Source organism: Triturus cristatus, chromosome 9, assembly GCF_964204655.1.
Source record: "Triturus cristatus chromosome 9, aTriCri1.1, whole genome shotgun sequence".
Classification (NCBI taxonomy): domain Eukaryota; kingdom Metazoa; phylum Chordata; class Amphibia; order Caudata; family Salamandridae; genus Triturus; species Triturus cristatus.
Window position 1 is genome coordinate 1,244,484,001 of NC_140592.1, and position 144,179 is coordinate 1,244,628,179.

A 144,179-nucleotide genomic window follows, 5' to 3' on the forward strand; every position below is an offset into this window, starting at 1 on the left:
ACTAGATATTAATTAATCACTGATTTATGGAAATTGGTTAATACTTGTATGCTGTAGCTATCTTTTAGGGGTGGGTCACTGGGATTGTAGGGATATAGGGTGGCAAGTTAATAATAACTCATTTATTGTCAATTACTCAAATTGTAGTATACTTATTTATTTTGATTTATTTTAGTTTTGTGCTGCTAAGTTTGTAGGGGTATAAGATGGGAAATTAATTAAGTAATGATTAAATAGCATTGTTTTTATTGATAATTCATTATTTAATTGATTACTAATTAAGAACATTGTTTAATTGTTTTTTAAGTTTTAAATCAAATTTATAATGTTTATATTAAGAGTTTAATATTTTTGCAAAATTGTTCAAATATGTAATGTGTTTGAAGTGAAGTACTTTCCCTACTGTTGATTAAACTGGAGAGGGAATAGTAAATCTAACCCCTCCGAAGTTCAATGCTTTCTCTACTGTTGTGCTGTTTGGAGTGAGAATGGTAAATTTAACCCCTTCGAGGTCCAACCCTTTCCCTACCTTTGCAGGTATTGGAGTAGAAATAATAAATGTAGCTCTCCAAAGTTTAGGATCTTCCCTACTGTTGCTTAGACTGGAGTGGGAATAATAAATGTAACTCTTCAGAAGTCCAACACTTTCTCTACTGTTTGATTAGACCAAAGTTGGAATAGTAAATCTAACCCCTCCAAATTCCTACGCTTTCCGTACATTTGCACCGATTGGAGTGGGAATAGTAAATTTAACCCCTCTTAAGTCCACACTTTGCCTACTGTTGTGCTGTTTGGAGTGGGAGTAGTAAATTTAACTCCTTCGAAGTCCTACACTTACCCTACTGTTGAATAAACTGGAGTTGGAATACTATTTCTAATGTTCCCAGACTGCAGTACTTTTCCTAATATTGGGTACATATAGGGGCCGATTCCGATCCTTTTTTTTCCCGTCCGACACGCATCGGTAAATTTTTCCATACAAATCGCACAAGTCACGTCCGACCTATGAAGTACGATTCGTATGGGAAAAATACAACTTTTCCCGATCCGATTTGTACGGATCGGCCCGATCCGTACAAATTGGATCGGGAAAAGTTGTACCAGACGGACCCGGACACTTTTCCGTACAAATTGTAAAAATGCAGTCCAACCGTACTAGTACGATCCGGACCAGCTTTCCGATTTACGATTTGTATGGAAAACGTCCCGTACACGGGGAATGCCATTACCCGCTACGAAGCGAACTTTGTACGACTCGTATCTGGGAAAAGTTGAACCTGGGGTGCGAGTCATACAGGGGTATGAGTCGTACAGGCATACACCCCCGTGCGTTGTGTATGTACGGTGCGTACCCCAATATAGCGTATGTACTGTGCGTACCCCCAACATCGCGTACCCCAACATCGCGTACCCCACGGTGCATACATACGCGATGTTGGGGTACGCGATGATGGGGTACGCGATGTTGGGGTATGCGATGTTGGGGTACGCGATGTTGGGGTACGCACAGTACATACGCGATGTTGGGGTATGCGATGTTGGGGTACGCAATGTTGGGGTACGCGATGTTGGGGTACGCACAGTACATATGCGATGTTGGGGTACGCACCGTACATACACAACGCACGGGGGTGTATCCTGTATGACTCGTACCCCTAGGAACTCTGCTTTTAAAGCTGTTTTTGGCTCCCGTAAGAAAAGAGCCGTACGGAGTGCCGTAGGGACGAATCGTACTTGCTGGGCTGGAAACCGCTGCTTAAATACATACAGACGTCGCGTGCAAGCTGTTCCGGATCAGAATCGTTGGTTTATTTTAGCTGTATGGTCTTTTGTACGATTTGTATGGAAAGAGGCTTTCTGTACGAATGGTACTTCCTAGGTTGTAAGAAAAGTTTACCGGGTACGAGTTGTATGGGAAAAACGCTCCATACAACGATTTGGACAGCCTTTTTCCAGAATTGGAATCGGCCCCATAGTTTTAATTATTATTTATTATTAATTATTATTTTGTAAAAGTATATTTTTAATGTTATCTGAAAAAAAATGGTTTTGAAATTGTTTATATTTTAATAATTTGGTAATTTATTTAATATTTTGTAATTTGATTGATAATATTTTTTAAGTATATATATATATCCACTCACTCTAACTCCTGGTCTGCCGAACTCTTGGCAACACACCCAGGAGCGGACCTCAGCGATCTTCAAAAAAACACAGGTACTCCGTAGTTCGGTGAAGATGCAGTTTCAAATTTATTGCCAAAATTTAGTCCCATCTTGTTCGATCATAGTGCTCGTCATGACGCGTTTTGCTCGCCAACTGCATGCTTGATCACATGATTTATTTAAATAAAGATAGATAGATAGGTATGCATATATGTGTATATATATAAATACATATATATATATATGTTTGTGCTATTCATAGTAGTAAATTACAAAATACATTTAATACAATGAAAATATATTTTTTATAATTGTTCCACTATATATGTGTGTGTGTGTATATATATATAACCCTGGAGTGCGAGTTATTCCTTTGCGTAAATACTGTGGAGTTTCTGCTATATATATATATACACAGCACAAAGGTTGCCCATATGGAATCACCGCACACGAAGGGGTTACCGCTCAAGATTCCACAGGTAGCAAGGTGTCTTTGGAACGGAGGGGGCCTGAGCCACGGGCATATATTGGGAAGTGGTCAGCGTTGCCATAACAGACCTTTCGCCCAATCGGGATTTATATTTTAATTTGGATGAATGCAGCAGCGCACTTGCTTTAAGGAACGGACAAGTCTTCCGGCATACCAGGGAACTACTACATCCAGAATGCCGGTTTGAATGACGCCCACTGGGGCGGGACTTAAATTTGAATAAAATAATTGTTCCGAACTCACCTGCTTCTTTCATCTTTAATGCCAGTGAACAAGAGCATATCCATTGCTCGAAATGCGTATGGCTTGCATGTAAAGGCTGGGGGCATGCAGTCACCTTGCTACTGTGGAATCTTGAGCGGTAACCCCTTCGTGTGCGGTGATTCCATATGGGCAACCTTTGTGATGTATATATATATATATATATATATATATATATAGATCCATCAACAAAGTTGCCTGCAGTAGAAAAAAGCCCAACACCAGGTAAGTTTCAGCCACATTTTAATTGAAGGAAGCAATGCGGGGAGACAGCCAGGCCCGCTGACAGTCAACCATTCTGCCCGACGCGTTTCGTGATCTCTCACTTCTTCTGGGGCTCACGGCATGAACAACAGAATGAGCGGCAATGTTCTCTGCACCACCATCGGTCTATTATCCTCCGCCTCTGTGGGCGTGGCCACCCCAGTGGCTTGTGGTATATGTGGTGTTTCGATCTCCTCTAGTTAGCTGCCGTTCAATCAAGTTCGTGTTTTAAAATTCAAATCCAAGTGGATTGCGGTGCGAGGCTGCAACGTACCGCACCTGCTGCTTATTCCTTCAAAATCGGCACCCGATGCTTTGAATGGCGAGGCCAATTTGACATCTCCAAAAACTGCTATGGAAGCAGCAGGGCACTTTTCCGCGGCTCAGGCATGCCGCTTACAATCCATCAACAAAGTTTCCTGCAGTAGAAAAAAGCCCAACACCAGGTAAGTTTCAGCCACATTTTAATTGAAGGAAGCGATGCGGGGAGACAGCCAGGCCCGCTGACAGTCAACCATTCTGCCCGACGCGTTTCGTGATCTCTCACTTCTTCTGGGGCTCACGGCATGAACAACAGAATGAGCGGCAATGTTCTCTGCACCACCATCGGTCTATTATCCTCCGCCTCTGTGGGCGTGGCCACCCCAGTGGCTTGTGGTATATGTGGTGTTTCGATCTCCTCAAGTGAGCTGCCGTTCAATCAAGTTTGTGTTTTAAAATTCAAATCCAAGTGGATTGCGGTGCGAGGCTGCAACGTACCGCACCTGCTGCTTATTCCTTCAAAATCGGCACCCGATGCTTTGAATGGCGAGGCCAATTTGACATCTCCAAAAACTGCTATGGAAGCAGCAGGGCACTTTTCCGCGGCTCAGGCATGCCGCTTAGAATCCATCAACAAAGTTGCCTGCAGTAGAAAAAAGCCCAACACCAGGTAAGTTTCAGCCACATTTTAATTGAAGGAAGCGATGCGGGGAGACAGCCAGGCCCGCTGCCAGTCAACCATTCTGCCCGACGCGTTTCGTGATCTCTCACTTCTTCTGGGGCTCACGGCATGAACAACAGAATGAGCGGCAATGTTCTCTGCACCACCATCGGTCTATTATCCTCCGCCTCTGTGGGCGTGGCCACCCCAGTGGCTTGTGGTATATGTGGTGTTTCGATCTCCTCAAGTGAGCTGCCGTTCAATCAAGTTTGTGTTTTAAAATTCAAATCCAAGTGGATTGCGGTGCGAGGCTGCAACGTACCGCACCTGCTGCTTATTCCTTCAAAATCGGCACCCGATGCTTTGAATGGCGAGGCCAATTTGACATCTCCAAAAACTGCTATGGAAGCAGCAGGGCACTTTTCCGCAGCTCAGGCATGCCGCTTACAATCCATCAACAAAGTTGCCTGCAGTAGAAAAAAGCCCAACACCAGGTAAGTTTCAGCCACATTTTAATTGAAGGAAGCGATGCGGGGAGATAGCCAGGCCCGCTGACAGTCAACTATTCTGCCCGACGCGTTTCGTGATCTCTCACTTCTTCTGGGGCTCACGGCATGAACAACAGAATGAGCGGCAATGTTCTCTGCACCACCATCGGTCTATTATCCTCCGCCTCTGTGGGCGTGGCCACCCCAGTGGCTTGTGGTATATGTGGTGTTTCGATCTCCTCAAGTGAGCTGCCGTTCAATCAAGTTTGTGTTTTAAAATTCAAATCCAAGTGGATTGTGGTGCGAGGCTGCAACGTACCGCACCTGCTGCTTATTCCTTCAAAATCGGCACCCGATGCTTTGAATGGCGAGGCCAATTTGACATCTCCAAAAACTGCTCTGGAAGCAGCAGGGCACTTTTCCGCGGCTCAGGCATGCCGCTTACAATCCATCAACAAAGTTGCCTGCAGTAGAAAAAAGCCCAACACCAGGTAAGTTTCAGCCACATTTCAATTGAAGGAAGCGATGCGGGGAGACAGCCAGGTCCGCTGACAGTCAACCATTCTGCCCGACGCGTTTCGTGATCTCTCACTTCTTCTGGGGCTCACGGCATGAACAACAGAATGAGCGGCAATGTTCTCTGCACCACCATCGGACTATTATCCTCCGCCTCTGTGGGCGTGGCCACCCCAGTGGCTTGTGGTATATGTGGTGTTTCGATCTCCTCAAGTGAGCTGCCGTTCAATCAAGTTCGTGTTTTAAAATTCAAATCCAAGTGGATTGCGGTGCGAGGCTGCAACGTACCGCACCTGCTGCTTATTCCTTCAAAATCGGCACCCGATACTTTGAATGGCGAGGCCAATTTGACATCTCCAAAAACTGCTATGGAAGCAGCAGGGCACTTTTCCGCGGCTCAGGCATGCCGCTTACAATCCATCAACAAAGTTGCCTGCAGTAGAAAAAAGCCCAACACCAGGTAAGTTTCAGCCACATTTTAATTGAAGGAAGCGATGCGGGGAGACAGCCAGGCCCGCTGACAGTCAACCATTCTGCCCGACGCGTTTCGTGATCTCTCACTTCTTCTGGGGCTCACGGCATGAACAACAGAATGAGCGGCAATGTTCTCTGCACCACCATCGGTCTATTATCCTCCGCCTCTGTGGGCGTGGCCACCCCAGTGGCTTGTGGTATATGTGGTGTTTCGATCTCCTCAAGTGAGCTGCCGTTCAATCAAGTTTGTGTTTTAAAATTCAAATCCAAGTGGATTGCGGTGCGAGGCTGCAACGTACCGCACCTGCTGCTTATTCCTTCAAAATCGGCACCCGATGCTTTGAATGGCGAGGCCAATTTGACATCTCCAAAAACTGCTTTGGAAGCAGCAGGGCACTTTTCCGCGGCTCAGGCATGCCGCTTACAATCCATCAACAAAGTTGCCTGCAGTAGAAAAAAGCCCAACACCAGGTAAGTTTCAGCCACATTTTAATTGAAGGAAGCGATGCGGGGAGACAGCCAGGCCCGCTGACAGTCAACCATTCTGCCCGAGGCATTTCGTGATCTCTTACTTCTTCTGGGGCTCACGGCATGAACAACAGAATGAGCGGCAATGTTCTCTGCACCACCATCGGTCTATTATCCTCCGCCTCTGTGGGCGTGGCCACCCCAGTGGCTTGTGGTATATGTGGTGTTTCGATCTCCTCAAGTGAGCTGCCGTTCAATCAAGTTCGTGTTTTAAAATTCAAATCCAAGTGGATTGTGGTGCGAGGCTGCAACGTACCGCACCTGCTGCTTATTCCTTCAAAATCGGCACCCGATGCTTTGAATGGCGAGGCCAATTTGACATCTCCAAAAACTGCTATGGAAGCAGCAGGGCACTTTTCCGTGGCTCAGGCATGCCGCTTACAATCCATCAAGAAAGTTGCCTGCAGTAGAAAAAAGCCCAACACCAGGTAAGTTTCAGCCACATTTTAATTGAAGGAAGCGATGCGGGGAGACAGCCAGGCCCGCTGACAGTCAACCATTCTGCCCGACGCGTTTCGTGATCTCTCACTTCTTCTGGGGCTCACGGCATGAACAACAGAATGAGCGGCAATGTTCTCTGCACCACCATCGGTCTATTATCCTCCGCCTCTGTGGGCGTGGCCACCCCAGTGGCTTGTGGTATATGTGGTGTTTCGATCTCCTCAAGTGAGCTGCCGTTCAATCAAGTTTGTGTTTTAAAATTCAAATCCAAGTGGATTGCAGTGCGAGGCTGCAACGTACCGCACCTGCTGCTTATTCCTTCAAAATCGGCACCCGATGCTTTGAATGGCGAGGCCAATTTGACATCTCCAAAACTGCTATGGAAGCAGCAGGGCACTTTTCCGCGGCTCAGGCATGCCGCTTAGAATCCATCAACAAAGTTGCCTGCAGTAGAAAAAAGCCCAACACCAGGTAAGTTTCAGCCACATTTTAATTGAAGGAAGCGATGCGGGGAGACAGCCAGGCCCGCTTTTTTTTTCTACTGCAGGCAACTTTGTTGATGGATTGTAAGCGGCATGCCTGAGCCGCGGAAAAGTGCCCTGCTGCTTCCATAGCAGTTTTTGGAGATGTCAAATTGGCCTCGCCATTCAAAGCATCGGGTGCCGATTTTGAAGGAATAAGCAGCAGGTGCGGTACGTTGCAGCCTCGCACCGCAATCCACTTGGATTTGAATTTTAAAACACGAACTTGATTGAACGGCAGCTCACTTGAGGAGATCGAAACACCACATATACCACAAGCCACTGGGGTGGCCACGCCCACAGAGGCGGAGGATAATAGACCGATGGTGGTGCAGAGAACATTGCCGCTCATTCTGTTGTTCATGCCGTGAGCCCCAGAAGAAGTGAGAGATCACGAAACGCGTCGGGCAGAATGGTTGACTGTCAGCGGGCCTGGCTGTCTCCCCGCATCGCTTCCTTCAATTAAAATGTGGCTGAAACTTACCTGGTGTTGGGCTTTTTTCTACTGCAGGCAACTTTGTTGATGGATATATATATAGATATATATATATATCTATATATATCTATATATATTATCTACTGGCGGTCGCCAGTAGATAGTTATAGTTAGGACCGTGTTTCCATAGGAAATCTCAAAATTCTATTATGAATAACTTTGGCGCCGGTTGACGAATCTTCGCGAAATTTTCAAAACTAATGGGGCGCTCCGCTCAGCTCCTACCCTGAAAGTCTCGAGGGCATTCGTCAAGCGGGGGCCGAGAAAAAAGGGGGGTCCCAAAACGCGTTTTCCCCATGCATTTTCCCATAGGACCTTTAGTCAAAGGTGCAGCCCGAACGGCTGAACAGAATTACTTGAAATTTGGCAGAGAGGTAGTCCTCAGGTCAGGGAAGTGCCTTTTGCATATATGGAGTCAATCTGTTCAGTTGTTCCAGAGAAAATTGCAGTAAAAAGCACATACATATCTATAGCCGCTCAATGATTAGAGCGGCAGACCCTGATGCAGAGGTCTAGCCCGGGACCAGGGTTCAATTCCCCGCCTTGGCGGGTCTTGGGCTCAAAAATTCCACGGACCTGATAATCCTCGCCTCGGTGCCATTCCAATCATGGAGTCCCACTCTGCAACTCTGGGCAATAGCTTACTTAATCTCCACAACAGCCCCCACAACGCTAAGGATGCCTGGCCTCCACCTTGGGGGTGCCCAGGAGTGGACGCCTCACAGGGAAAGCCAGGATGGGTTCCACAGCGGTATTCGTACAAGCGCCTTGAGACCCTTGCGGGTGAGTAGTGCGCTATACAAGTATCAATTTACATTTTACCGTTCGCGCACCGTGCGCGCACCCTAACGTGCGCGAGCGTAATTCTGATTGGTTGTTACATGTCAGTCAACGTTCTAATCGGTCGAAATCAGGAAGTGTCGGCTGCCATTTTGTTTGTTTTCAGTGCGAGAGTGGAAAAGGAAGGTGGCGAACGTGAAAAGGGGGCAGGGTAGAGAGTTCCTGACCCCTAGCCTTGGTCAGGGGGTCCCTGAAGGACCCCGAAGGTAGAAAAAAACATTTAATTTTTTTTTTTTTTAAATCTTGGGGGTGCGCGCACGGTAAAAAACCATTAAAAAAAAAAAATTTTAAAAAAAAGTTTATTGAAAAATAATTATATATAAAAAAATATAATACCTACATAACTTAGCATTTTAAAAAACGTACAAATTCACTGAAGAAACCATAGGTTTCACACACGTAATAGTTAGGAATTAGCATTTAAAAAACCTTGCAAATTCACTTAAAAAACCATAGGTTTCACACATGTTATACTTAGGTGGATATTTCACTCGTAAAAAACTAAAATGAAATTCCCCCGTTATAGTTAGTTGAGATAACTATAACTCGCTTGACCGCCACTCTATCACAAGGATGATGTCATCAGTGATGTCAAGAGTGATGCCACTGACCATGTCATGAGTGATGTAATATGTGACGTCATGAGCAGAGGATTGCGGGGACGCGAGTTATAGTTATCTCAACTAACTATAACGGGGGAATTTCATTGTTTTTTTACAAGTGAAATATCCACCTAACTATAACATGTGTGAAACCTATGGTTTTTTAAGTGAATATATATATATATGTATACACACACATATATAATTATCTACTGGCGGTCGCCAGTAGATAGTTATAGTTAGGACCGTGTTTCCATAGGAAATCTCAAAATTCTATTTTGAATAACTTTGGCGCCGGTTGACGAATCCTCGCGAAATTTTCAAAACTAATGGGGCGCTCCGTTCAGCTCCTACCCTGAAAGTCTCGGGGTGATCCGTCAAGCGGTGGCCGAGAAAAAAGGGGGGTCCCAAAACGCGTTTTCCCCATGCATTTTTCCATAGGACCTTTAGACACAGCTACAGCCCGAACGGCTGTACAGAATTACTTGAAATTTGGCAGAGAGGTAGCCATAAGGTCAAGGAAGTGCCTTTTGCAAGTCTGGTGTAAATCTGTTCAGTATTTCCTGAGAAAATAGCATTTAAAAGCATATCAATATCTATACGTGCGCAGGGTGCGCGCACCGTGCGAGCACCCTAACGTGCGCGAGCGTAATTCTGATTGGTGGTTACATGTTAGTCAATGTTCGAATCGGTCGAAATCAGGAAGTGTTGGCCGCCATTTTGTTTGTTTTCAGTGCGAGAGTGAAAAAGGAAGGTGGCGAACGTGAAAAGGGGGCAGGGTAGAGAGTTCCTGACCCCCTAGCCTTTGTCAGGGGGTCCCTGAAGGACCCCGAAGGCAGAATTTTGTTTTGTTTTTTTTTTAAATCGCGGGGGTGCGCACACCCTGCGCGCACTGTAAAAAAAAAAAAAAAAACATTTTAATACGTAGTTTATTGTAAAAAGAATATATAAAAAAATAATAATACATAAATAAATTAGCATTTAAAAAACCGTACAAATTCACTGAAAAAACCATAGGTTTCACACACGTTATAGTTAGGAATTAGCATTTAAAAAACCTTGCAAATTCACTTAAAAAACCATAGGTTTCACACATGTTATAGTTAGGTGGATATTTCACTCGTAAAAAAACAATAAAATTCCCCCGTTATAGTTAGTTCAGATAACTATAACTCGCACGACCGCCACTCTATCACAAGGATGATGTCATCAGTGATGTCATGAGTGATGCCACTGACCATGTTATGAGTGATGTAATATGTGACGTCATGAGCAGTGGATTGCGGGCACGCGAGTTATAGTTAGCTGAACTAACTATAACGGGGGAATTTCATTGGTTTTTTACGAGTGAAATATCCACCTAACTATAACATGTGTGAAACCTATGGTTTTTTAAGTGAATATATATATATATATTACCTACTGGCGGTCGCCAGTAGGTAGTTATAGTTAGGACCCCTTTTCCATAGGAAATCCGCAACATTCTATTTTGAATAACTTTGGCGCCGGTCGACGGCGAAGCGCACCGTGCGCGCACGGAACGAACTGCGTTAAGTGGGCGTGCACGCCACGAATGGCATAAAGTAACTTAGCATTTAAAAAAAACGTACAAATTCACTGAAAAAACCATAGGTTTCACACACGTTATAGTTAGGAATTAGCATTTAAAAAACCTTGCAAATTCACTGAAAAAACCATAGGTTTCAGACATGTTATAGTTAGCGGAAATTTTACTGATAAAAAACCAATGAAATTCCCCCGTTATAGTTAGTGCAGGCAACTATAACTCACGCGACCGCAATCTTCTGCTGATGACATATGTGTCTTTATGAAAAAAAAATATTTCTAATATATGTATAGCTAAAAATTTATGGAAGAAGACATGGGCAAATAAGTGTCTAAATACAGTATTAGCATCAGCAGAGGATTGCGGTCGCGTGAGTTATAGTTGCCTGCACTAACTATAACGGGGGAATTTCATTGGTTTTTTATCAGTAAAATTTCCGCTAACTATAACATGTCTGAAACCTATGGTTTTTTCAGTGAATATATATATATATATATATATTTATTTATATATATATATATACAACCTACTGGCGGTCGCCAGTAGGTAGTTATAGTTAAGACCAAGTTTCCATAGAAAGAGCAAACTAATTCTTTGTTCACCTCAGCTCCTATGTGGGAAGTTTGGGGGTGATTCATCAAGGGGGGGGGCGAGAAAAAAGGTGGGTCCCAAAACGTGTTTTCTCCATGTTAATTTCCATAGGAAACTTTAGACAAGGCTACAGGTCGAACAGGTGAACGGAAGGGTCTTGGTCTAGAAAGCACGCTTTTGTTTATTTGGTGTAAATCCGTTCAGTAGTTTTGGAGAAATATCGAAATTTACAGATATCGATATTTGGGAATTCTGCCATCTGATTGGCTGAGGCGTTACAAGCACGAGCTTGCTGCTTATTGGTTGTGAGCGCTGCGAGCGGTTGCAACTAGGCAGTGTTGGCCGCCATTTTGTGATTACATTGAAGCGAGTAAGGGGGAAAAAGGGCGAAAAGAGTAGGAAACAGGAGGATAGGAGCCCTGTAACCTCTGTGGGGGAGTGCGAAGTGAAGTAGTCACACCTACCGGTCTGAAAGTACGGTGTTGCTCAGAGTGACATGGTGCTGAAATGAGATGGTGCTACAGTCGGGTATGAAACCTAGAGCCTAAACCGGGAGGTCATTGCTGTAAAGTGATGTGCTCTGGTGTTTGTAGGGATGTATGTCATTACATCGCATAGTAATACCACGCATGCAATTACAACGCGGGTATTACTACGCGATGTCAATTACATCGCATGCCATTACATCGCAAACTATTACCACGAATATGCCTTTACCACGCATGCCATTACAACGCAAAGGCATGCGTGGTAAAGCTATATTTGTGACTAGTTTGCAAGGTAAGTGACTACCCTACCCCTACACAACCCTCCCCCGCCCCCCTGTCCTCTCCCTACAATTACATTACACTACCCTACACGACCCCCCGACACTACCCTAAAACACAACACACACACACTACAGCACTACCCTAATCCCTAATGCACTTCACTACTCAAACTCTACTACACTACCCTAAACCACTACACTACACAAACTCTACAACATTACCCTAAAACACTACTACACTACCCTAAACCTTAAAACCCTACACTATGCAAACACTACTACACTACCCTAAACCCTAAAACACTATACTACCCTAAACCCTAGAACACTACACTACACAAACACTACCCTAAACCGTAAAACACTACACAAACACTACTACTCTACCCTAAACCCTATAAAACTACACTATACTTTACCCCCAAAATGCTACACTACACAAACACTGCTACACTACCCTAAACCCTAAAACACTACACTACCCTAAACCATAAAACACTACACTACACAAACACTACACTGCCCTAAACCCTAAAACAGTACACTACGCAAACACTACTACTCTTACTCTAAACCCTAAAAAGCGACACTAGCCTAAATCCTAAAACACTACACTACACAAACACTACTACACTACCCTAAACCCTAAATCACTACAACACTACCTTAAACCCTAATACACTACATTAAACTATAAAAAAACACACTAAAACATTTTAAAAAACCACACAGAACACTACTTTTACACTACCCTAAACCCAAAAAATTAACCCCCACCCCAAGTGCAAACCCCCTTACCTCTCTCCTCTTCAGCGTCGCTGTCGGATCCTGCTTCCTCCTTCCTGCTTGCTTCATGTCCTTGTGAGGAAACAGCCTGAGTTTCCTCACATCGACTTGGAAAGCCGCCGCATCACATCGCATGCGTTGTAAAAGCGCATGTGATGTAATGGTATGCGTGGTTTTACCACACGTTGTAACATCGCATGCGTTGTAACACATATGAACACATATGATGTAATAGCAACGTGTGGTAAAACCCACGTTGTAATGGCTGTTCCCCGTTTGTAGGATACCTGTGGAAGTAGTGTTTGTAGACGTTTACGCCATACAGGGAGTGGGAAGCGAACTACTGAGCTCTATCATGCGTTTATACTATACCGGAAGTGGGAAGCGAAGTACTATGCCTACCGGTGTGAAGACTCGGGGATCAAACCAAGCTGATTGTTGTAAAGTGATGGGCTGTGGGCGCTGTAGCATACTGGCCGCTGTAGTATAACTGTAAATAGTGTTAGTATGCGTTTATACTACACAGGGAGTGGGAAGCAAACTACTCACCCCTATTGGTCTGAAGACTTGAGGATTAAACCGTGAGCTCATTGCTGTAAAGTGATGTGCTCTGTGTACTATTTCAATGTAAGTCATAGTACAATGTTAGTATGGAATGATACTATAATGTAAGTATGTAATGTTAGAATGTAGGGCTGTCATGAGGGGAATCTTGGGGAGTTTGTACACGGTGCTGGAGAAGACGGATGCCTTGGTGTCTGGTCCTGTTGGTGGCTGTTTAAGCTGTCTTCTTATCCTGCAATAAATCTACTTATCGGATCAACTGCTGTCTTCCTGTTCACTACATACATTTGGCGATGAGCGGAAGAAGGTGAAAAGAAGGCAGCACTCACCAAGATTTTGTGCTTGCTTGCGTTGTGCTGAAGATCCGTTTTTTTGGTGAATCTCTTTCTACTCATCCCAGGGTCGTCGGCTGATCGAACTATGTGATCCTACCTATGGTAGGATTTATATTTTTTGATTTTGGGCTTCCTCTGCCTCTTCACTACACTCTGGTTGCTGTACAACACGTGTGCAAGTAGTGTTAGTATGTGTTTATACTAATTCTGTAGTTATGCATTAAACAAAGCATCATGGTCCCATGGAGCGCCACCTCCCAGGCGCAGGTCATACAATGTCCCGGGGTGTGCAAGCGCGGGACATTTATGTTTGCTATTACAGGGCGGGAGCATTGCTTGCACCCTGTGATAGTAAATTCTTGTTTCCCTCGCTGAAGCGAGAGGAGGAAAACCTCGTATCGTTTCAATAAAGTGGAACCAGATGGTAAAAATGGAGAAAAAAAATGAAGCGGGGTCTCACCCATTCATTTAAATGAGCCCACTGGTGGGTAATGTTCCGGGGCCAATCCTTTTATTATATTGCGGGGTCTCTGCAGCACTGGGGATCTTAATCTCACATGTAAATTAGTCACGGGAGGGCACATAGATGTTTCGCAGACTAGGGGATCGACACCACCCCGGGTATTGTTTACGAATTGTTCGGGGGGCTTCAAAACCAACTCAAGACCGGGGATCTGCAACCTCCGGGGCTTTAGTTAAATATGCAGGGTGGGCCTCGCCAGTCCTTGAAGCCTCGGTGGCCCTAGGCAGTGCCTTATTGGTTCTGAAATCACACGGGCAGTACTCATGGTGTTATAAAGTGATATACTCATAGAACTCTTGTCGTTGTACAATTACCCAGGCTTCATTTATGTCATAGTTTGTTGGCTTATATTTGGTAGGTGCACCGGAAAATTAAACAAAATTTCCCTTATAACCTCCTATCAACCGCCGATTTTCACAATAAAACACAGACAAGTGTTGTCAGAAAAAGAAGATCCATACACTCAGTTATTTATTGGTAAAAAAAAAATAACTTTTATTAACACAACACAAATAAATGGAAACTATATTAGAACAACAGTAAAACATGAAAGAAGTGGGTGGGACTCCTCCGGAAGCAGCGCACAAAACCTGCAAGACAAAAAAGAAACATAAGTATGTGTGCCATGTCTAAGAGAAAAAGAAAGGTAGTGAGAATTAACGGAGGAAAGTGAGAATGGGACAGAGAGCGAGTGGGTTGAAGGCAGAAAGGGAGGGATAGTGAAAAGAACAGAGGGAGGAGGAGACAGAGCTCCGGCCTACTGCATCCAGCCCTCACTGTTCACCTCCCGTCACCCGTGTGTCTGGGACGCTGGGGTCCGTGAGAAAGAGTGCGGTCCAGCAAGTCCTTAAAATGAAACAGAGATATGAATGAGGCCAGAGATTACATTATTATCTATGGCAACATCACTTGCCTGCACCTGTGCACCCAGGCTGCTGCACCCTAGCCCCTTTCTCCGCTCTGTGCTCAATTGCAGCTTCTGCGCGCCGAGGCTTGACTGCTCACTTGCCACCGGTGTGTCCAAGGACGTGCCGGTGCGAGCTCCAACTCTGAGGTGCCGCTATCAGGGTGGCCCAGCAGGTCTCCGGTCGGGGACGGTGTCTTGATACCACGATGGAAGGTGTTAGAATGCCCAGGGCATCATCACGGGGTGAGCACCCGCTCTGCCCAGTTTGGCTCCACTAACCCAGTGTCTGAAAAAGGATAAAAAATATAATGTTGGAAATGCCTTGAGATAAAGGAAGGTTTCTTTCAACGTTAATAGAGAACACCAGTTGAGTGCATCCTTCCTTCTTGAAGTACGATCTTCGAACTGTTAGTGGTAATCGTGGTTCAAAGAGGAGTTGGAGGTCACGAGAATACACAAGTGTTAGAAATGGCGATTTCTGGTTGGCTAAGGCTTGCGCCAAAGTCAGGCAGAAACCACCACTCTAGTCAGGGCTGGGGAGTTACACGCCAAAGATAACCCCTGCTCACCCCCTTGGTAGCTTGGCACGAGCAGACAGGCTTATCCCTGAGGCGATGTGTAAAGCGTTTGCGCGCGCACCCAGCAACAATACCCAAGGCCCACCACAAAGGAAACTCCACACAAGGTATTCTATAAAAATAGCCTTTGTATTATACACAACACATTAGATAAAAACACACACTCTACAATGTGCCAACAGGCACGGGCAGAATTTACAAGGGATTATATATACAGGGGACAGGGCCACATGGACCACTGTCAGGAATTAGCACTCTTAGAACATAACACAAATTACCAAGTGTACATGTAGAACATAACCAGTCTCTACTGGCGCAATAATGACCTCAGCGTCATCACACTAGCATCAGGTATAAAACCTATCCTGCATCTATCACAGGGGCATAAATCACATTTATGCAATTCTCATTGGTCTAACGCCTTAGACCTAACCACCTAAGTATAACTATACTAGGGGCGCACATCGCACAGGGAAGTACATTCTCCCTACCATCAACCTAAGCAGGTAAAACAACCTTCTAGGCAGAAATAACCACATTTAGAGGTATAAGACACAGGGTGCGCAAAACATGCTATATACAGTACATTTCCTAGCACCAAAAGCATGAACACAGGGTGCGCAAAACATACTACACCGTACATTTCCTAGCACCCAAATCACATCAGAGTCCAGGTTGCGCCAGAACCTAAACGTAGCAGCTGCCCACTACTTGCTGGGCAGCTGGGGACAAGCACAGGGCCTAAACGCTGCAGCTGGCACTAAGTGCTGCGCAGCTGGGGGAGGCAAATAGGCGCAGGGGGGGGGCTCTCATTAGCCCTTCAGAACAAACTGAACAAACTGCGCCCATCCTTGGAGCCCTCTAGGCTCTAGAACAGTGTGCCAAACGTGGGAGCCATCTGGCTCTGGAAATCATGCCCCCTGGAGCACACTGGCTCCTGAAATAATGGTGCGCCAATATGCTGGAGCCCCCTAGGGCTCTATAAACAACTATGCCCCCTTTGGAGCCACGCAGGCTCCAGAAATCATTAGGCTCACGTTGGAGCCACGGGGCTCTTAAGAAGACGCATACCCCCGATGGAGCGGCCCTCTGCCATGTGGGGCCGCTCAAGCAGTACTGATCTCACCTCCCCTCTTGGGACGCATGGGAGCTTGGGCCTCGATCCGGCAACCAGGGGGCCCCTCTACTCACCGGGATTCTTCTTGAGACGGACTTCTCGGGACACCGCCGGCGGGAGCAGCCGCACTCTTCTCGTGGTGCGGGCGGGGCTCCCTCTCAAACACGGGAGCCCTGGCATCGGCGGCTTTTCCACTTCTGTAGCGGTCATGGCGGGGCTCTCTCACTTCATGAGAGCCCCGTCCTCTTGACGCGCCGGCCTTCTCCCGGGACAGGGATTTCTCCTCCAGGAAGTGGCAGTGCTAGCACTTCCGCTTCCGTCCCGCGGCCCCGCCCACAAGCAGGCGGGCCGCGGACTCGGCGGAGACTTCCACAATAGAACGCGGGGTGAGCACCCGTATTCAACTCAAAGCCGTCGGCGGCATTTTCAGCGGGGTGGGCGCCCGCAGAGACATCGAACAGGCGCTATGAGGGGTAGGCTCCCTCGGAATTGGAATATAAAGCAGGGTGGGCACCTGCTCTTAAAACCTCAACAATAGGCGGCCATAAGCGGGGTGGGCACCCGCAATTGGAGGCAAAGATAAGCGGCACCAACGCGGGGTGGGCACCCGCCAATTCGGCATCCAGAGGGGAATCCCTACGTCGGGGATTCCCTCTTCTTCATGCAGCGCAGCGCTGCTAAGGCCCACAGGTTCCTCCTTCCTGGGGGGAAAGATAGCGCTTCCCAGGCGCTAGGGACAACAGAAAGTCCTGGAGGCATCAAGGGGGCAATGTAGGGCCCAGGAGCCAGCACACAGGGCCCTCCAGCAGGGAGGCAGCCCCCATGGCGGTCCCTCCTGGGCCCCACCAGCAGCAAGCCCCCTCCTGTCAGGATCCAAAGCAGAACAAGCAATAAAGCGCTCACCAGGCGCTAGAAGTACAGTCCTCCAATAACCAGGGCATCCAGGGGCTGGGCAGGGCCCAGGGAGGCAAGCCTTCCCCTGGGCCCCAGCAGCAGCACGCCCCTGGTAGATTCAAGTGCAGAACAAGAACATTTTGTAAGGGGACACAGCCCCTTTTTATACACCAAATCCCTTTGTTCTGGGTTCAGGGTGAGGGGGAAAACCAGTCGCAGCTGGTTGGGGAGCACCCTTGATGTGCTCAGCCCCTCACTCTATTCACTGGCAGGGCTAGGGTCGTCAGTCGCACCACAGGGGGCGGAGCCAGCAGTGTGTGGGGAAAACCCTGCCCTATTCAGGTCCAAGGTGCACTCCTCCCCAGCCATCAGTATGCTAATCTCACACTCACCACTGGGGCAGACCCAACCAGACTCCTGGAGCCAGGCTCACCAGCCAGCTCCAGCCAATCACACACCAGACGCACTGCACACAGAAGTGCCCACTTCTAGAAGTGGCACTTCCACACTAGGTACATGCACGCCGCACACATCATCGCGCAGCATTCACTCCCACGAGTCCGCACCTACCAAACTCGGGCCTGCACACCCCACGCATCAGGAACTACTAGGGACACATACATTCCCCATGCATTCCTATGGGAGGGCAGGCCTATCTCACCACATGCACTCAGAGCACGCACGCACTTTATCCTGGGACACAGGGAAAGTGCGCAGAAACCAAGAAAATCACCACACCAAGTCACCAATAAAAGGCAAAAAGTTCAGGGGTGAACCTGCCAGAAGGGCCAAGTCCAACAACAAGGTTAAATAATAATATGTTATGCCAACGTTCACATACAAAGGAACAGAGCGCATGCTAGAATTATAATGTGTGTGTGTAATGCAGTGGTGCAAGCCTGTGTGCATGTACACTTAGTAATCAGCTCACTACAGTGCCCCAAAAGCCAATGCCACGTGGCTGTAGGGCAGCACTGCCCGCTGGCTCAGGCCTACAGTACGGTCCAGCAGGCCCTTGAATTGAGACAGAGATGTAACTGAATGAGGTCAGAGATCACATCGGTACGCATGGTAACATCGGTTGTTCGCACCTTTGCACACAGGCTGATGCACCCCACCCCTCCTGCAGCACTGCGCTCAACACGTGTCTGTAGGGCAGCGCTGCCCGCTGGCTCAGGCCTACAGTACGGTCCAGCAGGTCCTTAAAATGAGACAGACATGTGACTGAATGAGCTCAGAGAACACATTATTAAGCAGGGCCATATCGTTGTTTGTACCTGTGCACCCAGGCTGATGCACCCCACCCCTCCCGCAGTATCGTGCTCAATTGCAGCCCCTGTGCACCCAGGCTCCACTGCTCACCTGCTGTCATTGTTGTGTGTCCAAACAGGACGGGCAGCAGTGTTTACAATTCAGGTGCAGTGATGATTGCGACGATGGTGTACGCCTCATGGATCCCTTTTTTTCATTGCGCATTGTGATATGCGAGGTGGATGCGGCCATATCACCTGAGGCAGTGTAGAGGAACTGAGACATGTGGCATCGTTGTTATCCTATTTATATGTACGCAAAGTGGGCTGGGCTTGCGTACGCCAGGCGAGCGTAGGGGTGTGAATAATAGTTCCGGGGACCTGGGAGTTGTTCAGTTCCTGCCTGGCCAGGAAGTGTACTAATGTGTGTTTCTGTTGCAGTTTTGACGTAGCAGAATGCGCAATTTACATTAACTATCGCTAATGAGATGCTGTTCGAAAACATTGAATGGCCAACATCACATGTCATTGTCAAGGTTGTGGATATGCGCAGACACTCATGTTATTGGTGTGCAGTATTATTGAAAGTGTTGCTATCGCGAAGCGCACACATATGAATGTGCTCGGATGGGGGGAAATCAGCAGTGAGGCTACGTCATAAATAGTGATAACGTTTACTATAGTTAAGCAATGCATGCCAAACGTGAATCTGATAGTCTCACATATGACACACTACTATACTGGTAAAGCCTGACAACAGAGAATACAGCAATACAAATGTACACATTACTGTTTACTGTTTGTCACATGTGATCTAGGATGTGCACTCTGCCCGTGGCTGATGATACCCCTTCGGGCCAGCAATACCCAGGCCGAAAGGCAGCACAAGAATGTGCACACACACACACCAGGGGCATCGTGTAACACACATTTGATTTTAGATGTAACGTTTGAGATGCATGGCGATCACACGTGGATGGCTAATGTACAGACCATGAATATTGATCAAGATGATCATTGCATGTTGTGTGTAGTAGAAGATATGTGTACACAGCAAAAAAACTTTTCAAAAAAGCTCTCTAAGCTGAAGGGGTGTGTCTCATCAAACGCTGTAGAGAGAATGAGTAAAATGGGTGGGGTCCTCCAACTGTTACAATGGGAAATGTTATGAACTAATCAAATGCTTTTTTTTAAGGTCATATGGCAACCGCGCATCGAGGGCACAAGGAGGCCGCACCCAACAAGATTTTGAGAAAATATATTTATCATAATATAAGTTTATTACAGTTAGAAATATATAAATGTTTAAAATATTTTAGATTATCGCTTGCTCTCATCTACAGTTTAAAGTTATTTAGATAAAGTTATGAGACATAAAAAAAAACGAGGGAATGGCGTGACACCATATGTCTATGATATAACACAGGGCCTGGCAGCGTGCACTCGTCACATACGCAACGTGCAACCGGCGCGACCCCATACGTACATGAAGTAACGTGTGGCTTGGTACTGCGTACCCGTCGGATACCTATGTAGCAGCTGGCGCGAACTCATACATATATGATGTTACGCGGGACGCGGTGCCACATATCCATTTACTCATGTATACAGTTATACACACCAAGTTCGTTCTTTATAGACACACCATATCGCTTATTTATAGAGATACTAACACATATGTACTGTCTTATACAATTACTGATACAAGCAGACACTCATTTATACATGAACACTTCAAATAACTCACTCTCATGTATAGTCATTTATATACTCCAACACTCACATATAGTGCCTTAAAACATATGTAGTTAGTCACACATATACCACTGAGACATTCATTCACTCACCAACACACCCATACACACAGTAACTCATCCATAGAGCCCTTCCCAGATGCGCTTTTGAATCCATACAACCAGTGAATCACCCACTCAGACATCTATGCACAGAGTCATACACACCCCCCACCCACCCATACAGACACTCAGGGACACATACAGATACTCAGACAACAAATCAATAACCCTTATAGATATTCATGTTGCTATTCAGCAACCCATGCAGTTGCTTACACACTGACTGAGAGACTAATACAGATTTTCACACAGTGCAGTCACTAACCCATGCATTCAGTAAGACATGTTCAATCACTCACTTATACAGTCAGTCAACACCTACTAAATAATCCCTTCAGGCACTTGTAAATGCATTCATTCTTCAATACACCTTGGCATAGATATATATGAAAAATATTTAAACTTTACAGAAACATACATTCACTGGATGATGTCATCAGTGATGTCATTTGAAATGTCATCAGTGATGTCATCAGTGATGTCACTGACCATGTCATGAGTGATGTAATATGTGACGTCATCAGCAGTGCATTGTGGGTTCGCAAGTTATAGTTAGCTCAACTAACTATAACGGGCGAATTTCTCTGGTGTTATATGAGTTAAATGTCCAAATAACTATAACATCCCTGAAACCTATGTTTTTTTTCGTGAATTTCAAAGGTTTTTTAAATGCTAATTCCTAGCTATAACGTCTGTAAAACCTATGGTTTTTTCAGTGAATATATATATATATGTATACACACACATATATAATTATCTACTGGCGGTCGCCAGTAGATAGTTATAGTTAGGACCGTGTTTCCATAGGAAATCTCAAAATTCTATTTTGAATAACTTTGGCGCCGGTTGACGAATCCTCGCGAAATTTTCAAAACTAATGGGGCGCTCCGTTCAGCTCTTACCCTGAAAGTCTCGGGGTGATTCGTCAAGCGGTGGCCGAGAAAAAAGGGGGGTCCCAAAACGCGTTTTCCCCATGCATTTTTTCATAGGACCTTTAGACACAGCTACAGCCCGAACGGCTGAACAGAATTACTTGAAATTTGGCAGAGAGGTAGCCATAAGGTCAAGGAAGTGCCTTTTGCAAGTCTGGTGTAAATCTGTTCAGTATTTCCTGAGAAAATAGCATTTAAAAGCATATCAATATCTATACGCACGCAGGCTGCGCGCACCGTGCGAGCACCGTGCAAGCACCCTAACGTGCGCGAGCGTAATTCTGATTGGTGGTTACATGTTAGTCAACGTTCGAATCGGTCGAAATCAGGAAGTGTCGGCCGCCATTTTGTTTGTTTTCAGTGCGAGAGTGAAAAAGGAAGGTGGCGAACGTGAAAAGGGGGCAGGGTAGAGAGTTCCTGACCCCCTAGCCTGCGCGCACGGTAAAAAAAAAAAAAAAAACATTTTAATACGTAGTTTATTGTAAAAAAAATATATATAAAAAATAATAATACATAAATAAATTAGCATTTAAAAAAACGTACAAATTCACTGAAAAAACCATAGGTTTCACACATGTTATAGTTAGGTGGATATTTCACTTGTAAAAAACCAATGAAATTCCCCCGTTATAGTTAGTTCAGATAACTATAACTCGCGCGACCGCCACTCTATCACAAGGATGATGTCATCAGTGATGTCATGAGTGATGCCACTGACCATGTCATGAGTGATGTAATATGTGACGTCATGAGCAGTGGATTGCGGGCGCGCTAGTTATAGTTAGCTGAACTAACTATAACGGGGGAATTTCATTGGTTTTTTACGAGTGAAATATCCACCTAACTATAACATGTGTGAAACCTATGGTTTTTTAAGTGAATATATATATGTATACACACACACATTTGTGTGTTTATATAAAGATATATTTATATATAGTATTAGGTTTTAGTGGAATTTATGCAAATTACTTACATTAATGTTATGTACTAAAATATTTAAGATTTACAACTTTAAACTGTATACCTTAAAAAACAATATTTGTGTTTGTTTTTGGACGTTATCAGTGTTAAACGATATTTTATTTTCGATATATTTGTACTTACCATTATAAGTACAGGGAGGCGATATTGTACCTCAATATTGTGTCAGTCATCTGGCCAGGCATCAAGCCAGCATTGAATGTGAGCTGAGAGTACAGTCGACACGTCATCTCCCCGGGGCTTCTGGGTGGGAAGATTAATCAACCTTGTCATGATAGGTTGGGAACAGGGTCTCCTCCACCCAAGCACGTGAGACAAATCTACGGCATTTCATGACGTTTATTTGTAGCTGATTCTAATAGGATCAGGTCCCTCGTCGAGGCCATGTACCTTCAGCGCAGCTTCACCGTTGAGTGACAAGTAATGAATTCTCTGCTTCAGGTCATTTCAGCGGCTCATTGACTCAAACTGAGATACTGGGGGCTGGGGGAGCCTTCCAAGGCACAGCTCTTTGACATTTGGCCATCAGAAGGGCCAGACCAGCAAACCTGCCGCTAATCTTCCATCTTTGGGTCAGAGAAGCTCTTAAGTGATCTTGGCTTCGAGGTCCCTCTGAGGGATTCCACAAACGCGGATCTGGAGGTATCTGTCAGCGCTGTAGGAACAAGAAAAAAATGTTTTCGTTGAGCAGCTCTGAAACTTTTTCAATTCACAGATTATTGAACTATAGCAATTATTTTTATATACATGCACTAATCTGTGACTGCAAAAATATCTGTCAGGACCACAATTTATCCGCTTAAAAAGCAAAACAGATTTCGAGGGCGGGGATAACATTGTTGAATGGGAAGTTCCTTCATATCACTTCCAAAAAAACCACAAAATAATAAACATAATATAAAAAGTTTTGGAATCAAAGTTGACACATTTTTAATTTACTTTTGTTCGCATATCCCTGCAATAAAAAAGTGACCAGTGTACCGATGTGGCAAGGCCAGAGCGTTTGGCTTTGCCAACGTTTGTTTGTAGTCCATCAAAAGCCGATGTAATCCCCTTAATACAACATGTTAATTAGCATATTATTTAATAATGAATTGGCAAACCGATTGAGATCACTTTACTCTCCCCGTTCAGTTTGAAAGAGCCTGTCGGTGGCTTGGTGGCGTGTGTGGTGTAGTAGAATGAAGAGGTCTATCTGCCCTTTCAGCTGGCTCCCAGTTATTTCTCCTGTTTGCCTTTTATGATATTCTAAAGTCACCCGGGATGATGAAATCACCTTATCTTGGACTGTCTCAGAACCAAACTCCTTTGACCCATAGGATCTATTTATGAGTCACCCGGGGAGGAAGGGACAAGCAAAATGTGACACCGGTGTTGGTAATTTATGGTAATGTTCGCCTAAGCAGGATTTGCATGAAAATGGGGCATAACGTGTGGATTTTGGTCGTTTTCATACTTTAAATTCCAGCAGGTGTGGCCTGTCCAGATGTAGCATTGCACCGTGTATAATTGTTCTCTCCGTGCAAACAGATGTTTGCACAGGGGTCACAGTTTACCAGGCCAAATAAAGGTACCACATTATAAGCATCTCTTGTCATTGCTTTCAAAGCAGATAGCTTATCACATGCATTTGTACGTGACATCATTTACTGTAAACCCATTCATTAATGCCTTATTTTTATGTTTCAGCCCCAGGCGAGGGACACAAGGTGGGAACAGTAACTTGTACTTCTGGCCGGCCCCATGGTCAGCAATGGTATGGGCTGATGGCCAACCAGCGCGCTGCACCCTCCACCATGAGCTACTCACACTTAACACGAGAGCGTCATCAGAGGTGGGTGTTGCACATAATCAATAATCAATATTCACATATGTCTCTTCCCACTTCTCCCAGCGCCTCCCTTACTGTCTGCTCCTGCCTCTAGGGGACTGGTGCAAGGGGTCTTGTGTCTTTCTTTAAGACATGCCTGGAGTGACCCTTTCCTCAGTTGAGGTGCTCCTCAGCTTCTAAAGGCTCAACTAGTTGCCTCCTCAGAGTGTATTATAGTCAACCTCCGGGTGCAAGCTGAGTGTCCGTCTCCTGTGGGTGAGGGGACCTCCGGGTGCAAGCTGAGTGTCTGTCTCCTGTGAGTGAGGGGACCTCCGGGTGCAAGCTGAGTGTCCGTCTCCTGTGAGTGAGAGGACCTCCGGGTGCAAGCTGAGTGTCCGTCTCCTGTGAGTGAGGGGACCTCCGGGTGCAAGCTGAGTGTCCGTCTCCTGTGAGTGAGGGGACCTCCGGGTGCAAGCTGAGTGTCCGTCTCCTGTGGGTGAGGGGACCTCCGGGTGCAAGCTGAGTGTCTGTCTCCTGTGAGTGAGGGGACCTCCGGGTGCAAGCTGAGTGTCCGTCTCCTGTGAGTGAGGGGACCTCCGGGGGCAAGCTGAGTGTCCGTCTCCTGTGAGTGAGGGGACCTCCGGGTGCAAGCTGAGTGTCCGTCTCCTGTGAGTGAGGGGACCTCCGGGTGCAAGCTGAGTGTCTGTCTCCTGTGAGTGAGGGGTTGTCCTGTTTATGGAGGCAGAAGTGGCTGCTTCCTCAGTGGAGTGGTGCTTTCCTGACTTTGACAACTGAAGTTGTGCAGTCAGGTGCAGGCTGGACTGACTGCACACCTTAATGTGAAAACTTTCTCAAAACAGATTAATCTCTACCCTAACCTTATACTCTGTTCAGTCCACTGATAACTTTGCTGAAAGCTATGCTTATTTTAATGGTAACCTCTCGAGCAGACCATACATAACTCAGACACTATACTCTAACCCTAACTTTGTGCTAGTACTAACTCCAATAATATTCTCTAACACTAATTCAGTACCAATCATGATAGCCAGTAATCTGGTACACTAGCCAGAACTCAAAATATTAATTTCCAACACTCCAACCTAAATATTAATCCCAACAACAGCCTTAAATGCCATTGCTAGCTGTGAAACTGTCCTACAACCCTAGTGATAAAATGTAACGCTAGTCCCAGCACCAACATTTAATGTAATCGTTACTATATCACTCTGCTCTAACTTTAGCGCTAGCACTATCTCTCGACCCTAACTCTCCAACTCTCCCTTAACTCTAACCCCATCACCCAATGAACACCCTCCCTTGATGGCATCAGCTAAACCTAAAACTTTCCAGGTCCTTCAGACCATGATGGATAGCCCATAGGCCCGCCCAGTCGGTGGGGGCTTTTGCCTTCACGCCCCTGGTTGAGGACCAGCCATCATACCTGGCGGAGATCTCTTTGTGGTAAGCGCACCTACCGCTGCATTGGATACACTTCTTGGCGATGATGTTTGCTAAGAAGAAGCATCATGTGTTTTCCGGCTAGCTCAGCATTCTTTTTCTTTTTCAGAGACAAATCCCCTTTGTGTGTTGGCGATTTAGAAGACTGGGCGACAAACAGGCGACATGGCAGATATCGTCTTTACTGAGTACCTTAAGTACATTCTGAGACAGTCCTTCATATCCCTCATATCCCTCTTTTATTCAGTCGCTAGTGTCCTTGTTATGGATCCTCTAGCTATGGGTAAGCATAGTCTCTTACTTTCCAACCTTTTTCCCTCTTTCTCTCCAAGTCTTTGTAGGGAGACTCCTTCCTAATGGAAAGAGAAGGTAGGTCTCACATCCACCTTACAGTGAGTGAACCCTCCTCCCTCCTGCTCCTCTCCCTGCAACCTTCTTCAGTTCCCCACACCTCTCACCTGCTTGGGGTAAATATACAACAGAAGTACCATCCTCCATTGTTGGACATGGCCTTTTTAGGGGAATTTATGCCAAAACGATTTGCCCTAGTCTTTGCTGACTCTCTTCGCCTGACATTAGGAATCGGGGTCTTTACCCCTGTGCTGCAAAGGGAAGGTGCACACACCCGCCTCTGCCGCACTAGGACGTCGGATGCTTACGCAATGGGGTTAGGTGCAGTACTGCTGTGCGCCCCATAAACAGGTACAGCATATACCTGGGGCATGTATGGCTCTGGTAAGTAGTGGGATGTAGCACTAATTATGCCACCCACAGGATAGCCTGTCAACCATGTTTCGGGCCTGCCAGTACAGGCCTGTGGAGAACCATTGTGCCCCTGCCGAGATTGGCATCACTTACGCCTCTGCCAATTCTGAGTGCGTCACCCCTTATCATGAGGGCACCCCGAGGGAGACCCTGTGGGGCGTAGGGGGGGGGGGTGGGAGGCTGAAGGCTGGGTGATGAAATATGAATGTTCCCTGCCCAGGCAGTGAGGGACCCCCCACAGGGGCCTCCCCCTGCTTCGGAGTTAGGTTCTTTACATGGGAAACTCTTAGAGGGTTGCTTATGCTCTTGCATGGCCATAGCACTCCGAGCACGTTCTCACTGTCAAGGCAGGGTGGAGGTGCGTGCGCCTTCCTACACAGATTAGGAAGAGGTGCTGACACAGGGTTCAGGAACATTTGCCGGTCTGCCCATGCAGGCCTGGGAGTGTGCGCTTGCACCAGTGGGGTGTTAACAGTATGCACTGGCCCTTATGCTGTTTTTGAATATGTGTTCAGCCTGCCGTCTAGGCTTGAGGATGCACTCTGGCATCTAAGGCATTCTGGATAGGTGCTTGGCCTGCCATGGTGAGCCGGTGAGTGTATACTTGCAGCCCCCGTGGTCTAACACCCATGTAGGCAGGCCTGAGTCCTCGCACTTGCACCAATGGTACTGTTGGCAAGGTGTCAGGCCGCTCTTGCAGGCTGGGTGGGCGCAATCACCCCCATAAGGTGTCAACCTATCTCCAGCTGGGCAGGGTGGAGTATGTGCACTTGCACCTAAGATGCTGGGGCCTTGGTAAGCCCATGTGCGTCACCTGTCATTTCAGGCCGGTGTGCGCGCCCTGTCTCCTAAAGGTGCTAGGGCCCGGGTAAGCCCCTGTGCCCATCTGTCATCACAGACCAGTGTTTGTGCACTGGCATTTAGAATTATTAGAATCATGAGCAGCTTGCCAGTGAAGGCCGCTGTGTGTGCACACCTGCACCTATGGTGCCTGCGATTACATGTGCAATCTGCCATCACAAGACGTGCAAGAGCACTGATCCCCTCTTAGTTAAACCCACGCCCAGTCCATTGCTGCAGACCAGTGTGGGTGCACTTGCACCCCTGGTGCTGGGGACTATGTGTCCGACCTGCCATCACAGGTAGGTGTGCGCACTAGCGCACGTGCGCCCAGGTACTGAGGAATACCTGTGTGTGTTTTCACTTCCTAGGTTTGCTCTTCCCATAGGTTTACATGGGGAAGTGGTTGACATTACTTCAGGCTGCACTGGTGGATTGCAGTGGAAAAGCCTCATCATGTTTCATATTGATGGCTTCACTGTTCCAAACCCTTTCCAGTGGTAAAGACGGTTTTGGCATAACTTGCTTAGAAATGCTACCTGCAGAATATGGGCATTTCTATGCTCTCAGAGTCTCGTGTGCCAGGGTGCAAGACACATACATTTAGATTTACATTCCAATGGATACCAGGGGAAAGGGGAGCACATCTGTGCATTCCCCAGCAACAGCCATAAACCTTGGGCATACAGTGAGAACGACAGCCTCTGCCATTTGAGGGTCTGATGGAATAGATAGGAGAGCGAGGTTTGGACACTTGGCCTCCCAGGGCCGGATCATGGCCCCACTAAAGATTAAGATCTGCATTCCACAGCCCCATGGCATACAGGCCTACAATTTAGGGGAGACATCTATAGTTCAAAAGGAAACCCCTACACCTACCCTAACTTCAAAGACACACAACAGTATAACTCTGGGTGCCATCCTTCAGCAAAGGATGAGATACACTTCTGGGGACGCGGGACCAGAGAACCGGACTGCTTGGTGCACACAGCCAGAGGACTCTGTTGTGCACATGGAGGATTGCTGCCATTGAAGAGGACAATGTGCCCTTTCTGATTAGTGGCTGTGTCACGGATCAACTTGTTTCCGCAGGAACGTCATGGAATGAAGAAAGTACCTCAACTTCCTGCAGTCACCTATTGCACCCAACTGAGTCAAAGTGACAATGGTAACCCAGGGAAGAAGGGAAACAAAACAAGGAAAGGCAAGGGTTCTTTGTTGACTCTCAGCCACAAAACACAAGGCAAAGGCTGTAATAGAACACAAAGAAAGACAACGGTAAGTATTGCGGAAGCGTAAACTAAGCTTGGCTTAACTTGTAAATGTGTTGATCCCTACCTTAATCTCCCTTCTTCTAAGGTGTGCCCTTGTCTGAATACAAAAGATAGAAATCCAGCCTGAAGAAAGAAACTAGAAATTGTGTAAAGAAAAAGACTACCGTTCACCCAGAGAAACCATAAACGTACCCCATGATCCTGCACCCACCTATATGCAAGGCATCAACACTTGTGTGAACTCCCAATAACTGATCTTCTGTAAACTAAAAATATCACCTTAATTCAGGCATACATTAACTTGTTCCTCTCATCTTTGCCACAGGTAACAGAAAGTAATACAAAACTGAAGGAGCAGAGTCCACTGAACACGGCAGCACCAGATCAGATAAGTATATCAAAATAATAGATTAAGCAATAAGTGGCAGCGCACAGCGCTGTTACCGGTTGTACAGAGTAATGGCTTTTCTTTTCTCTTTCTTCTTTTACAGGTTCTTCTTTGTTGACAAGCAAAATCCACGGGAGAGGAAAACGTATGGGAAATCCAGATTGCGACGAAGAGGATTCAGGCAGCGCTCAGAGACGTTAATCAGGGCGGATACGTAAGAGGATAACCCGACGACTGCAGAGCTGAACTGAGGATTGGCAGCGGAGAACCGAGAGGCGTGTAAACGCAGTCAGGACAGGAACGCGGGAAGAAAATCCGACGATCCAGGGAGCTTCAGGGAGAACCGGAAGGTGAGTGTCCACAACTCACCAGCGTTAACGCGAAGCGTTAGGGCTCGGGAGTGGCTCCGCTTAGCCTGTCTATTGGCTTTGCGCATGGGCGCCTCCCCCCTTTGCGGACATGATTGTAGTTTTTTACCTCTCCCGCACGCAGCGGGAGCAGCAAGCACGATAGGCTAGCCCGGGCTGCAGATCTGCTGAAGTGTGGTGCCCTGAACTGTGCTCTCCAAGATTCCGCCGGTGAGCCTCCTATTCTTTTTGGGATCTCAGGGACATTAAAGATCTTTCGGGAGGGACCTACACCATCTACCAGACATCTGGACAGCAGTGTCCTCGTAAGTGCCCACATCGGCTGCTAAATCCCGACAGGTAGCGCTGTGTGAGTGTGGAACCAAGACTTGTGCATGCAGACTGGATAGCCTAGTGCAAAGCAACAGATATCTTGCTCGCATGTAAGATGTGTGGTTTCGGCAGTGCAGGAACCCTGTCACTCACAAGAGCCTTGTTGTTGGTGAGCGGATTCACCGGTTGATTGATCGAATGTGACACACTTCATAGATTGGACCGCATCTCAATTATGCGACACGCCGACTGCATGCTCGTTGCATGCAGTGTCTGGTTCACAGGGTGCAACCCTCGAAGGTGGGGTGTACCCATAGTAGTGACACATTCTATCTCGCGTGGCTCTGCTGAAATTGCACCTCTGTGTGTGTAACCAGACTGGTCCGGTGCAACCTGATCATCATGCGCCGGACGTGGTGCCTCCTTCCAGGGAGGTACGGAATTAGCAACTATTCATTGTGTGTGACCAGAATTGCCTGGTGCAACCCAAATCAATGTGCATCGGTCATAGTACCTCATTTCCAGGGAGGTACGGAATTTGCAACTCATCGTGTTTGAGATCTGAAGTGTCTAGTGTGACTTATATCACCACGCACCAGACACTGTACCACGGATTGCCTGGGCACAACCCTGATCATCGTGTGCCTGTTGAGGTGCCTCATCCTTTAGAGAGGTTCACTTGTGTTACTTCCCATTCATCGGTTGTTTCCTTTCTGACCCTCTTTGCAGTAGAGCAACAGTCCTCTCCACACCTGGCCCCTCCCGAAGATATCTTAATGCCAGGTAGTAATGAGAGAGATTGACTGGGTCAAAGCAACGCTTCTGAAACAGTTCAGAAGCGGGTCAAGAGACTGCATTACTCCATTGTGTTTTGAATCCTGTGGGTGAACTTACTGAGTGGCTGCTAATCCCCCCTTGTTTAAGTCTACCTCTGAATTAAAACATGCAACATATTACCACCCGCTTTCAGAGGACCTAGACTAAGTGACTATGGCAGAGTTTGGCCTAGTATCCAGGAGGTGGGGGTTGGTAATATTTCATCTGGGGGTATAGGATAATTGGGGTGAACTAGAGGGTGGAGGTAGGCTGGGGCCATGGAGTCTGCAGAGGGTCATCTATTGACCTGCTGGGTACCAGTGGCACCACATTAGGGTGCTGCATGCGTATGTGTGCAATAGTTTTCTGTACAGGCTGTTCTGGATACCTGTCACACCGTGTAGCGGTGCAGAGCAAGTGTGTGCGAGTGGGAGTGACAGTGTGTGGACCACCTGTGATTCACAACACTGCAAAGGGTGCTGCTTTATATGTTGATTTTGTGCCAAAAGCACAACACACCTAACATTGGGTTTACCCACGTGGCTGTGGCCTCCAGTGCTGGTAAAAAGTGTTCTAGTCTTGTGTATGTACATATTTTGATGTAGTTGTGACCCGGGGTGTACCATATAACTGTGTGTGACTGTATTATCAGGATTGCTCGGGTGGGCATAGGGTGGACAGTGTGTCGCACCTCATAAGGGTGCTTTCTCTGTGGGGAGGGGGCTTAGATTAGGAATTGGCTCAAATGTGCATTCAACTGATATTGTAACAATACAAGTGGGCCTAGTATTGCTGGTAATATTGCCAAATGTGTTTTATGTCCAAAAGTACCTAATGTTCATGTTATAAAGATTATGTGTTTGGAATATGAATGTTTTTACATACATCCTGTGTGAAGTCTCTTTTGTGACGCTCAGTGTATTTATCGCGACTGACTGATGTGCCTTTGCTTTACACAATGCCTCTGAATGAAGCCTGACTGCTCAGTGCAAGCTACCCAAGGGAGAGTACAGGTTGTACAGCACATGTAGTCACCCACCCTTGATGGGAGCGGTAAGTTCTGCCTGGCTGGGAGCATCGCTTTCGCCAACCAGAAAGTACCGTCTCAACATCCATGCATAATTGAACTCTCATCTCTCCCTCTCCCTTTTCCCTGGCTGACAAAGGTCTGGAGAGACTAGGCCCCTCTGGGATATCCTGTCCCTTGTTCATTGATTGGCTCTTCTAGTATTTCCGCATAGTGCTAGAGACCGTGAACTCATCTTGTTGGCTAAGTTTAAGGGTATGCCAATATGGAAATGTCCCCTATACATCGGTAGCTCAGCCTTTCCTTTCCAGCTTCTATTGAACATTGTCAAAATCTTAAGAGGACCAGACTAGTGGGTCTGGGCAGTCCCTAATTACTTTAGTTCTTTGGCCAGAGTTGGGTTTTCTCTCATTTAGGAGGAAACGTTAGTTCCCCATACTGCCCACCCGTGCAAGCAGACCTCAATACTGGCATCGTTGGATAGCTGAATTCTGCTCCAAAGGTGGCCTGTCACAGGTCCTACTCTGGATTCTCTGTACCAGATTCCCTGTTTGGTTCTGTCTTGGTTTGTCCTCCAGCACACTGCTGCACCGACGCTTGATGGTCTTGGCTAAAAGCCCCATCAGGTTGCAAGTAGGCTTTGTGCAAGGCCACCCTGCTTGTGGGAGAGGGCAAAGGACACCAGACAATGACCCTGAAGCACAGTTTCCTCTCTGCTTGTGGTAGCCATTATTTGTTTGTTTTGCTTTGGCTTGCAGACCCAGGCAGGGCAAGTATGCATTAGGAGGACTGCTATAGACAGAAGGGCCCTCAAAATGCATGAAAGGTAGCAGCCCTACGGCAGACGCCCTGTCGCCTTTGTATGATGGTGCCAATGGTCACCTATAAATGAGGCAAGAGAGCCACATGTGCGGTGAGAAGGGGGACTCACTGGAGAAACCCAGTCGGTGCTGTGGGCCTGATTCACGAAGGTAACTTATACTTTTGAGTGAATTACACGAGTAAATGTACTACTGTTTGGCTATTCACAAAATCAGAGTGTACAATTACTCCAACAGTGAAACATACAAGCGTCCACCAAATTGAAAGGACTTGAGGCACAAACTAGGGCTATGCACAAACATAGCTCACACCTTTAAGTTATTTACACATGTAATTTACTATAATACATATGAGTAACTTTACACTCTGATTTTGTTCATACATGTAAATTAATCAAAGTGCAAGTTGCTTTTGTACTTTGATATAATCCAGATTTCTTTTATTAATCTAACCAAATGTGTCTACAAGACCCACCCGGTATTTGGTGTGAACAAAATCAATCTTTTAGTTAGGAGCGTGGATAGCAATCCTCTCTAAAACATGTTATTACTTCTAAGAGAAAGGAAAACAAGCCTTTAACACTCAAGCTGCCCAGGTCCTAAATGCTGTGCTGGTAGTACTGAGTTATAACTTCACCAGGGTGATGGCCATTCACAGTGTAGATTATGGACTATGTAAAACCAATAAAGAAAGGAATTTCAGATGTTAGTTAACTCGGCAGAATGATAAGGTGCAAACCTTTTACTACTTTTGTGTGTGTGCTGTACAGTGCAGCACACACGCAATGTCAGAAAAGCAAGGAGAAATGAAAACATCTATACTTTTAATGCCTTCTTTTCAGCGGTGTTAATTTTTGGCGAAAATCGGTGTCTACTAATGTTAGTAGATAGGATTTTGCGTCAAAAAACATGGGAACGCCCCTGTACAGTACCACTCATGTAACGCCCCCTTGACGCTAATTAATGCAAAGCAGCATTTTGCGCTGGTTTGTCTTTCTTTTGCATATAAACCAAGGAAAATACCAATTTGCGTTGGTTTGTTAATCTCCAAGAAGTTTTAGCACCGGTTTCTATTAAAAAAGTAATGCTAACCTGACGCTAAACCATTGTGAATCTGGACACAGTATTAAAACTGATTGTACACTTCACACTAACTCCTCATGGTAACCCTGCCTCTCATCTTATTCCTGTCACAACTTCAATCCTAATGACTAACTCTAATGCTTACCCTAAACGTGCCTCTTAATGCTACCGATAACACAAGCCTCACTACTAACACTAACATCTATTGTTCGGGTAACCCTTGCTCTAATGGTAACCTCTATTTTTGGATTACTTAAGCTGCCCCGTGGTCCTAATTTGAATTAAAATATTATTTCTCATCATATTGTATATTGTAGGTATGCACTTCCGTGCTGTATTTTTGTGGTTACATTTGCGATTTTCTGCAACAAAAATCATTGTTTGTATTTTTAACAGAGACTAACTATAATTATTTAAAGGTATTCAATGACCCTACCACATGCAACCCAAACAGTGACAGTAAATACTACACAAAAGTACACTAGTTTCACCACAATCCCATCAATAATTACTAGCACTAACTCTAAAGGTAATCCATTATGCTGATACTGACTGTAGATTGAGCTTTTACTCTAACCCTAATGTTACCCTGCAACACTAAGGTTAACTACTAGCATTAACCACTGGCACTAGCTACAGATACTTACTGAACATAAACTCCACCATCTAATCCTAAAACTTACTCTATTATCTAGCACCATCCTTAATTTTAATCCCAAACATTTAACCGCAATGTCACCCCAAACACCAAACTCCAACGCTGTCCCTAATACTAACCTGTGAAATTCATCTAATGCTACTCGTAGATACCTTTTATACTAATGGTAATATTAATGCAAATCTCAAACTGTAATACTGGTAATCCCTGACTCTGATGCTAACACCTGCTGACAGAGCTCTAATCTTATCCTGTAACACTAACCTTTATGTTAACAGGAACGACTCATGTTAAATCTGATGCTAACGGGTAATGATACTCCTAAGAGTATCTACTATGACAGTAACGCTACTCCCAACACTAGCACCTAATCCTAATCCTCACGCTGGCCTAAACCCTAAACTTTAACCCTAACGCCTAACACTAACCTTAGCAGTAACACTTAAACCTAAATCCTAATGCTAACCGTAATCTTAAATCACGTGATGCATTGAAGAAAACAAAGTCTACACCAGATGGTTATTTCCACCTAGGACAACCCAATTCACCTTGAAATGACAGCAATCCAAAGCTTAGGGTACATCCTGTAAGGGGAGAAAGACCCCAAAGAACAGGCAGATACGTAGCTCTCAAGGAACAAGGCCCTGATTTAATTTAAATATTTGTAATTGTTTAGATTTTTTATTTATTTTGTAATATGAACTTTGAATTTTTTTCAATTAATTTAGTGTTATATATCTGTAATGAATATATTTTTAATTGTAACTATGTGTACACTGTTTTCTATTTAAACATTTTCTATTTGGTGGAATGACTATAGGGGAGGAATCTGTGTAGCACCTGTGCATTTCTCGGAGGAGGAATTACTATCCCCCTGATGCAACTCAAAAGATATTTTGTCATCATTTGAATCATGTAGACTATTTTACTGCTGTCACCATTGTGTTGTCTCATTATGACTGTGCGATTGCCGACTGTTTCTGCATATTTTTCTGTATAAAACAATGAAAAGATGTTTTAAAAAAAACATTTTCTATTTAAATGTAGGAGTTGGAATTATAAATATTATCACTCTAATGTCCATATGTTTCCCTACTTTTTCTTACATTGAAGTGAAAATATTAAATTTGACCTCTCAAAAGTCCAGCACTTTCCCTACTGATGCCAAAAATGGGGCATGAATATAATTCAACCCCTCAAAAGTCCAACATTTTCTCTGCTTTTGTTTATGTTGAAGTAGGAGTATTAAGTTCAACCCTTCCCTACTGATGCTAATATTGGAGAGGGAATAGTCAACCTAAATTCTCCAAAGTGCAATCTTTCCACTGCTTTTGCTTATGCTGGGCTCAGTATTGTAAATCAAACCACTTCAAATTTAACACTTTCCCTACCATTGTTCAGATTGGAGAGGAAAGAGTAAATCTAACTGCTCCAAAATCCAGTGGCGGACGGTAAGGTACGGGGGTGGCGGGGTGGAGGAGGTTGGATAAGAAAAAATCTCTTACCTGATCACGCTGCGTCTCTCCATCACCGCATTTCTCCAATGCTGAGTAAGTCTCTTTTGGGGACCAGGAAGCACCCAGGCTCCACACAGCCAATCACAATGTTGCAATACAGCGTTGTGATTGGTAAGCACCCAGGCTCCCCGAGCCAATCTCAATGCTGCACCATGGTTTGGCGCTCAGACAGGGAATAGGGGCCTGGACATGTTCTCCATGCAGGCTGTAATGCAGCCTGCATGGAGAACGTGCAAAGTGCGCATGAACGTTTGGTCGTCCCGAGAGGGCCTGTCAAACATTCATGTGCACTTTACAGAGTGCACAACCACTCCACCTCCCCGACGTAAGGGGAGCCAAGCCCCGCCCCGCCCTCGCCTGACTTAAGTTATTATCATTTTATTTTTTCGTTTACCCTGCTCTGTGAGTAGTGGGGCGATGCTCCTCCACCTTAGCGGAGGAGCCGCCATTGCAAAAATCGAATACTTTCCCTGCTTTTTCTTATGTTGGAGTGGTAATCCACATTCAACACGTTCCCTACTGTTGCTGGTGTTGTAGTTAGATTATAATTTTGACTCCTTCAAATTCCAACATTTTCTCTACAATTGTTTAGTTTTGATTGTTAATATTCATTCAGGGCCCCATTACGATGTTGGGAGGAAAGCCTGGTTGGAGGCTTTCCACCCAACATGGTAGGTTAAAAGTCCAACCGCTGCATTAGGACGACGGCGGTCGGAATTTAAACCGGCGGCAGAATCCAACGCGGTTCCAACGGACTCATGGAGCCCATTGGTCAATGAGAAAGGCACCATAATCCCTTAAGAACGCCATTTCAGCCGTCGGGATTATGATGTTGGCTTCCAACAAGCAAACACAAGGAGATGATGGACGGAGCATTGAAGCTTTTCATACACTCATCCCCAGTCACTATCTGATCTGGGTTGAATCCATCATCGTCCTTTAGCTAACTTCTCCACCCCAGTTCAGACTCAGCCATATGCAAATCAGTCTTGACCCTGTTCCTCATGGGAACAGTCCAGCCAAAACTACCAAGCCAGGTCTTCCCTGGACCGGAAACAAGCATCCTGGGACCGGTTTCAGGGTAATACCCCTTATCAGCCAGGCAAGCTTGAATACAGTGGCAAAGTGAGCAGGGGACCAATATGGTTTGGCTGTTGGTTTCCGACAGCCAACCCACGTCTGGCCTTTCCAACATAGATTGGCTGTTGGAAACTGACTTTGGGGGCCCCAGCAGGGCTCCCTTCGCTCCTGGCCCTCCGCATTTGGGCCTGGGACGCACCTATGACGCCCCCCTGAACATCCCTGCACCATGTCGGTGCCTGCCACACGGTGCAGGGATGTTAACAAACTTCCAATTTTTGCAATGGGAGCTTGTGCTATGGGCATTTTCAGCCCGCCACATAGGCTCCCTTTGAAAAATTGAAGTTTCCAACCGCACTATGGGCCTCGTTTCGATGCGGCCAGAAAAGCTCCGAACGGCATTCAGATTTTCCTAACCCGTGTCAGAACCCATGTTTTCAACCGACTTGGAAACATTTCTGACTGACTAATTACAATGGAAGATAACTGTTCGGTCATTCCGAATCAGTTCCGACCGGCATTCGGAGAATCTGAGTCGGTCGGAGCTGAATCGTACAGCTCTATGGACCGTGTTTCCGACCGACGTATTACGATGTCAGATTTGGACAGCCTTTCTGAATTGGCCTGTCCGACATGGAAGGGCTGGCAGAAACTGACTTTGGGGGTCCGTAGCAGGCCCTCCTTCACCCAGAGGCCTCCGGTTGGGGTCCGTGGGGGTACCTATGAGTCCCCTCTTTACAACCATGCGCCATGGGGTGCCTCCAACAGGGTGCAAGGTTTTCCCCAGCCACCCCTTTTTTCAGAGGGAGCCTATGTTGTGGGTTGGAACACAGGCTCCCATTTAAGTCAATAGGAGTCCGACCGAACGGTATTCGGAAACATCGTAATGGGTTGGTCGGACTCTCCGAACAAGAATCGGTCGGAACTGATTCCGACAAGGAGTCGGTCCAATTGCTTTCCGACCGACAGCTAATGAGGCCCTATGTGCGGTCGCATCCTAATTGGGAATGTGGAATTGCTGCCACCTGGTCGGCCAGTTCCTTTCACACAACAGTGTCGGACGGACAGACCGAAGTCCGCCCGATATCATAATAAGGGCCTAAATGTTTATTTTTTGGTTTCACACATTAATACTTTGTATTTTTATTTTTTTTATTTGTGCTGGCTTTGTATTCATTTTATTTTTTCAGATTTTATATATATTTTTGATATATATGTTTGTTAGTTTTAATATTTTAAGTAGCATTATTAATTCCAGTCTGTGTTTTCCATTCTTTACGTGTTGTTTTTATTTTAAAGGTATCTATCTATCTATCTATCTATCTATCTATCTATCTATCTATCTATCTATCTATCTATCTATCTATCTATCTATCTATCTATCTATCTATCTATCTATCTATCTATCTATCTATCTATCTATCTATCTATCTATCTCTCCATCCATCTATCTATCTATTATATATATAAAGTTAAACTTATTATTGCCAAATAATATTTGTACGTATTTTAATGCGTTAATAATTTTTTAAAAATCTGTTATTTGTAATTTTATTATTAGTTTGAACCTGAATTATTTAAATTCAATTGAGGCAATTTATATTTCAGAGCAGCGGTAGCCACTCTCACTTTATAGTTATAGCTATGATGACCAGAGATAGGGATTTTTGTCCCTTAATAACTTTGCACCTGTTTAATATGTCAGCAAAACCTTGCAGACCTGGTGCCCCATTTTATTCTTGTATACCTGGAAGTTTTGTGGTGTTTCATCAAGGGGGTGAAAAGGGGGGGTCCCAAAACAGGCATAAAATCCAATGCATTTTAACATAGACTTTTGTATTTCACGTAGCGTGAAAACCATCAGTCGAATGTTTGTTGAAATTTGGAAGGATTATGTATTATGGTGCACAGATGAGTTTGTGGGGTACTGCAGGTAAGTAGGGTAAGTTTTTCATATGTTTTAAGTCTTTGTAATTTATCTATATCTGTGCCACGGTAGAACAGCAGTTCTCCCGAGGTATATAGCGATGACAAGTCATTAGCTGATTGGCGAATAAATGACTGACTTTACAAAAGCTAAAGGCAGCCATCTTGGTTCCACCTCGAGTTTCCCTGTGTTCTGCAGTATGCCATTCAATGTAGAAAGGTATTAGGTTTGATAGTTTTCCCATGCCTATTACCACTTTAGCAAAGTGGTAATAAATAGGGAAAAATATTTATAAGTATATATATATATCTTTTTTTAAATTATGAGTAGTGCAGGAGCATCATGGTACCAAAAACATTAAAGAAAAATTGGAAATACACTGTAAGACAGTGTACTGTAATAACATATTTTACTAACAGTGAATCTTCAATTGTTTACATATTTCAATATGCGCAAAATGTGTACAGAGTAGTGGGTTTATTTGTAATAATTACCACTCTACATAAAAAAAGTGCTGTTCACTGTACACTGGTATAAAAATATAACAACATGTATAAACAAAAATGTTAACCATAGACAATTTTTGGGTTACTGCAGTATTCCCGCACTATTCTGTAGTTTTAAAAAAAATATCTAGAAACTTATAAATATTTTGCTCTATCTATTACTACTTTAATAAAGTGGCAATAGAAAAAAATACCAAACCTAATACATACCCATATCGGAAAGCTCAATGCATAACACAGGGAAAGTGTACCTAAAACCAACATGCCTGCCTTTAAGTTTGGAAAGCCAATGATTACCTAATCAGCTAATGGCTTGTGATACAGTGGTACCACCGCAAATAAATAACCCCACATTTCAGAAAAATGCCACAACAACAAATATTACTAACTTTAAATACATTAAAACTAATAAAAGCCTTACATTACTTACCTGCAATTCACAAAATAAACATGTGCACACAATAATATTTAATCCTGTCAAATTTAGTTAAACAAACATGATTCCTTGTTTTTGTGCATTTTTTCTTTACACCCCTTTCAGCCAACCCTTCAAAAACCTTTACTCTTTCCTGAATTAAAGCAGTGGAAGATATCTGCCTAAATGTGCAGACATTCCTCAAGTGGATGCAAAGTTATTATGGTATATAAAAAATTTCAATCCATAGGTCGATAATATATACAATGTTCTAAACAAAAACGTTAATGAATGACTACTTCATGAAAGGGGTTATTGGCTGTTAATAATAAAATGTAATAATTAACTATATGTAACCCTAACACCAAAGTTAGCCAAACGCTGACCGAACAGTAGTGCAAATTTGTCATCAAAACAACATGGCATATTTCTAACTTTGGTAACCACAGCCATCAACCAATCACATCATGAGTTCTAAGCCCCATGTACTCTGTTATACTGTACATTTTGCATGGTATACCAAAGCACAATATATAACGGTTCATACAACATTTATGTTTACAATTACTTACACCATTTATATATACACAGGAAGAAAATCAACATTTAGATAATAAAATTCATATTTATCAGATATAACATTCACATGTTTTGACATAATTTTGCGGTACCTTTCATTTTAATTACACACTTCACTCTATGCCACTCCAGTGTATAAGAGTTGACTTAAATCATTAAGGCACATAGATGGATTGTGTTATGAGGCAGTTTAACTAATAGGGCCAAATCTTTAAGCCTACTCTCCTGTTTACTTTAACAACTAACATGCAAGGCCCTGTGTGTAGCCACAAAATGAACACTGGGTGTAAAATAACCTTTTTTAGCTGGAGGATTTTGAATGTTTTTGTCTTTGCTATGCCTTTCATGATTATTATTATTCTTTTTCTAAGAGTTTGTATTGATTACATCATTTTAATTCTGTTGTGCTCCAAAGACTATATTACCATTCATGAGCTCACATGGAGAGTGTAGTATTTTCCATCTCATATGGTGCTAGGAGTGTGATTTTTAAAGTAATCGATATATATGGATGTTTTATATAATTTATTGTCAATTTAGTTTTTTTGTTGTGTTTTATGATATCGTAATATTTTACACTGTCTATGGGCGAGAGTTTTTAATGTATGTATTTGGTTTGCTGTGCCTTTATGGATTTCTTGCTAAAATCCGAATAAAGTTTGATTTGATTTGAGTTGACTCTATGCCACTGCACTCTCCACTATTTACAGTATACCACTCCACTTTATGACACTCCAGTATACGCCATTAAATTCTTAGCTAATCCACTGTAGGTTACTCTACTCCACCCAACTCCATTGTACAGCACTCCAGTCTACACCACTCTACTTTATGCTGTTATACTGTATACCACTGTATTCTATTACACTTTTGTACATGCCACTTTACTGGTCGACCCTACACAGTACTGCTTGCAACTGTATCCTATTCCACTATACGCACTCCACTTTACACTATGCTATTCCACTATGTCCCACTTTGTGGTACACTACTGGAGTGTGCGCTATTCTAGTGTAAGCTGCTCGTTTCTACGGCACTCGGTTCTACTAAAATGCAATATACACCACTGCAGTGTACCACAATTTACTGTATACCATTTCACTTTACAAAACTACATTCTGCGCCACTCCACTAAATGACACTTCAGTGTACGTCAGTGGACTTTACGCTTTTATAAATATCCCTATTGAATTGTACAACACTCTACTGTGTGCTACTGCACTATATGCCACTCCAATGTACGTCTCAAGACTTAACATCAGTAAACTCTACGTTACTACAGTAAACACTACTTAATTGTATGCTACTTCACTGTATGGCAATTCACTTTAGGCTACTCCAGTATACACCATTGCACTGTCCCCTATTACACTGTACACCAGTGTAGTGTACCCTATTACGCTCTGCTCCACTGCACTGTATGGCACTCCAATATACGCCACTCCACTTTATGCAATTTTACTTTACAACACTAGACTGTAAGACCCTCAATGTTACGTAAGCCCGCTATCCACTACTCAACTGTACACCACTCCACTGTGTGGCACTCCACTGTACCCCACTCCAGGAAACACTATTCCAGTTTATGCCACTCCACTGTACTACACTCCATTGTCCACCACTCCACTGTACATTACTTTACTATATGATATTCCACCACTCCAGTATACCTAATTCAACTTTATTCCACACCAGTACACCCATACACCACCCGTACACCAGCTCCAGTCTTTTGGGAGCAGACTTTGTGTTTGCTCTCGCTTGGTAGGAGATTCTGCCTTCTACTTGTTCATAGAGTATTGTGCTGAATGTCAATTTAAAGAGAAAACACTCGCTTTCACCACCACCAATTAAAAACAGATATCACTTTTAAAGGGGACACAACCACTAATTAGGTTAATAAATTCATCGTATTACAATACCAAGCAGATTTCAACAAAAGTATATTAAGCAGCATGTAAAAATAAATGAAATTCATTTTGACCTTGTAAAGTACACACAGTCAGGGACCTGTTGGTGGTTGATCTGATTTGGATTAAAGGCTTTTTTAGGCTTTTGTCTGAAAAATGGAGTATGCTAAGGTCAGGACAAATTGTATGTGGATAGATATATATATATGTACATGTAATATCATTTATACTGCTGGAACAGAGGTGCGCCGTCATTTACTTTTTAGAGTAAAGATCTATGGGGATAAAGTATCCTCCTCCATAACAAAAAGGTTAATATACGAGTATGTGAATCCTTTCACAAATAAAGCATTCATCTCGGCCTCCGGATTATACGTGGGTGATTTGCAACCAGTGGTATTATCAATCCACATGTTAATACTTTTTCCTGGATATATTAGATATACATTAAGCACAACATAATTACTTCTTTATATATATGCAATAACAGTAGATTTGCAATGCTTAATAAACCATAATGGTGTACTCCTACATTGAACACCTATTCCAATGCACAGAATCACAGGTTGGTTCGAGCTCATGATAAAATATGTATGGTTGGTTTCCACCACATATTTAACATGAATCAAAGTGCACCCTGCATGTTTTAATCTCAAGATGCAGAAATGACTGCTAGTTCTTTAATCCTCCTCAAATGGGGCCAAAGTTATTAGCAACACAAAAAATGCATTTCCTATGGAAAACGAGGCCAACAATAACTACCCATTAGCGACCGTAAGTCGGTGATACATTATTATTATTTATCTATGTATATATATTACCCATATATGTAAATCAAGGCCTTTGGAAGGCTGAAACGTGTTATGGCGGTGGCGGTGCGGGCAGCGAATAAACTCACCTTTTGAACTAGAAACCTTGGGTCCGTGTTCCTCCTTTCTGGGACAAAAAGGAGAAGGAGGTCAGAGAGACGAAGCCAGCAAAATATATATATATATCTGACATTCTAGTTCACACTATTTCTTTCCAATCTCTTTATAGTTTACATACAAAGCCCAGATTTACAAAACTGTCCCACAACGCAGACCAGCTCCCAAAGTTGCTTTGCTGCATTGTGTGAGAGTGAGAGAGCAGGGTAACCCCATATCTACTAAGACATGGCACTCTTCTCCTCTCTCCCTATTGCTGGTACACAATCAGGTTGCCGAGCCCCATGTCACAGCTCTGTATCTTAGTGCATAAGCGTAACTGGAAGTCCAGCATAAGTTTTGTACAGTGCAGCACAAATGCAACATGAGTACAGTTAGGAGAAATAAAAACAATTCTCCTTGTTAACATCTGCTTTAAAGTAGCATTTTTTTGGGTGCAAAAACCTGTTCACTATTTTTAGTACACAGGGTTTTGCTTCAAAAACCAGGGATGGTTGCATGGAACACAGTGGCGGAGGGGTGGGTGGAATAAAATAAACGTACCTGTGAATGCATCCGCTGCAACTCCTCTCCTCGTCTCTGTCCTCTTCTCTGCACTGGCAGCAGGACAGGAAGCACCCATGCTCCCAGACTCTCCCAGCCAACCATGATGCTGCTTTACAGCAGCGCTGTGATTGGTCTGAGTGATGTGGTTCAATGCTCAGAAGGGGCCTGGGGACCTGGCCATGTTCTCCACCCAGGCTGTGCATTACAGCCTGGTGGAGAACATGCAAAGTGTGCATGACTGTTTGGCCAGCCTAAAAGGGCACTGCGCCCTTAGGGAGTGCAAACCACTCCTCCCTCTGTTCTGGCCAGTGCAGCTCCGCCACGCCCTAACCTGGCTCAGAGTCCGCAGTGAAAAATAAAGTGATAATAACGTCATGTTATTATCATTTTACTTCACTTTTTTGCACTGCTCAAAGAGCAGTGAAGCGACGCTCCTTCGCCTCAGTGGAGGACCCGCCACTGATGGAGCTCCTCCTTGAGGCAGAGTAACTCAAATCATCGCTATGCACTGCTTTACAATTTCAGGCAACTCCCCAGGTCAGAACTAGTTCTGTCCTGGAAGGTAAATCCAAACAAAACATTGTGCGCAGGTGTGTGTCATTTTCTGTTGCAAACTCAGTGCAAAGTGTGTAAACTCAATATTTTTTGTTGACAATAATTTTGACGCGATATTACGGTGTCACAGTATTTTTATAGGCAAAATGTTGTTATACAACTGATCCACCGATCATGTTTTATTTTCCCCCAAACAGTGCAGCACATCCTCCCCCCAATATTGTCTCGTGCTGGCTCTTGCATGTCCCTGTCCCATTCCTTTATGGTATTTCCAAATCAGATAATACTTAATAAGTAATTTAAAAGGAGAACCTGAAAGCCAATTTAACCGAAGGCGAGATCTGTCATCTCTGCAGCATGACTTCATGATCTTCTCTCATTATTAAAAATTATTCCAAGGGGGACGTGGCCAAGCAAGATGGCCAAAAGGACGTGATCCATATTGGCTCCAAGGTCTGCGCCAGTGTCTCGGGGCAATATTGATCGTTCCCCGCACTGGCAGTCTATGCTGCGATCACCGATCACGTCTTCAACACCTGGACTGTCTTAGGGGGCCCGCCACAAAGATTCGGCTCTAGTGGAACGATTACTCTGAGCCGCCTCTGGAGCACTCTGGGAATACCCGCGCCGGCGGCTGCCATTTTGGGACCCTCTGCAGCGCCCATTGAATTTCAGCGCCCTTCAAGTGGCAGTACCGGCACGGAGGACAGTACAGGAACCAAGTGCCACGGCTGAACGCCATCGCGCAATGCGTACACCGGAAAGAGCAGGCATCTATAGCCCACAGCCCTGGTTCATTCTACTCACTCCGGCCGCCCTTTAGAGGTACGCGAGTTGCACGTACGAATGCGGAACCGGAGTTAATGTGGCCAGCATCTTCGGACCGATTGCAAGGGTGGGGAGAGGTGGAAGCACTTGTGAGACCCAGGGGCGCGGGGTGTTCTGAATGGGCCTGAGAGACTGAGAACACCGATGCCTGACTTCAAGATGGCGGACAAGTAACACTTCGGGCCTCTCTCCCGATGTGTGCTGAGCACCACATGGTTTCTCCCCCGGTTTCCACCGCCACACCGATACCTTGCTGAGCACCCTCCGCTCCCCACTGGTAATTGAAGAGTTGCCTAGCCGGTGCGAAGTGAGGACTATCAGACCCGGCGGAGGGCTGGACTATTCTCCCGGGAGCTTCTCCTGTACAGCTGTGCCACGCACGGGGAACTCAACGGAGAAGGAGGTGCTGGCAATGTGAGGTGACCTGGATATGAGACGCGTTTGGTGACTGAATGCTGTGTTAACAGAGGAAGTGGCAGTTCAGAGGGGTGCTTTGTGTTCCACAAAGAAGGCGCTCGACACTTTGGGAGGAGGTCTAGGCCTCCCCCAGCCCACCCACGTAAAGTGAGTCATTTGGGTGCGATATTGGATACCCAGTAGTACTACTGAAGGAATATGCACAATGTGAGAGACTGAGATCGCTCTTGGGTGGACTGCAGGGGTCCACGGGTCGGCATCGACAGAGGGCTGGGACGTCGAAGGAGTGGAGACCGGGGGGGCTCGCCTCTATGCCGCCCAAGAAATCTGTCTCCAAAGTAACGACTGGGGTCACCCGTTTCTTTGCCCCCACAGATAAGCCACCCTCCGGGAAGCGTGAAGACAGTGCAGACACCATGGCTTTCACCAAAGAAGACCTTTGATTTCAAGGTGGAGCTTCGAAGGAATTGAGCCAGGACATTACGGGCTCTATCGATCAGTTGAAAAGTGACCTGAAAGATCGGATGGCCTCCCTCCAGTGTGATGTGGACTCTGTGGGAGTGCGAATCATCGAGCTAGAGGAACACGCGCTCCTCCACAATGCAGGATACGATTTGCGCTCTCCAAGACCAGTTGCACACAACCAACTGAAAATGGAGGACCTTGAAAATAGGGCACGCAGAGACAACCTATGGATTCGACACCTGGAAGAAGGGGCAGAAGGGCCCGATCTAGAAGCCTTTCTAGTAGGCCTCTTTGCAGAAATTGTCAGCTCACAGGTCCTACAAATCAAGCTTGAAAGGGTGCATAGGGTTGGGGGTTCGCCAACTGGTGACCGGAAGCGCACAAGAGACATTCTTGCAAAATTTCACTCCTACAAGGTGAAAGAGGCCATCCTTGCAGCTGCCAGGAAAAATAATTCAATTTCCTTCCAGGGGCACGAGTGCAGCATATATCAAGACGTGGCACCGGCAACGTTACTGAGGAGACAACAGTTCCGGCCCATCACATCCAAGCTGCGGGACAACAATATTAGATACCGATGGACCTATCTCTTTGGCCTGAGTTTCGAATGGCACAACAAGCAATGTCACATCACCGATCTAAAGGAGGGCCTGGCTTTGTTGGGTCTTCCTGCCACCGATCCTGAACCCGCAGCTGATACTGCACGAGGCCCTGGTCGTGAAGCCTCCTCCTCGGCAGGGTGGGCCCTGCCCTTACATGGGAAACACAAATTAAGACGATATCAGATCTATCGCCCACTAGCATCAGCACAGACCATGTACCATAGCCGTCAATCTGGAGGAACCCTTTGATCACTCTGTGGGGACTGTTCCGGCTTCTAAGCCTCAGAAAAATGCATGATAGAGTCACCCGACCGGCACCCAAGATCTAAGTTTGATACTACAGACAACCTGGACTACAGGACAGCACCCCGAGATATGTGCGGATGGGATTACTGATCTCGCCATCCGCCACCCACACTGTGTGGGTGTTCTCACCAACGGTTGGAATACCATCTTCCAAACGACATGAGTTCTAGTTGGTATTGTTGGGATCTGGTTATTTTTCTTTTTTTCTGTTATTTTGTTGGGGGGGGGGGGGAGGGATTCTAGCACTACACACTCATTGTCCGCAAGGAGGCTGGGGCAGTTGTTTGTCGAATAAGACTTCTTTCAGGGCTCTCTTGCTCTTTAAACACTTACGGAGGGAGCACGGATTGGCGGATATTGAGGGGGGAGGTGGGTGTACATTGACAAGATGGTAATCATGATAGCCTTGTGGAACGTCAGGGGCCTTAACTCACCGCAGAAAAGACAAAAAGTATGGAAGTACCTCACAGGTCACCATTTTGACATAGTGGCGCTCCAAGAGACTCACCTTCAGAGGGCCGATGAATTGAGGCTTAAACATAAACAATATCCCCTTATTTATAGATCATCAACAACTACTAAACACCGGGGAGTGGCGCTCCTCTTTCACTCGTCAATGAAATTCCAACCTCTCGACGTCCACTCGGATAAGGAGGGGAGGATGATCTTGGTTAAGGGTACCTTATGGGGCACAGTATGCACCTTTATCGCTACATATGCACCTAACACGGGCCAAACAGAGATTACTTGACTTAGGTCTCCGAGATGCATGGCGGACCCAGAACCCACAATCCAGGGACTATATATTCTACTCTCACGTTCACCACACTTACTCCAGGTTAGATTACATCTGTATTAACCAAAGGATACTTGGCACACTGCGGGAGGCTAAGATCTTTCCCCTCTTCATCTCGGATCACTGCCCATTAGCGATTTGCCTACAATGAGGCTCGACCTCCACTACAACCCCCAAATGGTACTTCCCAGTCTCCCTAACATGTGACAAGGTACTTCGTACAGAGCAACGGGAAGCGATCACAAAGTGTTTTTAAAACCAACCGGCCTGAGGACACCTTCCCGAGCAATAACTGTGATACATTTAAAGCGGTCCTAAGGGGAAAATTTATCGAGCTTAACTCTACCTTAAATAAACAAAGGGCACGGGAATGGGAAACATTGGAGAAGGAGCTAGAACAGGCCGAATTAGCTCGCGAACACAAACCCTCTAGGGGTACTTTACGCCCCCTCACGGCTCTGCATGGTAAGGCAATCTACAACAATAGGGCTGAATATACCCTTCTAAAACTTCGCCATGCCTCCTTTACGCAGGGGAACAAACTAGGCAAACACCTAGCGCGTCAATTATGGGAGAAACACGAGAGGGAATATATTGGGGGTCTTCGTGGTGGGAATGATGAAATTATCCACGTGGATAAGAATAAATCTGACCTTTTTCGCACCTTCTATAAGTCACTCTACACTGCAGACTTGCTTTTGCAAGATAACTATCTTCGAGCTCTGTGGTTCCCCCGTGTCTCACAAGCTATGAATGATCAACTCACGGCCCTGATAACCATAGAGGAGGTAGGCAAGACGATTGCAGCCCTTAAACTACACAAAGCCCCAGGACCGGACGGCCTCACAGCCCACTTTTATAAAACATTTGCCCCCGCTCTCATGCCCCATCTCACGTGCCTATTCAACCAGATGGCAGAGCAGGGTGAGGTGACCCCCTCGATGGCTGAAGTGGTAATCAAGGTTATCCCTAAGCCTGGGAAGAATGCACAAATGTGTACCTCTTATCGCCCTATAGCGCTCCTAAACTTAGATGCAAAGATCTACTCTACTATCCTTACGAATCGAATACAGGACCTAATGCCTGACTTAGTCCATCCCGATCAATCAGGTTTTATACAAGGCCGACAAACACACGATAACATCAGATGCAAAATACATCTCATCGAAAAAGCCACCAGGCGGCAGATACCAGCAGTCCTAGTGGGGCTTGATGCCGAGAAGGCCTTTGATTGGGTGGACTGGGTGTTTCTCTTTCACGTCCTCAAAGCTTTTGGCTTTGCCGATCAATTCCTTCGCATGATACAGGCCAACTACTCACAGCCCTGCTCTCGGGTACAGGTTAATGGAGTGATGTCGGCTCCCTTCTCTCTTACAAGGGGCACGCGCCAGGGTTGCCCTTTGTCTCCCCTGTTATTCGCACTTAGCATTGAGCCCTTTGCTATGTCCATTAGGAACAATTTGGCGATCCAGGGGATTCCTTTTGGGGTAGAGGACCACAAGTTTTCGCTCTTTGCGGATGATGTCCTCTTCACACTCGCTGACCTGTCTCGATCCCTTCCGGCATTGGAACTCGAGTTAGCCAAATTCAAGGTGGTAGCCGGCTTTAAGGTCAATCTTGACAAATCTTATGTTCTTAACCTCACCCTGCCAGACAATGAAGCACAGACCCTCCAGTCTCGGTCCCCCTTACAGTGGACTGGCCGCTCTCTTCAGTACTTGGGAATCCAGCTAACCCCACGTGTAGAGGGGCTGTATAAAGCCAACTTCCCGGCGGCCATCCGTCAAATTGAAAAAGACCTACAACGATGGAAGACCCTTTTTATTTCTTGGCTTGGACATATTCACGCTATCAAGATGACGTTGCTGCCCAAATTATTATTTCTGTTTCAAGCCCTACCTATCGATCTTGATGCCACCTTTCTCCCTAAAATCAAATTATTTACACAGTTCATTTGGCAACGGGGCGGGCCCGTTTATCTTTTAACATACTGCGGCGTTCTAGAGCCAAAGGGGGAGTGGGATTGCCAGATGTGGGGCTCTATTACAAATCTGCCCAACTGCGAATAGTAACAGAATGGTTTGAAAAAGAATCAGGGAAGCATTGGCTCCATATGGATAGGGGAGTTGCAGGGAGGACAATATGGGATTTAATCTGGAAAGCCAAGAAAGACCGTCCCGCTAATGCATACATTAGCACCCCCACACGCACCGTTCTGAAAGTCTGGGACTCTGTATCAGGAGACGAGGGATGGACTACGTTCCCCTCTCCATACACCCTGATCCATTTCAATCCAGCCTTTCCGCCAGCTCTCTTTGAGGGCCCCTTCGACGCTTGGAGAGAGGGCGGCTGCCTTATGCTTGTCCATCTGTTCCACAACCACGACATCCTTACTTTTGATAATTGCAAAAGGGACTTTCACTTACAACCAGAGGAACACTTCCATTACCTTCAACTTAGACACTGGGCACTTACCCCTCACATACACGAACAAGCCACAAGGGAGAAGATGGCATTTGAGAAATATGTTCAAACAGTGGGCTCCATGAAAGGAGTGATCTTTTTTCTCTATAACTATCTGCTCTCCAACACACACTCAGCCCAACCACTATATATATCTATGTGGGAGGGGATATTACACCGCTGTTGGAAGGCGGACCCCGAGGAGTCGGCGAGACCACCAAGGGGGGCCCTCACACTGCACGAAGTAGCCGAGCGCTGCTGAGAAGCCTCCTGAGAGATCCTTCTCCTATCACGTACTAGCACAGTAACACCACCACACAGGACTCAAGGAGGTTGTCTCAAGATGAGCAATTCTTTATCAGTATTTAAAGGTTTACGAGATCAATATTTACACGAAAGGGATCGAGGGATCCACCAAAAGTCTCAGTGTCTCTTTGGAAGGGTAGGGGTAGCGGGACAGTCTTTGGCAGGAGCTCGGTACGAGGGTACCTGGGGCCCAGTTCTTATCCTCAAGCTGGAGGACCTCCGGATCTCGGAGGGGTCGAGCCGCGACGGCGTCAGCAGGGCTCTGGCGTTCAGTTCTTGGGGAGCCGCGATCAGGTCAGCAGGGCTCTCAAGGTGGTTTCTGCTCAGCTCGAGCCGCGACGTCGTCAGCAGGCCTCCGAGGGAGGTTTCAGCGAGGGTGGGCCGCGACAGCGTCAGCAGGGCCCCGATGTTCCGGGGGGGGGCTTCAAAGTGTTCACAAGAAGGAGCCGCGACGCAGTCTGCAGGGCTCGTGATAGTTCCAACAAGAGTTCTTCTCCGTAGGGTCAGCCGCAATTCAATCAGCAGGGCTCTCGAGATACAACTACCGATCTGTGGCGGGGTCGCCCCAGATATAGGTCTGGAGCCCTTTGATGTCCGGACCCTGGCGCCCGGGGGGGGGCGGAGAGGCCGGGTGGAGGTGGCCAGACGCCCAGCAGGAGAGGCGCCAGGCCAAAGAGAGTTGCCGGGCGATCACACCTAGGGATGGGAGGACAGTTGGGGGTCTCATCGATACTGTCCTCCGCCGGGGGTGGTGAATGGTTCCTGCGGCACCCCCTGGCCAGTTCTTGGTGCCTCGATGTCGGGGCTTCGCTGGGGCCGAGGCCGGGTTGAGCGGGGTCGCGCCGGCTGGTGCACAGAGTCACGTGGATGCCAACAAGATGGCGGAGCCACGAGGGGTATGCGACCTCGTGCGGCTCGGGATGAGGGGTCTCGGTGCAGTTCGGAAGGGTGGCCCGTGAAGGCCGGGGCGGGGAATGGGCACAATCCACGGGGGTAAGGACCACGCCACGAGGCCGGGTCCAACAGGCGTCCCCCCCAGCCTAAGGCATGGAGAGTCACCCATCTCCTTGGGGATTCTCCTCGTCAAGGCGGAAGAAGCGGGACAGGCCGTCGGCGTTGGCGTGGTCATTGCCGGGCCGGTGTTCAACATCAAAGTCCATCCCTTGCAGCGAGATGGACCACCGCAGCAGCTTGGGGTTCTCGCCCTGCATTTGCATTAACCACCGCAGGGGCCGGTGGTCGGTCTGGACCCGGAAGTGGGTACCGAAGAGATAGGGCCGGAGTTTCTTAAGGGCCCACACTACAGCGAAGGCTTCACGCTCGATGGTGCTCCATCGCTGCTCCCGGGGCAGTAGCCGTCGGCTGATGAAGGCCACTGGTCGGTCAAGCCCCTTTTCATCGGCCTGGGACAGGACGGCCCCGATCCCATACTCTGAGGCGTCCGTCTGCACCACGAACTCCTTATTGTAGTCAGGGGCCTGCAGCACAGGGGCAGTACACATCGCTGTCTTGAGGGTTTCGAAGGCTGCTTGGCAGCGGGGTGTCCAGGGCACCTTCTTGGGCTGCTTCTTGGACGTGAGCTCTGTGAGTGGGCCAACAATGCTCCCGTAGTCCCAGATGAACCGCCGGTAGTATCCGGTGAGACCCAGGAAGGCCCGGACAGCTATCTGGGTAGTGGGGGGTTCCCAGGCCTGGATGGCATCGATTTTTGACTGGAGAGGGGCCACCTGCCCGCTTCCCACTTGATGGCCCAGGTAGGTCACGGATCCGTGGCCGATCTGGCATTTGCTGGCCTTGATCGTGAGCCCGGCCCGCTGGAGGGCGGCCAGGACGGCTTTGAGGTGAAGGAGGTGCTCCGCCCAGTGGTTGCTGTACACGGCAATGTCATCTAGGTAGGCCGCGCTGAAGGCCTCGAGCCCGGCCAAGACCTTGTTTACAAGTCTTTGGAAAGTGGCCGGGGCGTTCTTCATTCCGAAGGGCATCACCCGAAAGTGGTAATGCCCATCCGGGGTAGAAAAGGCGGATCTTTCTTGGGCGCCGGGGGTGAGCTGGATCTGCCAGTACCCGGCGGTGAGGTCCAGCGTGCTCAGGTAGCGGGCGGCCCCTAAGCGGTCGATGAGTTCGTCGGCCCGGGGTATAGGATGGGCGTCCGTCTTGGTCACCGCATTCAGGGCTCGGTAGTCTACGCAGAATCGTAACTCCGGGGGGTGGCCGGGGGCTGCGGCCTTTGGTACCAGGACGACAGGACTGGCCCACGGGCTGTCGGAGGGTTCGATGACCCCCAGGGCCAGCATCTTTGCTACTTCGGCCTGGATGCATGCCCGCACTCGGTCGGGTACCCTGTAGGCTCTGTGTCGCACGGGGGGGCTCTCCCCGGTGTCGACGTCGTGGACGCACCAGTGGGTCACCCCCGGGGTGAGGGAGAAGAGGGCTGCGTAGTCCTGCAGCAGTTGTTGACAGTCGTCACGCTGTTCCGGGGTCAGGGAAGAGGCGAGTTGGACACCTTTGATGGATCCGTCATGGACATTGGACTGCAAGAGGTCGGGCAGGGGCTCGGAGTCGTCCTCGCCCCCCTCGTCGGTCGCCAGTAGCAGGCTCAGTTCGGTCCGGGCAAAGTGGGGTTTGAGCCTGTTAGCATGTAGAACCCGGAGGGGGTTCCGGGGGGACTCCAGGTCGACTAGGTAGGTGACGGGGCTTTTCTTCTCCACTACCTTGAAGGGCCCGGTCCACTTGTCCTGGAGGGCACCGGGTTCAACCGGGGCCATGACCCAGACTCTCTGGCCTGGCTCGAATTCGATGGTAGAGGAGTTCCGATCGTACCACCGCTTCATGTCCTCCTGGCTGGCCTCGAGGTTGGCTTCGGCCATGGCGCGGAACTTGCGGGTCTGGTTTCGGAGGGTCAAGAGGTATCGGTAGACGTCAGGAGGGGCGCCTTGGAGCTTCGTCTCCCAGCCCTCCTTGACCAGGCTGAGCGGTCCGCGGACCGGATGTCCGTACAATAGTTCAAACGGGCTGAACCCCAGGGACTTCTGCGGGACCTCCCGATAGGCAAACAGGAGGCACGGCAGCAGGACATCCCATCTCCGCCTGAGGGGCTCTTCCAGGCCCTGGATCATTCCCTTTAAGGTTCTGTTGAACCGCTCAACCAGTCCGTTCCCCTGAGGGTGATAGGGGGTTGTGAATTTGTACGTGACCCCGCACTGCTGCCACAGGGACCGCATGTATTTGGAAATAAAGTTCGTGCCCCTGTCGCTCACCACTTCGCGGGGAAATCCCACTCAGGAGAAGATCCCCATCAAGGCCCGGCCTACCACGGGGGCCGTTATAGTTCTTAGCGGGACCGCCTCCGGGTACCTGGTGGCATGGTCCACGAGGACCAGGATGAAGCGGTGGCCCAGGGCGGTCTGGGGGTCCAGGGGCCCCACGATATCGATTCTGACCCGTTCGAACGGGGTGCTGACGGCTGGAAAGAGCTGGAGGGGGGCCTTGACCCGACCCCCCGTCTTCCCGCTGGCTTGGCAGGTCTGGCAGGACCGGCAGTGGTTGTCCACGTCTCTCCGCATCCGGGGCCAGTAGAAGTGGGTCACCAGACGGCTGTAAGTTTTGTCTTGCCCCAAGTGTCCGGCGAGGGGCACGTCATGTGCCAGGTTGAGCAGGAACTCCCGGAAGCGGAGGGGGACCACCAACACTCGGCTGGCCCCGAGTTCTGCCACTTTTTGCTCACTGTATAACAGGCCCTCGGCCCAGTAGACCCAGTGGGTGCCGGTCTGGTCCCCGTTGGTTTGTGCGGACGCTTGTTGTCGGACCCCTTCGAGAGTGGGACAGGACTGCTGCTCTTGCTGGAACTGCTCCCGGGTGGGGCCCCCTTCGTGTCGCCATTGTGCCAGTTCTGGTAGGGCGCACGGGGAAGCAATCTCCTCGGGGGAGGATTCACTAGGTCCAGGGTCGGTGTCCGCCTCCCCCTCGCCGCCGGCGGGGGGTGGTGCGAGCCCCTCGGGCTGGGCGGCACCGGGGGCCGAGGACGAGCAGGGGGCCCGGGCGGTCATGGACCGGGTGATGGCGCAGGCCCAGTCGGATAGTCCCAGCATGCGGAGGTGCTCTCGTCGCTCTACTTGAGCCCAGGGGGAACTCTCCAAGTCGTTCCCCAGGAGGCAGTCTACGGGGGCATCATCGCGGACCACCACCTTTAGCAGGCCGGTCACCCCTCCCCACTCGAAGGGGACCAGGGCCATCTGGCACAGGCTTTCGCTGTTGTCGGCCGTCCGGACGGGGCACAGCACATTGGGTAGGATCTGTTCGGGGGTCACCAGGTGGCAGCGGACAGCGGTGATACTGGCGCCGGTGTCACGAAGTGCTTCGGCCCGTTGTCCATTGACGGTGACCTGCTGCCTGTACTTCTGGGTGTTGCTTGGGATGGGGGTGCAGGGCACCATCTCTCGGCTACCCAGGCAGACCAGGGACATGGCTGCCGGCTCCCATTCGGTGGTCCCTCGGTCGAGGGTTTCTTCTTCCTCTTCTCCCTCTCCCAGGGCGGCGGCCGCCAGCTGTCGGGGCGGGGGCCCGCCGGCCCCGCTTCTTCGGTTCAGGGGGCAGACCGGGTCGCTGGCATAGTGTCCGGTTTGTTGGCAGCCGTAGCATGTTACTGGTGGCCGTGGTCCGGGTCTGGCCGGGGTCGCCCCCCTTCGGGCTAGGCTCGGGGAGAGTCGTTGCTGCGGTGGCCCTCGAGGGGGGCTCCTGGGGGCCCCGGCGGGGGGGTCCCGGTTCCTGTTCGGCCCTCCCCCTCCACCGCGTTGGCGGGGGGGTCCGGTGGGGTTCCTCTGGTACTCCCCCATTGAGTTCCGGGGGACCCGGGAGTTGACCCATCGATCCGCCTCGACGGCGAGTTTTCGTGGGTCGGTCATCTTGCTGTCGAGGAGGTGTTGCCTCAGCTCCACGAAGCAATTGTTGGAGAGATGTTCCCACACGATGAGGTCGACCAGCTGCCCGTAGGTGGTGACTTTGCTACCCTTGATCCACCCTTCTAGGGCCCGGCTGAAAAAGTCCACATATTCCACCCAGGTGGTACCCGGGATTTTTTTGCAGTCTCTGAACCGCTGGTGGTACATTTCCGCGGTTAGCCCGTAGCGGGTGAGTAGGGCCTCCTTCATGTGATCGTAGGAGGTCATCACCTCCTCCGGCAGCTGGAGCAGTGTGTCTCGACCCTCACTCAGGAACCGCCCCCACAGGCCGGCGCCCCAGTCCTTTCGGGGCACCCGATGAGAGGTCATGGCCACCTCGTAGGCCTTGAACCATTGTTGGATGTCGTCATTCTTACAGTACTCCTTGACGACCTCTTTCGGGATATGTACCTTGGCCTCGGCAGGCGGTAGGGTGTCTCTAGTACTGGGGGTGTTGGTCCCCCCGTTCTTGGCCTTGATTTCAAGCTCTTTGAGACTGCGCTCGTGCTCAAGGGTCAGTTTCTTTTCCTCCAACTCTCGGTGCCGTCTCTTCTCTTCTATCTCCTCTTGAAGCCGTAGCTGCTCTAGGGCCAGTTTCCTTTCCGCCAGCTGGAGTTCGCCGTCCAGCCGCAGTCGTGCGAGCTCTAGTTCGTGGTTCCGGACCTTCTCCCGCTCTCGTATTTCTTCTTCGGAGAGGCCGGTTTCTAGGCTCTTTCTTCCTCCGGTTGCCGGAGTCAGTGCGGTTGATGTGGCCTCAGTCAGGGGCAAGGGACCTTCTTCTTGGGAGTGGCCTGCCTCGGCCTCCAGCCAGGTCCTCAGAGCTTTCTGCATCTCCTCTTTGGTACCTAGGCCGGTGGTTGCAATGCCTTTGTCCTTGCAGAACTGTTTTAATTCTTTGTGCGTATATTCCTCCAACCGTTCGGGCTGGAACTCCATGGCCGCGTTGTTTTCCTGGCTGCTCATGATTACTGTTCGCTTGGATGGGTAGCTAGTGGGTACTGGCTGGTACGTACTGCGTTCGGCTCGGATCCCGTCGCTGGCCACCAAATGTTGGAAGGCGGACCCTGAGGAGTCGGCGAGACCACCAAGGGGGGCCCTCACACTGCACGAAGTAGCCGAGCGCTGCCGAGAAGTCTCCTGAGAGATCCTTCTCCTATCACGTACTAGCACAGTAACACCACCACACAGGACTCAAGGAGGTTGTCTCAAGATGAGCAATTCTTTATCAGTATTTAAAGGTTTACGAGATCAATATTTACACGAAAGGGATCGAGGGATCCACCAAAAGTCTCAGTGTCTCTTTGGAAGGGTAGGGGTAGCGGGACAGTCTTTGGCAGGAGCTCGGTACGAGGGTACCTGGGGCCCAGTTCTTATCCTCAAGCTGGAGGACCTCCGGATCTCGGATGGGTCGAGCCGCGACGGCGTCAGCAGGGCTCTGGCGTTCAGTTCGCGGGGAGCCGCGATCAGGTCAGCAGGGCTCTCAAGGTGGTTTCTGCTCAGCTCGAGCCGCGACGTCGTCAGCAGGGCTCCGAGGGAGGTTTCAGCGAGGGTGGGCCGCGTCAGCGTCAGCAGGGCCCCGATGTTCCGGGGGGGGCTTCAAAGTGTTCACAAGAAGGAGCCGCGACGCAGTCTGCAGGGCTCGTGATAGTTCCAACAAGAGTTCTTCTCCGTAGGGTCAGCCGCGATTCAATCAGCAGGGCTCTCGACTCCGGGATACAACTACCGATCTGTGGCGGGGTCGCCCCAGATATAGGTCTGGAGCCCTTTGATGTCCGGACCCTGGCGCCCGGGGGGGGCGGAGAGGCCGGGTGGAGGTGGCCAGACGCCCAGCAGGAGAGGCGCCAGGCCAAAGAGAGTTGCCGGGCGATCACACCTAGGGATGGGAGGACAGTTGGGGGTCTCATCGATACTGTCCTCCGCCGGGGGCGGTGAATGGTTCCTGCGGCACCCCCTGGCCAGTTCTTGGTGCCTCGATGTCGGGGCTTCGCTGGGGCCGAGGCCGGGTTGAGCGGGGTCGCGCCGGCTGGTGCACAGAGTCACGTGGATGCCAACAAGATGGCGGAGCCACGAGGGGTATGCGACCTCGTGCGGCTCGGGATGAGGGGTCTCGGTGCAATTCGGAAGGGTGGCCTGTGAAGGCCGGGTCGGGGAACGGGCACAATCCACGGGGGTAAGGACCACGCCACGAGGCCGGGTCCAACAACCGCGATATTCAGGACAGAGACTGGGCGACACTTTGGTCCGATATATCAAACTTCAACCACTCCCTAGAACTTAGGGAGGCACACTTAAAGACCCTAATGGACTGATACCTAGTTACCTCCAAACTCAACCGCATCTTCCCGAACACGACTGACAGAAGTTGGAGGGGTTGTGCGTTACTGGGAGATGTTCAACATATTTGGTGGGACTGTCCCACCATACGCCCCTTTTGGGAAGAAAATCTGGCACAACTCAAAACTATACTGGGGTAACCCATACCAAACACCTTGGAGGGAATCCTTCTGGGTCTTCGAGATCCTTCCCTAGAACATCAAACCAGGGCCGATAAAGCTATTATGTGGACTTGTATAGGCGCGGCGAAGATAACAATCGCGGCAGCCTGGAAGAACCGGGCAGCTCCTTCCCTCTCTGTATGGCACTCACGATTATGGAAACTCCTCTGCCTGAAAAGGATGTCGGATATATTCCGTGACGATTATAAAAGTTTCGAATATAAATGGGGTCCCTTGGTCGCCTTCCTTACGAAGGGCCTACCTTTGGCGGTGTGCACCCCGTCAATCAAAGGCATGCATCTATTTCAATTCTAACATGGTACACCTCTGCCCAGCCGACCATATAACATCTTGACGCACTGCTGCCACCGCCCACCTAGTTACCATGGGGAGGGGGGAGGGCTAGGGAACGGGGGATTCTTTTGGTTTCGTTATTTGGATTATATATTTTTCTAGATGTGCCTTCCCAGTTGGAAGGTTCGAATGTAAGCCAGTCATGACACGATAGACTTCGCCCACCCCACTGGGGGTCTATGGTACGCTGTACCTGAGACTTTTATGAAACTGTACGACTCACTAGGAACTCCCCCATCAGCAGACAGGTACGGCAATGTTTACATCAGTGCCCTCCACTCGCTATCTGGTGACAAAGTGTGTTGCATTCTATGACACTGATGTTTTGGTTGTTATGCACCTAATGATGTCTACTTTACAAAATGTTAATAAACATATGTTTGAAAGAAAAATGATTCCAAGAAAGTCTAAAACAGTTAAGAACGTTGGAAGAGTCTATTTTCAACAAGCATTGACAAACCAATTAGCCTTTCTTTTAAAAAAATATAAACATACGCGAGTGATTACAAATATGGTTAAATATATATGGTTTGAATAACTTTTATATAAATTACTTAGTTCAGTAATTTTCACCATAAAACAAATTGAGAGTGGAGGGGTGGATAGTTTGGCGTTTGTTTTTGTGTAATGGTTTGGGCATTTAATTTTTTACTGTGTGTTTTTGCAGAGTTCTGCATATCACCTTCCTGGAGCTTCAGAGCGCTTTGTTATAAGGAGGCACATAAGAGTGAATTTGGGTACCACTCCTGGGGGTTGAAGAAACCAGTCCAATAGCCAGCAGTAGGGTGGAGTCTACTGGTGAGAATCCTCATCAGGGTATGTAAAGGTACAGTGGGAAGGCCTCGATGAGGAACCTACAGAGTTCTGCTGCTGCTTGGACTGGTGGTGGCAATAGCCAGTCTCAGGCATCTGACTGGCAGAGTCAAGCCACAGGGAGGTAATTCTCTGGATTCGTATGTGTGACTTCTGACCTGCTCGCAGGCCGAGCCGCCTCCCCGACCACCACTCAGCTCCACCTGCTGACGCCTCGCCGCTGCTGCCTCCCAGCGCGAGTCCGCGCCCGTGGAGACCGCTGCTGCCGCTCTTCTGCCACTTCTCATGTAGACCCCCTGATTGTGCTGTGCTGTTTATTGTATCTTTCTGTCTTTTTTCCCCGTGTTAATTTACGTTATTCGCTAGCCCTGCTCACCCCCACCACCCCTTTTTTTTCTTCTGTATCCCTGGTCTTTTTCCCGCCACCTCGTCCTGAGGCCAAGCCCCCCCGCCGCCCCACTCCCACCTCCCTGCTGCTCCTCCCTCCCTCTCCGCCTTATATGACGACCGCCGCCCGGACACGCAGTGGACGCGTGCAGAAGGCACGCCGACTTTGCGCAGAAGGCGCGCCAAAGGCAAGCCCGTCTGCGCCCGTCTGCGCCTGGACCACGCCCAGCGCCGGAACGCCTGTACCCCATGCCCCCCACAACGCCAGACTCCGATACGACGCCACCCCCCTCCACGTTCTCAACACCGTCCGAGACCACCGCTGCTTCCAGGCCGCCCCGAAACGCACCCACGGACCCTTGTCCTGCCGCGCCTGCAACTTCACCTGCGACAGAATCACCAAGCCTCCAAGGACCGGACCCAACCACCTTCGATGCATACTCCTCAACCCCCGCTCCGCACGCAAACACGCCGTCGAGCTCTGGGACCCGCTCGATACCTCCTCCCCAGACATTGCCTTCCTGACTGAGACCTGGTGGAACGACTCCTCGGCACCGGACATCGCAATAGCCATCCCGGACGGCTACAAGGTCTCCCGCAGAGACCGCACCAACGGAATCGGAGGAGGAATAGCCATCGTCCATAAGTCTACCCTCCAGGTCCATACCCTCGCAGACGACTCCCTCAACTCCGCCGAACACCTCCACTTCCAGATCCAAACCGATCCCAACACCACCCTCAGAGGAACACTCGTCTACAGACCCCCCAGACCCCGGGCTCAGTTCAGCGACTCCATCGCCGACCTCGCCAGCACCCACGCACTTGCCTCCATGGACTACATCCTCCTCGGTGACCTGAACTTCCACCTCGAGAACAACAACGATGCCAACTCTGCCACCCTGATCGCCAACCTCGCCAACCTCGGCCTCCAACAACTCGTCACCGAACCCACCCACGCCGCCGGCCACACGCTCGACCCCATCTTCTCCTCAAGCACCCACGTCACCTTCAACAACATCACCGAACTCCACTGGACCGACCATCGCTGCATCCACTTCACCTTCAAGAAACCAACCACACACCACCGCACCCAACAGCTGCCTCGCCGCTGCTGGAGCAAAGTCACCAAGGACCAGCTGACCTCCACCCTCGCCCAGAACCCACCCACCGACCCCACCGACCCAGACGCCGCTGCCCGCAAGCTCAGGCAGTGGATCGAAGACTGCGCCAACACCCTCGCCCCGCTGAAGAAACCCCCCATCAACCACCCCAGCAAGAAAGCCGCCTGGTTCACCGAAGAACTCCAGACCTCCAAATGCACATGCCGGAAGCAGGAGAAGAAATGGCTCCACGACCGCACACCAGACAGCCACGCAGCTCACAAGGACGCCACCCGCAGACATCACCACCTCATCAGAACAGCCAAGAGACCTTCCTTCAAAACCCGTCTGGATAACAACGCACACGACAGCAAAGAGCTTTTCAACATAGTGAAGGAACTCTCCAACCCCAGCGCCAACACCAATGACATCTCGCCCTCGCAAGATCTGTGCGACTCACTGTCCGCCTTCTTCCATCGCAAGATCGCCGACATCCACGACAGTTTCAACACCCCGTCCGCTCCGACCCCGACAGACCTCACCCCGAACGCCACCTGCACCAACCAGCTGACCTCCTGGTCCCACGTCAATCACGACGAGACTCGCAAGGTCATGAACTCCATGCACTCAGGATCTCCGTCAGACCCCTGCCCGCACCATGTCCTCAACAAAGCAGACACAACCATCGCACCCCAACTACGGAAGGTCATCAGCATCTCCTTCGACACAGCGACATTCCCAGAAAGCTGGAAGCACGCCGAAATCAACGCCCTCCTCAAGAAGCCCAAGGCGGCCCCCAAGGACCTCAAGAACTCCCGGCCCATCTCCCTGCTCCCTTTCCCGGCGAAGGTCATCGAGAAAATCGTCAACATACAGCTAACCCGCCACCTCGAGGACAACAACATCCTAGACCCATCCAAGTCCGGATTCAGATGAAACCACAGCACAGACAGCCCTCATCACCGCCACAGACGACATCAGACGCCAACTAGACAATGGCGAAACCTCAGCCCTCATCCTCCTGGACCTGTCAGCCGCCTTCGACACGGTCTGCCACCGCACACTAAGAACACGCCTCCAAGAAGCCGGAATCCAACAGAAGGCCCTGTACTGGACCACGTCCTTCCTCTCCGGCAGAACCCGGAGAGTCCGCCTCCCACCCTTCCGATCCGAAGCCACTGACCTCATCTGCGGCGTACCACCGGGCTCATCCTTCAGCCCGACCCTGTTCAACGTCTACATGGCCCCCCTCGCATGAGTGGCCCTCCAACACGAACTGAACATCATCTCCTACGCCGATGAAATCCAGCTCATCCTCTCCCTCACCAAGGACCCGCACACCGCCAAAACCAACCTCCACGAGGGAATGAAGGCCGTCGCCGAATGGATGAGGAGCAGCCGCCGGAAACTGAACTCGGACAAGACGGAAGTCCTTATCCTCGGCCCCACCCCATCTGCCTGGGACGACTCCTGGTGGCCGACCACACTGGGAACAGCACCTACACCCACGGACCACGCATGCAACCAACCAACATCCCTCGACGCAGCCACATCACCTCGCACCTAAGAGACCTGCACTGGCTCCCCATCAACAAGAGGATCACCTTCAAGCTCCTCAGCCACGCACACAAAGCACTCTACGACACCGGACTAGCCTACCTGAATAACAGATTCAACTTCTACACCCCCGCCCGCCAGCTCCGCTCCACCAGCCTCGCCCTCGCCGCCGTCCCGTGCATCCAACGAACTACCTCCGGCGGCAGATCCTTTTCCTTCCTCGCCGCCAAGACCTGGAACACCCTCCCCACCCACCTGCGGCAGACCCAGGACCTGCTCACTTTCAGGAAGCTCCTCAAGACCTGGCTCTTTGAGCAGTAGCAGCACCCCCTCCCATCAGTGCCTTGAGACCCTCACGGGTAAGTAGCGCGCTCTACAAATTCACTGATTGATTGATTGATTGGCATACTCAAACTACATGTGAAGTGGAACAGGTTGAATAGGTGGGCTTCTGAGGATCTCCTGGATCTGACAAATCTATTTTCAAACACACAAAAAGGGGTTAGGAGGAATGCTTGCAAATACTCAAAATCGCTATCACTTTGGCTGGCATTCCAATCCATCATTTTTCACCCACTGTTCCACTTTAGGAAGGGGCCCGCCTTATGCAAGTCACCACTGACAGAAACCAGCCAGGGTTGCTTGTGTTCCCTCCTGCTGGGGGCCTTGCCTTACATTTTGGGATGGGCCTTTCTCGTGAGAACCAGGGTCTGTATTGATATGTTAAAGGCGGGTGCCTTTCTGGATGGGCATGGAGTGAACAACTATGGGCTGAAATGCTACCTAGTGCAATTGCCAGTATCATAGATTACTTGCAAGCATTTTGCCTTTTGAATTATGTGTGTTAAATGTATTTTCGCGTCTCCCCGCACGTGCAGTGAACTTTCTCACACTTTGTTGTGTTTTGTCAGCCATCTTGTCAGTAGATTTCAAATGGCAGCGCATAGACTTTTTGTTGGAATGTATGCAACAAACAAGTTAGCCAGGTAATTGTGTTTGTAGGAGTAAACGCTTACACGTATGCACTCAATCAGTGACACATATATACATAATGCAATTAAAGTCACAAACACAAGACAAGACATGACAGCAAACCACAAAACACATCCCTACACTCACAACCAATGCCCATCACCTATACTTTAACCAACACACACTGGGCTAGATTTACCACTGGATTGCGCTGCCCTTGAGTCACGCTCTGCTTTGTGTTACTCTGCCCCGGAAAGGCGTTCTATAGGTAGAGCGTGGGTACTACCACACATCCACCCATGGACTTTGACGCATTCTCAGGTTTACCAAGACTGATAATCCCATGAAGGCATCAACATTGTACGCCTTCCCAATGGAGGTGCTATGAGTAGAAATATCTTTATTCCTCCTCGTTGTTCCCTCTTTCCAAGTGTGCTGGATTCTACAGCACACTTAGAACATGGAAAATGTTTGTACGGTTTTTTTGTACAGGAAGGTGTCCTCCACAGGCACCCTTGCGCCATGATGCAAGCGTGCCTGCACTGTTGCTAGGCTGCACTGAGTGCACCAGTGCGAGGAGAGAGCAGAAATGCACCATATCTTGATAGATATGTTGCGCATTCCTGCCTTCTCCGTTTGACACAGCTCAGCGCAGGAAGTTGTCCTGCTGCGTTGCCCTGCGACAAAGTTTGATAAATTCTGCCCACACTGCACACAATCCAAACTTATGGTGCATTTTTTTCTTAGTGATATTTGATTTCATCTAGCCAAGGAAATGTACATTGCTTGTTGACATCACCAAACAAAACCATCTGGTTTCTAGGCGAAGCCTAGCCCAACACAGGACTGGAGCGAGCAGCTCAGGCGCAGGCACAGGCACAGGCACAGGCACAGGCAGAAAGTTGTTTAGCAAGGAGTGCATGTGTATCTCACCAAAGCACACAGTTTCAAGACAAAGACCCATGGAGCAGTGGCCATGTAGGTTGCCACTCCCACAAGGGGATGAAACCTTCCTGGAGGGCAAGTATTATTTTGTGGAGACACACGCTCCATATTCACAAGGACTTGATTCATCCGGTGCTTGGTCTCCTGAGCCAGCACACATGTGAAACATGTAAGATACATGCTACAGACTGCTCTGACACACCGGCCTTCAGTGAGTGAGAGCAAGAATCTAGTTGAGGGGAGCAGCACAGATGTTAGAGACTAGGAGGCCTTCTCCCCTCCTGGACTACAGAGGGAAACCCCGTTGCCTCTGAGAATAGCATCAGCAACCCCAAACTCCCAGCCTCCTTGTAGCCTTAGACACAGGTAGAGAACCAGCCTCACGAACAGGTGAGGTACGTCATGGGTGTAACCCCTGAACAGTAAAGCCAGGCTGACTATTGGACGTCACAATAACACGGCGCACCTCAGGTGGACTCAGATTGGTTAGTCCTCCTAGGATGCTACAGGTTACCATCTAAAACTTTGGGTTGTGACCCTTGACCTTTGGTCTTGGCCTTTAGAAGGATAACATTATCAGGGTTTATTTGATCATTTTCTCATATAATGAAACCTATTAGGTTTGTGATTTTTTTATGAGGTTAGATAGCTTTTATATACCATTATAGATGTTTGCTTACAATTGGTCTGAGTAGGACACATGGGAAACAGATCTGTCCTGGCCAGTATTGTGCTTTCTGTGTACATAATGTGTAATATGTGTATAAACCTCATGCCTTATTCTCACAAACAACTTTGGAAAAGTTTGCTGTTTGTACGCACCTTTCACTCCTTTGTAACACAGTCTGAAAGGTACTCTTTTCAGTTTGTAGCTGGAGAGGAGACCTGCAGTGCTGTGGGAAGTTCTGAAGGATGTGTGTTTTGTCAGCCTGTGGACTTGAAATATGCTTCACTCAAACCAGACCATGCAGAGAGGAGTTTTGGGCTGTGCGCTTTCCTCAAATCAGACCGCGCGGGGGGCTGTGTGTATTCCTCAAACAAGACCATGCAGAGAGGTGTGTGGGGCTGTGTGCATTCCTCAAATCAGACCACACAGGGGGCTGTGTGTTTTCCTCAAACCAGACCATGCAGAGAGGTCTGTGGGGATGTATGAATTCCTCAAATCATACCGCGCAGGTGTTGTGTGCATTCCTCAAACTAGACTGTGGGTAGAGGTGTGTGGGGCTGTGTGCATTCCTCAAACCAGACCATGCGGAGAAGTGTGTGGGACTGTGTGCCTTCCTCAAACTAGACCATGTGGAGAGGTGTGTAGGGCTAAGTGTATTCCTCAATTCAGACTGTGTGGAGGGGTGTGTAGGGCTGTGTGCATTCCTCAAACCAGACCGTGGTTAGAGGTGCCTAGTGCTGTGTGCATTCCTCAAACCAGACCATGTGGAGAGGTAGGTGGGGCAGTGTGCATTCCTCAAACCAGACCATGTGGAGAGGTGTGTGGGGCAGTGTGCATTCCTCAAACCAGACCACATGGAGAGGTGTGTGGGGCTAAGTGTATTCCTCTTTGCAGACTGTGTGGAGGGGTGTGTGGGGCTGTGTGCATTCCTCATACCAGACCGTGGGTAGAGGTGCCTAGTGCTGTGCGCATTCTTCAAACCAGACCATGTGGAGAGGTGTGTGGGGCTGTGTGCATTCCTCAAACCAGACCACGCGGATAGGTGTGTGGGCTAAGTGTATTCCTCTATTCAGACTGTGTGGAGGGGTGTGTGGGGCTGTGTACATTCCTAAAATTAGACCTTGCGGTGGATGGGGCTGTGTGCATTCCTCAAACCAGACAATGCGTAGAGGTGTGTAGAGCTGTGTGCATTCCTCAAACCAGACCGTGGGTAGAGGTGTGTGGGGCTGTGTGTATTCCTCAAACCAGACCATGCGGAGAGGAGTGTGGGGCTGTGTGCATTCCTCAAACCAGACCACGCAGAGAGGTGTGTGGGGCTGTGTGCATTCCTCAGATCAGACCACGCAGAGGGGTGTTTGGGGCTGTGTGCATTTCTGAAATCAGACCTTGCAGTGGGGGGGAGCTGTGTGCATTCCTCAAACCAGACCACACAGAGAAGTGTGTAGGGCTGTGTGCATTCCTCAAACCAGACAGTGGGTAGAGGTGTGTGGGGCTGTGTGCATTCCTCAAACCAGACCCTGCGGAGAGGTGTGTAGGGCTGTGTGCATTTCTCAAACCAGATCGTGGGTAGAGGTGTGTGGGGCTGTATGCATTCCTTAAACCAGACCATGCGGAGAGGTGTGTGGGGCTGTATGCATTTCCCAAATTGGACCGCGTGGGGGTTGTGTGCATTCCTCAAACTAGACCATGCAGAGAGGTGTGTAGGGTTAAGTGTATTCCTCAATTCAGACTGTGTGGAGGGGTGTGTAGGGCTGTGTGCATTCCCCAAACCAGACCATGTGGAGAGGTGTGTGAGGCTGGGTGCATTCCTCAGGGGTAGAGGTGTCTGGTGCTGTGTGCATTCCTCAAACCAGACAAGGCGGAGAGGTGTGTGGGGCTGTGTGCATTCCTTAAACCAGACCATGCGGAGAGGTGTGTGGGACTAAGTGTATTCCTCAATTCAGACTGTGTGGAGGGGTGTGTAGGGCTGTGTGCATTCCCCACACCAGACCATGTGGAGAGGTGTGTGAGGCTGGGTGCATTCCTCAGGGGTAGAGGTGTCTGGTGCTGTGTGCATTCCTCAAACCAGACCATGCGGAGAGGTGTGTGGGGCTGTGTGCATTCCTTAAACCAGACCATGCGGAAAGGTGTGTGGGGCTGTGTGCATTCCTCAAATCAGACCACGAGAGAGGTGTGTGGGGCTAAGTGTATTCCTCTATTCAGACTGTGTGGAGGAGTGTGTGGGGCTGTGTGCATTCCTCAAACCTGACCATGCGGAGAGGTGTGTGGGGCTGTGTGCATATCTTAAACTGGACCGTGGGTAGAGGTGTCTGGTGCTGTGTGCATTCCTCAAACCAGACCATCTGGAGAGGTGTGTGGGGCTGTGTGCATTCCTCAAACCAGACCACGCGGAGAGGTGTGTGGGGCTAAGTGTATTCCTCTATTCAGACTGTGTGCAGGGGTGTGTGGGGCTGAGTGCATTCCTAAAATTAGACCTTGTGGTGGGTGTGGCTGTGTGCATTCCTCTAATCAGACTGTGCTGAGAGATGTGTGAAGTTGTGTGCATTTCTTACATAACACAAAAGGAATACAGGTTTCTGTCAAGTATTTTGTAAGGTCTTAGATCTGTGCTAAGTGATCTCAATTGTATTATTCACCTTTAGTAATGCTCTAATGATCATGACTATAATTACTTGACATTTTTCTACTCTAGGTCAGTAAACAACAAAAATGTTAAGATTCCACTTAGTCATATTCCATTGAATTCTTAGACCCAAAGTAATAGGGCACTGTTAGACCTGTCAGCCCTTTGGGTGGTCCCTCCTCATCATTATTTATTTTGTCCCACTTTTGCCTCAAACCCTGTTTGAATTTTTCCTTTTTGGGAACCACCAGACTTTTTCGCGTTGCTGCAGATTCAGGGAGCCATTTTAGCTACCCCTGAAACTTCTGTCTGAGGGCCTGGAGCACAAAATGGTGGCCACCTGTGACATCACCAGCATCCACTGGAACCTACCAGCACCTTCCAGAACATTCCAGAAGATTCCAGAACTCTGTGACCGTTGGAGGCGGTTTAGAATGTTGGGAGGTTAAGACAGAGGGTTGGCAGTTGGAGCTGGCAGTTGGCACCTGACTGGTGAAGAGAGAGGAGCACAACAGTGAAGGAGGAAGGAGTGAAGCAGCAGGGGTGGAAACTTGTGCCTGGAGTGGGGTCCATAAACCCACCCTTGATACTTGTCCCTACTGGTGGATCCCAGCCTATAGCCCTGTGTGGGAAGAAGACAGAAAAACTCATCCTAAGGACCTGAACAGCAGGAACAGGCCTTAGAAGCAGAAAGCAGCAAGATCCTGACCTGAGAACTGGTTTCCCTGGAGTCCGGCGTCGAGTAGCCTGAAGACCTGGAGCCCGAGGTGGAGAAGCGGCGCTGACTGAAGTAGCAGACGTCGTACCCGGAGCCGCCTGAGGTCGTGAGAGGGCGCCGACGGAGGTCGTGAGGAATACCAGAGGTCGAGGAGGAAGTGAACCGAGGTCGAGCGAGCGGCGTCATCGGAGGAGTGAAGTCCGCCCTCCGGAGTCGTCGGAGACCGAGGTAGAGGAGCACCGGAGGTCGGGAGTGAGGATCGCACTCCGGAGTCGCCCGGAGCCTGTGAGGAGGAGCACCGGAGGTCGGGGGTGAGGATCGCACCCCGGAGTCGCCGGAAGTCGACATCGAGGCCAGGCCGGCCGACGTCATCGGAGCCGAGAGTGCCATCGGACCGGAGCCGCCCGAAGTCGACATCGTGAAGAGACTGCCCGACGCCGTCGAATCGGAGGTCGAGATCGAACCGAGGCCACCGACATCGGACCGGAACCGCCTGCCGGCGTCGTCAAAGAACTGACATTGTGCCGAGGCCGCCGAGACCGAACCGGAACCGCCTCACGGCGTCGACACGACTCCAGCGGCGTCGGAACATCAGAAAAAGGGCAGTAAGTGGAGTAGAGGGCGCCTAAGGCCCTGTGGAGACCTGAGAGACTACTCTAAGGGGCTAGGGAGGTGCTGAAACCAACCTGACTGTGCCTGGGGTGAACTGGGACTAACCTAGAGAGGTTGTGTGGAGAGAGAAAGCCAGGGCACTGGTATTTCCCCCTTTGATCTACCTCAGTTTAGGCCTCAGCCTTGTCCCAGCCAGGGAGTAGCCCCCCTCAAGCCTTCCACAACCCTACAAGCTGTGCCTGGGCCAAATCAGCCCATAAGAATTGAAGTGTCATCTGATTATATGAGGGTTGCTGTATACTTTTAATTATTTATTGGGGGTACTGTATTTATTGAATTTTTACCTATTTATTGCTGCACTATATTTATAGGTCCACAGGACTTGATGGTGTACAATATTTATTGGTACAGTATTTATTGCCTCAAAGTATTTAATTGTCTGTATATATTGCACTTGTATTTATGCCCTGTTATTTATGATCACCCCTATTTATTTCATCAAACAGCCAATATTTATTTGACCTGCACTAATTGAAACTTGTATATTGTGATTGACCTATTTATTTTTCCAATCAGCAACTAAGAGAAAAAGATAAAGAAAGAATATTTTCATAATTTTTACGGTGTAGAGTCGTTTTTGGAACGGATGCACGCATGGTTATTGTATGGGTATATTGTATGCTTAGCACTGCGCCTGTTTCCTGACCACTCGAGCCAAGCTACCACAGTGTGTCCGGAAGACCACCACCACCCTTTCAGAGTGGGAGTGTGGTTTTCCAACAGGCACACATACAAATAACCCTATCAGGGTCTCAGGCACGTCCAGGCAGATGTAGATGGGCCAGTGAGACCCGCGTTAGTTTCCTCCACTGTGTAGATCCAATAGTTTGGGATCCAGGAAAAATCTACGAAGGGGTCAAGATTCTGGCCTACATCAGGGTTGAAAGACAGGGCATGACCACAATGTTAAATAGGGCAGGCTGGCACAGCTTGAACGGTTGTACAAGGACTTTTATTCCCACGTGGTAGAAAAGTAGAGCAGTCAAAACCTAATGCATGGGAAGAGGAGGGTTAGGGTAGAAAATGATCCATTCAATATCACTCAGTAAACATCACTCTCCAGCCTGAGATAAACACTATACAACATGCAGGTTTATATTCCTTCTTTACATCAATATCACAGTAACTGTGATGGACAACTATAAAACCAGATGCTCCTAGCACCTTCTGGAATCAAGTTGCTAATCATATGTCAGTATAACGTCACCGCATGTAGTCATTGTTTGTTTGCTAGGCGCCAGAAGATGTTGACGACTCGCGGTGACCATATAGATGGTCAGCAGGATGTCTTGTATTCTATTTGGGTCTTCAAGATCCTGAATAGCGTGCTCATTAATGTTGTGATTGAATCCATCCTCCTTCTTGCGGCTCGTCATCTTCCTCTTTTTGTTTTGACTTTCTAAGTAACAAAGGGGCCTACTTATGAGGTGGTTTGCGCTACTCTTGCACCACTCAATGTGGTGCAAGAGTAACAATCTTAAGTCAGGTTATGAAGCCAAGCAAAGCTTCTTTGAGTGTCCCAGAAGTGCTTCATAAATCTGAAAAAACGCAACGCAGTGCAAATTGCTGCATTGCATTACTTTGCCCTGGGAAGACGTTCGAAGGGCACTGCATGGGTGATCCCACGCAACCCCCATAGTTTTTTACGCATTTCCAAATTGACCGGAACTAGTAAACCTGGGAATGTGGCAAAACGTTACGCTTTCGCAGGGGAGGCATAACGAGGGTAAATATCTCTATAGAAAGAGGAATATACCTCCCAGGAAGGTGCCCCTTCCTGCACAAAAACAATCCTGCACGCAACGCAGGCACCCTTTCACCATGGTGCAATGGTTCCTGCGTTGGCAGCAAATTGTGTGCCAGTGCATGGAAAAGGACAGGAATGTGTCATATTGCTGTAAATACAGCGCATTCTTGCCCTTTCTATGTCATGCAGTGCAGCAAGGTGACTTGCTGAGCCGCACTGCGTGACTTCTTCATAAATGAGCCCCAAAGTGTTTATCAGGGAGGTTAGGGCCATATGCATGAACACATTTTCCCATAGACACAGAATGGGTAAAACCCTTTAATACATATGGCCCTTAGTCTTCCCATTATGTGTCGAAAGTATGGCAGATTCAAGCTGGCCGTCTGTGCTTTGAGTTAAAGTTCTCGCTTCATTTAATCAATAAAACCTCTGTTTTCCTGTCTGTCCCTGGTACTCTTAGAAGTTTACTCAGACACCACCACTCACAGCATCTATTCTCTTCCTGTCCTGTTTCTTCATTGTCCAACCTTCACATCCATACAAGAGCGTGGGGAGTACAATCACTTGTACCACTGTGGCCTTTGTTCCTACAGTGCATCAGTGCATTTATAATCCTTTCCACGTTTTTCATCTCATCACTCCATACTAATCGGTGACGTATGTCTTGCTTGCTGGGACCTTTTTGATTGATGGTTCCCATTAATGCTGGGAAAATTATGTCCCTAAGCAATGACCTCTCAGATGTATCCCGGAGCATGGCAAGTGCTCACTTGACACTGTAAAAACAGTCCCTAAAACAGAGTTCAACTGTGGACAAGAGAAACTATCTCCAGTCAGTGCAAGAAGCAATCAGGTTTTTTAGTGACTGTAACTTCAAAGATACATAGTTTCAACAGTGTCTATGTGAGCTTTGTTGTAGCCAGTTAGGTCAGTAGCCAGGATTTATGCTTTGGAGCGGCTGGTAAATTTTGAAAGTGGTAGGGCGCAAGACCAACTCTACAAGCTATGCCCCATCTTAACTGGCTCAAAATTGTAATACATTTAATTTATTACACGCTTTAAATTCACTACCCAGGCATATTGGTTTTCAACAGGTGTGTGTTAGGTTTGGGGGTCTCTAGTTGGCATAGGTAGGTACCTGTGACAAATAGGGACCCTTGCATCTAGTCAGGGTAAGTGGCTACACTCCTAAAATAATCCCTGCTCACCCCCTTGGTAGCTTGGCACGAGCAGGCAGGCTTATCTCAGAGGCAGTGTGTAAAGCATTTGTGAACACATACAGTAATACAGTGACAGCACTACAAATGGACACCACACCGGTTGTATTATACAAATAAGTATTTTTATATAGACTGTGAGAAGGTGGCCTGATATATGCTCTCCACTAGTTCTAGTAGGCACCTTGTATCAGTCCAAACAACCCCTAGGTTAAAGACAACCTTTATTAAAGCTATCCTAGTGGTAGCTATGGAGAGCAGCCTTCAGGCTAAGTCTTGAAGGAATGTAAAGCAGCTTGTTTTACCAGTCTATAATCACTTGAATGATCAAATGAAAGGACAACCACACCAGGTATATATTCAAAATATATGTATTTAAGATAAAACACACCCCTCTAGTCTCTTTATGAAACTGGAGTTCGAAGTACTTAGTTTACAAGTGAGCAAGCATCAGTAATAGCACAAATACACGTTTGGGCCCTAGGGGCGTACCAAACCATATGCTAAAAACTGGATTAAACACTAGGCCTTTAGCCTGTAGAATCGCTGGGACCCCAAGGAACCACCCAAGGTAGTGACACAGGGGACCCACGGGGACTGTTTGCAGTGTGTAACCACAATCGCGGGTTCCCGTTATGTTCTATGGGCAATGTCGCGGTTGGAAATTTAAAGATTAGGGACACTTCTAATTGAGTCTGGATCAAACCCTTTTGGACTTAAGAAGTTCTAGGGCTAGCACCCACGTGAGCACCGGAGTACTCAAGTTACCTCACCCAGGGAAGCCGGGTGCATAGGTGTCTTTTGGTGTCGGGTCACGTCGTCGATTTCAATGGAAGCCTGCAAGGAACTGCTGCTGCCGTGATGAGGAGAAGTGTCCGAAGAGATCCAAACCTGGATCTAGGATGGAAGGAACCTGAAAGCAGAGGGGACAGAGTCTGGGTCACTTGCCAGTGAACGAGGGCAGGATGGACCAATGCCCACAGATGTCGGGTGCTTCAGGTGAGTTGATAGGTGTCTTGACTCTTCAGCCACGAGGCCCAGGAGTCGTCAACGAAGTCCACGAGCCGGATTCGAGCTGCCCCACAAAGTCTGTCATGTGCTGCGGTGTCGGCGACCAGAATGGACCCAACAAGCCTTGGCAACGGCAAGTCACTGGAATTTTAAAAAAGGACTGCGTGCAGGCCAGCAAGGTCTGAGGGACTCACCCAGCAAGGGTAAGTCAGGGCACGTCTGGAACAACCAGGAAAGCCAAGTAGAAAAGGAGTTGCCTTCATGGGGACCTGCTAGCCAACGGGCTAGTGATCGCGAAGGATCCTCGAGCGGTCGCACTTGAAGCTGGTCCACGGGTCACTCGTGGAGTGGAGGCCAACAATCTTTGGTGCAGGAGGTGCTCAAGGCTCGAGCTACTCGGAGCCCAAAGCACAACTTCGAGGAGGACCAGGACGATAGTGTTGCTGCAAAAGTTCACGGTGTCCAGGGGTAACGGTTCCACATCACCCACAATAGCCACGGGCCTCAGCTTTGCTGTGGACTCAGGGTAGCCTCGGGGAAGTCCGGAAATCCACCTCTGGGGATGCAAAGACTTTGGCGTCCGGCAGGAGCTTCAGCGATGCAGACCGGTCACTTGTTTCTTTGGTGCCTGCCAAGCAGGGGAGTCACTCCTTGACCCCAAGGGAGATTCCTTCAGTCTTCTAGGCGGGATAGAACGTTGAAGGTCCAGGATGTACATTGCAGAGTTTCGTCCAGGGTAATCTAAAGTCCTAGGGCCTGGATTCCTATACGTATAGTAAGTTTAGGGGATGGACTAACTCTAAGGCCCCACCTATGGGTGGGCCAGGAAAGAGGGGTGGTTACACCCATTTCCTTTGTCCAGTTTCGCACCAGAGCAGGGGCAGGTAGCCCCTGCAACCGGTTTGAACTGGGCTATGCACAGGGACACCAAACGTGCCCCCAGTGCAGGACTTCAAAGCACCAGAGAGTGCTCCCGCCCAGCCCCAATACACATCTGCCTGTCTGGGGAGGTGGTTACACCTCCCTTCGACAGGAAACCTATTGTCCAGGCCTCCCTGCCGGAGTTTCGGTCAGCAGCAGGAGGCCAGACCTGTGTCTGTGGCAGAGGCATCCATTTTGTGATGCCAGGGCTCAGTAAAGTCCTACCGGGTTTAGCCAGTGTGGACATGTCTCTCCCTCTAGAAGGGTGGAATGCTACCCCCGCCACCAGAACTGGTGGGGGGGGGGGGGGGGTAGTATTCCAAAGCATTTGACACCAAATACGACATATTGTGATGCAGCCATCCCAAAGTTAGCATTTACCGCGAGGTTATAATGCACTTAAGAGTATATGGTATGGCTGTATCACAGAACAGCCATAAGGAAGTATTTCCGAAAGCTTCAGAGGGGCTCAGCTCATGCTTGGGTACCCTCTCACATAAAACCAAGCACTCTGCCTTCAGGATTGTCAAGGCCTGCCATAGGAGTGGCTTATAGGTTTATATGTGTCTGTATATGGTAGTGATATAGGTAGCCTATACCACTGTAAGGGGTGCAAGCACACTCTTACCCAGGCTGCAGTAGCAGACCTGCGGTGCCATTTTGGAGTGCTTCCTAGGGTTGGCATAATACATGCTGCAGCCCCTGGTAGGCCTCTATGCCCTATGTACATAGTATACCATATACTAGGGGCTTATATGGCACTCCAGAATCCAATTAGATATGTACCTAATGTACAGAGAGGAAGCAGCTAGGTTGTGGTCCTGATTAGCAGGGCCACAGCCAGACTAAGGTCGAAAAGCAGTGAAACACCAGCAAAATGTGGGGGTACCCATGTGAAGCAGATCCTACTCTCCTACATAGACATAACACAAGACCAAAAATCTACAATACTGTACTCAAAAATAGTCTCTCAAATGCTATAAAATAGCTCAGTTCTCTCAACGTGTAAATGCGACACTTTACTCTCATCTACCTTAGATGCGTAATGCAAAGAAACCAAAAGGGTCGCATGGAAGGTGATGCGTCGGTTCCTTACATGCAGGGGAGTGGATGCGTCGGTTCCGTACTGCTGCGCAGGGGAGTTGATGCTCACTTCCTTACTGTGTGGGGAGTTGATGCGTCGGTTTCTTTCTGCTCTCCGGTGCGATGCGATGTTACACGCTGGCACCTCGATGCAATACTCTTCTGCGGTGCGATGCGAATAAATGACATCCTGATTGCGATGCGACAACGTTGGTATGATGCGTGCTCGCCCGACGGCCGTGCTGCGACTCGATGATCTTTGGAGCCGCGACAGGCCCTGCGATGCGCTTCTCCAGTGATGCGACGATGACCTCTGTGGCAGCGTCCCACTTCTCCGGCGATGCGCCGTGCTTCGACGATGCGATGATGACAGCGGCAGCGGCGGCTCGTTTCCTCGGCGATGCGATGACAGCGGCAGCGGCGGCTCATCTCCTCGGCAATGCGATGACAGCGGCTGTGGCGGCGACACGCTTCTCGTTGTTGCATCACGCTTCCAGCTCCCAGCGACACGCAGTCTCTTAGAAGGCCCAGCACAACAGCAGTCACTTCAATTTCCAGCAAGGGAATTCAGGGGGGAGCTGGTTGGTGAAGTCTTATATCCCTGAGACTTCAGGCAGGAGGCAAGCTCTAGTTCAAGACCTTGGATATTCTTCTTCAAGTTGATAGAAAGCACACTCAGTCCTTTTCTCCTCTTAGGTAATGAAGCAACCACTGCAGGCCAACCCCCAAACACACAGCACAGGGGTAGTCTCCTCCTTCAGCTTCCTGGTTCTTCTCCTCAGTAAAGGTTTGTCTTGATTCCCAGAAGTGATCTAAAGTTCGTGGGTCTGGATCCCAATATTTATACTACTTTTCTCTTTGTTCTCTGAAGGCAGGGAGGCCTTTGCCTAGTCCAAACCAGTTCTGGTCAGTCCTGGAGCACTTTGTTGACATGTCTCCTGCTTTCCTTTCACAGTGCAGGGCAGGGACATCAGACACACCACAGGAGGTGGAGCCAGCATTGTGGAGGGAAGGCCCAGTCCTATTTAGGTCCCAGGTGCAACCTCTCCCACCCATCTAGATGCAGATGTCTCTATTCAGCCTTGTGCTGACTCACCCTGTCTCCTGGAATCCCCCAGTCCCAGCCCCTGTCACTCAAACTCCAGACAGGGAATACACAGCCTAGCTGAGGCAGGTTTGGATGGTTAGACAAGAAAATACCTACTTTCTATGGGCCCGATTCACAGAACTAACTTAAGACAAAATCCTAAACTTACTACTTTTGGTATTCACCGAAGGCATTTAATAGTAGTAAAGTTAGGATTTGTCTTAAGTCTGTCTTAAGTCTGTCCCAAGTTTGTCTTAAGTCTGTCCTAAGTTTGTCTTACGTTTGTCTTAAGTCAGTCTTAAGTCTGTCCTACTACTTTTGGTATTCACAGAAGGCATTTAGTAGTAGTAAAGTTAGGATTTTGTCTTAAGTTTGACTTAAGACAGACTTAAGACAGACTTAAGACAGTCTTAAGACAAAATCCTAACTTTACTACTACTAAATGCCTTCTGTGAAAACAAAAAGTAGTAAGTTTAGGATTTTGTCTTAAGTTAGTTCTGTGAATCAGGCCCTAAAAGTGGTATTTTCAAACACGGAATGTTAAAACCAACTTCACTAAAAGGTGTATTTTATCATTCTGAGTTCAGGCATACTAAACTCGAATTTCTACCATGTTCCCTGAGTCAGTTAGGATTATAAAATGTAATAATCAAACTGCCCATTCTGGCCTATGGAGAACAAATAGCCTTGCAATAGTGAAAAACGAAAATGGCTGTAATTCACTATCAGGACAGGCCACACCACACACATCAGGGCATGTCCTACCTATTACCTACAATGCACCCTGCCCTTGGGCCTACCTTAGGGGTGGCTAATATGTATAAAAGGGAAGGTTTAGGGACTGGCAAGTGGGTGCACTTGCCCTGTCAGCATGGCAGTACCAGACTGCACACAGGCTCTGCAATGGCAGACCTGAGACACACTTTACAAGCTGCTCTGGTGGGTGGCACAATCAGTACTGCAAGCCTACCAGCAGCATTGGTTAAAAGCCCTGGGCACACGCAGTGCACTGTACTAGGGTCTGACAAGTAAACCAATCAAGCCAATCATGGAGTCACTAATCCATACATCAATTTACCATAGGGAGCACTTGCACTGTGGCACTCTACAGCAGTGGCACAGTGCCCAAAGCATCTACAACCAGCAAAAACACATGAGGCAACAGCACAAAATAGAAGGGAGTCCCACGCCAATGGTGCCCGGTCTAACAGTGTGCTAAATACCAGCTTTTCCAGGCACTCATATTGTAGCCATATACGTTCAAAACTTGGCCTCAGTTCAGCATGGTGTAACTCGTGGCAAATCTCTGTATTCCGAAAAAAACATGTAACACAGCCTGTGTCTCTTACAAATCACTCTTAAGGCCTTAGGCAAGGCTTGTGTTATTTAATCACACTGCCAAAAACAAAATATCTGCCTGTCGCCCCCGTTCTAGTCATGTGCTTTAAGATAGTGGTTCCCAAACTTTTTCGACCCACGGCTCCCGTGACCCATTGGCCATTGCCCGTGGCTCCCCACTGTTACTTTTTTGGAAGGGTGGGGGGGGATGTAAGCCTGGCCTCGGGAGTACTTGCATTTTTCTCCCTGAAAATAATTGGGATGAAGGTGATGAAGGTATTATAATCATATACACAGGGTGTTTCATATTATGAAGGCTGTGCCGCTAATAAAATATGCCTAGTTACACTTATTTGCCCATGCCTTTCTTAGAGAACCCTCTCAAACTTTTTTATCCCACTGACAGTGCTAGATGGCACCCCTATGCATGTAGGCCCCATTGCCAAAGTGTTTCTGCGCTTGAAAAATATTTGCATGCACTTCCATTTCTACCCGTGTCATATGTGCCAATACACCTGTCTCAGCAAGGTGACTCACATGCAGTACATTTTTGCTGTCTCCTCCCTAAAATTGCTTCCAAATCAATGCAAGTGAAATAAATTCCTCTGATTTATTTTTTTAAACGTTCCTCTTTCTTGCTTCCAAATGTTAGCATTATACCGTATATGGGGGAAGATTTACAAGCCCCTTGCGAGACATTTACGCCGCCGTTGCGTCACTTCTGTGACGCAGCGGCGGCGTAAACCATGCGCCATGTTGCGCCTTATTTACAACGTGCCGCATCTAGGGAGATGCGTCACGTTGTAAAGCCCTGCGCCACACTAAACCTGGGTCAGGTTTAATGTATGCAGGGTGGGCGTTCCGTCGGAAAAAGCCTCGGAAAAGTGACGCAGTGAAATCTACAAGATTTCACTGAGTCACTTTTCCGACGCTGCTGCCTCAAAACCCTGCGCCTGCTTGAAGCAGGCGTAAGGCATGACGCAGCATGTTAGGTATGGGCAGCCTCGGAGCATTGCTGCAGTTGCGTCGTGCTTGCGACACGACTCCAGCAATGCGCTGCCCTTATGCCATCAGATGCGTCACGCATCTGTTTATCCTTGCGCCACGATGCGCTGCATTGTAAATGTGGCGCATCTGTGGTGGCGCAAGGGTAAACTTGCGTGACGCATCTTTCCTGGCGCATCCCTGCTGATTTGCAGGGATGCGCCAGGAAACATAAATCTGCCCCATGGTGTTTTACTTTCTTGTGCTAAAGGAGAGGGCAGGCCTGTCTGGAAATGTGTGTGTACTGAAAGAAATGTGTACTGGAAGTACCTATGATTCAAGTACAAATGTCAATACTTAATAATGCTTAGTGTGTTTAATAGACAGGACAACTGTACTTTCCTGATAACTTGCATTGGTGTAAAATAAAGTTGGGAAAAAATGAAACTATTAATGAGTCTAACAAAATTAATCAGGCATCTTCCGCTTACTTTGGGAGTGTTGGAATGTGGGGATCCAGTGAAATATGGACGTCATCTCCCTCGACATGCCATCAATTAAGCACTATGTTTACAGTTTTTGGCATGTCACTTACAAATCATGGACATCATGGGGCATATCATCAATGGCCAGCGATAATTATCACTGGCCGCTCTTAGCGTTAAAATGTTTAACGCCGGCTATCGCAGATAATTATCGCCATGCTAGCGCTGTATTAACAACGCTCAGCGCAATGGCGATAATTATGCTAACAATAGCGATGTTTTCCATGGAACATCGCTGGTTTTCCAGCGATGTTCCATGGAAAACGGCGATACCCTTGATAATAGGGGCCTGTGGTCTTAGCCACACAATCCACCCCCCGTGTTAAGTATGCCTTAGTCAGGAATTTAACAGACGTTAAATTCCTGCGTTAAGGCATACTTAGCGCGATTTAAATAATCGCTTCCCCGCATTGTAAATATCACAAAGCTGCCTTCGTGATATTTACCCATGTTGTTTCCACAGACACGCCTACTTTGCATCTCATTAACGATGCAAAGTAAGGCGTGCTGGAAGCGTGTCTTTGCTGATAAGGCGATAAAATTATCGCCGCTTTTCGGCCGAAAACGGCCGCAAAAGCGGCGATAATTTGGTATCGACGCATTGTTAATATGCCCCTACGTGTTTAAGTCTAATTAGTTTAACTGAAGTCAACAACCCCTTCAACATTAAATGCATTAAAGTGCTTGGTATGCGGCTCCCCTGGCTAGGTTTGACGGCTCCCCAGGGAGCCTTGGCACACAGTTTGAGAACCACTGCTTTAAGAGTTAGGGACGAAGCAATAATCTTATGTCATTACCTCATGATGCATGCATGCACTCTAGTGGCTGAACTGCACAGAATGAAACTGGAAAATCTGGAATCAGTCTTGGCCGGCGATCCAACATTCACACGTCACTTCTTGCATCTCATTAGTTAAAATACTACAGCTTTTACATGTACCAAAATGATCTCACCGAGCATTGTTTTACAAGTAAAAAACGGCAATATTGTCTTGCACCAAAAGAGGGTGCCCTGGGATGTATTGAGCATGTGTTATGCAAAGGCTGTTACAGGCCGTCCTTTCACAGATGCAACACATTTCTGACATGCTGCACTAGTGTCAGGCAGTGCAGCATGTCAGAGAATAGTGATTTGGGGCCTGTCAGTCTTGCACCCTTATGCCCCATCAGAAGCCACAATATAGGAAAAAAGACAGCCTTCCGTCCTATCCGAGTTTCTGATTGGGCGCAAGGGTGTGAGCGTTGTTCTGGAACTTTTTTGATGTGAAAGTTGGGATTCGACGTGCAGAGGAAACTGTATGCTGAAGACTACCCCAGGTAAGTTTCAACGTCGTGTGTACAATTGAGAGCATGCTTATGTTTAAGTGCATGTCTGCAAGCTTGTGCCAGTGTGTGTGTATGTGAGCGTATGAGTTTTTGTTTATATGTGTCCTGACTACCGTTTTATACTTTCAAGTGATAGCCTCATCACTTTTTAAATTGACCAACCGCCACTGGAATAGTGCCTCCTAGTTCGCTAACAACATTTTCTTCTGGGTGGGGCAGGAATGTTTCTCAGTTCACATCTAAAAACACTCACTTTTAATAAATACTTCTCGATATAGAGCGAGATAAAATGTGATACATTAAGATTAAAAGCTTCCACGTGTTAAAGTGCCTTCAAAGTTAAAAAGTGCACTTCTTTTTCATGGTGCCACTGCTCGGCTCGTGCACAGGCCCTTAAAGCCAGAGCCGTCCCTTGGCTTTCCCTGTTAATGTTTAGGCTTGTCAACTTCTAATTGGAGCCCTTGGAGCAGCCAGATGGAGGAGAGCTCAGGAAAAGAAGGAATTTTAACAATAAATAAGCATTTGCAATGTAATAGGTCTTGCATTACTGATAGTTCGAGGTATCGTCATTGTAAATAATAATGCATCGCCAATAAGCTCTTACTTTCGGTAATGCGAGACCTAGTGCATTGCAAATGCTTGTGGAGTGAGCCAGGAACCAGCATTGTATGCAGTACCGCAAGCTGCTCCTAGAGGTTCCTAGTGAGCAAGGCACCAACACTGCATGTCTCGTGCAGTACCGCAAGCTGCTCCTAGAGGTCCCTAGTGAGCAAGGCACCAGCACTGCGTGTCTTGGTGCAGTCCGCAAGGTGCTCCCAGAGGTCCCTAGTGAGCAAGGCACCAGCACTGCATGTCTCAGTGCAGTACTGCAAACTGCTCCTAGAGGTCCTTAGTGAGCAAGGCACCAGCACTGCATGTCTCGGTACAGTACCGAAAGCTGCTCCTAGAGGTCCCTAGTCAGCAAGGCACCAGCACTGCATGTCTAGGTGCAGTACCGCAAGCTGCTCCTAGAGGTCAGTAGTGAGCAAGGCACCAGCACTGCATGTCTAGGTGCAGTACCGCAAGCTGCTCCTAGAGGTCCCTAGTGAGCAAGGCACCAGCACTGCATGTCTTGGTGCAGTCCGCAAGCTGCTCCTAGAGGTCCCTAGTGAGCAAGGCACCAGCACTGCATGTCTAGGTGCAGTACCGCAAGCTGCTCCTAGAGGTCCCTAGTAAGCAAGGCACCAGCACTGCATGTCTTGGTGCAGTCCGCAAGCTGCTCCTAGAGGTCCCTAGTGAGCAAGGCACCAGCACTGCATGTCTTGGTGCAGTCCGCAAGCTGCTCCTAGAGGTCCCTAGTAAGCAAGGCACCAGCACTGCATGTCTAGGTGCAGTACCGCAAGCTGCTCCTAGAGGTCCCTAGTGAGCAAGGCACCAGAACTGCATGTCTAGTTGCAGTACCGCAAGCTGCTCCTAGAGGTCCCTAGTGAGCAAGGCACCAGCACTGCATGTCTCGGTGCAGTACCGAAAGCTGCTCCTAGAGGTCCCTGGTAAACATCATAAACTACCGAAGTGAAACAGTACACAGCTGTTTGAAATATGAGCAATTATATGTTTAACATTGTATGGCCCTGTGGACATCAATGGACGGCTGACGATCCACTATAACAAAACACACGCACCAATGTTCAGGTAAACGAAAAGCACGTCTGCCATTATCCCATCTGAGGAGAGTGTGCTGCTTAAATTTATAAAAAGCGTTGAGAGAGTTAGACCAGGAGTGTCCTGCCTGCAGCAGGCAGAAGAGAGCCAATTAAGAAAATAGTGCTCCCAGGCTCTAATTAAAGCATACATGTAACAACCGAAGTAAAAGGCCAGTCCTCATGGGAGGTTACAAATGAAGACAAGGCAGTACTAAGGAGGGACTAACAAGCCTATTAACCAATCAGAAGCCAGCATTTACGAAGGACAATGGCACAAGGCAATGAAAAAATACGGGAGGAGAGTGGGCGGGGCTACAAACACATACTGCCAAATGAACCATTCCCTTACCTAAGAGAAGGTATGCAGAAGATGCACCAACTCTGACCGAGCCACCAGAAGCTGTTGAACAGCAGTCGATAAACACTGCCAAATCATCCAGCCCAAGGGCTGTAATTATTCAGATCTCTTGACTGCCCTGCGCAACATCCAGCGAGCAGTGATGTTTCATGGGGGATGGTCTGAAGAAAGGAGATGTAACTTACTAGACGGTTTGAGTCGCCGCGACTCAGTGACTTTTCTGCAACGGCCAGAACCACTAGGACAGTGCTCTGTGGTGATGTTGGTGGGGAGGCTCACAAGCAGCACAGTACAGGTGCTGCCAAAAACCACTAAAACACACACACAGCAGCAAAATATGCCAAAAAAGCAGTGTCCCTCCAATTGTGACTTTTCTTGCAAATCGGAAAAATATTGTCTGTTTGCTGCAGAAAATAGCCTAATCTGGCAACACCAGCAGTGGACATGTTTCTACAAACCTGAAGCATGCTCACTGTGTGTGTCTACAGTGCGTGACGCGGCGCCACTGATGACGCCTGACACATGCACCGCCTCCAATCCTGCTATCCTGTTCCCAACTCCTCACAGATTGGGGAGGGGTCAGCCAGGCAAACTGAACCCCCCATGCTGTGACAAGGTGGAATAGGTGAATCCTTCACTGATTGACACACTGTTTTGGGAAGCACGGGGCATATTATCAACAAACTGCGTTAAAATTATCACCGCTTTGGCGGCAGAAAACTGCCGCTAAAGCGGCGATAATGGGCTTGATAATATACCCTTGGGGTTTCCAATAGAAGCCCATGTTCTGGTGTCAACATGGGCTTCTATTGAAATTCTCAAGGGCATATTATCAAGCCCATTATCACCGCTTTAGCTGCGGGCGGTAATATGCCCCCAAGGGCGGCGGCCTCGGGTGTCCAAGAGTGGTCAGCAAGAGAGGGTGGTGCACATCACAGGGGAGAATGGGCCCTACGCTCGGAATGGCCACAGAAACAAGGGCTTAAATCACACAGGGACTGAAAACACTGCAACACGACACATGCGCAGTAATTGCATGTACCTGTCAGTGCTGTGGCTGCCTGACGCTCGTGCAGAGTGAGGGTCAGAAGCGATGCTGATTGCTTAGCTATCACCACTTACTGCAGTAGCTTCCATTTAATGTAACTAATAAAAAAGGCAACAAATATGAAGAGGGCATAGCCCCCACACCCTTTAAAGGAAGCCGCCCCTGCTTCAGAGGTTGATGTTTGCAAAAAAAAAAAAAAATCCCAACAACTACAGACCTAAATGGAATCACTGAGCCAAAATTTGCTCTGGTTGCTTCATGGATCACTTGTAGCATTGCTGACTCTGAACCAGCCCCTCATCCTCTTCCCCAAGCACTCTCCACCATAGGAACTGGTAGTAAGCTAATCACCTGGCAACACACATGATCCCTTTACCTTACCTTTGTTATGGGACGGGGATATTGGGCATCCTCTCACACAACCCCACACAAAGGTTCCCAGAATGCTAGGTACCAGCACATTCAGTTCAACATACTCCATAGATCATACTAGATGCCAGCACACCTCTGTAAATTACTCGACACAGATACTACTGAGAATGCGGAGTGCTCCCGCTGTTCTGCACCTATGGCAGACATGGCACATATGTTAAGATCCTGCCCCATGATATTCTCCTACTGGAGGGAGAGATGTACCATCCTGGCTGCAGAGACAGACCAAAAAAATCCTTCCCCCCCTCCCCCCCCCCCCAGTGCTGCCTATCTGTCCTGTACTGGTACCCGAAGGAAGGGAGAGTATCTGGCAGGTTGATGGTCCTTGCCTTCTTATTCGCCAGGTGATGCATTGCCATGAAGTGGAAATCTCCTTCCCCACTGCATACCTCTTGCTGGTGTGCATCACAGTGGCGGTTCCTCCACTAAGGGGGAGGAGTGTCGCCCCACTGCGTTTCAGCACAGGAAAAAAGGAAAAATAAAATGATAATAAAGCAATGCTGGTATCATTTTATTGTTCTGTGGTGAGGCAGTTTTGCAGGTAGGGAGTGCGGAGCTGGGCTCGGCAGAGCGGGGGGAGGAATGGTGGCCCTCTTTAAGAGTGCATTACTGTTTGGTCAGCCATCTTGGGCTGGCCAAACAGTCATGCGCACTTTGGATGTTCACCACCGGCTGTAATGCACAGCCTGGGTGGAGAACATGCCCAGGCTCCCAGTCCTGCATTGCAGTGTTGTGATTGGCTTAGGGGAGCCTGGGTGCCTCCTGCTTCTTGCTTCCACAGGACTGGCTGGAGCCCACAAAGACTAATAAATAGGGATGTGCAAAGTCGATTTGTATAATTATGCTAAATTTCAGGAAAATAATGCAAACGTACACAGAATTAGGTGAAATGTTAATCCATCATGCAGCACTTAATATTAGCACAAAATATGTCCATGTGCCAATATTTGATGCAAAGAGGCATTTTGTGCTAAAATATAGCGTGAAAAATACAATTGGCATGAACAGCCACTGGTGGTCTGGTTGTTTGTAATGTTCCAGCGCTATAATTTTCCCATAATTGGCATGATAATTATGCAATGTGATGCAATGACATTATTTCTGGAATTTTGTGTAACGAGCTGAACATGAAATTCCCCAAATTATGCACATTACTAATAAGTAAAAATGGCTGGGAATTTCTGTTCCTGTGCGTGAATTTTCTTGTTGCATAGCATTAATCATTACACATAGCATTCATATTTAATGAATATGGGGATTAGATTTATTGTGTTTTCATGAAGAAACCTTAATGCGCTTTTGATAACCATGAGACAAACGAGAAATTGTCGGAGGCGCTAACTCTGTATTTGCATCTTTGACTGTGTCAAAGAAAAGATTCATTCTTGCATCAGGACCAAACAATTTGTACTTTAAGTGAGATGTGTATTCTGTGCATGAGTGAGATTTGTAAACGTTGTGAAGCATGTCAGCATCTTACCACTGAAGCATATGGATTAATGCCAGTTTCCATGTGATTCTTCACTTGTTCAGATGTATATTTATCAGGCCTGTCTGTTTTATGATGTGAGGGAGGAAGTCCTTGTGGCATACATTTTTCATGAACTGAAAATTAGCAAGGACTGGAATCTGACTAAAACCCCACTGTGAATTCTTTGGGAATGGTTGAATGGTGCAATATAACTAATACTGTATTAAATAAACACGATTAGCTGCCATGTGACAATGATTGAGTAACACAGAAAAATAAAAGCGAATTCCCAATAATGAAATTATTTCGTATTCTATAAATGTTAATGAGTTTGTTAAGAAACTAAATATATATCATGTGACTGACAAATCCATGAGGATTATTGGCCACCTTTCACTGACTGTGGTTAAGGTTATATTCATTCCTACCCAAGATGGTCGACCATCTTCCCAGTTTCTGCTACCAGAGCTTCCCTGTCCAAGGTGGTATTCAACCATTTTTCTGTGAAGTAATTCCCTGCTTCTAATGATATATAAAGGAGTTTAGAGCTGAGACATATGTGTTGCAATGCATTCAATCACCCTATTTTTCATCACATAGATACTTTTGTCCCTGATTTTTGCTCCCTTTTTCCGCAGCTGTTTTTTCTGTGCTTGTTTCGGGTCCAGGGAAGACATGGCTTGGCAGTTCGGGCTGGACTGTTCCCATGAGGCACAGGGTCCAGACTGATTTGCATATGGCTGGGTCTGAACTGAGGTGGTAAAGTGAGCTAAAGAATGAAGATGGATTCAACCCAGATCTGTGACTGGGGGTGAGTGTCTGAAACGTTTCAGCGCTCCGTCCATCATCTCCGTGTGTTTGCTTTGTTCGCCCTAAATTGGCAGAGTATGTCCAGACGTGACTCCCTTGCTCACTTTGCAACTGGATTCAAGCTAGCTTGGCTGATGAAGAGTGTTACCCAGAAACTGGTCCCAGGATGCTTGTTTCTGGTTCAGGGAAGACCTGGTTTGGCAGTTTGGGCTGGACTGTTCTCATGAGACACAAGGTCAAGACTGATTTGCATATGGCTGGGTCTGAACTGGGGTGGCAAAGTGAGCTAAAGAACGATGATGGATTCAACCCAGATCTGTGACTGGGGGTGAGTGTCTGAAGAGTTTCAGCGCTCCGTCCATCATCTCCTTGTGTGTGCTCTGTTTTCTCTGTGCGAAGCCTGGGAGATTATGCTATGTTCGTCTTTCTTTCCAATGCTTGTCTTCATTCTCAATTAAGAACCTTAACACTCTTTAAGAGACATACAACACCTTTCAAGTGTATGTCAATAGTAGGATGGCACTGTGTCTACTGGGAGGAGTCGCCCTTTCTTTGGGCAGTCACAAAGTAAACAAGGTAGAGCTTTACTGCAGCAGGTCCTTCACAGATTGTGTTGCCAAAGACTGTAGGTCTGCTTATGCCTCACATCCTTCTCAGGACCTGCACACGAGTTACAACTCCCTCTTCGTCATACAGCACAGCTTGAAACAGACCCCAGCATTCGCCTTTACAAATATCCCAGGAGTTCCTTCTGGCACCCAAAGGTGTTTCTCAGTGGATCCCATAACACTGAGGAATGCTTGGATTCCGCTTTGGTAAATTGTGTTTTTCGACCTGTACAGTTTTCTATTGATTGAGCCAAAGTAGGACGCTTACTTGACGGGCTTCCTGGACTGGTCTTGTCGTAGGCTGCACCTTTATTAACTGTTACTGATCCACGTTTGGAGAGTTATTATCCCTTCCTACGTGCCTTCGAGAAGATGTTTGAAAGTCCTGGGATTGGGCATTCCACTGAAGAAGTTTGCTGTGATGTCCAACAAGGTAGTATGGGTGTAGTGATTTATGCGTCTCAAATTCTCCAAATGCATACTTGGGTTGAGAGGATCCAAACGGCATTATTTTGGTGTGGATTAAAAGAGGAGATCAACGATTAATTAGTTTGTACTCATCGCTCTACTTGAATTTTCTCAACTTATTGACATAGTTGTTTAGACTTCGAGTCAGACATAGTGACTGAAAGAATTCTAAAATTACGTCTTCAAACTTACAAAAAGTCTATCCTTTTTGAAAATTAGGAAAGACCTGTGATTCCTCTCACCAAGATGAGCCTATGCATGTGGGGTCAATGGAGCCCCTTTGGCAGAAACTGAAAAATAAGGACTACGAAAAGCTAGCTTGAACCTTTCTTGTAGTGATACTGGACATTTAATCCATGCCTGCCGTATGCATCCTCAAAAGAATTTAGACAATACCCCAACCTGTGTGAAAGAGACAAAAGAAGGAGTGTGTTGGCTCGCATTGGCTAGCTCCTCCATGGATAGCTCAGACAGTTACATGTTTCTTGGGCAAATTACTGAACCGAAGTTGGAAAGACTATTAATGTTACTGCGTTGTTGGATAGCACAACGAGTGGGATGTTCCTTGATCATGATGGACAATTAAGAATAATATTCCTATGAGAGGTAAAAAGGCGCATGAGATCATCCACGGTGCTGATGGCAAGCCGTTGGGTCCAAGACCAGTCAAGGAGACTTCGCTTCATTGCACGTCTGATTTTGATGATCATGGAGGGCACCAGTGGAAGGACAAGGAGCTGGTACTGATGAGCCGTGCAAGGTGCTGGTACTGAAGAGCCGTGCAAGGATCTGGTACTGGCAAGCCGTGCAAGGAGCTGGTACTGGCGAGCTGTGCAAGGTACTGGTACTGACGAGCCGTGCAAGGAACTGGTACTGGCGAGCCGTGCAAGGAGCTGGTACTGGTGAGCCGTCCAAGGAGCTGGTACTGGCAAGTCGTGCAAGGAGCTGGTACTGGTGAGCTGTGCAAGGTACTGGTACTGATGAGCCGTGCAAGGTACTTGTACTGACGAACTGTGCAAGGAGCTGGTACTGGCGAGCCCTGCGAGGTGCTGGTACTGGTGAGCCGTGCAAGGAGCTGGTACTAGCGAGCCGTCCAAGGAGCTGGTACTGGCGAGCCGTGCAAGGAGCTGGTACTGGTGAGTCGTGCAAGGAGCTGGTGCTGGCAGGCAGTGTGAGTATCTGGCAAAGCCGGCTGTAGGAGGAATTGCCTTTGATTCGTTTCAGGCCTTTCTCCAGGAATTTGGAGTTACTAGTCAGTTGTAGTAGATATTATTCTCACTCCTGCATTGCTATTCTAAGGCATTAGACATTGTTCATTGCAGTCAGTAAGGCAGCTGCAGGCAGCCCAGGCTGCAATCAAAACTGCTCTCTGAACATTCTGAATTAAATCAAAATCCTGTAACAGGTTCTTGCTATTGATAGGTTCCCTCTCTCCTTCAGAAATACACGGTCTGTGTGTGTTCCCCTGGGGCTCATGGCCCCCCAGTATTCATTGCTAACGCTGACTGCCGTGAGTGCATTGTGCCATTGACTATATAACGATGCATCGCTTAAGTTTTATATTATATTTGATCATATATTAGCTTAGTCCTAGTTCTCTTCTTTATGTATATCCACATGTAAAATGGAATGAATTCCCATGAGATTCTTCACACAGTGTCCATATCACAGAGACACTTTCTCATAGTCTTTCTGCAAAACTGTATGAACAGGACCCCCTGAGCTCTCTGAGACAGAGGGGAGCATGCTTGCTTCCTGGGAGGTTGTTTCTCCAAGGATGGTTGGAAGCTGAGCTGGGCTGCCACAGACAGGGCCAGGCCTGGCATGCTCAGGGCAGCCATCGCTTACCAGACAAGTGTGCATTGGTGCATTACACCTCCCACGATGGCAGAGTTGTAGGAGTTCATTTTTATTAACAGAAACTATGGGGCATATTATCAAGCCAGGCGATAAAATTATCGCCGCTTTAGCGGCCGAAAACTGCCGCTAAAACGGCGATAATGGACTTGATAATATGCTCTATGGAATTCCAATTGAAGCCCATGTTTGACGTCCTTCACATTTAACATGGGCGTCAATTGGAATTCCATAGAGCATATTATCAAGTCCATTATTGCCGTTTTAGCGGCAGTTTTCTGCCACTAAAGCGGCGATAATTTTATCTCCTGGCTTGATAATATGCCCCCAAGTAGGATAGACAATTATCAATAAAATCATATATTTTTTTCATAATATTTACGTTATGTGTACTTTCTATTGGTACTCTAAACATGATATTTGGCTATATAATGCCACATATGCAGTCTACAAGCTTGGCTTCAGGATTGCCAGTCCAGATTAGGTCTGGGTGAAATTTAAATTAGGCTGGCGTAGTTTGCAAAACTCATGTAAATTTAGGAATTTTGCATTACACTCGTTAACATGAAATTCCTAACATTTTGTGATTAGGCCATGTGCCATTCACTGTGAAAATCTACCTCAAACTCACCTAAACAACAAGACCTAAACAACAGAGCACAAACGCTTGTTGTTTGCGCTGTTTTCGTTTTTTGCACCATGTTTGCAGAAATGCTCTATCTCTTTGAGATATTCCATGCTAAAATAGAGCGTTAAATGATGGATTCGCATTTCGCCTAATTAAGGGCAATTTTACCAAAATGTTGTGAAATTATGTGAAAGCAAGTTACGTAAATTTTACACACCATGGGGGCACGATTTACTATCCCTTCGTGCCACGCAGTGTAGTAAAGCAACTTGAAAGTGAGAGAGCAGAAATGTGCCATATGTACAAAGGTATGGCGCCCTTCAGCTCTCTCATAGTGCTGGCACCCTTCAGCTCTCTCATAGCGCTGGCACCCTTCAGCTCTCTCATAGCGCTGGCGCACTTCAGCTCTCTCATAGCGCTGGTGCCCTTCTGCTCTCTCATAGTGCTGGCGCACTTCAGCTCTCTCATAGTGCTGGCACCCTTCAGCTCTCTCATAGCGCTGGCACCCTTCAGCTCTCTCATAGTGCTGGCACCCTTCAGCTCTCTCATAGCGCTGGCACCCTTCAGCTCTCTCATAGCGCTGGCGCCCTTCGGCTCTCTCATAGCGCTGGCGCCCTTCAGCTCTCTCATAGTGCTGGCGCACTTCAGCTCTCTCATAGCGCTGGCACCCTTCAGCTCTCTCATAGCGCTGGCGCACTTCAGCTCTCTCATAGCGCTGGCGCCCCTCTGCTCTCTCGTAGCACTGGCGCACTGCAGCTCTCTCATAGCGCTGGCGCACTTCAGCTCTCTCATAGTGCTGGCGCACTTCAGCTCTCTCATAGCGCTGGCACCCTTCAGCTCTCTCATAGCGCTGGCGCACTTCAGCTCTCTCATAGCGCTGGCGCCCCTCTGCTCTCTCGTAGCACTGGCGCACTGCAGCTCTCTCATAGCGCTGGCGCACTTCAGCTCTCTCATCGCGCTGGCGCACTTCAGCTCTCTCATCGCGCTGGCGCACTTCAGCTCTCTCATAGCGCTGGCGCCCTTCGGCTCTCTCATAGTGCTGGCGCACTTCAGCTCTCTCATAGCGCTGGCACCCTTCAGCTCTCTCATAGCGCTGGTGCACTTCAGCTCTCTCATAGCGCTGGCGCACTTCAGCTCTCTCATAGCGCTGGCGCCCTTCAGCTCTCTCATAGCGCTGGCGCACTTCAGCTCTCTCATAGCGCTGGCGCACTTCAGCTCTCTCATAGTGCTGGCGCACTTCAGCTCTCTCATAGCGCTGGCGCCCTTCTGCTCTCTCATAGCGCTGGTGCCCTTCGGCTCTCTCATAGCGCTGGCGCACTTCAGCTCTCTCATAGCGCTGGCGCACTTCTGCTCTCTCATAGCGCTGGCGCACTTCAGCTCTCTGATAGCGCTGGCGCACATCAGCTCTCTCATAGCGCTGGCGCCCTTCGGCTCTCTCATAGCGCTGGCGCACTTCAGCTCTCTCATAGCGCTGGCGCACTTCAGCTCTCTCATAGCGCTGGCGCCCTTCAGCTCTCTCATAGCGCTGGCGCACTTCAGCTCTCTCATCGCGCTGGCGCACTTCAGCTCTCTCATAGCGCTGGCGCACTTCAGCTCTCTCATAGCGCTGGCGCCCTTCGGCTCTCTCATAGTGCTGGCGCACTTCAGCTCTCTCATAGTGCTGGCGCACTTCAGCTCTCTCATAGCGCTGGCGCCCTTCAGCTCTCTCATAGCGCTGGCGCACTTCAGCTCTCTCATCGCGCTGGCGCCCTTCAGCTCTCTCATAGCGCTGGCACCCTTCGGCTCTCTCATAGCGCTGGTGCACTTCAGCTCTCTCATAGCGCTGGCGCCCTTCGGCTCTCTCATAGCGCTGGCGCCCTTCAGCTCTCTCATAGTGCTGGCGCACTTCAGCTCTCTCATAGCGCTGGCGCACTTCAGCTCTCTCATAGCGCTGGCGCCCTTCGGCTCTCTCATAGCGCTGGCGCCCTTCGGCTCTCTCATAGCGCTGGCGCCCTTCGGCTCTCTCATAGCACTGGCGCCCTTCAGCTCTCTCATAGCGCTGGCGCACTTCAGCTCTCTCATAGTGCTGGCGCCCTTCGGCTCTCTCATAGCGCTGGCGCACTTCTGCTCTCTCATAGCGCTGGCGCCCTTCAGCTCTCTCATAGCGCTGGCGCACTTCAGCTCTCTCATAGCGCTGGCGCCCTTCAGCTCTCTCATAGCGCTGGCGCCCTTCAGCTCTCTCATAGCGCTGGCGCACTTCAGCTCTCTCATCGCGCTGGCGCACTTCAGCTCTCTCATAGCGCTGGCGCCCTTCGGCTCTCTCATAGCGTTGGCGCCCTTCAGCTCTCTCATAGCGTTGGCGCACTTCAGCTCTCTCATAGCGCTGGTGCACTTCAGCTCTCTCATAGCGCTGGTGCACTTCAGCTCTCTCATAGCGCTGGCGCACTTCAGCTTTCTCATAGCGCCCTTCAGCTCTCTCATAGCGCTGGCGCACTTCAGCTCTCTCATAGTGCTGGCGCACTTCTGCTCTCTCGTAGCGCTGGCGCACTTCAGCTCTCTCATAGCGCTGGCGCACTTCAGCTCTCTCATAGTGCTGGCGCACTTCTGCTCTCTCGTAGCGCTGGCGCCCTTCTGCTCTCTCATAGCGCTGGCGCACTTTAGCTCTCTCATAGCGCTGGCGCACTTCAGCTCTCTCATAGTGCTGGCGCCCTTCGGCTCTCTCATAGCGCTGGCGCACTTCAGCTCTCTCATAGTGCTGGCGCACTTCTGCTCTCTCATAGTGCTGGCGCCCTTCGGCTCTCTCATAGCGCTGGCGCACTTCAGCTCTCTCATAGCGCTGGCGCACTTCTGCTCTCTCATAGTGCTGGCGCACTTCAGCTCTCTCATAGCGCTGGCGCACTTCAGCTCTCTCATAGTGCTGGCGCACTTCAGCTCTCTCATAGCGCTGGTGCCCTTCAGCTCTCTCATAGCGCTGGCGCACTTCAGCTCTCTCATAGCGTTGGCGGCCTTCAGCTCTCTCATAGCGCTGGCTCCCTTCAGCTCTCTCATAGCGCTGGTGCACTTCAGCTCTCTCATAGCGCTGGCGCCCTTCAGCTCTCTCATAGTGCTGGCGCACTTCAGCTCTCCCATAGTGCTGGCGCCCTTCGGCTCTCTCATAGCGCTGGCGCACTTCAGCTCTCCCATAGCGTTGGCGGCCTTCTGCTCTCTCATAGCGCTGGCGCACTTCAGCTCTCTCATAGCGCTGGCGCCCTTCGGCTCTCTCATAGCGCTGGCGCACTTCAGCTCTCTCATAGCGCTGGCGCCCTTCAGCTCTCTCATAGTGCTGGCGCACTTCAGCTCTCTCATAGTGCTGGCGCCCTTCGGCTCTCTCATAGCGCTGGCGCACTTCAGCTCTCTCATAGCGTTGGCGGCCTTCTGCTCTCTCATAGCGCTGGCGCACTTCAGCTCTCTCATAGCGCTGGCGCCCTTCGGCTCTCTCATAGTGCTGGCGCACTTCAGCTCTCTCATAGCGCTGGCGCACTTCAGCTCTCTCATAGTGCTGGCGCACTTCTGCTCTCTCGTAGCGCTGGCGCCCTTCTGCTCTCTCATAGCGCTGGCGCACTTCAGCTCTCTCATAGCGCTGGCGCACTTCAGCTCTCTCATAGTGCTGGCGCCCTTCGGCTCTCTCATAGCGCTGGCGCACTTCAGCTCTCTCATAGTGCTGGCGCCCTTCGGCTCTCTCATAGCGCTGGCGCACTTCAGCTCTCTCATAGTGCTGGCGCCCTTCGGCTCTCTCATAGCGCTGGCGCACTTCAGCTCTCTCATAGCGCTGGCGCCCTTCTGCTCTCTCATAGCGCTGGCGCCCTTCTGCTCTCTCATAGCGCTGGCGCACTTCAGCTCTCTCATAGCGTTGGCGGCCTTCAGCTCTCTCATAGTGCTAGCGCACTTCAGCTCTCTCATAGCGCTGGCGCACTCCAGCTCTCTCATAGCGCTGGCACACTTCAGCTCTCTCATAGCGCTGGTGCCCTTCTGCTCTCTCATAGCGCTGGCGCCCTTCAGCTCTCTCATAGTGCTGGCGCCCTTCTGCTCTCTCATAGCGCTGGCGCCCTTCAGCTCTCTCATAGCGCTGGCGCCCTTCAGCTCTCTCATAGCGCTGGCGCACTTCAGCTCTCTCATAGCGCTGGTGCCCTTCTGCTCTCTCATAGCGCTGGCGCACTTCAGCTCTCTCATAGCGCTGGCGCACTTCAGCTCTCTCATAGCGCTGGCGCACTTCAGCTCTCTCATAGCGCTGGCGCACTTCAGCTCTCTCATAGCGCTGGCGCACTTCAGCTCTCTCATAGCGCTGGCGCCCTTCTGCTCTCTCATAGCGCTGGTGCACTTCAGCTCTCTCATAGCGCTGGCGCCCTTCTGCTCTCTCATAGCGCTGGCGCCCTTCTGCTCTCTCATAGCGCTGGCGCCCTTCAGCTCTCTCATAGCGCTGGCGCACTTCAGCTCTCTCATAGCGCTGGCGCACTTCAGCTCTCTCATAGCGCTGGCGCACTTCAGCTCTCTCATAGCGCTGGCGCACTTCAGCTCTCTCATAGCGCTGGCGCCCTTCTGCTCTCTCATAGCGCTGGTGCACTTCAGCTCTCTCATAGCGCTGGCGCCCTTCTGCTCTCTCATAACGCTGGCGCCCTTCTGCTCTCTCATAGCGCTGGCGCACTTCAGCTCTCTCATAGCGTTGGCGGCCTTCAGCTCTCTCATAGTGCTGGCGCACTTCAGCTCTCTCATAGTGCTGGCGCACTTCCGCTCTCTTATAGTGCTGGCTCCCTTCTGCTCTCTCATAGCGCTGGCACACTTCAGCTCTCTCATAGCGCTGGTGCCCTTCTGCTCTCTCATAGCGCTGGCGCCCTTCTGCTCTCTCATAGCGCTGGCGCACTTCAGCTCTCTCATAGCGCTGGCGCACTTCAGCTCTCTCATAGCGCTGGCGCACTTCAGCTCTCTCATAGTGCTGGCGCACTTCAGCTCTCTCATAGTGCTGGCACACTTCAGCTCTCTCATAGCGCTGGCGCCCTTCTGCTCTCTCATAGCGCTGGTGCACTTCAGCTCTCTCATAGCGCTGGCGCCCTTCTGCTCTCTCATAGCGCTGGCGCCCTTCTGCTCTCTCATAGCGCTGGCGCACTTCAGCTCTCTCATAGCGTTGGCGGCCTTCAGCTCTCTCATAGTGCTGGCGCACTTCAGCTCTCTCATAGCGCTGGCGCACTTCTGCTCTCTCATAGTGCTGGCGCACTTCAGCTCTCTCATAGTGCTGGAGCCCTTCTGCTCTCTCATAGCGCTGGCGCCCTTCTGCTCTCTCATAGTGCTGGCGCCCTTCGGCTCTCTCATAGCGCTGGCGCACTTCAGCTCTCTCATAGCGTTGGCGCACTTCAGCTCTCTCATAGCGCTGGTGCACTTCAGCTCTCTCATAGCGCTGGCGCACTTCAGCTCTCTCATAGCGCTGGCGCACTTCAGCTCTCTCATAGCGCTGGCGCACTTCAGCTCTCTCATAGCGCTGGCGCACTTCAGCTCTCTCATAGCGCTGGCGCCCTTCAGCTCTCTCATAGCGTTGGCGCACTTCAGCTCTCTCATAGCGCTGGTGCACTTCAGCTCTCTCATAGTGCTGGCGCACTTCTGCTCTCTCATAGCGCTGGCGCCCTTCAGCTCTCTCATAGCGCTGGCGCCCTTCAGCTCTCTCATAGCGCTGGCGCACTTCAGCTCTCTCATAGTGCTGGCGCACTTCAGCTCTCTCATAGTGCTGGCGCACTTCAGCTCTCTCATAGCGCTGGCGCCCTTCTGCTCTCTCATAGCGCTGGCGCACTTCAGCTCTCTCATAGCGTTGGCGGCCTTCAGCTCTCTCATAGCGCTGGCGCACTTCTGCTCTCCCATAGCGCTGGCGCACTTCAGCTCTCTCATAGTGCTGGCGCACTTCAGCTTTCTCATAGCGCCCTTCAGCTCTCTCATAGCGCTGGCGCACTTCAGCTCTCTCATAGTGCTGGCGCACTTCAGCTCTCTCATAGCGCTGGCGCACTTCAGCTCTCTCATAGCGCTGGCGCACTTCAGCTCTCTCATAGCGCTGGCGCCCTTCAGCTCTCTCATAGCGCTGGCGCCCTTCAGCTCTCTCATAGCGCTGGCGCACTTCAGCTCTCTCATAGCGCTGGCGCACTTCAGCTCTCTCATAGCGCTGGCGCACTTCAGCTCTCTCATAGCGCTGGTGCCCTTCAGCTCTCTCATAGCGCTGCGCACTTCAGCTCTCTCATAGTGCTGGCGCACTTCAGCTCTCTCATAATGCTGGCACACTTCAGCTCTCTCATAGCGCTGGCGCACATCAGCTCTCTCATAGTGCTGGCGCACTTCAGCTCTCTCATAATGCTGGCGCACTTCAGCTCTCTCATAGTGCTGGCGCACTTCAGCTCTCTCATAGTGCTGGCGCACTTCAGCTCTCTCATAGCGCTGGCGCACTTCAGCTCTCTCATAGCGCTGGCGCACTTCAGCTCTCTCATAGCGCTGGCGCCCTTCAGCTCTCTCATAGCGCTGGCGCACTTCTGCTCTCTCATAGCGCTGGCGCACTTCAGCTCTCTCATAGTGTTGGCGCCCTTCTGCTCTCTCATAGCGTTGGTGCCCTTCAGCTCTCTCATAGTGCTGGCGCACTTCAGCTCTCTCATAGCGCTGGCGCACTTCAGCTCTCTCATAGCGCTGGCGCCCTTCTGCTCTCTCATAGTGCTGGCGCACTTCAGCTCTCTCATAGCGCTGGCGCCCTTCAGCTCTCTCATAGCGCTGGCGCCCTTCAGCTCTCTCATAGGGCTGGCGGCCTTCAGCTCTCTCATAGCGCTGGCGCCCTTCTGCTCTCTCATAGCGCTGGCGCACTTCAGCTCTCTCATAGCGCTGGCGCACTTCAGCTCTCTCATAGTGCTGGCGCCCTTCAGCTCTCTCATAGCGCTGGCGCCCTTCAGCTCTCTCATAGCGCTGGCGCCCTTCTGCTCTCTCATAGCGCTGGCGCACTTCAGCTCTCTCATAGCGCTGGCGCACTTCAGCTCTCTCATCGCGCTGGCGCCCTTCGGCTCTCTCATAGTGCTGGCGCACTTCAGCTCTCTCATAGCTCTGGCGCACTTCAGCTCTCTCATAGTGCTGGCGCACTTCTGCTCTCTCGTAGCGCTGGCGCCCTTCTGCTCTCTCATAGCGCTGGCGCACTTCAGCTCTCTCATAGCGCTGGCGCACTTCAGCTCTCTCATAGTGCTGGCGCCCTTCGGCTCTCTCATAGCGCTGGCGCACTTCAGCTCTCTCATAGTGCTGGCGCACTTCTGCTCTCTCATAGTGCTGGCGCCCTTCGGCTCTCTCATAGTGCTGGCGCACTTCAGCTCTCTCATAGCGCTGGCGCCCTTCGGCTCTCTCATAGCGCTGGCGCACTTCAGCTCTCTCATAGCGCTGGCACACTTCCGCTCTCTTATAGCGCTGGCTCCCTTCCGCTCTCTCATAACGCTGGCGCACTTCAGCTCTCTCATAGCGTTGGCGGCCTTCTGCTCTCTCATAGCGTTGGCGCCCTTCAGCTCTCTCATAGCGCTGGCGCACTTCAGCTCTCTCATAGCGCTGGCGCCCTTCAGCTCTCTCATAGCGCTGGCGCCCTTCAGCTCTCTCATAGCGCTGGCGCACTTCAGCTCTCTCATCGCGCTGGCGCACTTCAGCTCTCTCATAGCGCTGGCGCCCTTCGGCTCTCTCATAGTGCTGGCGCACTTCAGCTCTCTCATAGCGCTGGCGCACTTCAGCTCTCTCATAGTGCTGGCGCACTTCTGCTCTCTCGTAGCGCTGGCGCCCTTCTGCTCTCTCATAGCGCTGGCGCACTTCAGCTCTCTCATAGCGCTGGCGCACTTCAGCTCTCTCATAGTGCTGGCGCCCTTCGGCTCTCTCATAGCGCTGGCGCACTTCAGCTCTCTCATAGCGCTGGCGCCCTTCGGCTCTCTCATAGTGCTGGCGCACTTCAGCTCTCTCATAGCGCTGGCGCACTTCAGCTCTCTCATAGTGCTGGCGCCCTTCGGCTCTCTCATAGCGCTGGTGCACTTCGGCTCTCTCATAGCGCTGGCGCACTTCTGCTCTCTCATAGTGCTGGCGCCCTTCGGCTCTCTCATAGTGCTGGCGCACTTCAGCTCTCTCATAGTGCTGGCGCCCTTCGGCTCTCTCATAGCGCTGGCGCACTTCAGCTCTCTCATAGCGTTGGCGGCCTTCTGCTCTCTCATAGCGCTGGCGCACTTCAGCTCTCTCATAGCGCTGGCGCCCTTCGGCTCTCTCATAGTGCTGGCGCACTTCAGCTCTCTCATAGCGCTGGCGCACTTCAGCTCTGTTGGACCTGGCCCTTTTTGAAGGGTCATCCCTAAACTTTTTGCCTTCCTCCTGTATTTTTTCTGACCTGGTGTTGGCTGATTTATGACTCTGGGCACCTTACCACTGCTGACCAGTGCTAAGGTGCATATGCTCTCCCTATGGTAAAATGTATACATTGATTGGTGTCCATGATTGGTTCATTTGGTTTACTGTCAGCCCCTAGTAGAGTGCACCAGGAGTGCCAGGGCTTGTAAATACAAATGCCGCTAGTGGGCTTGCAGCACTGGTTGTGCCACCCACAGAAGCGGCCTAGTAAAATGTGTCTAGGATCTGCCACTGCAGAACCTGCGTGCGGTCTGGTACCGTCGCGCTGACTGCGCAAGTGCACCCACTTGCCAGTCCCTAAACCTTCCCTTAACTACATATTAGTCACCCCTCTGGTAGGCCCAAGGGCAGGGTGCATTGTAGGCATAAGGTAGGACATGCCCTGATGTGTGTGGCATGTCTTAATAGTGAATTACAGCCATTTTCGTTTTTCACTATTGAAGGCTACCTGCTCTCCATAGGCCAGAATGGGCTGCTGGAATTACTACACCCTGTAATCCCAGTGGACTCATAGAGCATGGTAGACAATTATGTTTAGTATGCCTGAACTCAGAATAATAAAATACTTCTTTTAGTAAAGTTTATTTTAATATCCTGCGTTTGTAAATACTACTTTTAGAAAGTTAGTATTTACTGACCTGGCCATTTCAGTCCGCCTCTGCTGTGTGTGTGTGTTCTGCCTAGCAACAGTAAGGAGCAGGGTTGGGGAATCCCCAGAGACAGGCTGGCTGCCAGGTGGTGGGTAGAGAGATTACACCAGGATGGGTGGGAGGAGTCCACCCTTGACTCTGAATAGACCTGTGCTCTGCCAGCACAAAGCCGGCGCCGCCCCCTGTGGAGCGGCTGATGTCTCTGCCCTGCTGCTGAAAGGGAAGCGCAGAGTCACCACAACAAAGTGCTCCAAAAACTGGACTGAGCCAGGCCCAGGCCCCCTGGCGCTAAAGAACAAAAGAATTGGTGTATAAAAGTAGGAGCCTGGCTCCTAAGAAATTAGATCCTGTTTGCGCCAAGAAGAAACTCTGCCTGAAGGAGAAGGACCTGGAGAAGCTGAAGGAGGAATACTGTCTCTCTGCCTGAGAGACTGGCCTGCAGTGGGTGCCTGTCTGCTGGAAGGAGAGGGAAAGCCTGAAGAAAAGGACTTTGATTCAACTTGTGCCTTTAAAACAATCTCCAAGGGCTTGCGTGTGAACTTGCCCCCTGACCTGCGCCCCAGGAACAGTGGGCGCTACCATCCTGAAAGAAGAGGAGAAGTGCCTTGAAGTGATTCAGCAAGCTGACCCCGGAGAACCTGTGCATCCCCTGATCTCGCTGAGCAACGCGACTTCTGCTGCTGGCGTGGCTGCAAACAACGTAAAGGCCTGACAGCCCGAGCACCGTGAACAGTTGCCCCCTCGAGCCGTAGCTCGCAAAGTAAGGTGGAGATCTCCGCGCCTGAGCGCCGAGTCCCTGTGACCCCTGCCGGGTTGTAGAGGCTTCTGCAAAGGACTAAAGTGCCCTGGTTCGCGTCTCCGGCCGAAGCTAACAGCGCGCGGCGCTGTGATCTCACCCCGAGGCTGCCCTCCTGCTTCTGACCCCCTTCGTGGCAACCTGCATCCTGCCCGAGCGCCCCACGAAGCTCCGCCGTCCCCTGGACACTGGGGACACCAGCGCGACGTGGGACACCCCTGGACTGGACCGCGAGGCCGCCACGAACCTTCCCCGTGAAATCTGCAAGGTATTGTGCCAGCGCGTGAAAAGTACGGCCCGTACTTGCCTTTGTACGAACCGTACCTGCCCTGTAACTACGGGTGCCTGGTTCGCACCGTACTGCCTGTGAAGTGCCTTGGTTCGTACCCGCCTTGTAAATACTTGTGCCTGGTTCGCACCGTACTGCCTGTGAAGTGCCTTGGTTCGTACCCGCCTTGTAAATACTTGTGCCTGGTTCGCACCGTACTGCCAGCTGAAATAATGGCGCTTTGAAAAGTGCTCCTTTTGGCTGAGTTCGAGCCGTAACAGCCTTGGTTCGACCCGTACTTACCCTGGGAACAGCAAGGTTCGAACCGTACCTACGTTTTAACCGTACTGCATTGAAAAGCATTACCGGTGCTCACTCGAGAAGAGTGAGACTCGGCAAGCGTACTCCGGCTCACGCGAGAAGCGTGGGAAACGGCAAGGCACTGTAAAAACCTTGCCAAAGGCACCCCAAAGGCGCTACGAAGTGCCCAGAAGACCTAAGAAACCTATTTTAAAGAGAACTGTGCCATTTTTACAACTGTGGACTGCCCGTAAAGCATTTTGAGAGTAACTGGATTATTTTACCAAGAGAACTGTATTTATGCAACCTGCCTGAAAGAAAACCTTTTATATAAAGAATTATATTTTGGACATAAATACAGCCTTGTGTCTTTGTGTGGTGGGGTGGTGATTATTGTGTGGGACAACTTGAACGCTTAACCTATATGCCCTCTGGAAATTTAGCCTGACTGCTCGCGCCACGTTACCTAGAGGGTGAGCAGGGGTTATTTTTAAAGAGGTGATCCTTTGCCCTGACTTAGATGAAAAGGGTCCCTGCTTGTCGCAAGTGCATACCTGCGCCAACCAGAGACCCCGGATTCTAACATTGGTGGCAGCGGTGCGGATTTACGGATTTGCGTTCTTGGTGTCTGCGCAGTGATTACTAACCATTGCACAGTAGACGGTCCAGTAGCTTAAGCCACAGAACTTTTTATGATTTAATTTCGCTTGCCAAGTAAAGAAGATCCCTTGCGTTTGAAGCCATGCCGGGCTCAAACAGCATAGAGAAAACCGCGTCTGAAGCCTCTGAGGCTGGAGAGGTTGAATGGGATGAGTCAAAACTGAACAGCTACAAGAGAACTGAACTCAAGTACTTCTGCAGGAAGCTCAAGGTTCCACATGCAGGATGCAAGAACAGATCAGATCTCTACAAGATGCTGAAAGCCTGGATTGAATCAAGGGGTGCAACTAAGGAAGTTACACCATTGAAACCAGCGGAAAGCGTTCGCAGTTTTGGCAGAGGCCTGTTGCCAGAGGAGCTGGCAGACAGACAGGCCGCCAGGGATCACGAAGTGTTATTGGCAAAGCTGGAATTAAAAATCCAATTGGAGCTAGAAAGCAGAAAGCTGGCTCTGGAAGAAAAGAAAATGGCTCTTGAAGAAAGAAAGATTCAGATGGAGCATGACTTCCTAATGAAGAAATATGATATGGAGCTCGAGAGGCTTGAGGCCATGAGTGTCTCAGCCCAGCAGCAAGAAAGGTGCGTAGCTCAGAGATTGAGCTTTTCTGAGTGGGAGGAGGAATCCAGCTCAGATGGTGGCAGCAGTATAGAATTCTCTAGTGCTGAAAGAGTAGTACGCACACCCAGAGATGTGGCGCCTGACTTGAAGGAGGGGGTTAACACACACCAGGAGGTTCAAGGGCATGAGGTAGCTCCAGTAGTGCGCAGTATCCCTGAAGGGAATAGGGTAACTGGCGCAGGGGTTCATAGTCCTAGTGGCGGGAGGGACACTCTACTGGCTCTAGATGAGAGGCGCAGGGAGAGGGGTTCCCCCAACATTGAAGTCCTGGTAGGTGAGTGTGAAGACCGCCCAGAAGAGTGTGGGTTGTGTGACAGAGACAGTCAGATACTGTCTTGCCAGTCTCAGGAGAGTGGTGTGGAGTACGTGTGTGAGGCACTGGATGGTAAGGTGAAGGCTAGTTTGGTTAACCCTGCTAGGGGGCTGTGTGATCCAATTGTGGGAGAGCATATTTTAAGTCCCTGTTTTCCAGAGCTATGTCAACACCTGTTGGAGACCGAGTTCTCTGACCGCAGAGAGCTCACATTGGAGGTAGACCTTTTGGTGGATTCCAGAGGGTCTGGAGAGGCATTGGGGAGTGACCCTGTGGGGAGTGGCTCAGGTATCTTCCAACCCAGAGTGGTGGAAGTGGTGCAGAGTAGCCCAGCTAGGTCCCATGGTAGTGGGAGGGGTGTAGGGGCTCACGTCCTGTCTCAGTGGAGAAGGAGTGAGTGTGGGGCTGCGTGCCCCCAGGTGCCCGAAACCCAGTCTCAGAGCCTGGATGGTTCTTTAAGGGAACACCAGGCGGGGAGCCTAGGCTGTCCTGATGGGCCACCCGTTGAGGGGGATCCCCTAGTGTCTGGTGAGCTGGGAGTGTCTGTAAGCAGGCCTCCATCAGTTCTGGTGTCTGGCAGTACCGCTCCAGTTGGGAGGGTGCAGAGGTCCAGATTGAGGGGTGAGAGGGGGAAAGAGTCCCCAGTGGAAGAACCAGTGGGTCAGGGGCCAGCCAGAAGGGCTGCGTCCCCCGTGAGTGACCATGGTGACACCACTTCTGTCCTGGGGGATCTTCAGGCACTGTCAGATGGACAGGGGTCTGGAGATCAGCGCCAGGCAGACTGTCACACGACACATGAGTTATGTGTCACCCTCAGGGGGGGCATGCGTGCTCCCCGGGAAGTCCTGGTGCGCCAGGCGAGCGTTCAACCGCATGGGTTGGACCCAGGGTTGGGAAGCCAGGTTCAGGTGTTGTCTGACCTGGAGGGTGGGACCACTGTAATCAGTGTCCTGACCCATGTTGCTTCTAGGGGTACCACGCCAGTTGGGAGTGGGCAGTACTCTGGAAGGGGGTGCAGAGGGAGGGAGTCCTCGCCTCTGACCCCGGCTCAACTGAAGGGTTTAGACCCTAGGTTGAAGGGCCAGGTTCAGGGTGTCCCCCCTGACCTGGGCACCCAGTTGCAGGATAGAACCCCTGAACTGGTGGGCGAATTGCGCAGGACACCTGCCACAGGTGCCGTGGCAATTCTGGAAGGGGGTGCCACTCCAGGTGGAAGGGTACAGAGCCCCAAGGAGGAGGACCGGGTGTGGGAGAGGCCACCCCAGTCTTTGGTCCAGCCGCTGGGTACAGTCCCGGGGCTGGTGGGTCAGTGCCAGGATGTCATACCTGACCTGACAAGGGGGAGAATGGACAAAGGGTGCCAAGCACCTGGGGCTACTGGCCCCTGCTCCCTGGCACCACAGAGGATTGAGAGCCCTGAGAGGCATACGGCCTGGGTCTCATCCCTGACTACTGTCAGTGGCCACTGTAGCATTTTGCTGTCTCTCTGGTGGGACACACCTGTGGGCCAGTTAAGGTTAGGTGCTGCACAGGTGGTGTCCACAGGTGAGGAGAAGGGTTCCCCATGGATTGGCTTGGTGGGCCCTGAGAGTATGGACAGAGGGAGTCCAATAGGTTCAGATTGGCGTAGAACTGGAGTCTGCCCCTGCAGTTGCGGGCCAGGTCCTTGTTCTATCGCCCCAAGCAGGGAAGACCATCACGGTGGTGATTGGTCTACCCTGCGTTTTGGCTGGAAGGGGGTTGTGTTGGACCTGGCCCTTTTTGAAGGGTCATCCCTAAACTTTTTGCCTTCCTCCTGTATTTTTTCTGACCTGGTGTTGGCTGATTTATGACTCTGGGCACCTTACCACTGCTGACCAGTGCTAAGGTGCATATGCTCTCTGTTAGAATCCGGGGTCTCTGGTTGGCGCAGGTATGCACTTGCGACAAGCAGGGACCCTTTTCATCTAAGTCAGGGCAAAGGATCACCTCTTTAAAAATAACCCCTGCTCACCCTCTAGGTAACGTGGCGCGAGCAGTCAGGCTAAATTTCCAGAGGGCATATAGGTTAAGCGTTCAAGTTGTCCCACACAATAATCACCACCCCACCACACAAAGACACAAGGCTGTATTTATGTCCAAAATATAATTCTTTATATAAAAGGTTTTCTTTCAGGCAGGTTGCATAAATACAGTTCTCTTGGTAAAATAATCCAGTTACTCTCAAAATGCTTTACGGGCAGTCCACAGTTGTAAAAATGGCACAGTTCTCTTTAAAATAGGTTTCTTAGGTCTTCTGGGCACTTCGTAGCGCCTTTGGGGTGCCTTTGGCAAGGTTTTTACAGTGCCTTGCCGTTTCCCACGCTTCTCGCGTGAGCCGGAGTACGCTTGCCGAGTCTCACTCTTCTCGAGTGAGCACCGGTAATGCTTTTCAATGCAGTACGGTTAAAACGTAGGTACGGTTCGAACCTTGCTGTTCCCAGGGTAAGTACGGGTCGAACCAAGGCTGTTACGGCTCGAACTCAGCCAAAAGGAGCACTTTTCAAAGCGCCATTATTTCAGCTGGCAGTACGGTGCGAACCAGGCACAAGTATTTACAAGGCGGGTACGAACCAAGGCACTTCACAGGCAGTACGGTGCGAACCAGGCACAAGTATTTACAAGGCGGGTACGAACCAAGGCACTTCACAGGCAGTACGGTGCGAACCAGGCACCCGTAGTTACAGGGCAGGTACGGTTCGTACAAAGGCAAGTACGGGCCGTACTTTTCACGCGCTGGCACAATACCTTGCAGATTTCACGGGGAAGGTTCGTGGCGGCCTCGCGGTCCAGTCCAGGGGTGTCCCACGTCGCGCTGGTGTCCCCAGTGTCCAGGGGACGGCGGAGCTTCGTGGGGCGCTCGGGCAGGATGCAGGTTGCCACGAAGGGGGTCAGAAGCAGGAGGGCAGCCTCGGGGTGAGATCACAGCGCCGCGCGCTGTTAGCTTCGGCCGGAGACGCGAACCAGGGCACTTTAGTCCTTTGCAGAAGCCTCTACAACCCGGCAGGGGTCACAGGGACTCGGCGCTCAGGCGCGGAGATCTCCACCTTACTTTGCGAGCTACGGCTCGAGGGGGCAACTGTTCACGGTGCTCGGGCTGTCAGGCCTTTACGTTGTTTGCAGCCACGCCAGCAGCAGAAGTCGCGTTGCTCAGCGAGATCAGGGGATGCACAGGTTCTCCGGGGTCAGCTTGCTGAATCACTTCAAGGCACTTCTCCTCTTCTTTCAGGATGGTAGCGCCCACTGTTCCTGGGGCGCAGGTCAGGGGGCAAGTTCACACGCAAGCCCTTGGAGATTGTTTTAAAGGCACAAGTTGAATCAAAGTCCTTTTCTTCAGGCTTTCCCTCTCCTTCCAGCAGACAGGCACCCACTGCAGGCCAGTCTCTCAGGCAGAGAGACAGTATTCCTCCTTCAGCTTCTCCAGGTCCTTCTCCTTCAGGCAGAGTTTCTTCTTGGCGCAAACAGGATCTGATTTCTTAGGAGCCAGGCTCCTACTTTTATAGTGCGATTCTTTTGTTCTTTAGCGCCAGGGGGCCTGGGCCTGGCTCAGTCCAGTTCTGGAGCACTTTGTTGTGGTGACTCTGCGCTTTCCTTTCAGCAGCAGGGCAGAGACATCAGCCGCTCCACAGGGGGCGGCGCCGGCTTTGTGCTGTCAGAGCACAGGTCTATTCAGAGTCAAGGGTGGACTCCTCCCACCCATCCTGGTGTAATCTCTCTACCCACCACCTGGCAGCCAGCCTGTCTCTGGGGATTCCCCAACCCTGCTCCTTACTGTTGCTAGGCAGAACACACACACACAGCAGAGGCGGACTGAAATGGCCAGGTCAGTAAATACTAACTTTCTAAAAGTAGTATTTACAAACGCAGGATATTAAAATAAACTTTACTAAAAGAAGTATTTTATTATTCTGAGTCCAGGCATACTAAACATGACTTTCTACCATGCTCTATGAGTCCACTGGGGTCACAGCGTGTAGTGACTCCAGCAGCTCATTCTGGCCTATGGAGAGCAGGTAGCCTTCAATAGTGAAAAACGAAAATGGCTGTAATTCACTATTAAGACATGCCACACACATCAGGGCATGTCCTACCTTATGCCTACAATGCACCCTGCCCTTGGGCCTACCAGAGGGGTGACTAATATGTAGTTAAGGGAAGGTTTAGGGACTGGCAAGTGGGTGCACTTGCGCAGTCAGCGCGACGGTACCAGACCGCACGCAGGTTCTGCAGTGGCAGATCCTAGACACATTTTACTAGGCCGCTTCTGTGGGTGGCACAACCAGTGCTGCAAGCCCACTAGCGGCATTTGTATTTACAAGCCCTGGCACTCCTGGTGCACTCTACTAGGGGCTGACAGTAAACCAAATGAACCAATCATGGACACCAATCAATGTATACATTTTACCATAGGGAGAGCATATGCACCTTAGCACTGGTCAGCAGTGGTAAGGTGCCCAGAGTCATAAATCAGCCAACACCAGGTCAGAAAAAATACAGGAGGAAGGCAAAAAGTTTAGGGATGACCCTTCAAAAAGGGCCAGGTCCAACACAACCCCCTTCCAGCCAAAACGCAGGGTAGACCAATCACCACCGTGATGGTCTTCCCTGCTTGGGGCGATAGAACAAGGACCTGGCCCGCAACTGCAGGGGCAGACTCCAGTTCTACGCCAATCTGAACCTATTGGACTCCCTCTGTCCATACTCTCAGGGCCCACCAAGCCAATCCATGGGGAACCCTTCTCCTCACCTGTGGACACCACCTGTGCAGCACCTAACCTTAACTGGCCCACAGGTGTGTCCCACCAGAGAGACAGCAAAATGCTACAGTGGCCACTGACAGTAGTCAGGGATGAGACCCAGGCCGTATGCCTCTCAGGGCTCTCAATCCTCTGTGGTGCCAGGGAGCAGGGGCCAGTAGCCCCAGGTGCTTGGCACCCTTTGTCCATTCTCCCCCTTGTCAGGTCAGGTATGACATCCTGGCACTGACCCACCAGCCCCGGGACTGTACCCAGCGGCTGGACCAAAGACTGGGGTGGCCTCTCCCACACCCGGTCCTCCTCCTTGGGGCTCTGTACCCTCCCACCTGGAGTGGCACCCCCTTCCAGAATTGCCACGGCACCTGTGGCAGGTGTCCTGCGCAATTCGCCCACCAGTTCAGGGGTTCTATCCTGCAACTGGGTGCCCAGGTCAGGGGGGACACCCTGAACCTGGCCCTTCAACCTAGGGTCTAAACCCTTCAGTTGAGCCGGGGTCAGAGGCGAGGACTCCCTCCCTCTGCACCCCCTTCCAGAGTACTGCCCACTCCCAACTGGCGTGGTACCCCTAGAAGCAACATGGGTCAGGACACTGATTACAGTGGTCCCACCCTCCAGGTCAGACAACACCTGAACCTGGCTTCCCAACCCTGGGTCCAACCCATGCGGTTGAACGCTCGCCTGGCGCACCAGGACTTCCCGGGGAGCACGCATGCCCCCCCTGAGGGTGACACATAACTCATGTGTCGTGTGACAGTCTGCCTGGCGCTGATCTCCAGACCCCTGTCCATCTGACAGTGCCTGAAGATCCCCCAGGACAGAAGTGGTGTCACCATGGTCACTCACGGGGGACGCAGCCCTTCTGGCTGGCCCCTGACCCACTGGTTCTTCCACTGGGGACTCTTTCCCCCTCTCACCCCTCAATCTGGACCTCTGCACCCTCCCAACTGGAGCGGTACTGCCAGACACCAGAACTGATGGAGGCCTGCTTACAGACACTCCCAGCTCACCAGACACCAGGGGATCCCCCTCAACGGGTGGCCCATCAGGACAGCCTAGGCTCCCCGCCTGGTGTTCCCTTAAAGAACCATCCAGGCTCTGAGACTGGGTTTCGGGCACCTGGGGGCACGCAGCCCCACACTCACTCCTTCTCCACTGAGACAGGACGTGAGCCCCTACACCCCTCCCACTACCATGGGACCTAGCTGGGCTACTCTGCACCACTTCCACCACTCTGGGTTGGAAGATACCTGAGCCACTCCCCACAGGGTCATTCCCCAATGCCTCTCCAGACCCTCTGGAATCCACCAAAAGGTCTACCTCCAATGTGAGCTCTCTGCGGTCAGAGAACTCGGTCTCCAACAGGTGTTGACATAGCTCTGGAAAACAGGGACTTAAAATATGCTCTCCCACAATTGGATCACACAGCCCCCTAGCAGGGTTAACCAAACTAGCCTTCACCTTACCATCCAGTGCCTCACACACGTACTCCACACCACTCTCCTGAGACTGGCAAGACAGTATCTGACTGTCTCTGTCACACAACCCACACTCTTCTGGGCGGTCTTCACACTCACCTACCAGGACTTCAATGTTGGGGGAACCCCTCTCCCTGCGCCTCTCATCTAGAGCCAGTAGAGTGTCCCTCCCGCCACTAGGACTATGAACCCCTGCGCCAGTTACCCTATTCCCTTCAGGGATACTGCGCACTACTGGAGCTACCTCATGCCCTTGAACCTCCTGGTGTGTGTTAACCCCCTCCTTCAAGCCAGGCGCCACATCTCTGGGTGTGTGTACTACTCTTTCAGCACTAGAGAATTCAATATTGCTGCCACCATCTGAGCTGGATTCCTCCTCCCACTCAGAAAAGCTCAATCTCTGAGCTACGCACCTTTCTTGCTGCTGGGCTGAGACACTCATGGCCTCAAGCCTCTCGAGCTCCATATCATATTTCTTCATTAGGAAGTCATGCTCCATCTGAATCTTTCTTTCTTCAAGAGCCATTTTCTTTTCTTCCAGAGCCAGCTTTCTGCTTTCTAGCTCCAATTGGATTTTTAATTCCAGCTTTGCCAATAACACTTCGTGATCCCTGGCGGCCTGTCTGTCTGCCAGCTCCTCTGGCAACAGGCCTCTGCCAAAACTGCGAACGCTTTCCGCTGGTTTCAATGGTGTAACTTCCTTAGTTGCACCCCTTGATTCAATCCAGGCTTTCAGCATCTTGTAGAGATCTGATCTGTTCTTGCATCCTGCATGTGGAACCTTGAGCTTCCTGCAGAAGTACTTGAGTTCAGTTCTCTTGTAGCTGTTCAGTTTTGACTCATCCCATTCAACCTCTCCAGCCTCAGAGGCTTCAGACGCGGTTTTCTCTATGCTGTTTGAGCCCGGCATGGCTTCAAACGCAAGGGATCTTCTTTACTTGGCAAGCGAAATTAAATCATAAAAAGTTCTGTGGCTTAAGCTACTGGACCGTCTACTGTGCAATGGTTAGTAATCACTGCGCAGACACCAAGAACGCAAATCCGTAAATCCGCACCGCTGCCACCAATGTTAGAATCCGGGGTCTCTGGTTGGCGCAGGTATGCACTTGCGACAAGCAGGGACCCTTTTCATCTAAGTCAGGGCAAAGGATCACCTCTTTAAAAATAACCCCTGCTCACCCTCTAGGTAACGTGGCGCGAGCAGTCAGGCTAAATTTCCAGAGGGCATATAGGTTAAGCGTTCAAGTTGTCCCACACAATAATCACCACCCCACCACACAAAGACACAAGGCTGTATTTATGTCCAAAATATAATTCTTTATATAAAAGGTTTTCTTTCAGGCAGGTTGCATAAATACAGTTCTCTTGGTAAAATAATCCAGTTACTCTCAAAATGCTTTACGGGCAGTCCACAGTTGTAAAAATGGCACAGTTCTCTTTAAAATAGGTTTCTTAGGTCTTCTGGGCACTTCGTAGCGCCTTTGGGGTGCCTTTGGCAAGGTTTTTACAGTGCCTTGCCGTTTCCCACGCTTCTCGCGTGAGCCGGAGTACGCTTGCCGAGTCTCACTCTTCTCGAGTGAGCACCGGTAATGCTTTTCAATGCAGTACGGTTAAAACGTAGGTACGGTTCGAACCTTGCTGTTCCCAGGGTAAGTACGGGTCGAACCAAGGCTGTTACGGCTCGAACTCAGCCAAAAGGAGCACTTTTCAAAGCGCCATTATTTCAGCTGGCAGTACGGTGCGAACCAGGCACAAGTATTTACAAGGCGGGTACGAACCAAGGCACTTCACAGGCAGTACGGTGCGAACCAGGCACAAGTATTTACAAGGCGGGTACGAACCAAGGCACTTCACAGGCAGTACGGTGCGAACCAGGCACCCGTAGTTACAGGGCAGGTACGGTTCGTACAAAGGCAAGTACGGGCCGTACTTTTCACGCGCTGGCACAATACCTTGCAGATTTCACGGGGAAGGTTCGTGGCGGCCTCGCGGTCCAGTCCAGGGGTGTCCCACGTCGCGCTGGTGTCCCCAGTGTCCAGGGGACGGCGGAGCTTCGTGGGGCGCTCGGGCAGGATGCAGGTTGCCACGAAGGGGGTCAGAAGCAGGAGGGCAGCCTCGGGGTGAGATCACAGCGCCGCGCGCTGTTAGCTTCGGCCGGAGACGCGAACCAGGGCACTTTAGTCCTTTGCAGAAGCCTCTACAACCCGGCAGGGGTCACAGGGACTCGGCGCTCAGGCGCGGAGATCTCCACCTTACTTTGCGAGCTACGGCTCGAGGGGGCAACTGTTCACGGTGCTCGGGCTGTCAGGCCTTTACGTTGTTTGCAGCCACGCCAGCAGCAGAAGTCGCGTTGCTCAGCGAGATCAGGGGATGCACAGGTTCTCCGGGGTCAGCTTGCTGAATCACTTCAAGGCACTTCTCCTCTTCTTTCAGGATGGTAGCGCCCACTGTTCCTGGGGCGCAGGTCAGGGGGCAAGTTCACACGCAAGCCCTTGGAGATTGTTTTAAAGGCACAAGTTGAATCAAAGTCCTTTTCTTCAGGCTTTCCCTCTCCTTCCAGCAGACAGGCACCCACTGCAGGCCAGTCTCTCAGGCAGAGAGACAGTATTCCTCCTTCAGCTTCTCCAGGTCCTTCTCCTTCAGGCAGAGTTTCTTCTTGGCGCAAACAGGATCTGATTTCTTAGGAGCCAGGCTCCTACTTTTATAGTGCGATTCTTTTGTTCTTTAGCGCCAGGGGGCCTGGGCCTGGCTCAGTCCAGTTCTGGAGCACTTTGTTGTGGTGACTCTGCGCTTTCCTTTCAGCAGCAGGGCAGAGACATCAGCCGCTCCACAGGGGGCGGCGCCGGCTTTGTGCTGTCAGAGCACAGGTCTATTCAGAGTCAAGGGTGGACTCCTCCCACCCATCCTGGTGTAATCTCTCTACCCACCACCTGGCAGCCAGCCTGTCTCTGGGGATTCCCCAACCCTGCTCCTTACTGTTGCTAGGCAGAACACACACACACAGCAGAGGCGGACTGAAATGGCCAGGTCAGTAAATACTAACTTTCTAAAAGTAGTATTTACAAACGCAGGATATTAAAATAAACTTTACTAAAAGAAGTATTTTATTATTCTGAGTCCAGGCATACTAAACATGACTTTCTACCATGCTCTATGAGTCCACTGGGGTCACAGCGTGTAGTGACTCCAGCAGCCCATTCTGGCCTATGGAGAGCAGGTAGCCTTCAATAGTGAAAAACGAAAATGGCTGTAATTCACTATTAAGACATGCCACACACATCAGGGCATGTCCTACCTTATGCCTACAATGCACCCTGCCCTTGGGCCTACCAGAGGGGTGACTAATATGTAGTTAAGGGAAGGTTTAGGGACTGGCAAGTGGGTGCACTTGCGCAGTCAGCGCGACGGTACCAGACCGCACGCAGGTTCTGCAGTGGCAGATCCTAGACACATTTTACTAGGCCGCTTCTGTGGGTGGCACAACCAGTGCTGCAAGCCCACTAGCGGCATTTGTATTTACAAGCCCTGGCACTCCTGGTGCACTCTACTAGGGGCTGACAGTAAACCAAATGAACCAATCATGGACACCAATCAATGTATACATTTTACCATAGGGAGAGCATATGCACCTTAGCACTGGTCAGCAGTGGTAAGGTGCCCAGAGTCATAAATCAGCCAACACCAGGTCAGAAAAAATACAGGAGGAAGGCAAAAAGTTTAGGGATGACCCTTCAAAAAGGGCCAGGTCCAACACTCTCCCTATGGTAAAATGTATACATTGATTGGTGTCCATGATTGGTTCATTTGGTTTACTGTCAGCCCCTAGTAGAGTGCACCAGGAGTGCCAGGGCTTGTAAATACAAATGCCGCTAGTGGGCTTGCAGCACTGGTTGTGCCACCCACAGAAGCGGCCTAGTAAAATGTGTCTAGGATCTGCCACTGCAGAACCTGCGTGCGGTCTGGTACCGTCGCGCTGACTGCGCAAGTGCACCCACTTGCCAGTCCCTAAACCTTCCCTTAACTACATATTAGTCACCCCTCTGGTAGGCCCAAGGGCAGGGTGCATTGTAGGCATAAGGTAGGACATGCCCTGATGTGTGTGGCATGTCTTAATAGTGAATTACAGCCATTTTCGTTTTTCACTATTGAAGGCTACCTGCTCTCCATAGGCCAGAATGGGCTGCTGGAATTACTACACCCTGTAATCCCAGTGGACTCATAGAGCATGGTAGACAATTATGTTTAGTATGCCTGAACTCAGAATAATAAAATACTTCTTTTAGTAAAGTTTATTTTAATATCCTGCGTTTGTAAATACTACTTTTAGAAAGTTAGTATTTACTGACCTGGCCATTTCAGTCCGCCTCTGCTGTGTGTGTGTGTTCTGCCTAGCAACAGTAAGGAGCAGGGTTGGGGAATCCCCAGAGACAGGCTGGCTGCCAGGTGGTGGGTAGAGAGATTACACCAGGATGGGTGGGAGGAGTCCACCCTTGACTCTGAATAGACCTGTGCTCTGCCAGCACAAAGCCGGCGCCGCCCCCTGTGGAGCGGCTGATGTCTCTGCCCTGCTGCTGAAAGGGAAGCGCAGAGTCACCACAACAAAGTGCTCCAAAAACTGGACTGAGCCAGGCCCAGGCCCCCTGGCGCTAAAGAACAAAAGAATTGGTGTATAAAAGTAGGAGCCTGGCTCCTAAGAAATTAGATCCTGTTTGCGCCAAGAAGAAACTCTGCCTGAAGGAGAAGGACCTGGAGAAGCTGAAGGAGGAATACTGTCTCTCTGCCTGAGAGACTGGCCTGCAGTGGGTGCCTGTCTGCTGGAAGGAGAGGGAAAGCCTGAAGAAAAGGACTTTGATTCAACTTGTGCCTTTAAAACAATCTCCAAGGGCTTGCGTGTGAACTTGCCCCCTGACCTGCGCCCCAGGAACAGTGGGCGCTACCATCCTGAAAGAAGAGGAGAAGTGCCTTGAAGTGATTCAGCAAGCTGACCCCGGAGAACCTGTGCATCCCCTGATCTCGCTGAGCAACGCGACTTCTGCTGCTGGCGTGGCTGCAAACAACGTAAAGGCCTGACAGCCCGAGCACCGTGAACAGTTGCCCCCTCGAGCCGTAGCTCGCAAAGTAAGGTGGAGATCTCCGCGCCTGAGCGCCGAGTCCCTGTGACCCCTGCCGGGTTGTAGAGGCTTCTGCAAAGGACTAAAGTGCCCTGGTTCGCGTCTCCGGCCGAAGCTAACAGCGCGCGGCGCTGTGATCTCACCCCGAGGCTGCCCTCCTGCTTCTGACCCCCTTCGTGGCAACCTGCATCCTGCCCGAGCGCCCCACGAAGCTCCGCCGTCCCCTGGACACTGGGGACACCAGCGCGACGTGGGACACCCCTGGACTGGACCGCGAGGCCGCCACGAACCTTCCCCGTGAAATCTGCAAGGTATTGTGCCAGCGCGTGAAAAGTACGGCCCGTACTTGCCTTTGTACGAACCGTACCTGCCCTGTAACTACGGGTGCCTGGTTCGCACCGTACTGCCTGTGAAGTGCCTTGGTTCGTACCCGCCTTGTAAATACTTGTGCCTGGTTCGCACCGTACTGCCTGTGAAGTGCCTTGGTTCGTACCCGCCTTGTAAATACTTGTGCCTGGTTCGCACCGTACTGCCAGCTGAAATAATGGCGCTTTGAAAAGTGCTCCTTTTGGCTGAGTTCGAGCCGTAACAGCCTTGGTTCGACCCGTACTTACCCTGGGAACAGCAAGGTTCGAACCGTACCTACGTTTTAACCGTACTGCATTGAAAAGCATTACCGGTGCTCACTCGAGAAGAGTGAGACTCGGCAAGCGTACTCCGGCTCACGCGAGAAGCGTGGGAAACGGCAAGGCACTGTAAAAACCTTGCCAAAGGCACCCCAAAGGCGCTACGAAGTGCCCAGAAGACCTAAGAAACCTATTTTAAAGAGAACTGTGCCATTTTTACAACTGTGGACTGCCCGTAAAGCATTTTGAGAGTAACTGGATTATTTTACCAAGAGAACTGTATTTATGCAACCTGCCTGAAAGAAAACCTTTTATATAAAGAATTATATTTTGGACATAAATACAGCCTTGTGTCTTTGTGTGGTGGGGTGGTGATTATTGTGTGGGACAACTTGAACGCTTAACCTATATGCCCTCTGGAAATTTAGCCTGACTGCTCGCGCCACGTTACCTAGAGGGTGAGCAGGGGTTATTTTTAAAGAGGTGATCCTTTGCCCTGACTTAGATGAAAAGGGTCCCTGCTTGTCGCAAGTGCATACCTGCGCCAACCAGAGACCCCGGATTCTAACAAGCTCTCTCATAGCGTTGGCGCACTTCGGCTCTCTCATAGTGCTGGCGCACTTCAGCTCTCTCATAGCGCTGGTGCACTTCTGCTCTCTCATAGCGCTGGCGCACTTCAGCTCTCTCATAGCGCTGGCGCACTTCAGCTCTCTCATAGCGCTGGCGCCCTTCAGCTCTCTCATAGCGCTGGCGCACTTCAGCTCTCTCATAGCGCTGGTGCACTTCAGCTCTCTCATAGCGCTGGCGCACTTCAGCTCTCTCATAGCGCTGGCGCACTTCAGCTCTCTCATAGCGCTGGCGCACTTCTGCTCTCTCGTAGCGCTGGCGCCCTTCTGCTCTCTCATAGCGCTGGCGCACTTCAGCTCTCTCATAGCGCTGGCGCACTTCAGCTCTCTCATAGTGCTGGCGCCCTTCGGCTCTCTCATAGCGCTGGCGCACTTCAGCTCTCTCATAGTGCTGGCGCCCTTCTGCTCTCTCATAGCGCTGGCGCCCTTCTGCTCTCTCATAGTGCTGGTGCACTTCAGCTCTCTCATAGCGCTGGCGCACTTCAGCTCTCTCATAGCGCTGGCGCACTTCAGCTCTCTCATAGCGCTGGTGCCCTTCAGCTCTCTCATAGCGCTGGCGCACTTCAGCTCTCTCATAGCGCTGGCGCACTTCAGCTCTCTCATAGCGCTGGCGCACTTCAGCTCTCTCATAGTGCTGGCGCCCTTCGGCTCTCTCATAGCGCTGGCGCACTTCAGCTCTCTCATAGCGCTGGTGCACTTCAGCTCTCTCATAGCGCTGGCGCACTTCTGCTCTCTCGTAGCGCTGGCGCCCTTCTGCTCTCTCATAGCGCTGGCGCACTTCAGCTCTCTCATAGCGCTGGCGCACTTCAGCTCTCTCATAGCGTTGGCGGCCTTCAGCTCTCTCATAGTGCTGGCGCACTTCAGCTCTCTCATAGTGCTGGCGCCCTTCGGCTCTCTCATAGCGCTGGCGCACTTCAGCTCTCTCATAGGGCTGGCGCACTTCAGCTCTCTCATAGCGTTGGCGCACTTCAGCTCTCTCATAGCGCTGGTGCACTTCAGCTCTCTCATAGCGCTGGCGCACTTCAGCTCTCTCATAGCGCTGGCGCACTTCAGCTCTCTCATAGCGCTGGTGCCCTTCAGCTCTCTCATAGCGCTGGCGCACTTCAGCTCTCTCATAGCGTTGGCGGCCTTCAGCTCTCTCATAGCGCTGGCGCCCTTCAGCTCTCTCATAGTGCTGGCGCACTTCTGCTCTCTCATAGCGCTGGTGCACTTCAGCTCTCTCATAGCTCTGGCGCCCTTCTGCTCTCTCATAGCGTTGGCGCCCTTCAGCTCTCTCATAGCGCTGGCGCACTTCAGCTCTCTCATAGCGCTGGCGCACTTCAGCTCTCTCATAGCGCTGGCGCCCTTCTGCTCTCTCATAGCGCTGGCGCACTTCGGCTCTCTCATAGCGCTGGCGCCCTTCAGCTCTCTCATAGCGCTGGCGCACTTCAGCTCTCTCATAGCGCTGGCGCACTTCAGCTCTCTCATAGCGCTGGTGCACTTCAGCTCTCTCATAGCGCTGGCGCACTTCAGCTCTCTCATAGCGCTGGTGCACTTCAGCTCTCTCATAGCGCTGGCGCACTTCAGCTCTCTCATAGCGCTGGTGCACTTCTGCTCTCTCATAGCGCTGGCGCACTTCAGCTCTCTCATAGCGCTGGCGCACTTCAGCTCTCTCATAGCGCTGGCGCCCTTCAGCTCTCTCATAGCGCTGGCGCACTTCAGCTCTCTCATAGCGCTGGTGCACGTCAGCTCTCTCATAGCGCTGGCGCACTTCAGCTCTCTCATAGCGCTGGTGCACTTCAGCTCTCTCATAGCGCTGGCGCACTTCTGCTCTCTCGTAGCGCTGGCGCCCTTCTGCTCTCTCATAGCGCTGGCGCACTTCAGCTCTCTCATAGCGCTGGCGCACTTCAGCTCTCTCATAGTGCTGGCGCCCTTCGGCTCTCTCATAGCGCTGGCGCACTTCAGCTCTCTCATAGTGCTGGCGCCCTTCTGCTCTCTCATAGCGCTGGCGCCCTTCTGCTCTCTCATAGCGCTGGTGCACTTCAGCTCTCTCATAGCGCTGGCGCACTTCAGCTCTCTCATAGCGCTGGCGCACTTCAGCTCTCTCATAGCGCTGGTGCCCTTCAGCTCTCTCATAGCGCTGGCGCACTTCAGCTCTCTCATAGCGCTGGCGCACTTCAGCTCTCTCATAGCGCTGGCGCACTTCAGCTCTCTCATAGTGCTGGCGCCCTTCGGCTCTCTCATAGCGCTGGCGCACTTCAGCTCTCTCATAGCGCTGGTGCACTTCAGCTCTCTCATAGCGCTGGCGCACTTCTGCTCTCTCGTAGCGCTGGCGCCCTTCTGCTCTCTCATAGCGCTGGCGCACTTCAGCTCTCTCATAGCGCTGGCGCACTTCAGCTCTCTCATAGCGCTGGCGCACTTCAGCTCTCTCATAGCGTTGGCGGCCTTCAGCTCTCTCATAGTGCTGGCGCACTTCAGCTCTCTCATAGTGCTGGCGCCCTTCGGCTCTCTCATAGCGCTGGCGCACTTCAGCTCTCTCATAGCGCTGGCGCACTTCAGCTCTCTCATAGCGTTGGCGCACTTCAGCTCTCTCATAGCGCTGGTGCACTTCAGCTCTCTCATAGCGCTGGCGCACTTCAGCTCTCTCATAGCGCTGGCGCACTTCAGCTCTCTCATAGCGCTGGTGCCCTTCAGCTCTCTCATAGCGCTGGCGCACTTCAGCTCTCTCATAGCGTTGGCGGCCTTCAGCTCTCTCATAGCGCTGGCGCCCTTCAGCTCTCTCATAGTGCTGGCGCACTTCTGCTCTCTCATAGCGCTGGTGCACTTCAGCTCTCTCATAGCTCTGGCGCCCTTCTGCTCTCTCATAGCGTTGGCGCCCTTCAGCTCTCTCATAGCGCTGGCGCACTTCAGCTCTCTCATAGCGCTGGCGCACTTCAGCTCTCTCATAGCGCTGGCGCCCTTCTGCTCTCTCATAGCGCTGGCGCACTTCGGCTCTCTCATAGTGCTGGCGCACTTCAGCTCTCTCATAGCGCTGGCGCACTTCGGCTCTCTCATAGTGCTGGCGCACTTCTGCTCTCTCATAGCGCTGGCGCACTTCAGCTCTCTCATAGTGTTGGCGGCCTTCAGCTCTCTCATAGCGTTGGCGCCCTTCTGCTCTCTCATAGCGCTGGTGCACTTCAGCTCTCTCATAGCTCTGGCGCCCTTCTGCTCTCTCATAGCGTTGGCGCCCTTCAACTCTCTCATAGCGCTGGCGCACTTCAGCTCTCTCATAGTGCTGGCGCCCTTCTGCTCTCTCATAGTGCTGGCGCACTTCTGCTCTCTCATAGCGCTGGCGCACTTCAGCTCTCTCATAGTGCTGGCGCCCTTCTGCTCTCTCATAGCGCTGGCGCACTTCAGCTCACTCATACCGTTGGGGCACTTCAGCTCTCTCATAGCGCTGGTGCACTTCAGCTCTCTCATAGCGCTGGCGCACTTCAGCTCTCTCATAGCGTTGGCGCCCTTCAGCTCTCTCATAGCGTTGGCGCACTTCAGCTCTCTCATAGCGTTGGCGCCCTTCAGCTCTCTCATAGTGCTGGCGCCCTTCAGCTCTCTCATAGCGCTGGCGCCCTTCTGCTCTCTCATAGCGCTGGTGCACTTCCGCTCTCTCATAGCTCTGGCGCCCTTCTGCTCTCTCATAGCGTTGGCGCCCTTCAGCTCTCTCATAGCGCTGGCGCACTTCAGCTCTCTCATAGTGCTGGCGCCCTTCTGCTCTCTCATAGTGCTGGCGCACTTCAGCTCTCTCATAGCGCTGGCGCCCTTCTGCTCTCTCATAGCGCTGGCGCCCTTCAGCTCTCTCATAGCGCTGGCGCCCTTCAGCTCTCTCATAGCGCTGGCGCACTTCAGCTCTCTCATAGCGCTGGCGCACTTCAGGCAGCCTAGTGCCAGATTCGAGTGCAGCAGACACGGACACCGTCTAAAGAGGCTGATTTCCAAGTGATTTAGTTCACTCAACACGCACCGATCTACGTTGCGGCGTGTAATGATGGAGTAATCAATTCCTCCTCTGTGGTTCGACTAAGAATTGTGTTTATCACTCCCACCTGCCTTTGGAGCCTCTTTGCCCTTGCGCCTTCGGACGCCAAGCTGACACTGATTAGATGTCCTTTCTCCCAATTGGTGCCTACCCTTCCTGTCTCACCGTCCTCTCTGTCCTGAGGAAGACCCCACTCGTAAGGATCTAATCATCCTACCCTTGATGAGGGGTCGAAACGTCGACATTTCACTACGCCAGTACCTACAATAGTGCATTGAGCATTGTGTATTTTTGCTTGTATATGGCTCTTTAGGCTGTTCACTCAATTTTGCCTATGATTGATTTTCATTCTGATTATTTGGCACGATAGCAACGTGCACAGCAATTGATTTGTACAACCGTTATGAATGTTTACATGTCACTTATCCTATTACCCTACCCAACTCATCACACCCTCTCCTTCCTTGTGGCACCCTGCACTTTTGTAAATGTGTTTCTTACATGCATTCATGTGCCTGTTCCAAGTGTGATTAAACAACACTTTGATATGCTTTATTTGTTGCAATTGTTATTCTGCTGACTTTGCTCAGTTTTTCAATCTATGTATGTTCTGGGACCATATCTTTTTCTAGTGCCAATGCAGGCACCCTTGCACCATGGTGGAAGCGTGTCTGCGTTACAAGGAGAACGCTTAGGATACCTTCCCGCACAAAAACAATCTCTCAAGTCATTTTCCTCTCTCTATGTGTCTGCAGTTTGCAGCACACATAGAAAGGAAACATTGAGGAGAAAAAAAGAGTGTTCTCCTCATGATGGCATCCTCTGGGAGGTGTGGCAATTTCACACAATCCCAGGTTTACAAACCTCCGTAAATCTGCGATTGTGTGACATCCATGGGTGGATGCATGCGAACGCCCATGTTCCACCCATTGAATGCCTCCCAGGATGAAATGTAAAGCAATGCACCGCAAGCCGCTGCATGCCTTACCTTTTTTTTTAACAAATCCCCGTAAGGCAGCGTAAATCACCCTTTGCGTAGCTTTGTAAATATTTACTAGCATTTTGCATCGTGGATGTGCCACAAAATGAGTACAACCATAACGAAAAGTTTAGTACATCTGGTCGCTGGTCTAGATGTCTTGTGTGTGCAGTCTCCAAGGAGAGGGTGGGGAGAACTGTAAGATACGCTTTGTCTCTGGCAAATGTTTCTGCCTGATGCATGGATCCTTTCCAGTAAATTTGGGATGAGGTTCATGGGACACCTGGCCATTTTCTTTGCTCCCAATATTCCGTTGGTGGGTGATGCCTACCCTGGCTGGGGGCCCAATTCCACAGGGTATGACCAATGGGCTCCACTCAATGACTGGCACATCCTTCAACAGAAGGCTGGTTGGAGTAGAGATGAAACGCTCATGTATTGATCAGGTACTTCCCTCCCCCCAACAAGTCACAGAAGCTGAGGATTCAAGCAGGAGCCTGCTGTCCACCAAAGACTCACTGCCAGTAATAAGTAAAGCCGCCCGAGACCTAGATTCCTGCCCGTGGTGGGTGGTACCAAGCACATCAGCCTTCTCCCCCTTCCATCCATCAATGTTGCTGGCCACCCCTCAGCCCTGCCTCGAGTCTCCTTCCTTGCGATAACCATATACCTAGAGCCCTTAATACTCTGGAATCACAGGACAAAGAAAGTCAGAATTGTGCAGTTAGGAGAAGTAGAAAAGCCCCATTTTAAAACTATAGCTAAGGACAGGGAGCATCCATGCTTATACGGAAGTGTAGAGCCAGGGCTGTAATTGTGGTGGGTCCTGCCAGGTCTCAGACCTGAAAGTAATTAAAAAGGGACTTTGAAACAGATCCTGCCAGACCCTTTATCCATGTCCTTAGCTTTACAGGAAAAAACACTGATCCATTTTTTAACAGCGACTATAAAAGGCCTTAAGGTAATCCATGAAAACGATGCTGTGTATGTTTACATTTTGCATGTTTTAAATGTGTGACGTTTCTGTAGATTTTGTTCATGCAACATATGACTCTTGTATAGCGCACACTGTGAACCGAGTCACAACGTGGTGTCTGGGTGAGTTCAGGTTGTGGCTTGGTGTTCATGATTCAAAACTATGGAATTGATGGTGAAGATAACATGAGTGTCTTGCAGTGCCTGTGAGTGGGTCATCATAAAGGTGCTAGACTGCATGCACATCCAGTCTTTGGCCTCTCTGCAGAGCTTGCAAAGCAATAGTCCCATATGTGGCAATTGTAATTGCCATTTTATATGAACGAGTGAAGGTGTTTACAGCTGTTGAAGTATTATCAGCACCAAAGGAAAAGCAAATGCATGTTTACATTTACGGGGCCTGGGGGAGGTGGGGAGAGAGAGAGCGAGAGAGAGAAAAAGAGAGAGAAAAAGAGAGAGAAAAAGAGAGAGAGAAAGAGAATATGTCACTAGAAAAATAGAGGGCACCAGAGGCTCCTCAAAGGCTTGACACAATTACCTGAATAGATAATTGCGGGATAAAACCCTCAATTCCTGCCTTCAGATACAAAAAAGAGACATAATTTTGAGGTCTTCTTGGTAAATCAATAAGTATCCACAAATAAGTGATGGAAAATTTCAAACTGAGTTTATTTTCTCAAAATAAGAAAAACATCAGGGGCTAACCAAAGTTTCACGACACGTCGCTTCATCAGGGCGAATCAATAACTGAGTACAGTGTACAATAATAGCGATATTGAACAAGAACAGATAGAATTTACAGAGCACAAAATATAGAGCAAAAAACAGAAGATGACCACAAATTATAAATGCATTCATTGTAAATGTAATTTCAAGACATTATCACGTGATTTAGCAATGATTAAAATTTCAGAAGGGAGAAGAGAGTAGAGAAAAGAAAAAGAGGCAAAGAAAGAGAACACAAAACTAAACATAAAAGAGAATATCAGTACCGCGCATGAACCCGGATCCTCTTTTTCTTTTCTCTTCACTCTTTTGAAATTTTAATCATTGTTAAATCACGTGATAATGTCTTGAAAGTACATTTACAGTGAATGGATTTATAATTTCTTTTTTTTGTTCCCTATTTTTCCGTCTATAAATTCTATCTTTTCTTGTTCTTGTTCAATGTCCCAATTATTGCACAATGTTCTCAGTTATTGATTTCCCCTGATGAAGCGATGCGTGTTGTGAAACACTTGTTGTCCCCTGATGTCTATCTTATTTTGAGAAAATAAACTCAGTTGGAAATTTTCCATCACTTATTTGTGGATGCTTATTGATTTTCCAAGAAGACCTCAAAACCCAGTCTCTCTTTTTTTTGTCGGTGTGCATGTGTGAGTGAGAGAAGGAATGATGCAGAGGGGGTTACTAGTGAAAAAGGAAGTCCATGTAGAATGATTGGCAGACAAGACAGTAACCAAGAGGTATGATGTATGAGCTGTGCAGCGGGAGGAGCTCAGAAAGATGTGGGGAGAAAGAGGGCTTAAGAATCTAACAGAGTGAGAGACTGCAGAGGAAAGTGGTGCAAAGAGGAGAACAGCCATGACTGAGGCACACCGGTGGGCACTGCCCCTTTCATACAATAAAGTAATCTCTAAGTCACTATCATGTATATTCAGATTTGAAACACTTATATTTCTATTTACAAGAAAATCACTGTATTTTCTGATAATTTAATAAATCAGTAAGAACAATTTTGCTGTAAATAATTAGAAGACAAGCCTGGGCAAAGCCAATCGGGCGTGATTGTGACGTCTGAATGCAAAAACAGAAAACTCACAGAGCGGCATTCAAATGTTGGTCAGGTGGCACGCTGAGAGAAGGTACATAGGGGCAGATTTACAATTCCTGGAGCATCCCTGCAAATCAGCAGGGATGCGCCAGGAAACTTGCGACACGCATCACACTCCTTGTGCCACCACGGATGCGCCGCATTTACAATGCGGCGCATCATGGCGCAAGGAAATGCAGATGCGTGTCGCATCTGCCATCGTAACGTTAGCGCAGTGCTGGAGTTGTGTCGCGGGCGCGACGCAACTCGCATCTTGCACATGGTGAGTCACACCTTACGCCTGCTTCAAGCAGGCGCAAGGTTTTGACGCAGCGGGGGCATAAAAGTGACTGACGGAAATCTTGTAGATTTCACTCAGGCACTTTTCCGAGGCGTTCCTGCACCGGAACGCCCCCCCCCCCCTCTGTGCCGGAACGCCCACATGAAACCTGACGCAGGTTTCATGTGGCACAGGGCTTTACAATGTGAAGCATCACCCTAGATGCGTCACGTTGTAAATACCCCGCAGCATTGCGCTAGCTTTCCCCGCTGCTGCGTCACAGAGGTGACGCAACGGTGGCGCAAAAGTGGCGCACGGGGCTTGTAAATCTGCCCCAAAGCTCTTTAGTTCACCTGTTTTAAGCCACGCCCTTAAACACATAGGCCACACTGGAAGAATTCATAGTTATGCTTCTGTGGCCACGACCATTACAGGCAGTTTATGTTTTATATAATGCCATGTTGGAACAACACTATTGGAGAGAATTACATGTGAACCAAACGACACTACACATTAGAGGAGATAAAGAGAAGTGCCCAGAGCCACAGGATGTTGAGGCAAGGCCCACTGCTTAATTTGAGCCAGTGGTTGCCAGTGGGGGGCACCCTACACTCATTTTTATGGAACGTCACTTATTTTTCCTCATTATACATTTCTGGAGCGCAAGAGAGAGAAAAGCACACAAGCAGGAAAGAAGGACGAATAGAAAGACGGAAAAACCATCACAAAGGGAGGAAAAGGGACCGGCGAGAGTGAGCTCAAGGGGCAGCGAGTGACTGGCATCGGATTAAAGGGCATGAGGCGCATTTAGGAGTACACAGCCGTTGTATTCGGTAGGCTAATAGTTATAGTGCCAGATGCGGGAGTCATCTTGTCACTCAGTATGTAATGCTGGGGAATGATTTTGTTTTTTCTGTCTAATCTGGTACTTCTTGGATCATTCTTGGAATGTAACATGCTAACGGGTCAACGTAAATTCTGCACAGTGTCCTGTTTTATGGCTCACCCTTCTCCATATATATTGTATGATACTTTGCATCTGTTTTTAACTTGTCACTGAATATGTAGTTCTGGTGCAATGTATTATTCTTATCTAACCTGCTTCTATCTAAAGCTCTCTAAAACCTTCGGGTAATGTCTGCGCTATATAAACCCTCATAGGAATCCTTGCCCTCCCAGCCTGCAAGCCCGCAACGTGTATTTTAACCCTGAGAGTTTTATCCGCACCAGTGCTGGCTTCCTGGGGGCGCCGTGTAGCGTTTCTTTCCCCCAGCAATTACCAGGCCTCACATAAATGTCAAGAGTGTGATTAATTATCTTCCTGGAGAGAGATCAGCATTTTGTATAGTTGAGGTTTTGACTTGGCTGAAGTTAGTGCAGAGGGTTAATATGCCCGCTGCAAAGAACGTGTACCAAGTAGATTACAGCGAGTGTATGATGTAAACAGATCAGCAGGTTACTGCTTTCAGAAGAGACATCCTTTTGTTACTTGCAATTTATAACTTAAAGTCCTAATATAGAATAGTGAGCTATTAACTTTCATCCTAGAACTGCATACACACTGCAAAGTATACATTATTAGAACATTGATTAATGTTTCAAAAAGGGTTAATCTGGCTAGAAATCGATTCTTAATATTAAAGAAAACTCCCAACTATGCTGTTTCTTTTTCGACTCTGCGTTTGTGCTTCTCCACACCAGGCACTCAAACTATACTGCCTACCAGTATGGATGACATGTGACTCCTACACTTTCAGTCCTTTGGCTTATGTAACATTTCCTATACACTGATTTACACACGTATGATTGATTGTCTCTGTGTAATGTGTGTGTGATGCAAAGTGCTTGGACACCCTACACTGGTATGAGTGGCGCTATATATAATGCATCTGATAGAGTGTGGTTATGGTGACTTGGTCACTGTTAAAGGGTGCTAGTGAGAGAATCCGTGGTGGAGGTGGTCATTGGGGGGGGGAGCCAACAAACATTGTCGCACAGGGCGCCACCAGCACTAAACACAGCCCTGTCTTATATGTTCTAAACTATTTACTATGCTAATGTGCGTAAATGTTTCCACGTAAATAAAGCAAACATTATTTATATTTCAGTCAACTGCGCTGAACGTAGGGGGAGTGCTTTATGGGAAGGAGTATTCTACAAACAGCAGTATCTGATTTTGACGATGACAGAATGTGTGTGTGTGTATATGTGTGTATATATATATCTATCAAACTCGCTAGCGATGCACTCGTTCACTTCCTCGTGGCAAAAACAAGAGCACAAACTCCTCTTCGATTGTGCAATTTTCTTTATTGTTCAGTTAACAATCCCAATATATATACTTATCTAATAAGAAAACAAACTTGGACTAAAGCAAATGTTGAGGCAAAGTCTGTTTAAATGGAATTAATGCTTACTGCCGATAAAAGACCTCTGATTTGTCATCTGTAATGCTTCATCTCGGTCTTGGAGGGAGCTGTCGTAGTCCCTTTTCTATGTTTATCACAGCTGTCAAATAGTCCTACTTTTATGTCGGTGGTTACTGCAAATCGTAGTCCTACTTCTATGTCTATGACCTGTCCCCGTTTTTTGTTTTGAGAATTAAAAATTTGCGAACATTCGTGACAAGAATTTTCAATTCTATTAAGGACAACGGAGGCGAGGATTATGCTTCTCAATCTTTACTAGGAAGCTCACAGCAGCCAATGAAAAACCAAAGATAAAACCATGTGACAACCATAGAGTCTCTTCCATAAAAGGTCCCTGTCAGCACATAGAGTCCTCTTTCTTTGTAACAGTACATAAGTCCATGCACGACCTGCTCTTGAGGATCACCGACAGCTAGGGTCTTCTCCCACCAACGAACTGTGTGCCCAACGGGGCCGAACATCGCACTGGATCCCGGTCCAGAAAAACTTGCTTGAGAGCGAAACAACAACTGCAAAGCGATTCATCGCCGATAGACCACAATCAGGTTTACTTGTTGTCAGTACCTGAAAGAAAGGAAACAGCCCGTAAAAACCGTTTAAGGTTGTAAAAGTAACAGCATTACATCATGAGAGATTTGGGTGGGGAAAAAATACACAGAAATGCAAAATAGCATGATTCAATACAGACAGTATCATAATCCTGAAATAGCAGTACGTTAGCAGTACATTAGACAATGTATTTCTGGGCGGGATAATCCTCGCCTCCGTTGTCCTTAATAGAATTGAAAATTCTTGTCACGAATGTTCGCAAATTTTTAATTCTATGTCAGGACCGGAGGCTCCGATTATGCTTGTTCAAAGCTGAGCAACCACCATTGAAGCAACATTGACAATCGGCTTATAGTAAAACGTTTTAAAAGTACTTTCATTAGACCAGTCAGCCGCATTCATAATATCCACTAGGCTCACACCTGTTACAAATGCTTTGGAGGCCATGGCTCCGCGCGCAGAGTGAGCCCCAAACTTGGAGATATCAATCCCTGCCTCGCTCATGAGCCAGCGCATCCACCGCGATAAGGTAGCTGGCGTCACTGGGCGAAAAGGCTTTTGCAAAGCAATAAGTAGCTGCCCTTGCATATCAGCACGAAACTCCTCAGTACTCACCTCGTAATCCTTAATACATTGCACCACGCACAGTTTAGGATTGTTAGGAAAAACCGGGTATGTGATTGAAGCAGTGTTACACTTTGTTCTCCTGGACAAGGTGAAGGACACCCCTTCCGGGGTAAATCTACGCCCCGCCAGATCCAGAGCTCGGACGTCGGAAACCCGTTTGCAAGAAACGAGACACAAAAGCATAGTCAGCTTAGCCGAGAGTTGTTTACGAGACAAGAATCTATTGGCTGGCCAGGATTCCAGGAATCGGAGGACAAGAGAGACGTCCCACAGATGAGAGTACTTTGGGCAAGGTGGCTTCACCATCCTGACTCCCCTCAGTAATTTACAAACTAAAGGGTGTTCCCCAATGGGCTTACCATCTACAGGTAAGTGCCCAGCCGATATGGCGGACCGAAAGTTGTTGACCGTCCTGTAGGCCAACCCGGAGGACGCCATAGAAGCCAAAAAGTTGACCATTAAAGACACATGCGCCTTAGCGGGATCCACGTCCCGTTGAGCGCACCAATCACACCACCTTTTCCAAGATGAGGCATATCGCTTGTGGGTATTGGCCGACCAAGCTTCCTTGATGAAGTTACTAGCTTCTCGCGAAAGGCCCGGGACACTCCACCTGTCCCTGAAACCCGCCAAGCAACGAGAGGAAGTTGGCCCGAGGCCACCAAAGGATGGGGATTCTGAAGAGGGTCCAGCAATAGGTTCTGCAACTGAGGAAGGAGGATTGGAATCTCGCAACACATGTCCAGTAACACTGGAAACCAAGCTTGCGCCCTCCATAGAGGAGTGATCAAAATGAGTTCCGCCTGAAAGGCTCGTGTTCGAGCTAGAACCCGTGGGATCATGAGAAACGGGGGAAACGCGTAACAGAGGGACTTCGGCCATTCCTGCAGGAAGGCATCCGTGGCTAACGCCTCCGGGTCCGGTCTCCAACTGAAAATCTGGGGAACCTGCTTGTTCAGTCGAGACGCAAAAAGGTCTATCTGGCAAGGGCCCCAAAGGTGGGTGAGGTGCCGAAACACTGTGGGCAACAGCCTCCAATCGCTGGAGTCCTGTAGGTGGCGGGAGTTCCAGTCGGCTACCTGGTTGCTGGAACCGGGCAGATATTCCGCAACCACCGAAATTCTGTGTTGTAGACAGAAGTGCCAGAAGTCCTTGGCGATCTCCGCCAACATCCGTGACCTGGTACCGCCCAGCTTGTTGACGTAGCGCACTGCCGAGATATTGTCCATCCGAAGGAGTATGCAACAATCTGCTTTGTGTGGTGACAGACATCTGATCGCAAAGGAACCAGCCAACAGTTCCAGGCAATTGATATGTAACTGAAGTTCGTCTGGCGACCAGCGACCACCCGTGGACAACGTGCCGCACCGGGCTCCCCAACCCCACCGGCTGGCATCTGATTCGATCACCACATCCGGGGTCGATCCGAATAGCGCTCGGCCGTTCCAGGCCTCCATGTGGTTCAACCACCAATCCATCTCCAGTCTCGCCTCCTCTGAGAGAGGTATCTGTTCTGAATAACTGAGACCTTTCCGAAGATGTCGGATCTTGAGCCTCTGAAGGGCCCGATAATGAAGGGGGCCCGGGAAGATCGCCTGGATGGAAGAAGCTAGTAGCCCCACTATGCGGGCTAAAGATCTCAAAGACGTCGTCTGCCTGAGTAGGGTGGCCCGCAACTCTTTCTTGATCGCCTTGATTTTTGTCATCGGCAGTAAGAGTTGACACGTCACGGAATTGATCGTAAACCCCAGAAATTCGATGGACTGAGAGGGGATTAACATTGATTTCTGCGGGTTGACAATGAAACCCAAGCCCTGCAATAGATTGATCGCCCAATTGAGGTGTGTTTGAACCGTCTGCCGGGAGGACGCCAAAATAATTATGTCGTCCAGGTATATAATGAGGCGGACTCCCCGGGCTCTGAGAGTTTCCACCACTGGTCTTAGAAGCTTTGTGAAGCACCACGGTGCTGACGACAGACCGAACGGGAGGACCTTGTATTCGTAGCACACCTTCCCCCAGACAAACTGCAGGAACCTCCTGTGAGGTGGAAAAACGGGAATGGAGAGGTACGCGTCCTTTAGGTCCAAACGGACCATCCAGTCTCCTTCCTGGAGAAGGTCGCGCAGAAGATGGATCCCTTCCATCTTGAAGTGCCTGTAAACAATCCACGAGTTGAATTCTTTGAGGTTTAGCACTAAGCGGGAACCGCCTCCTTTCTTGTCTACGAGAAAGACAGTACTCACGAAACCGTGAGGGTGAAGCTCGGAGGGCGCCACTGCGCCCTTTTGCATCAAGGAATTGATTTCTGCCGTGATAAAGTTCTGATCTTGTCGGGAAAAATACAGAGGGGGGGGGCGGGAGTGTTGCACAGGGGAGGCGTACATCTCCAGCCTGTACCCCTGCACCGTCTGCAACACCCATGCATCCTGCGAAATTTCGCGCCATTTCTCTAGAAAATATGCCACTCTGCCCCCCAATGTCACCTCCGAGAAGGGAATGAGGCTCACCTGAATTTCCGGCATCATGCTGGTTGTTGGAGTTTCCTCCAAATCTGCCACCTTTGCGGAACCTGTTCCTGGAACGTCGTGAAGGGTAAAAATTGGAGGTGTTGGCCGAGTTGTCTTGGTAACCACCTCTCTGCTGTCCACGTTGGGTGCCTTGATTATATCCCCGGCCGAACGAGCGCCCCCGGAAGCGTCCGGCCCTGCCAAAAACCGGGCGGAAAGCCCGTTTTAACGAACCCTGGGCCTTGTCAAGCCCACTAAAAGTGGCAACAAACTTGGTAAGCTCCTTGAGAAAGGGTTGACCAAACAGGAGGCCTTGGGCTAGCGGGCCTGATTCCGACGTAGATAATTCGGCCAGTCTGGGATCTAACTTCAGTAGAATGGACCTGCGTCGTTCCGTCGACAATGCACAATTAGCATTGCCCAGCTGGCATACGGCCCGTTGCGCCCATCCGATCAATTCATCAGGGCTAATCGCAATGGAGGATTCCTTGGCCCTAAAGCCGATCTCGAGAATCTTGGTCAGGGGGCCAATGACGTCTAGTAGCTTATCCTGGCAGGATCGCCAGGACCTGTCTAAACCTTTCTTAGGATCTTTAGAGTACTTCTTCAAGTACGTCAACATTGACGGGTCCACCTCCGGGGTAGCCGCCACCTTATCTGCTAGCTCCGGTCGCGGGCATTCCGACCGTAGTCGTGCCCGTACATCCGTATCAAATGCTTGGCGAAGATGGGTTTGAACATACTCCGCTACCTCTTGCGGCGGAAGCCAGGCAGAAGAGTTAGGGTGGATAATGTCCGCTGGTTCGAACGTAAGCACTTTAGGTGATGCGGACTGGCCAGAATGCTTCTCCTTCCGTGCCTTCTTGGAAGGGGGCGGAGATTCCTCCTCGTCCGTTGTAGGATCAGGTGTGGTATCGTGGCCATCATCCTCCTGAGAGATCTCGGTAATTGTCGCTTCTCTAGGAGAAGAACGCTCTTGCTCCGCCATCGAGCGAGCGAGCCTAGCAAAATCTGCAGCATGGGGATTCGTTCTTGCCTTGCCCCCAGGCGTAGGACGAGAAGCTGAGGATGGAACCCAGCCTTGCTTCTTTGCGTAAGAGCAAAGATGGCGCTTCAATGGCGCGATCGCCCTCACCAATGCGGAATTGACAGATTGTTGCACACCTGCGTCCAATGCCTCAACGAGGTCATATTCCATGGACCCTGAAGGGTCTTCGTCATCATAATAATAATAATCCTCTTCATAATATTCAGACATAGTTGCCACACAGTGAGCAATTAACGACCCTGAGGATTACTTGTGAAGATCCGCAAATTTCACAAACAATATTCTCACACAGGAGATCAGGGGGAGTGGTAACCCCAGGCAAGCCCCAATATAGGCACCAAAGAAGGTCCCAACTGGTAAGGTTTCAGATGTGGAGGGAGGGAGGGCTTGCACAACACAATACCAATCCCACTCTAGGCAAAGCCTATGCTGAATTATACAGCCCCACTGACTTTGGAAACAGAGGGGCGTCTGGGGAGCCAAAACGAGCCTTTTCCGTCGAAAAACGGAACAAATACGGGTCGTGAACAGTAAAAACACACTGCCCTGTGTTCGATTCAAGCCCGACTACGTTTCGCGGGCAAAATGGCCGCCGCGCATGCGCGCTGGCTCAGGCTCGCATAGGTAATGAAAGAAGACTACGCGTCAGGCAGACGCGCGTCCTCGCTCCCCTTCCTCCCGCTCCACAAACCCGAATGACGTGAGAGTAACCTCACCGACGGGATACAGAACGGACGCAGCGCTCCGCGCTACTGAAATTAGATAAAAGAAAAGAAAAAACAAAACCAATCACCTAAACACTCGAGGAGGTTAAGACCTCCGTCCACTCTTCGCACTGACGGCGAACGTGCCAGAAAGGCAGCGCCTCAAGGGATAATACCGCAGTGAAACATAAACAACGAACGAATCGCGCACAAAGCAGCGCTTCGTAATAGCTAGATCAGCGCTTCGCAACAACAAGAAATTACAGCGTATGAAAAAAGCTCTTTAGGCCCAGAGTCTTCCCAAGCACCAAGGCAGCAGAAAGGATTTCACAGAAACAGGCAGAGTTATTACGAGACGAGTAAAACCTCGAACACTCAGACAGACAAATGGGGAGTGCAAAAAAAACACTGAAACAGGCCCTAACACCAAAATACGGCGGAAAGAAAATGTACGAGAAAAATCAAAATGTCTTCATCTGTGAATAATGGGTATTTAACGAGGTGCCGGTTCTCAGAATCTCTGTTCTTAGCCGGGTACAAAGCCTCATTTTTCACGATAATTACCCCGCGCATTGTCTGCACAGGCGTCGATCACGCCGCGGGAAAACCAAAGCAGGCTTTTAGGGACAGAGGGACGGGCCATCTGCGCCTTGCACATCTGGGCAGTGAAGAATAATCCTTAAAGGCCAGGGGCAGGCTTAACAAAGCTGTCGTTTTATGAGGTTAAAGACAGGAAACCTGAAACAAGCATTTGCAAAGCAATCGGTCTCGCCTTCGGGACCTTATAAGTATTTAGCCATTCAGCACATTATCCTGGGGGCTGCAACATCTACTGTGCTTTAACGTGGAAGCTTTGGCATTAGTAGGCACATTATGGCGCTGCTTTTAGGCTGATTCAACCCTTTCATCCATCTAGCCCTACATTTTAACACCGACATCTGATCGCCGGCCTGCAGCGGTCGCGATGCCTGACACCTGTACCTTGGAAAAGGCATAAGACTTTACCAGGCGCCATCCGAGGGGCAGAGGGCCTGTCACAGTTTCAGTTGTGCCAAATTCAGGGGCATAGGTATCATCCGTGCAGTATGTGCAGTGGCACTGGGGCCCAGGGTTAAGACTAAATATGAGAATATTAGAACATATGAGGGCAATAACAAACGGAGATGTAACATATCCCATTGCCAGACATTTTGACAAATTCCACAATCGGGATAGGAACTTACTCACCTTTCACTGCTTAGATCATGTCCCAGTGATCCCGAGGGGAGGTAACTGCATTCTCTATTTGAGACGTCTGGAATCACTTTACATTATTGATTTGCAGACAAAAACACCTTTGGGGATGAATAGCAGTGAGGAACTGGCAGTCCATTTGGGAGACTAAATAGACAATCATAAGGATTAAAATTATTTTGTCTAATATATGAAGACTCACCGTCCTTTACATATGTAAAAAGATGTATATGGTAAACATATGACATAAAATATGCCATCATATACCTCCCCTTTTCAGCGACTCGATTATAAATGCCATGCATTAGATGTAGAACACGCGCTGGGATTTGTTCTTATTAGCTAGAATATGAATGGAACATAATAGTAAATGCGCTGACAACCGGTTCAAGTAACCAGCCCATTCAGGGCAAAATCAATTGACAATTGTATAATAATATTACTATTGTGATGTACGACTCATTTTGATTAGAAAACGTTATAACTCATGGGGTAACTCACAGTGCTAAAATGGTGGATACATTCACTTCATTGGAGACAGTGATTTCGTTTTTATTTAAAAAATGTTAATTCAGGTGCCCATTCAGGGGGAATGCACTACGTAATGTAGATCATGAATTATGAGAATCCAATAAGGTTATCATGGTGGACCAATTTGTATTTACGATATCGCTCCTATATTGATGTTGTGAATGAACACAAAATCGTTACAGCAATCTCCATTAAGGGGCCCATTCAGGGTGTAATTAATAATGGCATGTTAAATTTGAATTGTTAGTACTAAAATCAGCACTTAAACCCAGAGAGGTATAACTGTTAAATGCGAAAATCATATGAATTCTGTTTTATGAATATTGATCTTTTGTACACGATGCAAAAAGACAAGCTATATCATGCTCACAGAGGTTGCAACATGCAATTTATAATATATTTTACATAGTGTCAAAATGGAGGAACCATTAGCAATTGTAACTTTGGTCCCATTTCAATGTTTTCAGCAGAAATGAATTGTTAATCTGTTTAAATAATGGCGATGCGGACGCTCTTCACAAACATTGAAGAAGACGTTAGCCGAAACGTGTCTGTTTGGTCAAGAGACCGTTCTTGAATTAAAATAACAGAACTCTTCCCCGTGAGTGCTGTGCCTTGTTTTGGGCACGAATACCCTTGAGGAGTTGGAGCTGGAATATATACGGGTGCGCCCCTGTAAGCAAGCACCCATCCGAGAGTGCACCGAGTTGGTGTCTGGAGGCAGCTGAGATATATATATATATACATATATACATATATATTCATGCGCAAATTCCAGTCTGCCACTGGTTAGGCAGAACCACCAGACACGGACCTCGAACACTCCCAAAGAACGCGATTTACAACGTGATGGTGGAGAAAGCAGTTAAATTAATCTTGAATAGTCCACAAAAATCAAACCAGTATTACAGTATTCGCAGTTGTTGCAGACTGATATTGTGTGTCATACTATTTATAGATTTCTTGTCACTGTGGTCAAATGAAGGAGAATCTTCAGGCAATGAATGTACACAAATGTATTATACCTTGTACTCCTTCCCAGCTTAAGTCTGAATTTTTACTTTTGCCCATAAAACATTGCTATATCACAAACGCTAAGTATCTTGTGCTGTATTAAAAAGGGAGGAAATGGACTGTTCTGCTTGCTCTAACACACTTAGGTATTTTATTTCTCTTCTTGGAGATTTTATATGTTTGATGCATTTTTTATATCAAGGTAATCGTTTTTATCATTGTTTTTAATGTCTGTATTTTATGTGTGTGCTTTTACGATTTGATAAAAACCGATTAAAGCTTTTGAACTGAACTGAAAAACTCACACTTATAAAATGGTCACTCTATTTACCTGCACTACCCAAAATAAGCATTTCTGCACCATAATTTCTAATCTTGCACAGTTCTAACAAAATTGGAATGACGCATTTCGCAATATACAAAGTAAAAATATTTATGTAAACTACAATGAATTTAGGCACTTTTCGTGACACCCACAACATTTATATATTACAATGTATATTTTGAACAAAAAGCATTGACATCTTTTGACACAATTTGACACTACATTTCCTTTAACTTACATACTCGACTTGATGCCACTCCACTGTCTAACTGTTAACTTTACGCTAACCCACTGTACACTATTTCCAGTATGCTACTCCAGTTTACGGCACTACAGTAAACACCACTACATTATACATGAATCCACTGTACGTTACTCCACTCTACTCCACCCAGCTTCACTGTACGCCATTGCAATTTACACTACTATTCTCTACGCTATTATACTGTTCACCACTGTATTCTATTACACTTTCATGTATGCCATTTTACTGCATGCCCCTAAACTGAACTACTCACAGCTCTATGCTATTCCACTGTAACAAAATCCTAATAATGCTATTCCACTAAGGCCCATTTGATGGTACACTAGTGGAGTGTACACTACTTCAATGTCCGCTACTACACTTTACGCCACTCCATTGTACTGAAATGAACTATATGCCACTGGACTGTACCACAATGGATTGTAAGCTATGTCACTTTACAATACTGCATTCTGCGCCCCTCCACTAAAACACACTTCACAGTTCGTGAGTAGGGCCTACACTATTATAATTAACCCTAGTGAGTTGTACGACACTGTACTGGATGCTACTCCACTATACAGCACTCCAATGTACGTCTAAACAGTTAATGCCACTAAACTCAATGGTATTGCACTACACACTGCTAAATCCTAGGGTACTCTACTGTATCACACTACAGTTTATGCTACTCCAGTATATTCAATTGAGCTGTACCGTATTACACTGTACCCAACAGTAGTCTACGCTACACCGCTCGACACCACTGCACTGTATGGAACTCCAGTACATGGCAGTCCATTGTACACAATTTAACTTCACAACATTACACTGTACCACACTCCACTTTAAATAAGCCCATTGGACACCACTCAGCTATACCCAACGTTACTATGCAGCACTCCAGTGTACCCCACTCAAGTGTACTCTGTTTCATTTTACACCACTCCACTGTGCCACACTCCACTGTACACCACTCCACGGTATGCTATTTTAGTACACAATATTTCAATATTTGCCCCTGCACTTTACAGTACTCAAGTGTATAGTACTCCACTGTATGACACTCCAGTGTGGCCAAATACACCCTGCAATATTTATAGGATGTAAATCCATTTTACCACACTCCACTGTATGCTATCCCGGTGTATACCACTGCAGTGCACACCACTACACTGTATGCCACTCCAATATACACCACTCTATTGTATTTGACTTCACTGTACACCACTCCACTATATGCCACTCCAATATACGCTACTCCACTACACCTTAGTCCACTTTACTCTACTCCACTATGGGGAACAACCTTTACAACGCAACTTTTACAACGCACTACCATTACAACACATTTTTTACAACGCATAATCCATTACAACGCATGACATTACAACGCATGACACTACAACGCATTTTTAAAAACTACCTTTACAACGCATTCCATTACAACGCATACTACCATTACAACGCATACCATTACAACGCATAATATTACACTATACTATCCAACACTTACCCTACTGATGCACCCCCTGGAGTTAGAATAGTAATTTTTACCCCTATACTATCCAACACTTACCCTACTGATGCACCCCCTGGAGTTAGAATAGTAATTTTTACCCCTATACTATCCAACACTTACCCTACTGATGCACCTCCTGGAGTTAGAATAGTAATTTTTACCCCTATACTATCCAACACTTACCCTACTGATGCACCCCCTGGAGTTAGAATAGTAATTTTTACCCCTATACTATCCAACACTTACCCTACTGATGCACCCCCTGGAGTTAGAATAGTAATTTTTACCCCTATACTATCCAACACTTACCCTACTGATGCACCCCCTGGAGTTAGAATAGTAATTTTTACCCCTATACTATCCAACACTTACCCTACTGATGCACCCCCTGGAGTTAGAATAGTAATTTTTACCCCTATACTATCCAACACTTACCCTACTGATGCACCCCCTGGAGTTAGAATAGTAATTTTTACCCCTATACTATCCAACACTTACCCTACTGTTGCACCCCCTGGAGTTAGAATAGTAATTTTTACCCCTACACTATCCAACACTTACCCTACTGTTGCACCCCCTGGAGTTAGAATAGTAATTTTTACCCCTACACTATCCAACACTTACCCTACTGTTGCACCCCCTGGAGTTAGAATAGTAATTTTTACCCCTATACTATCTAATACTTACCTTAAATGTAATTTAATATTATGCGTTGTAATGGTATGCGTTGTAAAGGTAGTATGCGTTGTAATGGTAATGCGTTGTAAAGGTATTTTTTAAAAATGCGTTGTAGTGTCATGCGTTGTAATGTCATGCGTTGTAATGGATTATGCGTTGTAAAAAATGCGTTGTAAGTGCATGCATTGTAAAAGTGTGCGTTGTAACGTCATACATCCCTCCACTATACCACAAAATTCTGTAGCAGAGTATACTTTACATCACTACCCACCACTATATTATATCCTCTACTTAATAACACTTCACTTCACTAAACTAAACTGGACAAATATTACACAATTGTTACAAACATTATAAAAACCTTTAAAATTCACAAACAAACAAAGGTTAAACATAAGTTATAGTTAGGAAAACTTTATTTATGTTTGTTATACAAACCCAAATTAACCTCCACAATTCTAAGATCTCTGCAACACTTACCCACTTATTTTTATCTTATTTGTGCCAAACCCGCCTTAAACTACACAAATTCAAAATGTATACTTATCGGTTGAAATTATTATTTAGGCACCACTTTCACATTACTACTATACTTATAAATCAGATTTATGCCTAAGCACCACCTTTAATATCACTCGCGCACTTCCGTACACAGTCTTGTCACCTCACTCGCTACACTACATTAACTATAACTCACCACTCTACAATGCATTGTGTTCTGACAAATAATATATTTTCTAATAGGATAAGGGTTTTAATTACTGCAATGACTTAGGTATTATGCAAGGGTATAGCTAGTGCATGGAGAAGGGGAGAGTTATAGTTAAACTATGGCAAAGTACTATTTTAAACTAAAGCAAAAACACTAACATTCGCCAGTTATAATTATCTCTAGTAACTATAACTCGTGCCCAAAGGTAACTATAACTCGCACCCCCATCATGCAAAGTGTTATCATCAATGATGTCATTTCAGATGTTGAAGTGATGTCATCAATAGAGTGATAGACCATGCTATGAGTAATGAAATATGTGGGGTAATTAGCAGTGCATGGCGAGGACGTGAGTTATAGTTCCTTTAGGGCACAAGTTATAGTTACTAGAGATAACTATAGCTGATGAATTTCAGTGTTTTTATCAGTTTAAAATGTTACATTGTCACTTAACTTTCCACTTAACTATAATTGTTCATTAGTGAATATACACACACACACACATATGTACCTATATATATATACATATTGCCACCCAAATATGAAAGCTTGTTTACCTCCTTCAGAATTGTTGTATTCCCAAATATTCTGAAGCCGGCGACCTGGGCCCAGGCCTTAGCAGGTGTTTCCCATTCCCCTATTTGCTTGCAATGAACGTTGTCCATACACATAGAAAGGCACATTATCTGGCGTAGTTTCCCAATTTCAGAGCCTCCTCAGGCTGCCAATCAGAGGTTACTAAAGAGCAGCTGTTAAAGCACTAATGACCATCACATGCCAGCTTCTGTTGGAAATCTTGGGAAAGGCCAGCTTGGATGCCTGGATATCACAGTAATGTGCAGCTGTTGCTTGAAGGATCCAAGTCCAGACCTCTTGAAGACAGGGACAGAGCTCAGAGCATATGGTACCGTGAACCCACTTGAATCTCGCTGAGGTCATTTGTTCTCCATATCATGCTAAGCATCAGAGGCCTGCACATAGTTGAGTTCTGTATACCTCGTGAATGTCCAACATAGCACCGTATGGACCATAACTCACAGTTCTGCCCATCTTTATCTCCAACTATGATTCTCGCTTTCTCTTCCTACAATGACCTCATGTACGGGGTATCTTTTGAAGGGGGTATCTTAAAGACAAAGTAGATGGCAAAAAGGGATGATTGGAAATGTTTGAATTTATTTGAACTAGTGGTAAATACTCCTGGCATATTCCATTCAATCGTTTTTAGCTTGTCTATGCATTTACATATCAGGACAAACCATGTGCAAATCAGTGTAGACCCCCACCCCTCAGTGGAACAGTTCAGCTTGATCTGCTAGGCCATGCTCTCTCTAAACGCTAGCACAAGCAATGTTAGGCTGGATGTAGCTTTGGTGGCCCTTGACATTTTGTCACACCCATCCACCTAGGGTGACTCTTTTAGAGCTACAGGACTCAAGTTGAATTAATACTAATGAGACATAAGAAAGCCAGTCCATGCCTGTGGTTGGTTGTGTCCCTCTGCGAAGTTGACCAGGACTTTCGGTACAGGCTGGACTATCCCCTTTTGGACTGGTTTATTCTGATTTGGACTGGTTTATTCTGATTTGCATACAGTTGGCTCCTGTCTGCAGTGGCACAATGAGAACAGTGGCATAACAAAACCTGAGGGGGCCCCCCTGCAAAGTACATAGAGGGGGCCCCCCATGCATCGCTGCCAAGGTTCCAGGTTGCATATGGGTGATATTTCAATGGCTGGAGTGTGCTTATGTGTGACACTTTGAGTTACACTTTATCGCATGTCAATGCAGCTGTGCATGTGTTATAATGCTAATTTCAGACTGTCCTGAGCAACCCTGAAAGAGTGGAGTGAAGGTGAGTGTAGACAGACATGTGCTTGTTTCCTGCAAATGGGACATAGCATGGTGAGTGTTGCATGCACCCCAGGCTAACATAAAAATATAAGAAAATAACCCAAATAACAGGCTGGCTACACTGGGTTTTTGCAAGGGTACAGCTGTCTCTAGTAAGCACTGGCGTCACCATGTGCTGAGTTCAGCCACACGTAGTTGCAGTAAAGAAAACATTGCAAGGCTGGGACTGTAACAGCTTAGGGATGGTATGACCAGGTCATTAGGCTTTAAGCTAGTGCTTCCTTTTTTGTATCCACCAACTAGCATCTCTCATTTACAAACAAACTGGCTGAGTTAATAATGAAGACTTGTTTGAGGCAATGCAGTCAGATATATAAGGGTAGCCCTTTGACTGACTATCCACACACTGCCTCCTTTCCCACCACACACTGGAAGTCATCCACCACCATCCATATCTGGGCTCCCCATCCCCTTCCCCCAGCAGTGAATCTGTATCCTCATGCTCAGTGTGTTTGCCGTTCAGACCCGCTGCTTTGGTGTGGGAGTCCGTGCTTTTGTCGCATGAAACAAGTAAATAAATTGTCGCCTCTTGCCTCGACAAAGTTGATTGAGGGAGACAGAGCCAAAGAGGAAGAAAAAATTCAGAAGCACTCCATGGGGAACTAAAGAGCCTACCTTGTGAGGGATTTCTATGCCTGATCCTTTCTCTATCGTTTCTTCTCGCCTCAATGAACACAAACATTCTACAAAATGGTGACCAAAATCTAGCAATAATTGGGGTACAGTGGTCCTATCACAGGCTTTTGCTCCAGTGCCACAGCACCTGTTGCACTGATGAGTGCTACGCCCCGTCCCTTCTGCACAGCCCTATGGTGGCCTGTGGCCTGGGTGCAAGCGAAACAAGTGCTACCTGGCAATACCAAGAGAACCCTCACTCCCTGATCTCGAAAACATTCACCCCATCTAGCCCAGATATTGCTGAATTCCTGTCCACTTTACTGGCGCTCTCTTTGACTCACACTCATATGCAATTAATACATTGAAAGTTTTAGCAAAACAACTAGGAGTTTCCCTCACAACTAGATAGCCCAGAATAATTTGTTTGTGACATGGGTTATTGCATCAATATATTTTGTGGTGTCCCTCTCTGCCACTGCCACAGTACTTTACAGGATATATCTTACACATGTCGTAGTTACCGAGCAGTCCTGGTGTTATCGGCCCGATAAGGATGAGTGCAGACACAGCCCCGCCAAAATTCGAGCCCGTGTCTTGTGATTTTAAACAGAAATATCAACAGAAGGCATGTGCAGCCCCGCATCCCCACACTCCACCCTACCACGCAAACACCATTTTGCAGAATCTTTGTGTTTTACCAAAGGCACTGACTCGATTGGTTGTTCTGCCAGTGCTGGATAATCTACGTTCACCAGGCAGTCTTTTCCAGATTTTTAAGGGTGATTGTCTCTTTTGTGGGCTGATAAAGGACCTTTAACTTTTCACTGAACACAATTTGTTGGCCATCCCCTGAATATTTGCCAGTTACCTTTCCAGGAACGTTTCACCTATGAAAATAAAAAATGTTCAATCCAAAAAAGTTGTGTAATATTGTTAGGGGTGGCTGTTTTGGTTGGTGGTGAGAAGCTGTGAAGTGTTTCTTTTGCAAATGTCTCTTAATTCCTGAGAAAACTATTATTAATACTCATCGTACCAATTTTATTTGTATGTTGTTTGTCAAGCTAAAATCAGACATTTTGTCCACCAATTAAGTTGCTTAACAGAAAATTAGATCGGCAAAATTCATCCACATGCAATCCACCTTCATTTTTAGGTTGAGCCCTGAGCCCGCACCCAAGCGTTGCTCTGGGGATGATCTGTGGTAGTTTAGTACGTGAGGGAAGCCCCGCCCACTCCCCGCCCCTATTTTTCATTGGCTTGTGTCTTTGTCCTTCGTAAATGCTGCCTTGTGGTTGGTTTATAGGCCTGTTAGTTCCTCCTTATGACGGCCATGTCGTCATTTGTATCCTCCCATGGCTACTGGCCCCATTACTTCGAGTGTTACACGGTATGTGTTATTTAGACTGTGAGCACTCTTTACTTTGTTGAGGTTCTCCTACTGCCTTCTCTACTACCCCCTCCCTCCAGTTGTCCGTGCCTTCTCCCCCTATCCCCCTGCACTCCCGAGGTCCATGATTTCTACCTCTGCCCGCACTCCTGTTGTCCATGCCTTCTGCCTCCTCCCTCCGCACTCCTCATGTCTGTGCTTTCTCCCCCCCTCCCCAGCACTCCTGTTGTCCGTGCCACCCTCCGCCCTCCCTCCCGTTTGCAATGCAATAGGTCTCGTGTAAATGCAAGTCCTATTGCATTGCAAATGCTTGTTTTCGACCAGGGACTGATCCTGAGCTTGCCTTCATCCTACGCCCCATGGCCTCTGCCTTCACAGCTATCACCGAGGCCCACTGAGCAGCCCTTGAATAGTGACCGCTGCTGAGCTTGCACTAAAGGTGTTTGACGACGACCAGTGGGTACTGTTGACCATCACCACCGCTGACTGAGCACCATCCGTGCATGCCAAGCATTGTTACACCACCGACCCCAGCACTGAGCTGCACTTTCACCATCCTGCCCAGCAACTGATCTTCCCCACCGCATGAATGCGGCAAGTTTGTTTTTCACTACCGCCTGCAGGCTCCAGGCGCTGTCTTTGGAGTTGCCACTGTGCTCAAGAGTCACCTGTGCCTTGTAAATTGCTTCTAGGCGGAAGTCGAAAAGAGCAGCGTGAATTCAATTTGGCACCCTAAAAATAGCATCTGGAGACAAAAGCGGCCTGGAGTGAGCGTTAATTTTAGCTGGGTGCAAGCAAGGTTGCCGTGAGGCCCTTGGTGAGTGTTTGCCCTGCTGCCTACATCGCGGTGCCCACAGCGGTGAAGGCTGGTGCCGCTGCGTGCTTGTACCCGGGCACCGTGCCCGAAAGTCCATCTCATGGTGCCCACCCTAGTGAGGGCTGGCACTGCTGCCTCGCGCTCAGGCAGCCCCGGGAGAGAGTGTGCCGCCGCCCCGGCGGGAGACTTAATGGTAAGGTGTGCGCAGGACAGGTGGGTCACTGAGCAGAGTCTGTAGCAGGTGTGTGAATAGTAGGGTAGGCAGAACAGGGTTTGTGGCAGGTGTGTGAATAGTAGGCCACGAAGGGCAAGGACTGTGGCAGGTGTGTGAATAGGGTAGATGGCTCACTGTGTGAGGGCACATCCCACCCCAGGGTCTGCAGGGGTATGGGCAGAGTAAGTAGGCCCTTAGTGCAGTATCTGCAGCAGGCAGGACAGGCTCGGTGGGGCCATATCTTGTGGACTACTTTCTGTTTCTACGTCCATATGTGTCCCTTTTCACTAACCTTTTCTTCATATGCGTTTGCACTCCTTCACATCCTCTCACACACAGTGACTTGCACCTCTTCATTCACACTCACACACAGTTTACCAACTGTCTCTCTCTCACACGCACATATTTACACGCTTTGTCACTTTTAGTGATACATTCACACTCATTTTCACATATGACTATATTTACCCCCACCACACCACATTACACACGTTTGCACTCCTAATGCAATAACTTCTAATCATTCAAGCTCGCACTCTCAGTTTAGAACTGACGTGCACTCGGTTATGTTTACATGCTGCTCCCTCATGCATAATGTCATTGACACATCTTTCTCACTCATGCTCACTCATTTATTCATTCTCAGTCATTTAGTAGCTCAGTCTCATATACACTCGTTCACATTCAAATTCAGGCCCTCACTCTTTTACACATACAAATTCACGCCCTCCTTCTCACAATTACTGTTAAACACGTGCACGCACACACACTCGCACTTTGCTGAAAGCACTTTAAATCATTTTCACTCTGTTGCTATAATCCATTCTCTGAAAAGTCTTGTCAGTGTGTGAAACCGATGAGTCAAAGGGGAGTTCTCTTCTCTGTAGGGGTAGGAGGACGAGGGGCCTCATTCTCAAAAGGGCTGTACGCAATTGTGTGTTTTTAATTTTTTTACAAAATGAAGCTTTGAGATGGATATGTGGTTTGTCAGTATCTTGTTTTCGTGCAAAGACGTACTCTGCGTAAAAAGTGACATGTCACACCAAAGCACTGGTGTGAGTAGAAAAACTCCCAGTACATTTTTAGGTCGAGGGACCATAGTCCGGAGATTTAATGTTTCTTAGAGTGGCTATTTAGCCCGCCTCTCTTTTTGGCTCTCCTCCATTGGCTGGCTTCCTAAACGGAGGCCAGCCATTGGAGGAGAGAGCCGTCCCTCCAAATAGGCTCCGTCTTTTTCAGATTCGGGGGCGTGTTCCGTGCTGTTCTTTCCACTTTTTAGCCATGCCCTTTTTTGAACAGCAGGAACACGCCCTCGAATCCGAAAAAGTTTGGAAGCTTCCATCTGCCATTTTTTAGCAATCACGCGAAGCTCCGAGGGCGTTGTGGGCGGCGCCGGGCTCGGGTATCCTGTGCACAGCTCCCAGGTGCAGCCTGCTCCATGCCCGGCTTCCCTGTGCGCATCACAGACCCACAGCCTCCTCCCGAGGATCCCGGTGGCTGCGCTCCACCCTCAGCCCTGCCGCTATCTTCCAGTGCCGTCCGCGCTGCGGCACCAGCAGCAAACAGCTCTGGGATCGTGCACAACCGGGAGCCCCGTGAGCTCCCCCAGAGAAACTATGACTGTCGGAGACAGCCGAAAGAGCACGGAAGAGCCGAAGATCCGGGCCACAGAAACACCCGAAGCTCTTCGCCTAACCTCGGAATGGAGGGAGAGGCGCAAGTACGATGCAAGAGGGGCTCTGGAGGATGACATACAAGCTACTACTTATCACTCACCCAAGGCATCTGCGAACTGAGATTTTCACAAATCCCTGTCACATACAGTTTGCGGCTGTAACTGTTTCTGAGCAAGTCTAGTGGGTTTTGTTTAAATATTACTTAATGTTTCTTCTTTCGCTCTGTGTATCAAATATGAACAAAAAAAAAAAAAATCGATAAGACTTCTTGACGTGCCTTTCCAACTCATACATTTATGTTTTTAAGAAACTAGTGTCACGCGCTGTGCAGTGTGGTACATAAACGTATTCGGGCACGCAGTTGCCTTCTGGCATATCTTTAGCCTTTAGAGTACAAGGAAAATCCTGTGTTGAGAGACGAGAGTTGGAATAGTAATGGATAAAGCAGGACGCAGGAATGCAGATGCTGTGATGATAAATTACTCAAGTGAATACAGGCTCGTGCATTTGATTATCCCTGCCTTTCAGTAAAATGGCGCTCGTTGCATGTATATACTAGGTAGGGATGACTCAACAGATAGAATCTCTCCTTAAAGACGCCGACTGAACCAGTTAGCTTGGTTTGCCTTGCTTTAACTAAATAAAAGATACCGACAAGACATACACACGTGATACCCAAGCATGGTGTAAGGAGGAAGGGCTACAGACTTCTGCATTTACATAATTTTCTATTAAACTTCTACCTAAAGTAAGAAGCACCACAGAATTCTCAACAATTCTTTGCATAGGGATTTAGTGAGTAATATTTTACATATCCTATTTATCCTCGAAGCCGGAAGTTTCTAACAGAATGAAAGCATTTCAATGCACAACTCGTAAACACGGGCAATGGTAATGTTCTTTAGACTGAAATGAGGCATAACAAACGTAAATTCATACAGATTTTGATGCATGCACATGCCATGCAACGAGTAACCATTCCAACGTGCTATTCAGCTCAAAAACGAAGGGTCCCATTTATCCACTGCACTTTATTCGTGGTAAGCACAATATGTTATATTAATAGTTGGCATCTAAAAGTCATATCTTTTCCAAATGATGACAGGCACCTCAGCGATTGGCTACATTATGCTTATATGGAACATTTGTTGAGAGACTGAAAAGTACTTGTTTAGTCTTACACACAAGACATCCATATTTCTGCTAAAGGTCAGCAGACTAGTTTATCTGCCTCTCACAAACGATTCTTCAGCACAAATATAATGAAGTCCATGTTCTCCACTTTAGAACACAATTAAAAAGTAAATGTAAGTACTGTATCACTTATTTGTATTCGTGAATGAGCTCAGAGCAAATGCACTTCCAACTACTTCTCTCTCTAAAAAGATCACTACCTCACTCTCTCACTACCTCACTCTCTATATCGCAACTTCACTCTCTCTCTAACTCACTACATCACTCACTCTCTATCTCTCTACCTCACTCTTT

At 48.9% G+C, this 144,179-nt stretch overlaps 1 protein-coding gene across 1 annotated transcript; it reads right to left on the minus strand.

Moving 5' to 3' along the window:
• Positions 1 to 23,032: 23,032 nt before the first annotated feature.
• On the minus strand, positions 23,033 to 110,994 carry LOC146799703 (uncharacterized). The gene is made up of 3 exons (XM_085627351.1): positions 107,953 to 110,994; positions 43,117 to 43,150; positions 23,033 to 23,316 (listed from the first exon to the last, which is right to left on the minus strand). The coding sequence occupies exons 1-3, from the start codon at positions 108,447 to 108,449 to the stop codon at positions 23,311 to 23,313; spliced, it is 537 nt and encodes a 178-aa protein (XP_085483477.1). The 5' UTR covers positions 108,450 to 110,994; the 3' UTR covers positions 23,033 to 23,310.
• Between the last annotated feature and the right edge of the window lie 33,185 nt (positions 110,995 to 144,179).

Bases quoted from the DNA above. Each gene is read 5' to 3' on its own strand.
- LOC146799703 (XM_085627351.1), bottom strand. From the start codon at position 108,449: ATGCCGGGCTCAAACAGCATAGAGAAAACCGCGTCTGAAGCCTCTGAG. The intron at 43,151-107,952 runs GTGCGTAGCTCA...TGTCCCAGAAAG, and splicing joins TCAGCCCAGCAGCAAGAAAG to GAGGAACACGGACCCAAGGT.